Here is a 144,179-nt window from a genome sequence, read left to right as displayed (position 1 = left end):
TCCAGCTCTGTTCTTCTTTCTCAAGATTGTTTGGGCTATTCTGGGTCTTTGTGTTTCCATACAAATTGTAAAATTATTTATTCTAGTTCTGTGAAAAATGTCACTGGTATTTTAATAGGGATTGCACTGAATCAGTAGATTGCCTTGGGTAGTATGCCCATTTTAACAATAGTAATTCTTCCAACACAACAATAGGGAATATCTTTCCATCTGTTTGTGTCACCTTCAATTTCTTTCATCAGTGTCTTATAGTTTTCTGAGTAGAGGTCTTTCACCTCCTTAGGTAGGTTTATTCCTAGGTATTTTATTCTTTTTGATGTGATGGTAAATGGGATTATTTCGTTAATTTCTCTTTCTGATAGTATGTTGTTATTGTATAGAAATGCAACAGATTTCTGTATATAAATTTTTTATCCTGAAACTTTACCAAATGCATCGATGACCTCTAGTAGTTTTCTGGTGGCATCTTTAGGATTTCCTATGTATAGTTTCAGGTCATCTGCAAACAGTGACAGTTTTACTTCTTTCTTTGCAGTTTGGGTTCTTTTTTTTTTCTTCTCTGATTAGGACTTCCAAAACTATGTTGAATAAAAGTGGCAAGAGCAGGAATCTTTGTTCCTTGTCTTGTAACTGATCTTAGAGGAAATGCTTTCAGCTTTTCATCATTGAGTATGGTGTTAGCTACCATATGACTCAGCAATTCCACTTCTGGGTATATATCGGAAAAAAACAAGAAAGCTAATTCAAAAAGATACATGCACCCATTCTCATAGCAGCATTATGTTATACACACACACACACATACATACATACAATGTAATACTGCTCAGTCATAAAAAAGAATGAAATTTTACCATTCGCAGTAATACGGATGGACTTGGAGGGCATTATGCTAAGTGAAATAAGTCAGAGAAAGACAAATACTGTGTGATATCATTTATATGTGGAACCTAAAAAATACAACAAACTAGTGAATGAGACAAAAAAGAAGGCTCACACATATAGAGAACAAATTAGTGGTTACCAGTGGAGAGAGGGAAGGGGGGAGGGGCAATATAGGGGTGAGAGAAAAAAAGGGTTATCACGTGATTATATGAAATTGTGTGTGTGAAAGTTTTGAGAACTGTAAAGCACTATAGAACTTAAAGAATCTTTTATTAAATAAAAAATAAAGAGCTTGATAAAATATTTCTCCACCTCATATCGAGGGCCACAGATTTACAGCTGGAAAACATTAATGGCCACCTTACCTCCTATATACAACTACTTCCAAATCTTAAAGGATATTACCTAAATCACACTGTTTATGTGTATCAATTTTGGAATTAGTTCAGATGTATTTACTTACAAGTGACAGCAAATTCAAATAACTGTTACTTAAACATATGACATTCACAAGTTTTAAACATAAATCATTCAAATAAATATATTTTTCTAGCAAACCTATATTTATTAATGTATACATATATCCGTATACTGAAGCAAATGTTTCAAAACCATAGCTACACACAGTAGTACATGCACTGCATTCAGATATTTTCTATTTTATTCTATATTTTTAAAGAAATTCTGGTTTCCACCTAGTAAATTTATTTCATATTCTACTCACAACCTTGAGTTTGAAAAATATCGACTAAAACCCTAAAGATATTTACACAAAGCCACCCCTAGATGCAAAGGAGCCTAGGAAAATGAATAGCTAATCACTGCAACCTCTGTAGTGGGAAAAGTGGGGAGGAGGGATGGAGAGATAAATTTTGTGAAAGCTATAAAAGAAAGCACAGGCAACAAAAGCAAATATAGACAAGTAGGACTACACCAAACTAAAAAGCTTCTGCCTGGCAAAGGAAACAATTAATAGACTGAAAAGGCAACCTACAGAATGGGAAAAAAAAATTGCAAACCATTTACCTGATAATGAGTTAATCTCGAAAGTATAACTCAACAGCAAAAAAAAAAACAAAACACTTGAATAAAAGATTTGATATGAAGAAAAGAAAATGCTCAGCATCACTAGTCATCAGGGAAATACAAATTAAAGCCATAATATTATCTTATACCTGTCAAGACGGCTATTATAAAAAAAATCAACCAAACAAAAAGCAACAGTTGTTGGCAAGGATATAGAGAGTATAATCCAACTACTAGATATTTATAGAAAATAATTTAAATCAGGATCTCAAATATTATCACTTCCATGTTCATTGCACCTTTATTCATAATAGCTAAAATGTGGAAAAAACCTAAATGTCCATTGAAAGATGAATGGATAAAGAAAATGTGATATGTACACATGATGGAATATTATTCAGCCTAAAAACAGGAAATTCTGTAACATGCAATAGCATGGCTGAACCTTCAGTGCACTATGCTAGGTGAAACCTGAGATATCTAAAATAGTCATATTCTATGAATCGAAGAGTGGAATGGTGGTTGCTAGGGGCTGGGCGAGAAGGAAAAGGGGATTTATTGGTTAATCAGTGTAAAGTTTCAGATAAGCAAGACGAATAATTCTAAAGATCTGCTGTACATTTTACCTGTCAATAATACTGTATTGTACACTTATAAATTTGTTAAGACAGCTGTTCTCATGATAAGTATTCTTACCAAAAAAAAGAGAGCAAACTTTAAAAAATCCAAAAAGAAAAAACCTTGGACAGGTCATAATCTAGTATTTTATCAAAACCTTTTTTAAAATTAGTATATTTACAGAAAAATGCACAGATCTTACGTATACTGGTTGAGAAATTTTGATGAACGTATGCATCTGTGTAACTACCATCCCATTTAGTATTTAGAACAATACCATTACCCCAGAAAAGTTTCTTATAGTCTTCCTAGTCAATTTTCTATTTACTCTCAGAGAAAACCATTGTTCTTGTTTCTAGTTTTTGTATTTTAGTTTTATATAAATCAGCTCCCACACTCTGTTCTGCCTGGCTGCTGTCCTCAACAAAATGCTTTTGAAATTGATGCACGTAAGAATCACTCATTGCTTTATTGTCACTAAGTCTTATTCTGTAGTGTAAGTATACCAGAAGTTGCTTAACCATTTTCCTCTCGATGCCACTTGTATTGTTTCCAGTTTGGGATACAAGTAAGGCTACTGTGACCGTTGTTTGACGTTGCTTTTTGTGGACACAGATTTCTATTTTCATTTGGCAAGTACTTAAGAGTTGACTTGCCAGCTCTTTGGGTAGGTATATGTGTTAACTTACTAAGAAATTGCCTCTTGAAACAATTCTAGTTTGTGTGAAATGATTTCTCACTAAGGTGGTGGAGCAATTTTTCCTGTGCTTATTTGTTATACATCTATCTCATTTCATGAACTGTGTGATCAAGTATTTTGCTCTTACTTTATTTGATTACACTGTCTTCTAATCATGTAGTCTAGGAGTTCTTTATATGTGTTAGATACAAGTCATTTCTCAGATACCTGGATGAGTATTTTCGCGTTGTGTCATCTTTTCATTTTTGTAGTGGCATTTTGGTTAAGCATACATTTTAAATTATGAGTTGTCCACATTAACTTTACGTATGATATGTAGTAGGGAACAAGGGCGTTTGTTGTTTGTTTTTCTAATGGATGTTTTTCCATTATCATTTGTTGAAATGACTTTCCTTACCCACTGAATTGCCTTGGCACCTGTTTCAAAAATCAATTGACTATGTATGTGTGGGACTATTTCTGTGTTTTGTTGATTTGATCTATTTGTTCATTCATTAATTCATCCTGATTAGAATACCATACTCTCTAGAAAATTTCATTATCTATCTTACCTCATTTTTCATATTTACTGAATTTACATAGTAAAAATATGGCACAATTTATTCATTAGTTCTCATTTTAATAAAACTCTCAGTTGTGCTCATACTTTTAAAAATATTTTTGAACAGCATTATTATAAATGTTGTTTCAAATAATACAGATATATATCTTATAGTTACTTTATTGTATAGTAACATTATTGGAAAAGTTATTAGTCATACCAGTTTAATTTTAATAGATGGTCTAATAGGGAATTGATCATTTTATTTTCTATTTCTACTTTGATATTACTTGTTTAGTGAGAAACAGTGGATTCTTGCCTATTTATTTTGTATCAAGCTAGCTTCCCAAAATTCCATATTAATACTATTAGTTCTACATTGTCTTTAATTTTTTTTGCAAAGAACAATTATATTATCTATCTCTTTTCCCCATTTTTTTTTTTTTTTTTTTTGCGGTACGCAGGCCCCTCACTTTTGTGGCCTCTCCCGTTGAGGAGCACAGGCTCCGGACGTGCAGGCTTAGCGGCCATGGCTCACGGGCCCAGCCGCTCCGCGGCATGTGGGATCTTCCCAGACCGGGGCACGAACCCGTGTCCCCTGCATCGGCAGGCGGACTCTCAACCACTGCGCCACCAGGGAAGCCTCTTTTCCACATATTTTATACAATCTATTTTATTGTCTTGTTGCTTTAACTCAACCCCCTCCATTTTTTTAATTAAAAATTTTATTGAAATATATTTGACATGTAATGTGTACATTTAAGGTGTACAGCATGCTGAATTAATATATTTATATATTGTAATATGATTGCAATTACAGTGATAGATAGATAGTGACCTCTATCACTTAACATAATTATCATTTCTTTTGGGGGGCAGCAATAACTAAGATCAACCCCACATTATTTGAATTATTTAATTCTTTGTTTTAAACTTGGCCTGTTACAATTATTGTGTGGTTTCTGTCACGTGGTTGGCCCCCAGCTGGTTAGATTACATGATGTTTAAAATCCACTCTGACACTAAGAATTAATTATTCTTTCAGGGATATAAAAGCAAATCTCCTCTTTTTTTTTTTTTTCTTCGGTGAATTGCATCACAGGATATATAAAGACAGAGGACAGAGGATTTTAAAATAGTTTTTGATCCATGCCACATATATTAAATAATATATTAGACACCATTACTTTATATAAATTAGCTATAATGTGGAGTCAAATTTTTTTCTTAATCATGGAACAAATTAACATTGCTGTAAATCTATACCACTAGCATTCATTGTAATGTTCTCCTAATTTGCTTTCAAATATAAGGAATTGCCAGACCCCTTAGGAAACAGTCATGCTTCCTAATTTTAGTTAAAATATTCTGTATTTGCTCTTTAAGTGTCATGTAAATGATATATGCTTGCCTTGTGGTAGTATTAAAATAGGCTATATGGGGCTTCCCTGGTGGCGCAGTGGTTGAGAGTCCGCCTGCCGATGCAGGGGACACGGGTTCATGCCCCGGTCCAGGAAGATCCCACATGCCGTGGAGCGGCTGGGCCCGTGAGCCATGGCCACTGAGTCTGCGCGTCCGGAGCCTGTGCTCCACAATGGGAGAGGCCGCAACAGTGAGAGGCCCGCGTACCGCAAAAAAAAAAAAAAGGCTGTATGTAATACTTCAATCAGTTGATTGTTAATTAAAATAAATTAAGAAAAATGGAAAGTGTTATGATGAACTCATTATAATTCACTTCAAAAGAAAAATATTCCACATTTTGAGGGAAAAAAGAACTAAGAAATATTCCAAGTGGTACAATATAGTGTTTAAGGAAGACTCCGTACCATTTATGTTATCTTTTGAGTTTTCCTTTAATATGAGAATGCAGGCATTCCTGAATGGCCATTAAGAACCACGATATTATTGCTATTTTATAACGCATTTCTTTATCTCCCTAAACAAATGCCAATGGCAGTCATCAAGTTCATATACTCCATGAAGTCCCTGAAAGTGTAATCTTTCATACATGAAAATACGCATTAACATGAACATCCTGAAGACAAGAGAATACTTTCAGTCCAGAAAGAAAGATCAAAGCAAGATCACTTTGGAATTTTCAAATAATGAAGAGAAACACTGGAGATAAAAGTGAGACAAAAAGTAAGCTACAAGATGTCAATGGAAAATGATACAGATGAACCGGTTTGCAAGGCAGAAATAGAGACACATATGTAGAGAACAAATGTGTGGACACCAAGGGGGAAAAGTGAGGGTGGGGTGGTGGTGGTGGGATGAATTGGGAGATTGGGATTGACATATATACACTACTATGTATGAAATAGATAACTAATAATAACCTGCTGTATAAAAAGTTTTTAAAAAGATGTCAACGGAAATAAAAAGTAGTAAATCGATGTCATGGGAAATCACAAAATTTCTGCAACTTCTTTCAAAGAAAATATTCCTCTGTATGTGTTGGGAGGACATATTAAGATTCAGAGTTGTGCAAAGAGTGTATAATTAACTTGGAGAATTCAGATTGAAGCATATCAAACTATATGATTCATCACAAAAACACAGCATATTTTCTCCTGAATTTTCTTCTAGCAAGCATGGTTTATAGTATTAAAAATTTTAATGAATGTTTTAAAAGTGGGGCAGTCATCTATAATAGTACCCAGTGATCTCTGCCCCCTAATTTCATGCCCTTCTACAAACTTCTCCCCTGGGGTGTGGGCTGAAGTCCTTTGTGAGTAGGTATTGTCCCCATAAGTAATGGTGAGGAACAAGAATAAGCACAGAATTAGGAACAAACATCAGAGAGAGGTTGAAGTGTATGAGTGGAAATGCACCAGTGATAGCACAATGAAATAATGAGCATCTCATCACTTCAGGCTTTTTAAATTGTCAGAAAGTTGAAGAAGCGAGTTATATCTTTAGAGAGGTGTATGAAGAGAGGTATATAAACGGAGAGTACTCTTCTACGAATTTGTAAACAGTACTTCCCACGACTTGCTCTTACTTTGTCATAACAAATTCCCTGCTATTAACAAGACTGGACCAATCTGTCAGTTTATGAATTAAGAGAATGGCCTAATTACAACCATATGAAATGAACCAATAAGCACATTATAAATAAATGGAATTATAGATAATTAGGTAGATAGATCTATAGATAATAGAACAATGAAGATTTCTCTAATTGAACAAAGCCATAGAATATTAATATTCCTAGTTGTAGAGAAAGCTAAAGGGTCAACAGAACAGCCTCTTCTTCCTTATGAGTATTCAGTTACCTTATTTCTCTTGCTTCCTTTGAAATTAGGAGCGCTCATGTGCTGAGCTCCAGCCAGAGACCTGTGTTACTTTTAGGCCATGCTGATGAAAATATGTTATCCTACATATTCTTTTCTGTTTCTTAGTACCTGGCATATAGACAAATCCTAGAGCGACTGTGACAGTTATAAATTGAAAACGGCCTGATCACAATATAGAAGAAGCCTTGTCATCTGATTTACTACTTAGATGAGCACCAGCCAGCCAGCAACATCACATCAGAGTGGGACTTGAGCAATAAATACAATTATTTAGTTATATCACCCTGCGTGTGTGTGTGTGTGTGTGTGTGTGTTCAGATTTGCGTGTTACAGCAACCAGCATTTATTTGTTCTGATCACTATGTTTCGCAGATAAAAGGTTCTTGTGTACTTTTTCAGGGGAAAAACAAATATCAGAGCAAGGATATTGAGAAGATGCTGCATGTAGAGAAAAAGCACTTAGTGGTTAAGAGCACAAATTTTTAGACTGAGTTTGAACTCTGACCCCCACCACTTAATAGCCGTGTAGTCTTGGGCAATGCCTTTGAATTCTCTATGCCTCAGTTTCCTCTGGTATAAAATGGAGTTTTTAACTCCATAGTTGCTAACTTTTATACTGTTCTAGGGAATAAATGTGTGGAGATATTTGTAGCACATGACATAGCAACTGGCACATTTAAGCAATCTGCCATTCTCAGTGTTCCTTCCCCTGAACCACCTGTGTCTCCTTTTTCTTATATTTCCTACACTTATTCCTTGGTGAGCATGCTGTATTCACCATCTCTCCCTTCTCATCATCCCCACACAGGCATTTTATTATTTTCACAGACTACCAGAAGGACTGAAAAAAAACAAAATATATCTAGCGATTTAGACATAAGCAGAAAGGATTTCAATCAACAAAGCTGACACTTGAGTAGAAAATAAATGACTAAGTTTTTAGACTCCCAGTAAATTAGGAAGAATGTTATCCTTTTGTAATAAGGATAAAAGACTTCATAATGAGAATAAAAAGCTAAATAATAGAGTAAAAATGGAAATTGTGAATTATGTTTGCCTTAAAACATTATATTTAAATATAGTTTTAAAGATAGTTTTAAAGACTGCCTATGTTATAATCTTATTATTCATTTTAGAATAAGACCTTTTGGGAAATGTTGAGATTATAAATCCAGACAATTGGAACAGAGAGCCATTGTATCAATCTTCAAATGATATAATTTTGATATTTGAAAAACATGATTAAGGTACCATTTTGTTCCTTGGTGTAATAATAATAATGGCAAACATTTCTATAATGCTATGAGCTAGTCACTTTTGTAAGGGTGTTATATACACTAACTCATTTAATCCTTGCAACAATTCTATGCGGTAGGTACTACATTATCTCTATAAGAAAATTCGTTTGTAAAGATAAGGTTAAATAAACTTCACATATTAATAAATGGCATATACTTCAGGATTCAAACAAAGGCAGTCTAGCTGAAAAGTGAGTGTTCTTAACAGATACACTTTACTGCTGAGGATTTATGTTTTATTACATTCAGGATTTTAATGTTTTAAGAAATGAATGAACCCTATGGTACAAATATATTAAATATTAATTTTTCATTTTCGGGGGTTATGATCACTTGGAACTAACTTTTTAAAAAAATGTCCCCAGAAGTTTATGTGTCCACATAGGAACATATTTACAACTGGAGAGAAAGGTACAACCTGTGACTGTGAAGCAGATTTGCTCCCTGAAAAGTTGACTGAGTCAAGAGGAAAATTTAGTCCAAGGATCAGCTTGGAACTGAGCACTGTAGCATGAAATGAAATGCAAAGGATGATTCATATGCAAATTTAATGATGAATGGCAACACACTGCATTTTAAGGAAATCTCTAATAAGACGCGTAAGGATCAATGCTAGGTCAAGTCTTGTTCAACAGCATTTATAATTAGCTGGGACAGGAAGTAATGATTAGATTGATGGCTCTTACAGGTGGTGTTAATTTGAGAAGTAAAACAGGCATCTAGCTGTCAATATGCCAATGTTTTATAGAAACTAGGATGAAAGAAAGAAAGAATGAAAGAGGGAGGGAGGGAGGGAAGAAGGAAGGACGAAGAGAAAAAGAAAGACATGGATACATAGATATTGTCTTAAAACATGGAGAAAAAATGTTCTATTTTGACACTGATAGCATTTTGTTTTCTAAATAAATTCAACACATTTAGTATACATAATTTAATATATGATGATTCAGTTTCTTTATAAACTTCAGTCATGGTAATGGTTGAGATAATTTAATGACACGTTTGAGACGCTGAATACAATCCTTACCACTGATTCTGGAAAAGCTACACTTTGGAGTTAATTGACTACTCTTATGGTTTATAATTCCTCACCTTTAGGATCTTTGCTGTCACTTATTGTTCTTTTATCTCTTAACTGTCTCTCAAATCCATTATAACTTGTTATGGCTATGTACATTTTTATGTTCAAGTTTATGAGAATTGTTTACAAATAGTTTTGGAATGAGGATCTACTGATTCTTAATCTTATGGGTGAGATAATGAAACACTATGACATGTATTTATTAAACTTCTCTGTTTTCCTTTGTTGTGGTTTCTAGATGTGATTTCCAGATAGGTGAAGTGATCTCAGAATCCTTAAGGCTTCAAGTGTTATTCTCCCCCCCACCCCCGGGATCAATGTCATAGGTTAATTTGATAGAATCTATTTGCAAGACAAATATTGTGGAAACCTACTTTGAAGATAGTATAAGTATACAATTTCCTCCCTAAGATTTTTTTCAATTATCATTTAAATTCCTCTTCTATAAATCCTCATACCCTCAAGCAACTATTCTTATTAATAAATCTCACTTGTTTTCCATATCCACATTGACAAGGGCCCATAATAAACATGATAAACTGGAGAGTTAAAAAGAAAACAGTAATTATCTGAGGCCTATTTACAAACTGCAGCTATCAACTCTGAAAAGGGAATACTAGTCATTGAAACATTCTGAAGCACCACATAAGTTTTCTTTAAAACTTTCTTCAAGCAGTACTTGATCCCGCTTCCATATTGCCTAATAATATTAACATGTTAATTCTGCTTTTCCTAAATTATCTTCCAACACAATGTACTCAAGATATAAGCGGTTTTACTATGTTAATAAAGGTATATAGTCTAGATCAATTTACATTAACTAACTGATACATTTCTGATAGATAAATACAAATAAATTGTTCACATAAAGTTAACACACAGGTGAAAATATAACAACAATAAAATAAAATTAACTAATAATCTGAGACCCAGTTACTTGCTCTCATTGAGGAAGATTAAATTTGTCCCAGTCATTTGTACTGAGGTTCAGAATAACCTGCTGTTATCTGAGTTAAATAATGCTTTCTGTACTTGGTGGAAAGGTACACATTTTAGAATTCTTTTGTTTGGAAATTATCTCATTATAATAAAAAAGACAGACTACTTAAGGATTTTATTCCTGTAATTATCCCTTCACCCTTCTGCATGACCTCTTTATTATCTCTGAATTTCCAAACTTGTGCTAATAGCCTCATCTTTAATCATTACACATCAGAATCCTATCCTGCTCAGGCTACTACTCCATTTGCTACAAGTACATACCATTTTACTTCTAATATTATTTATTTGTCCTCTATAACTCTCTGTTTCTTTTTTAAGCAATGCCACCAGAGGTTTTACAATTTCATTAGTTTTTTCAAATAACCCATTTTGGGTGGGTTCGTCCTCCCTATTGCCTCTTTGTTTACTTATATTATTAAATATATTTCTGATTTTATCTGTATTATTGCCTCCTATTTTTGACTTTTTCTACTGCTTTATTTCTATCTAAAAACAGATATTTTTAGCCTTTCTTTTCTACTCTAAGAATTGGATGTTATCATTTTCCTGCTATAGATTTATTTCACAAGCTTTGATATTTAATATTTTTATCTCCCATTTCTTAGTGGTTCTAATTTCATAGAATTTCTTTTTGCTTTTCATACAATTACTATTATGATTTATAGTGTCCATATGTATAATGCATTTAAGGGGGCTATTATTATTGTTACTATTATTACTTATTTCTAATTTATTTGTATTTTGGTCAGACAATGTGATTTTTAATGATAGCAATCAATAATAGGAATCTTTAGATTTTTTTCTTTGACTCTTGTTTTCTGGTCAAGTGTATGGTCCACTTGTTTATTTATTTATTATTTTAGTAGTTCTTGGAACATTTTTTTTCCTCCATTTGTGACACAAAGTACTATAAAATATGTATCCACTAGACCAAGGTTATTAATTATTTTGTTCTAATATTTTATGTTCTTACTATTCCTTTTCCTTTGTTCTACTACCGAAGCTGGTATTGAACTGTTACTATGTTGGGGTATTTTTTAATTTGTCGTTATAAGTCTGTCAATTTTTTTTTCATAATACTTTGAGGTTATGTGATCATGTATATGCTATTTAAATTGTTGCAGCTTCTATTAAATTGAAATTTTTCCATTATGTAATGACCCTCTTAGTGTCTGGAAATGCATTTTGTCTCCAAATTTTTTTCTTTTTGTTTGTAATCTATACCAGCTTTCTTCCAGTTAGTAGTTGCCAAATATATCATTTTTCCATCTTTTTATTTCAAAATTTCTGTGTCCTTACTACTTCAATTTTTTTTCTTGCTAAAAGCTGAGAGCTGGCTGTTTTGTTGGCTTGTTTCTAAATCTGTCCACTTCAACCTTTTAACTGGAGAGCTGAGTACATTTGCACTTATTATGACTAATCATGTATTGGGGGTTATTTCTACCATCTGCTTTCTTTGGCTTGAGTGTTTTGTTATCCAAAATTTCAGAAATGGAGACCTGATGGAAATAAAGCGGCATTTATTTGAGCTTTGTTAGGACTGCAGCCCGGGAGACACAGATTTAAGAAGCATTTGAATTGTGTTCTGCCGGACTGCAAACTGGAGGAGGCTTATGAAGGAAAAAGCCACAAGATTGCACCATAAACTGTCAAGAATTAGGATTGGAGTTGGCAAGAAGAAAGGGTGCTTGTTAATCAAGGATTGGTTAGGGTCTGAAATGATTACATAGTTGCAAAAGTAGGGGGGAGGGGGCTTTGAAACTACAAGGTTGCAGCTAACAGCTGCCAACAGATGCTGTTTTGAAAACCCCTGGTGGTGTCCTAGAGTTTGATACAGTTCAGAGAAAATTCAAGTTCCTCAGTGATTCAGGAACCTGTCTGAAAGCACATCCTCCACGGCCACCTGGCTTCATTTTTGTTGCCTGAACCAGAGTTACTCCATTTTGATTTTTACATGATCTTTAAATATGTCATCAGTTTTTATTTTTCTCTATTTTCAAATTTTTCTCTTCTATTTTGGAAGTTACATCTATTCTTTTTGTGTTTAGCCTTCAAAATTTAATATGCAAACTTAGTAGTATCCAAAATTAATAACATTTCCCCTCTGTTTAACTGTTTACAACTGTTTTGTTTTTGTTTTTATTTTCTAAATTTTCTTAACAGTAGAGCATTTCACAGATTAAAAGTTTTTAAATTGATGAAATCTGATTTATCAACCTTTCAACTTATGGATCCTGCTTTTGGTGTCAGGGCTTTGCTTTACCCTAGATCCTGATAAGTTTCTCCTGAGATTATTTTTTTCTAAAAGTTTTATGTTTTTACATTTTATGTTTAAATTATGATCCACTTTGAGTTAACTTTTGCATTAGGTGTGAGACTTACGTTGAGGTTTTGAGGTTTTGAGGTTTTTTTGTTTTGTTTTTTTGTTTTGCCTATGAATAACCAATTACTCTAGCCCCATTTTTAAAAAACACTATTTTTCCTCCATTTAATTATTTTTTCACCTTTGTCAAAAATCTAATATTCGTATGCATCTATCTTTGGTTTCCCTATTCTGTTTCATTATCTATAGGTCTATCATTCCTACAATATTACATAGTCTTGAATATTGTAGTTATAAAAAAGTCTTGAAATTAGGTAGACTCATTTCTCCAAATTTATTCTTGTTTTTCAAAGTTATTTTAACTATCACAGTTATTTTCCATTTTCAAATAAATTTCAGAATATTTTAATCAACATCTACAAAATATCCTGCTGGAATTTTGACAGGAATTTATCAAACCTGCATATAAATTTGGGGAGAAATGACGTCTTTACTATGTTGAGTCTTCCAGTCCATGAACACAATCTGTCTCTCCATCTATTTAGATCAGCGTTTTGCAGTTTTTTGCATATGAGACCTTGTACATGTTTTGTTAGACTGCTACCTAAGTATTTTATTTATACCTAAGTAATTTATTCTTTTTAAGCAGCTGTAAATGATATTGTATTTTTAATTATTTCTGTGTCCATGTGTTTAATAGTAATATATAAAAGTACAATGGATTTTCAAGACTTGTCTTGCGTCTTGCAACACTGATAAATTCACTTATTAGTTCTAGGATTCTTTTTTTTTTTTTTTGGTAGCTTCGTTGGGATTTTCTACATAGATAATCATGTTCTTCACAAACAAGGAGAGTTTTATTTCTTTTCCTAACTGTATGCCTTTTATTTACTAATCCTGCCCTATTCTTGCTTTACTGCCCTCAGCAAAACTTCCAACTCTATAATGAATAAAAGTGGTGAGAACAGATATCTCTGCTTTATTCCCAGTCCTAGGGCTGGAAGAAATAGCCTTTTGTTGGAGCTGTTTTTCTTCTGTTTGTTTTTCCTGCCCCTCTTGGTGTTTCTGAATCGCTACCTTCTTCAGCTTCAAGTGTGGAATATACAAAACAAAATGAAAGCCCAGGGAACTGATGACCATGTCATTCCTATGGCAAATGAGATCCCTAACCTGGCTGCCTTCCTGTTCCCATTTTCAGAGCATCCTAATATTTGTTTTATAGGAAATGTCCAGGGATATTTAGCTGTACTTAGCTGGAGGATTAGGGGAAAATATGTCATCCCAACTTCTCTGATTTTTATATTTTAACTCATAATACTTTCTTAAACTTCTCCATACTATGATTTTGCCTGTCTTGCCCAACTTGAGAGGTGATGGTCAACTTTTTACAAGTAGAATATTCTACTATTTTGTATTGACAATAAGAGCTATTTCCAGTTAGCTTCATGGTGAAAGTGATCTCAGAGAGGCAGCAGGGAGTGGTGGCGTGAAGCGAGATCTTAATTCCCTGCCCAGGAATTGAAGCTGGGGAGCCTGGATGAAAACCAGGAATCCTAGCCACCACACACCCTGGCTCTTGTCCCCAGTGAAAAATGCGTGTCTCACAGAGGCAAAACTGTAAAAACAGGTACAAAGCTTATTATTAGAGACATAGCGCAACAACAAGTGGGAGAGCGCACAGAGAAACAGTTTATTTAGTCAAGACAGAAGCAAGGCAGAGATGCCCACCCAGAGAGCAAGGGTGTGGGCGTCTTCCCTAATGAAGACGAGCGCAGTGAAGAGGCGCTTAAATCATTTATATACAGGGCAGATCTTCCAGGTCTTTGTTTACCTTTGGCCAATTATCTGGTTTCTTTTTCCACATCTGACCTGCCCTAGGACCCTCCCCAACATGCGTGTGCAACTTTTTTCCAAGAAGGATTACAGCCCAGAGGCCTATGGGACAGCCTTAGCATCACATACTATGGGGTGGTGCTCCCTCCTTTTTGACCCCCAAGGAGCCTTTCTGCGCATGTGCAATGTCTCCCTTGCCCCAAGGATGGGAAATGTATGACCTCTTGATCTTCTAACAGGATTTAGTCCCACTCTGTCCCTGCCATAAAAATGTCCCATTTCCTGTTATTTACCCTATTTCTGTTACTGGTTTTTATATCGAGGTGCAGACCTCAAAATATAGACAGGAGTCCCGTCATAACTATGTAGTCCTGGAGCCCATTTGTCTCTTGCTTCACGAAATGTAAACAGGAGGCTGGTAATGAATGACGGGCCTGAAGCCCATCTTCTTCTCACCCCAGGAAGTGTGAACCTGAACTGGCCAGTTGTAAATGTCTAGCCTGGAGCCCATCTATTTCCTGCCTCAAAAGGAGTTTTTAAATTCCTATCCCCTACTCCTGGACAAACAGACACAATGACACTTCCTGCCATTAAGCAAACAATCCAATCCCTAGCTGCAGATATTCAAGGGGTTGTAGCTGCTTAAGCATTTTATATCTACATTATCATCTCTTTACAAAATAATGAAAACTTACACGTGTGTGTCAGGAACATAGATGCATAGAATATAAGTCAATTTGGAACAATATACTGTTTCCAAAGAATAGAGAAAAATTTGAAAATATCTCTTGTATTTGGAAAACTGGAATGGCAAATATACTACTCATTTATTTCAGTCTCCTTGTCACTGACAGGAAATCTGGAAAGAGAATTGTGCTTTGTGACTCCCTAGCAGCTGGGTTTATTGCAAAGCAAGCCTTACTTAATTCCTGGGATTAACAGGGCTAGTATTAGGGCATTATTTTTCCCCAATATTTTAATAACCACAGCTGTGCTTACTCATGGGCAGAGAAAGGAGAGAAGAAGAGAAATTCCTAGCATGTATGGGATCATCAAAAATATCATCCCTGAGGGTCACCACAATCCTAAAAGCCATTCATTTGTATTCTGCAGATAAACTGCATCATTAGCAAGATGTCTAGCTCCCATGGTTGAGAAATTCTATTCAGAGAAAATTAAATAGCTGACTGATTTGCATACTGCACATATTCTTAGTATACATTTGTTTGAATTTTAAAAAGTACAACAGAAGCCTGCAGTATGCAATTAGAGATATAACAAAGAATTTCATGTACTTTTTAAAAGCCAAATTCACAATTGTTATGAATTTAGGTCCTTAATGTGCCATGCTTAATTAGACTAATAGAGAATAATAATTTAAAATGTAACTTTAAAACTGGAAAACAAACTTCAAATATTTTGTCATAGTGATTCTGTTCAAATAACTTATATTGAAACAGTATTCTAAAGCGCTATGTATCTTCAGCATGATTTTATTCTTATGGACTATAACCCATCTTGGAATGAAAAGACTTTCACCTCTAAAAATATGGGTAACTTTATAGATTTTGTAATGTATTGTAAATAGGTAGTACAACCATTATATTTTGGGTTTATTTTGTTATTTAATTTGAGCTACACCCACTAAGCCATACACATCCTTCTCAATGCTACTAACTTAAGCTTAATATGTTATATGATACAAAAAATTCTAAATTTTATAGCAGATAATGTCTCCCCTTTAAAATTGCTCCCAGATTTTAATACAATCTTATTTTATACCTACATGTGGATAATGATAGCTCCCTAGTTACAATTAAAATGCCTTGTCTTCTCTTGAAGTAACTGAAGTAATAATAAAAATGGGAATAATTAAGCAGCAGATGTTCACAAAATGGAAAAAGTGCAATACATTACCTGATCAAAAGTGAATTTAAAAAAGCAAAAAATCTGAAAAAGACTAGCATCATGGGCTTGAGACAAAATACATCATGAAGTTACCTACAACCTGGTAGCTTGTTGACTTATGGACTGATATTAGTTTTCAACAAATTTTTTTTTTTTCACAGTACATGGGCCTCTCACTGTTGTGGCCTCTCCCTTTGCGGAGCACAGGCTCTGGACGCACAGGCTCAGCGGCCATGGCTCACGGGCCCAGCCGCTTCGTGGCATGTGGGATCTTCCCAGACCGGGGCACGAACCCGTGACCCCTGCATCGGCAGGCGGACTCTCAACCACTGCGCCACCAGGGAAGCCCAGTTTTCAACAAATTTTTGTGCTCAAGTTTTTTTGAAGCGAAAACTGCTCCAAATTTACTGCTGAGACATAAATGAGTGAGACATAAATTAAGAGCAACTAGACTTACAAACTTCTCTCTCATCTTCCCTCATATGAAAATGTATGTAAATGAAATTGCCATCCCCTTTTGTTGAAAAATGCAGTCAGACTACTGAACTGAGGTCATCATCATCAAATCACAGGAGTCCACAAGACTGGGCTCAGGGCAATTTCTTAACCTAACTTCATAAGTTATGAACAGGTTTAATGCTGGTATTTATAATACCCCTATGGCAGAAATAGGATGTTTTTCTTATGTACCCGCTGTAGACCAAATGTTTGTTTCCACACCAAATTCGTATATTGAAGCCCTGATCCCCAGTGTGATAGTGCTGGGGTCTTGTGGAGGAAATTAGGTTTAGATGAGAAGATAAGGGTGGTGCCCCCATGAAGGGATCTGTGTCCTTATAAGAAGAGGAAGAGATCAGAATCCCCTCTGTCTCCCCTATGTCAGGATACAGCAAGGAGGCTGTGCAAATTAGGAAAAGGGCTCTCACCTGACACCAAGTCTGCTAACACCTTGATCTTGGACTTCCTAGCCTCCAAAAATATAAGTAAATGTTTGTTGTTTAAGCCACCAAGTATATGTTTTTGTTTTTGCAGTACGCGGCCTCTCACTGTTGTGGCCTCTCCCGTTGCGGAGCACAGGCTCCGGACGCGCAGGCTCAGCGGCCATGGCTCACGGGCCCAGCCGCTCCGCGGCATGTGGGATCTTCCCGGACCGGGGCACGAACCCGTGTCCCCTGCATCGGCAGGTGGACTCTCAACCACTGTGCCACCAGGGAAGCCCAAGTATATGTTTTTTTGTTATAGCAGTCCAGATTGACTAAGACAGTAACTGTATCAATCACCATTTTCCATAGAAACAGAACCAATAGGAGATAGATAGATGAGATAGATAGATAGATAGATAGATAGATAGATAGATAGATAGATAGATAGATAGATAGATAGATAGGTAAAGAGATATAGAGATATGGAGAGAGAGAGAATGAATGAGATTTATTATAAGGAAATGGTCACTTGATTATGGAGGCTGAGAAGTCCCAGAGTCTTCCAATTGCAAGCTGGAGACCTAGGAAAGCCGGTGGTGTAGTTTGAGTCTAAATCCAAAGACCTGAGGACTGGGAGAATCATGATGTAAGTTCTAGTCCAAGTCTGAAGTTGCAGTCTAAGGGCAGGAGAAGGCCAGTGGCCAGCTCAGCAGCCAGACAGAGAAAGCAAATTCTCCCTTCCTCAGTGTTTTTGTTTTATTCAAGCCCTCAACAGATTGGATGATACCCATGATGGGAAGGCAAAGCTACTTTACTCAGTTTACCAATTCAAATGCTAACCTCATCTGGAAACATCTTCACAGATATACCTAGAAACATTTAATTAAATATCTGGGCACCCTATGGCCTTGTCAAGTAGTACACGTAAAATTATCCATCACAGTAATCTGTTATTGTAACTGCTAGAAGCTCCTTCCCCTCTTTTTCCTCATAATTTTACATTTTTGTAAGGTCTTATGTTCATTCATTCATTCATTCATTTGCTTCCCTATATTATGGTTCAGGCACCATGCTAAACCCTGAAAAAAAAAATACTAAGTTGCACATGGAATGCTTGCAACTAATCCGAATAGTTTTCGTCTAGGGGCAAACAAAAATCATCAGACAAGTATTACATAATGTGATAACTCCTGTATTTACCTTGTGGACCAGATTATAAGAAAAACAAGCAGACAGAAATTAAGTTTTCCTGAGAACAATAGAGGGTGTTTTCAAGAGGAGGTGGTATATTTTTACTGGGTCTTAAAGAATGAACACAAGAAATTTCACAAGAAATAGAAAGGACCTGGCAAGTAGAGGGAGTAGTCTATGATGAAGCACAGAGGCCTGAAGGGTCATGTTATGTGTGTTGAAATGAGAGGAATCAATGCATTGAGACTGATAGTAAGATGCTGGAATAGACGAGAACTTGATTGGATTGTGAATTCTCTGAGCAATTATTATCAATTATGATCTAGTAGCAACAATTATATCAACTTTCTTTTGAAACTCTCCCTATAAATGCCTCTCCTCTCCACCATTTTCAGAGATTTAGAAGGGTAAGTGTGGTTCATTCTGTGAAATGCTTTTGTTAGTCTTATCCTCCAATGATACTGTAATTCTTTCATGTTGACCATATTACTTGGGATTGGTATTATAGATAAATATGATTTCTCAGAAGGGCAGTAAAATGGACCATTAAAAACTTAGCACAAATTAGCTTCTTCAGTGTAATTGACTGCACACAGAGGGACCATAAGGGATTTGGGACATGAAGCAGACCCATTTCAATGCAAATGAAAAGGAACAAAAGTGTGCAGATATGGGAGGCTATTCAGTTAGGGCAGATCTCAGCAGAAAACCAAAACAGATTTTTTGGATAATCTAAGAGGCAGCATGAGACTTTTAATTATCAAACATAGGAAGTCACCAAGGCAGGGATTGACAGGTCCTGAAACCAAATATGATATAGGTATTCCAGTTCAGTCTCAGGCTCTTCCAGGTTTAAGGACTAGAAAGAAAAACAAACTGTCTTCATTTCGGTTTATTGTCAGCATAGCAGACAAGAAGTGCAAAAGATTTGCATAATATTAAGTTTAACAGAAGTGGATGTGGTTCACTGCTGTTTTCTTTCATTCTTCATAAAAGCATATTCAGTCTTCTCTGATCTAAGCAGCCCTCATGGAACTCTTATTCACAGATGAGGGAGCTCAGAAGTACAGACTCTTACCTTTCACTTTTTAGACCACACTTGGCTAGACGGTTGCAGGGATATGTCAATACTCAACGGTCTACACTATTTCTCATGTATGGAAATATTTACAGGGGCACAATCGTATAATCACACATTTTATATTTTATTGAGTCATTGTATCAGTTAAAGGTGCCACTGTGGTTAGCGTGCCTATGATCTACCATACTTATCTGCCTTCATTTTTGTTTCTACTTAAGGCTGTTCAGTCTAGAGACAGAGAATAAATATTTCAAAGAGATTCTTTTAAACAGTAAAGATTATTCTATTTAATTTCATTTTTTATATGGAATTTTTATATGGAAAGAAATTCCATATTTTTATATGGAAAGAAATCATTGTCCAATTTCTTATTCTATAGGAAGTCATATAAAAACTCTTCTTTGAACTTTTCAGTTTGTTTCTCCATATAATCCGAATTAGTGGCTTTCAATAATAAATACATAGGTGACCTCCTATTATTCAAATTATGCTTAAGTTAAGATGACATATTTCAGTATTCTTCATTATTTTAAGAGGTAACCTGTTCAAAACCTATGAACTTGAAATTTAGAGTTCTTGAGTTTAAATTCTGACTCCAAGTTAAAAACTCCATATATAGACAGTTAACTCAGTTTCTCTGAGCCTCTTATATAAGGAATAAAATTAGTAAAGCTTATATTATAGAGAATTTTAAGAGACAAATAAGCTGAGACAAAATATTTTATATACATATACCAATAAATACATACTTATTGAATCTGAATCAGTCATCATCTTTCTGACATGCCTGATTTTCTATCTATTTCTTCTACTTTATTATTTTATTGTCATATTTAATAATTAATTTTTAACATACCTTTTTGTCATAGAGGTATGGTCAAAAGCATTTTGAATACCATGCCAGGGTTCCATTTATATAACATTTAGTATTAAAATGTTAAGCAAGTACATGAGTCAATTAGTATGTGAGAAAGATAACTTTATAAATGTGCAATAACTTTTATTCATATTGTTTTCGGACATGTGGGACATCATGATAGCAAACTAAAAGGAAATCTGGACAAAATGTTGAAGCAGTTGATAAATAGGAATCTGAAATTGACCTATTATATAATGGAGATGGTTTTTAAAAACCCAGCTGATAGCTTAACATTGAAAAAACAAATAATGTGGAATCCTAAAGAGACACAGAGACAGAGAGGTTTGCCTGACCTGTGCTTAAGTGTCAATGGCCTATTTATTCTTAAGAAAGAACAAAACCAACATTTTGAGAACAGAGAATGACTTTAAAAACTGTTTTAAGTGTATATTTTTCTTTTAATCCTTGTCTCCAATCCCATCCCCTTACTCCTATATGCAACTACTCTCAAATGTGCAAAGCAAGTCTTTTAAAATCCACCTTCATTATATTTATTTAGATATGAATTCTTGAATGGTATTCTCTTCTTTTGCATATATGCTTTAATTTACATAAGTGCTATTGTATTACAAAGACCATCAAGTTTCTCACTTTTTGTTAAACTTTTTGCATTTTTAGATCTGCACATGTTGCTTTACAAATATATAAACATTAACTGTTTTCTCCATAAAATTGTATGTGTTTATTTTAGGTAATTTCTAAGATACTCTATAGATTTTATAGTTATTTGAAATGGTTTCCTATTTTCTCTTTATATTCTTGTTAATTATTACTGGCAGAAAGGAATGCTATTGATTTTTATGTGCTGAATCTATGTGATTAAAATAAATAATGTCTCTTGCCTTCTAAACCTTTTTTTTTCATTTATTTCACTCCACTTTCCATTATTTAACCAAGGATCTCTCATACTTTATTAAGCACTAATGCTTAATAAGTGCACTAATGCAGACAAACTTGTCTTCTTTTAGTACTTAACAGGAATTCATCAACATCTCTACATTTAAAATGATCCTTGCAGTCGTTTTTTTTTTATATTCCAACTTTATCAAACTAAAAATGTTCCTTCTATTCTGATTTTTCTGTTTTTGTTTCTTTAGTCATAGTCATTGTTGGATGCTCATAATCTCCCAACTTGGGTTCTTTGCAATTGGATCTCTATACTACCCTCCACATACCATCCACTATACAGCTATCCTTAGGTGAGTCTGCTGTTTTTTTCCTTTTTATTAACCAGTGGGGGTAATGATCTGACCAGGACTGTGTATGATAGACGAAAAGTAACAATTTGAATAGCCCATTCATCCTATTTCCAATCCATTGTCCCTGGCCCTTTCCACCTCCAAACCAATGTTCTTCCCAACATCTAAAAATCTTCTCTCTCACTGGTCAGTGCTCAAGTGAAGGAATGACTGTGTTCACATGGCACATTAGTCATGCAATGCGACTAGAAAATACAATCCATCCAGGAGGTTTATGAGGACTTAATTAATCCTTCCTTAATAGATTTATAATACAGTGTTCTTTTTGCATTGTTTCTAATACATGTTTTTTTCTTTAGTACTAGCCACAGGATCACATTTGCATTTTAAAGATTACTCTTCCTGCTTGTAAAGAATGGCTTTAAAGTGTGGTCCTGTTAACATAAGAGCTCAGTAGTGAGATCATTATGGTGTTCGATAAGATGATGATAGTCTAGAAACCATGATGAAGAACATGGAAAAGAATACAAGGAGGAGGATCTGATAGACAGAACAAAGGGAACCTAGGCAGTTTACTGTTTTATTATTTGCTTGGCTGTTTGTTTCAGGGAGAGTAAAGCACTGAAGATGACTGCTATGGACTGAATGTGTGTCTCCCCACCACCACCCAAATTCATTTGTGAAACCCTAATCTCCAATGTATTTGGTTAATCAGACTTTCAGAAGTAATTAGGTCATGAGGGTGAAGCCTTCAGGAATGGGATTAATGCCCTTATAAAAGAGACAGGAGAAAGATGATCTCTCTTTCTGCCATGGGAGGATACAACAAAATGGCCATCTGCAAACCAGGAAGAACCAGGAAGTGGGCTCTCACCAGACAGTTAATCTGCCAGCACCTTGATTGCACACTTCCCAGTTTCCAGAACTCTGAGAGATAAATGTTTGTTGTTTAAACCACCCAGTCTATGGTAGAGAAGTGACTAAGACAATGAATTTTACATATTTGTTTGACATGCTAAATTGATTGTGGTCCTACTTACTGAGCCAAGAAACATTTGAAAAGGACCTTTTTTTTTTGAGTATAAAAAAATCAGTTTGTTGGACATGTTGAGTTTGAGATTATTGTGAGATATCCAATGAGACTAGTAAATAGAATTATTAACAGAGAAAGAATATGTGAAGCTAAGGCTTAGATAAGATTTTGTAGGAAACAATTACAGAATAAAATGAAGTGGGCCTAAGAACTATACTTAAATTCTAAAGAAAGAAAGAAGAGGTATCAAGAGAGTATAGACACTACTATATTTAAAACAGACTACCAACAAGGACCTACTGTATAGCACAGGGAACTCTGCTCAATATTCTGTAATAACCTAAATGGGAAAAGAATTTGAAAAATAGATATATGTATATGTATAACTGAATCACTTTGCTGCACACTTGAAATTAACACAGCATTGTAAATCAACTATAGTCCAATACAAATAAAATTTTTTTAAAAAAGAGAGAAGAAAAAAAGAGTATAATAAGTGATGAAGTAAGTAAAGAAGTAAAATGAGTGTCTGATACCACAAAAAAATAAGGGAGCATTGCTTGAAGAAATAGGAAGTGGTGACTAATGTTGAATGCCTCTGAGTGGCCAGGTAAGATGAGGACTGAAAATGCACTTCAGTATTTTTAGAAAGAACTATTTTAATGAAATGTTTCGGATGGAAAGAAGATTGGACTATATAAAGGAATAGTTTGGAAACATCGTGCAAAAGAGAGCAGGAAATCCACATTTCTAGAGTATGGACTTGGATAGCAAGGGGGAAGATACGGTAGCAGTTGTCTAGAGAGCTGGAGGGGTATGTCAGCACTCAAGTATCTATGCTATTCCCATTAAGGAAATACTTACAAGACCATGGTTACATAATCACACATTTTATATTTCATTTCGTCATCATTGCTACTAGAGGCTCCCATATGATTAGGCTGGCCTTGCCCCACCATGGTTATATAACCACCCTTTTTTTGAGGAACCTGCAATAGTACTTGAAAATACATACAGTCGTCCCTCAGTATCCACACAGGATATTGGTCCCCACAGATACCAAAATCCTCAGATGCTCTAGTCCCTTATATAATAAAATGGCTAATACAATGAACACAGTCAGCCCTCGTGTCCACATATTTCCACATCCACTGATATGAATAGCAGACTGTATTGTAAATTATTTAACATATGATTAAAATGTATCATCTTGAATATATTCATAGTCAACACAAATTATCCTAGATTTCGGAGAATAACCTAAGATTCATTCTCATAAATTGATGTCCCATCAATATCACATTCCTTGGTTCCACATAACTCTACATCCTATCAAAATCACAGTCCTTACTATTTTAATCAATTTAAATTCTAAATTTTTACATAGTTGGTCTAATTCACAGCTACAACAACTCTTCAGATTACTCAATTTTTTTTCAGTTTCTGCAGGTCTTGGAAGAAGCATATTGCACGTTTGAGACAATCGCTTTAACCAATTTAGTGAGTAACACAAAAAGCTGTCAGCTTTGAGTCCGGTACTGAGCAAGACAGGGCTCTGAAGGTAGTCAGGCCGTGGTTCAAGTTGCCATAGTAGTGGTGGGAAAAGATCCAGTGTAGAGTTTACGGAAGCCCAAATGTAGAATCACAACGTAAACTCACAGCATTTTAAGCTACGGCACGTTATTCTCAGTGTGGGATTAGACATCGACAGAAATAATTCCTCACTTACCACTAGGTCCTGGAAGAAGAAGAGCGCCTGATCCTGGGACTTCACGTGACCATAAGTTCACCCACGAACATTCCTCCTGTTAATTTTCCCAGGAAAAGAGACCAACTGAATCCTGAAAGAACTTTTCCCAGAATGTATTGTTTGAAGCGAGTGGATCACAAGAACGTCATCGTATACCACCAGGATCCTGGTTTTGGAACAAGGCACTCATTCCTCCAAGTGTGGAGTGTTTGTGACCAAGAGCTCCCAGATGAATCTCTCTCCAGGGATTGCTATCAGCCTCAGTATCACCTTGCCTAAGGTCATGCAGCCCCCTCTGAGGCTCCTCTAATAACAGTCACTGCTAACTATGGAAAGTGTAAAAGCCTGGGACTCTTGCCTGAAGTTGGGACAACTATGAAAATATCACAGCTCCAGGGATCCCTGAAGTATCAGCTGAAATCTTTTCTGTGATTGAATAGCAGTTCAATTCCACCTGATCTCAATTTTTTACTCCTTCACAGGTCTTGACTCCAAGGGCTGTCTTTAATAAACTTCCTGTATGGGAATCTCTATCTCAGAGTCAGTGTGCTGGGGATGTAACCTAAGACAGGGTATGATTTAAGTGTGAGATGATGATGGTTTGGACCAAGCTGGTAAAGGTAGAGGTTTGGTTATCTTTTCAGAGTATTATAAGAGTAGATCCCAAGAGATTTCCTCATGGATTATACTGTAGTGAAAAAGAGTTTTCCCCAAAGTGTTGTGAAAAGGAAAGGAAAAGCTGATGTTTTCAAAAATGTCCAAGAGGTAAAATAATGTTAAGACATACATTGCTAGTACTTCCCATTGTTACTATAGTAGCACTTATTGCTTTACCGAAGCCCATGTGACCCTACCAGGTCTCTATTGCCATTCTGGCCTCTTTCATGTGGGCCTGTGACTTCTAATTGTTATTTCTTTGGGCTAGAATCCCCTTTCAGACAGGTGGCTCTTTTTCATCTTTCATGAATCAATTTAAATGTCAGTGTCCCTACACCTGACCTGGCAAGTGGGTTTTATATCTTCAGTGCTGTGGTGCAACGATTATTAGTACTTTCTCAAACAGTATCTATCACATTACTCTGTTTTACCCTTAAACATTCACAATACATGACATTATTTTTATTTGTGTATTTATTGTATAACTTTACTCATTAAAAATAGGCACTCTATCGGCAGTAGTATCCTAAAGTTCAGTAGGCACTCAGATATTTGTTGAATGAATAAATGCTGCATTTTTATTCATTTAATCTTATAGTATCTTAGATGTATCTGTATTTGGGGTGATAAAAGAACAAAAGCTAACCCTTGAATGCTCATGTTTAGGATAACATGTACCTGGTGAATGTCCGTGTATATGTGTATGGGTATGAATATGGATTGGGGTATCTTGAGGCATTTCAAAAGCATCAGCATCTCAGCATGACCAAACTGTGAGTTAGAAGTTCTGTATCAAATCATTCAAATCTTAATACTGCAGATGACAATGAAAACTTAACCTTATCTCATTTAACCTATACATCTATTCAAATATGTAGATTCCTTTTCTTTATTCCTCTTTACCAATGTGGAAATGGACAGGGAGTTCAATGAACTCACAGAAGAGAAAAAAGGCAAAAGTGGACTTAAATCCATGTCTGAGCTCAAAACTCAAAATTTTAGCATCTGAATAAGTAAGATTTTCAAAGGTGGCCATGGAGTCTTCCCATGAAGAATGACAATGTACTTGGCCAAAGATCACCTCCAAACTGTCGTCTGAGTTCTAGCCAATATTTTAACATCCCATAATTCTGGTTTCATAAAGTAGAGTATCAAAGACAAAACCCATTTCCTAAATTGGGTAAGTTCCATCTCTAAGCCATCTGATCTACTCTGAGTCTGATCTGACTGGCTCTTTTATGCCTTCTAAGATAGTGTTTGGGGACCCATTGCTGATCAATATCACGTGATCTGTCTGTAGAAATGTGCATGCCATTAAAGTACTTGCTACATCAGAGGATAAATGAAGCTATGGCATAGTGTGCCAAATATGTATCCTACAACAGGCAGGGAAAGGAATAATAGCTTGTCCCATGTTGTTCCATTTGTAACCTTTATCAGAAATAATAAAGTCTTGTTTTAAGAGTATGGATATCAAAGCATATCCTAGAACAACCCATGTGATAGGTTGGGGGAGGAAGTGAAGCTGCACCACTGGAAAGACAAGTATGCCTCCATTTTCCTCTCTGGAAGGATCTGTCTTTGAATCTATTGTCAGAGGTTCAGGAAAGCCACAGTGAGAAAGCTCACTTGAGAGTTAGTGGCTATGAGAAATGCCCAGGGTCCTCAGAGGCACCAGTACTAACAATAATGTTTGGAAATCAGACAAGGGCTCTTTCTGAATGTCTCCTACACATGAACTCAGCTTCTTCAAAGTGGCCAATATGGCTCCTACCCTTGACATACCCACTCCAGTTCATAGCACCCCTCGCCAAACACACATACTTAGCTGCCAAACCCAGGATTCCTTCTAGAACAGATACTACACGCTTAAACTAAAGAACTAAGTAGTTATGAAAAAATTACTTTAAACTTTTTGAGGAACCTTGTTCATTCATTTTCCCCACTCTCATTTTATGAAAATTAGGCAAGGCAAGATGTCTTTCTTACAAAAATTAACATCAGATCCTTAGTGAAATGCACGTATATATATAAGCTGAACATATAAATTACATATAAGTGTATATGTTTAAGTGAAATCTTAATATTTTGTGCAAAAGTGGGTGTTTATATTTGAAATGAAGCACAGAATAGCATATCTGAAGCACTGATCTATAATAAGGATGGAACTGAGCCAAGGTACCTAAAGTATAAACTTTTCTTCTACTAAATATTTTTCTCATATAGCATTAAGATGAATAATTTGGACTTTGTGACCTTGGGTTCTTTTCCTAGTTGGTTTTTATAATTATTAGATAGTAAAGCAGACAGAAGAAATGATAGAAGTAGTGAATAGCTTCATATGGGATTTCTTGTCTACTGCATAAAGCCCAGTAGCTTTTCTATTGATCAGAATAAAGTCTGAAGGCCACATAAAAGTGGGTTCATTGGGCTTCCCTGGTGGCGCAGTGGTTGGGAGTCCGCCTGCCGATGGAAGAGACACGGGTTCATGCCCCAGTCCGGGAAGATCCCACATGCCACGGATCAGCTGAGCCCGTGAGCCATGGCCGCTGAGCCTGTGCTCCACAACGGGAGAGGCCACAACAGTGAGAGGCCCGCGTACCGCAAAAAAAATAAATAAAAATAAAAAGTAGGTTCATTGAAAATAAAGCCATAGTTTTATTTTACTCATAAAATGCATAAGCATTTAAAGTAACGCTGAGGTGACCATGAAATCATCAAAAGTTTAAAGTTTCCTTCCCCACAGAGATGTTGGAAAAGTTAATTCCAATTTTTGAGAACTGGGACTCCTAAAAGTGGAAAAATTCAGTAGAGCACAGACAATTTTTGATAAAACTCTAGGCTGTTTCTTTTTTTTACCACCTGGAAGTCATTAAGAAGTTTAAGGAAGATGGCAGAATTCACCTTCTTACACCCTTCTTTTAAGTGATTTAAGGGGAAACAGGTGTTTGTATCTTATCAGATGTAAATGACCCTTAGCAAACACCTGCCAACTGAAACCCTGAGTGATCCCTGAGCTTTGCTTTGCTACCAAAACTTATCCAAAAAGTTAGTTTATATTTAGTGTTTTCCAGTTCATCTAACTCTCTATAGATTTTCATCACGTGTATGTGAGAAAAATGGCTAAACATCCATGAACGCATCCAGTAGACTCTGGAGTCATTGAACATGTCTGGAAAAATCATCCTGTTGTCGCCAGAAGCCCACAAACAGGAATTCTGTACATATGGATAAATCATTTTTAAAATGCATACTTGATGGTAAAAACTATTAAAGTGATGAATAGGCCACATATTTAAGTCTGTCCACATACAATCAATACTGAAAAACCAATTAATCAAGAAATAGTCACTGAACTACTATAGGTAGATTGCTGTACTCAAAGCCAAAATGTGTTAAGAATAGAAAACATATTAATTTGAACAATGCCAAAGAAATTTATAAGGAACTTTTATCTTTGCTCTGCAATTTTATTCTCATGATTATCTAAATCATGGAAAGTTATATATAGATAAAGATATGGATACAGACATAGATATAAATATATAAACTAATGTATACAGAAAGAGACTATCTAAATATATCACTTTTCTACAGTCTGTTTTACCATGCTCTACAAATATAATATTTTGGGTCAGCCTAGGTTCAACTCAGTAAGAGGATTTAAAGGTCATTTTTTAGCTATATGATAAATCAAAATCATTCTGCCATAAAATGCCCCCAGGAGTAAATAGAGAAGTTGTCACATTTGAAATTTTAAACTTCACACACTCAACCCCAGTTCATTGCTAATTTTATTTAAATTTTAATGTATTAACCAAAATGATTTAATTTTATGTTTTAAATTTTAACACTAGATGTTTACATGTTAGGGCTGACGTATTTCCATACCCCTCAGTGCCCCTTCTAGTCAAAAGCTCCACCACTGCCTTGACAACAACTATTCAAATTTCTGTTCCCATTACAAAATATTTGCCTATTCTTGAACTTTACATATGTGGAGACACATAATACATACTCCTTTGTGTCTGGCTTCTTTCATAAAAGAAACATATAAAAGAAACACAATAATAGTGGGGGACTTTAACACCTCACTTACACCAATGGACTGATGATCCAAACAGAAAATTAATAAGGAAACACAAGCTTTAAGTAACAGAATAGACCAGATAGACTTAATTGATATTTATAGGACATTCCATCCAAACACAGCAGATTACACTTTCTTCTCAAGTGCACAAGGAACGTTCTCCAGGATAGATCACATCTTGGGTGACAAATCAAGCCTCAGTAAATTTAAGAAAATTGAAATCATATCAAGCATCTTTTCTGACCACAATGCTATGAGATTAGAAAGCAATTACAGGGGAAAAACCCACAAAATACACAAACACATGGAGGCTAAACAATATGTTACTAAATAACCAAGAGATCACTGAAGAAATCAAAGAGGAAATAAAAACATACCTAGAGACAAATGACAATGAAAACATGACGATCCAAAACCTATGGGATGCAGCAAAAGCAGTTCTAAGAGGGACGTTTATAGCAATACAAGCCTACCTCAAGAAACAAGAAAAATCTCAAATAAACGATCTAACCTTACACCTAAAGGAAATAGAGAAAGAAGAACAAGTAAAACCCAAAGTTAGCAGAAGGAAAGAAATCAAAAAGTTCAGAGCAGAAATAAATGAAGTAGAAACAAAGAAAACAATAGCAAAGATCAAAAAAAACTAAAAGCTCGTTCTTTGAGAAGATAAAAAATAATTGATAAACCATCAGCCAGACTCATCAGGAAAAAGAGGGAGAGGACTCATATCAATAAAATTAGAAATGAAAAAGTAGAAGTTACAACAGACACCACAGAAATACAAAGCATCCTGAGACTACTACAAGCAACTCTATGCCAATAAAATGGACAACCTGGAAGAAATGGACAAATTCTTAGAAAGGTATAACCTTCCAAGACTGAACCAGGAAGGAATAGAAAATATGAACAGACCAATCACAAGTAATGAAATCCAAAGTGTGATTAAAAATCTTCCAACAAACAACAGTCCAGGACCAGATGGCTTCACAGGTAAATTCTATCAAACATTTAGAGAAGAGCTAACACCCATCCTTCTCAAACTCTTCCAAAAAATTGCCATGGAAGGTACACTCCCAAACTCATTCTATGAGGCCTGCATCACCCTGATACCAAAACCAGACAAAGATACTACAAAAATCGAAAATTACAGACCCATATCATTGATGAATATAGATGCAAAAATCCTCAACAAAATGCTAGCAAACACAATCCAACAACACGTTAAAAGGATCATACACCATGATCAAGTGGAATTTATCCCAGGGATGCAAGGATTCTTCAATATATGCAAATCAATCAACGTGCTACACCATATTAAAAAATTGAAGAATAAAAACCATTAGATCATCTCAATAGATGCAGGAAAATCTTTTGACAAAATTCAACACCCATTTATGATAAAAACTCTCAAGAAAGTGGGCATAGAGGGAACCTACCTCAACATAATAAAGGCCATATATGACAAACCCACAGCAAACATCATTCTCAATGGTGAAAAACGGAAAGCATTTCCTCTAAGATCTGGAACAAGACAAGGATGTCCTCTCTTGCCACTATAATTCAACAGAGTTTTGGAAGTCCTAGCCACAGCAATCAGAGGAGAAAAAGAAATAAAAGGAATACAAATTGGAAAAGAAGAAGTAAAACTCTCACTGTTTGCATATGACATGATACTATACATAGAGAATCCTAAAGATGCCACCAGAAGACTACTAGAGCTAATCAATGAATTTGGTAAAGTTGCAGGATACAAAATTAATGCACAGAAATCTCTTGCATTCGTATACACTAATGATGAAAAATCTGAAAGAGAAATTAAGGAAACACTCCCATTTACCACTGCAACAAAAGAATAAAACACCTAGGAATAATCCTACCAAAGGAGACAAAAGATCTGTATGTAGCAAACTATAAGACACTGATGAAAGAAATTAAAGATGATACCAACAGATGGAGAGATATACCATGTTCTTGGATTGGAAGAATCAATTGTGAAAATGACTATACTATCCAAAGCAATCTACAGATTCAATGCAATCCCTATTAAATTACCAATGGCATTTTTTACAGAACTAGAACAAAAAATCTTAAAATTTGTATGGAGACAAAAAGACCCCAAGTAGCCAAAGCAGTCTTGAGGGAAAAAAACGGAGCTGGAGGAATCAGACTCCCTGACTTCAGACTATACTACAAAGCTACATAATCAAGACAATATGGTACTGGCACAAAAACGGAAATACAGATCAATGGAACAGGATAGAAAGCCCAGAGATAAACCCGGGCACCTATGGTCAACTAATCTATGACAAAGGAGGCAAGGATATACAATTGAGAAAAGACAGTCTCTTCAATAAGTGGTGCTGGGACAACTGGACAAATTTTTAGAAAGGTATAGTAAAAAGTAAACTCAAAATGGATTAGAGACCTAAATGTAAGACTAGGCACTATAAAACTCTTAAAGGAAAACGTAGAAAGCACACTCTTTGACATAAATCACAGCAAGATCTTTTTTGACCCACCTCCTAGAGTAATGGAAATAAAAACAAAAATAAACAAAAGAGACCTAATGAAACTTAAAAGCTTTTGCACAGCAAAGGGTACCATAAACAAGATGAAAAGATGGCCAAGAAGCACATGAAAAGCTGCTCAGCATCATTAATCATGAGAGAAATGCAAATCAAAACTACAATGAGGTATCACCTCACACCAGTTAGAATGGGCATCATCAGAAAATCTACAAACGACAAATGCTGGAGAGGCTGTGGAGAAAAGGGAACCCTCTTGCACTGTTGATGGGAATGTAAAATGATACAGCCACTATGGAGAACAATGTGGAGGTTCCCTAAAAAAGTAAAAATAGAATTACCATATGACCCAGCAATCCCACTACTGGGCATATACCCAGAGAAAAGCATAATTCAAAAAAGATAGATGCACCCCAATGTTCATTGGAGCACTATTTACAACAGCCAGGTCATGGAAGCATTCCATTGAGAAACGAATGGATTAAGAAGAGGTGGTACTTATATACAATGGAATATCACTCAGCCATAAAAAAAAAAAGAGAATGAAATTGGGTCATTTGTAGATACGTGGATGGATTTAGAGACTGTCATACAGAGTGAAGTGAGTCAGAAAAAGAAAAACAAATAGCGTATATTAACGCATATATGTGGAACCTAGAAAAATGGTACAGATGAACCAGTTTGCAAGGCAGAAATAGAGACACAGATGTAGAGAACAAACCTGTGGACACCAAGACAGGAAAGCAGGGCATGATGCGGGTGGTGATGGGATGAAATGGGAGACTGGGATGACATATATACACTAATATGTTTAAAATAGATAATTAATAAGAACTTGCTGTATAAAAATATAAAATAAAATAAAATTCAAAAAAGAAAAAGAAAAGATGACAGCGATAACATCAAAAGAACTCTGGGACCAACTTGAAGCTCCTAATACTCAATGCTGGATCAGTTTGAGCATCATTAGAAATGAGAACTACAATTTACTAAAAATTATCAAAATGGTTAAACACATGAATTCACAATTATTATATGTATGTTATATAAATAATGGTTCATAAATTCCATAGAATATTTCGCAGCATTAGTAATGATGTTTGGAAGGTTAGTCAACAAATTGGAAATGCTTATGGTTTTACCTTAAGTAAGATAATAAGCATTCTGACTACTACATGATTGTACATAAAAGATAATGTACATGTATATATGTACATGTACAAGAATACAAATGTGGAGAGAGAGGAGAGAGAACCAAAGATGCATTTTATAAAATGATGAAATTGTGAATGTTTTTTCTTCCTTGTGATTTCTACTTCATGGTTTCAATGCATTTTATTCTATGAAAATATTTTAGTGCAATAAAATCAAATTATAATTAATTGACATTTAAAATCTTTTGCACCCTGATTGACCTCCTTTTCCCTTCATTGAGGACAGTATGATATGAAGAGAACAAAGTTCTTAAAGTCAGTCATACCTGGGTACAGATCTTAGATCTGCCATTATTTTAAACCCTGGTGTCACATCCTAATATAATTTAACCGTTTAATCACAATGAATTTCTTTAGGAATTCTTTGGCAGGTCATCTGGTTATCAAATTGTAGATCAATACATTTTTAATTCTCTTTCTATTCCCTTGTTTGATCCTCAAATTTGAGAAACTTCTTTCTTATTTTCTACCATTTACAAAAAATCTGTTAAGATCAAACCAAGTTATATTTGAGATTCAAGTGAAAATGTTTGCATCGATTCAATTTTCTTTCACGAATCACTTATTGATACTTTATTATTTTCTATACACAGACTTCTGCATGGTGTATAATTCATTTTCACGAGATGCCCCTTGCAGTCTTTCTGATATTAGGAAACATATTAAGAACATTTACATTCTTGGTATTCATTTTCTGCAGGGAAAATCCAATTTGGTGTCTAAATATGGTCTTTTTATTCTTTATCATTTCAGTGCTGAGTAAATTACAGCTGTCCTCATCCTTTTACCACATTAAAATCCCTCAGCCTGTCTCTTTTAAAGGACAAATGATATTTTGCAACATAGATTTTGCTTTGGCTACAATTTAATCAGCCCCCTAAATCCTGCCGGTCACCTTCGGACTAAAACACCTCTTCTGTTCAGATCAAAATATCAGCTTTAGTGCCTGTCTATCATTTCAAGTGCAAGCTATTGAAGTCAAGACGGTGTCCTTTGTCGCTCTCCACCCTGAGAGGATTTTAAGGAGTTCTCGATTGTATTCTGCTGCTTGCATTTCAGACAACTTCAGACTACTTCAAATGACCTCTCATTCTGAACTCAGTACCGACTTACTCTTCTCGAGGCCCTATGATTGGCTCTCTGTAAGCAGTCCAGGACACTTAGAACTCATCCTTTTCATCCCACTATCTTCCTCTTCATATTTCAAGGGCTTCTTTCAGATCTGCCTCGGAATGCCATTTTGTAAAAACCCTGTACTGTATACATTGCCTTCAGTCATATATTACAGATCTGGGCTCCTGGCTGAAAAATTGGCTAAGTATTGATCACTGTTACTTAAACTAGATGGTCAGAGCTTAATTCCTTACTTAGCTTACTTCCTACAATTTCCTGGAAATACTGCATTTCTAACTAAATTTGAGTGTTTCAATTCATAGGAATATGTGTTCACAAATTAATTACTGATCACCCTTTCCGTGGAGTCTGTGTATTTCCCCTTTGACCTGTACTCCCAGTCCTTCTATCCTGCCCTACTTTTTCTTTTTTCCATAGCATTGTAACATCCTAGATAATGCTTTTTGATTAGGCTAATTTTACATTGTCTTCTCTCTGCTAGAAATTATGCTTCACTAGGGTAAGGGTCTTTATCTCTTTTATTCACTGGTACATGTCACGTGTCTAGAGCTGCGCCTGGCACATGGTAGATACTCAACACTTCCTATCATGGAATCAATACATATTTTTTTTCTTTGTTTTGTTTTGTTTGATAGGAAAGAGGCTACAGAATGTTGTATGTGTACACTGTATTTTCTTTCATTCAGATTATTTGGAATCTGTCTTTCCATCCACTAACACATTTGTAGGAATGTTACACTCACAGGTACACTAGGACCTGATCAGATGATCCCTCACATGAGTTCCGTGATTTGTAGTCATGGAACGGAACAGGATGGAATAGCCAAGGTGACACACAGTACACCATGCTCGTGGATAAAGGTATCATACTTCATATAAAGGAGATAATTCACTCAAATAAAGTCTTGAGCAAAATTTTAATGGAAGGGTACATTGTCTTGGGCTTTCTTATCGTTCCTCTCTCTGGCTCTTTGCCCCTTTGGCATTGCTCTCTTCTTTCACTCACATACATTCAATTATTCTTCACTATACAGGCTCTCAGAAAATGCTTTTAGATGCCCATGCAACACAAGGCTGCAAACACTGATAAAACTTTATCTGTAACTTCTGAAGAAGAAATAGAATTTTCACACAGAACAAAGCATTCAACTGAAGAGGTGGAATGGAAAAGTTTATTGATGAAATTTAAAATACATAGATGGGAAAATCAAAAACATTCTGGCACAGGGCTTCCCTGGTGGCGCAGTGGTTGAGAGTCCGCCTGCCGATGCAGGGGACGCGGGTTCATGCCCCGGTCTGGGAAAATGCCACATGCCACAGAGCGGCTGGGCCCGCGAGCCATGGCCGCTGAGCCTGCGCATCCGGAGCCTGTGCTCCGCAATGGGAGAGGCCACAACAGTGAGAGGCCCGCATACCGCAAAAAAACAAAAAAACCAAAAACAACAACAACAACAAAAACATTCTGGCACAATGACCATTCCTTTGACCTGACATCATTTAAGTTAGAAATCAACTATTGAGATTTTGACCCTACCAAGCCCCTCCCCCAATCCCCAATACGACTTGTAAGAAGTATTATGCTCCTGTACTTACTAAGAATCTTATTTAACTGTACTTGGCAGGATCACTTTCTTCATATACACATGAAAAGCCAATCTCTGGCAAAACCCTAAAGGAGAACGAGCATGTTTCTTCAACCTTTACATTAGCCCTTTTATGATCTACTAGGAAGAGGGAATGAGGAAATTCAAAGTGCTCTGTATTGTATTCAGCATCCCTACTTCTTTTAAATAAACCTATTTGCTCTAAGCAGACAGTCCAGTAGTCCATTATTAAAGTCACTAAACCTTCCAGATAGTTACAAGTTTAGAGAGCACTCCTGAACAAGTTCATTTTTAATAGTGAATTTTTCAGAAATGAGTAAGAATTTTGGGTCAGGGTGTCTACAGAAGTCAAAAGGGCTATTAAAATTTAATTTGTTCTGTGAACCCAGAGAAAAGAATTAATTCAATGTATAGGAATTCTTTTTCATTTTAAATCAAGAATTGCCTTCCCTGTAAAATGTAAAGCACTATATACATGTTGGCTAATATTACTAACAATAATAACAATGTATCTGTAACTCCGCAGCATGTAGTATTTTCTCAGCCTCTGATATCTACCATACCTCTTTTTAGCCTTTTAAAGAGCTCCCTTTAAATGATGGTATTGGCATTTATTTAGCTACTAAAATTATTTACAGCATTCTTTTAATTGATAAACTTTATTTCTTAGAGCAGCTCTAGGCTCACGGCAAAACTGAGCAGAAAGCACAGAGTTCTCTACTGTTAATAAAAAGGTTGCTTTGTTTTAATTTGGGTTTTTCTTTTTGAGGTATCAGAACTTTATGAAAATAGGGTCCCGATGGCCCTTGCTAAAGAGGCACCAGCTTCTGCTTTTCTACCATGTATCCTGTTGGTATTTATTCCAGAAGCATAAAGTGGGGCAGATTAAGGCCGCATACATTTAAGTGCTTCCGTAGGCTGGAAGTATTTTTACGTAATGGAATACTGGAGATGTTTCTTTCATAAAAATTTCCCAGGAAAGGTTCCGTAAGTTAACCACTCATAATGCTGGTGGGAGTGGCCTTTAGTCCAGCCCTCCATAGGTTCATTTGAAGAAGCACACCTCCATAAGGAAGCTTCCTTCTTCCCTCCAAGATGATGGTTTTTTCATTGTCTAGGGGCTATTCTTTGTAGACCTGTAGTGGAATCAGTTTACCACTACCTAGAAAAAACTCCTTACGTTCACAAACAGCTGGGTTAAGGCAGGAGGAGTAAATTTAAGTTATTCAAAATAGAGAATTCTCTAAGGAAACATTAGGGTTAATTTAATAAAAGAATAAAATACAGGGGCTTCCCTGGTGGTGCAGCAGTGAAGAATACGCCTACCAATGCAGGGGACACGGGTTCGAGCCGAGCCCTGGCCCGGGAAGATCCCACATGCCGCGGAGCAACTAAGCCCGTGAGCCACAACTACTGAACCTGCTCTCTAGAGCCTGCGAGCTACAACTACTGAGCCTGCTCATTACAACTACTGAAGCCCACGTGCCTAGAGCCCGTGCTCCGCAACAAGAGAAGCCACAACAATAAGAAGCCCGCGCACCACAACGAAGAGTAGCCCCCGCTTGCCGCAACTAGAGAAAGCCCACGAGCAGCAACGAAGACCCAACACAGCCAAAAAATAAATAAATAAAATAAATAAATTTATTTTTTAAAAAAGAATAAAATAAAAGTGCCAGTCGATATTGCATTATAATGCTGTTTCTGACAGTGGATATTGACTTACTGACATTAATCCCAGGATTGTCTGTTCTTATTTTTAATATAAGATTCTGTACTTCATAAACAACCATATATTAACCAACTTTCTTCATATTTTTGACACATTTCTGTGATCCGGCAAATGTCATTCTTCCTCCTGATTTAAACTTTGGTTATTGAGTTTTTAGCAATACCTTAAAAATGGGATTGGGAAATACTTTAGCCAGTCAAATGTGATAACTTACTTAGGGTTTCACACTTAGAGCTATATCATCAAAAAACCTGCTTTAAACTGTGAGGAAAATGGCAGTTTACAGTTGCATTAAAAATACTAAAATGGGGCTTCCCTGGTGGCGCGGTGGTTGAGAGTCCGCCTGCCGATGTGGGGGGCGCGGGTTCATGCCCTTGTCCGGGAGGATCCCGCGTACCACAAAGCGGCTGGGCCCGTGGGCCGTGGCCACTGGGTGCTCCACGGCAGGAGGGGCCACAGCGGCGAGAGGCCCACGTACCACAAGAAAAAACGCACACACACACACACACACAAAAATACTAAAATGAATGAATCCATTACTCAAGACACAGCCATGACAGGTCTGTAGTTGTTATTTTCCCAAGTGCCTGGCAACGTTATCTGTCCTGGATTTAGATTCTACTGTTGGCTGCCTGAATTAACTCCTTCAGTTCCAGCTCCAGATAAAACACCATTTCAATTTTAATGTGCTCAAAATTACAACTTTCTTGTTTTTAATTTATAGTTGAAGGGGAATGGTTATTCTTTAAAGAAAGAATTTCCCCTGATCCTGTTTTTCACCTTCACATTTATATACTCTGAAGTATACAACAGACAAGTTAATAGGTTAATAAAAGATCTGAAAAGTGACATTTGAAATCTGTCTTTTGAATTTCATAATGGACAACAAAAACACAGCTCTCTCTGGAAGACCCATGAAGATGTGCTTTTAAATAAATTTTTTGTTAATAAATATAAACAGGTTTCTTAATACACCTTTAAAAAAAGTTTATTCTGGCGTTAGGCTGCTGTGTGTTGAATCCTAGCCCAGTTCTTTTTAGTTGTATGATTACTTGCTACCTACTTAATCCACAGTGGCTCATAATCATGTTCTGTAATTAGTAGTAATATCATAGGGTTTTGTTTCAAATACTAATATAAATTAATATACCTAGAAGAAACATTCGAAGCCTCAATGTGTATTTTTTTAAATGGTGCATCCTACTTTAGGGTTTACCAGCCACAATGTTTGCAAATGCCTGTATTGATTTTTTTGATATGTTTTGTCTTATCCTAATAACCCATTTCAAAATCTAATATTGGTAGAGCTTTTATAGTTTACACACTGTTTCACATAATTTATGTTCTTCTTAATGTCCTGATCATGACCACTCTGGGGGATAGGTATTATTATAATCCGATTTTACAGAAGAGAAAGCTGAACAAGGGATGCTCTAGCATGAAAGTATCAATATACCAAAAAACATCTTGCCCCATTTCCCTCTGGTTGTCTACAATAGGCCTCTGCTTTATAAGAAAATGCAATGAGTAACATTAATAGTAATTACCATTGACTAAGTTAGATATTATCACGCATAATCCTTTCGTCTTTGCAGCAACTCAGTAATATTATTTATTATTATGACTACCTTCATAAAGATGAGGAGCCTGAGGATTTACAGAGAGTAATGGATATACTCCATGAGTGACTGGACTACAATGAAAACCCAGATACCTTGATTTCAGTGCAGTGATCTCTACCTTCATCCTCTACTGCACCTAAATGCTTTCTGGTAAAGAAGATGAAAGATTCATGTAAAACCAATTTAGTGGTTCAATTGCTATTGCAGCTTATTAAGTATGTAGCTTATTATGCCATGGCATAATAAGCATAATTCTTAGTAGCTAAATACATTTATCATATATAGATGAAAGATTTCCAATATTCTTAGACATTTATTTCCTGCAATTCTTTTATGAATTGGGGGATTTGGGACCATGACCTTTTCTAATGTTTTCCCTCAAAAGTGTGGATATCAACAACTGTCTAATATATGCATGAATAAAATGCTATCAACTAAATATAAATATGCATAATTGTATGCCATTCATCTATATATGATAAATGTATGCCATGTATGCCATATCATAATATAATTGCCATGTTTGCATTGGGAATTCTGTGATACCTTGTAGTTGTAATTCTAGTCCTATGTACATGTAGGCAATAACATATATAGGAATTAACTATTAACACGGCATATCATATTATCCTCAAGTATTCATTTTAAAGTACTTTCCACATATGAACACTTTTAAACATTTTAAACTTTTAAAGTAAGATAGTTGTAAAGAATTCTTTTGAGGAAAAAAAGAAATTGATGTTAAAGACAACAAGTATACTGAAAATTTTAATTCAGTTGATCAGTATTAAACATTGATTGAGAGAGGATTCACAGCACCTTTAGTTTTAAATAGACCTATATTTCCAATGTGAATTGTTTATCAAAGCAACCCCCAGAATGGAAGGAACTCTAAGACTGAAAATAAAATTTTTTTAACTTGACATAATTTAAATATTTTAAATACAGTGGTGGATGAGAGAACATTTTTGCCAACCTTTTTAGTAACAGAGATGTCTCAGTTATGTGTTTAGTCAAATGATTAGTTTCCCATGAATAATATTCATGTAACTATAATACCGTATTGACTGGCCTTACATTTTTAGACTCATAAAGACAAAGAAAAGATCCAATTATGGTTACAAAATAAAATGTAAATGCTACAAACCTTGACATTTTAAAGACCTTAAAATTGCCAACATTTAGAAAAGAAGATGTTAGAAATAGAGACTAATTTCCTCATCTTTTTGACTTGGAAAAAACACAATATCTGAAGTTGATGACTCATAAAACATATTAAAAAATCATGAAGTATAACAATGGAATAAAATGATTTAAATGAAAAAAAATGAAGAGGATTGAGTTGAAGATAAAATTGTATTTATCCCTATTATTTAAAATGAGGAGTCAACCAAATTCAACACAGTTGATAAATTAAGAAATTGACAGATAAATTATTTAAATTTATAAAGATAGCCACTAGAAGAACCCAACCCTAAGCACTATTAAAAATGGTTACTTTTGATGAAGAAGATTGGAGGAGGGGACAAAAGTCAGAGTATTCAATTTTGACAATTCTGCATAAATTTGTTTTGTTCTTGTTTTTGTTTTAGACGATGGTAGGTAACTTTTAAATTAATAATAACATTTTCTCCTCCCAAATGACTTTCTCTACATGAGTTAAACCACATTAAAAGAGATTACTTTTTTAAAAATTCTCCAACTATCCCTCTTTTTTGGCTCTATAGAGAAAAGCACAATAAAACATTGGTTTGAAGTAGCTCACTTATAAATATCAGAGTTCTAAAAATTTATGAATTGAAAGAAAATGCTTTGTTATTATGTTTCAATTATCACAACAACTTAATGTGATATGTTTCTTTCCTTAAAGCATACATGGTAGACATATGTAAATTTGTAGTTATCTATTAAAGATCATTTGAACCCCCTGTGGGCTACTTAAGAAGGACGCTCATTAGCTTCTGCAAGAAATAACTGCTTAACAATAGTTTTTTGTTTAATCGAGGTCAAGTTCATGTAACATAAAATTAACTATTTTACAGCATGCCATTGAATGGCATTTAGTATATTCAAAGTGTAGTTCAACCACCTCTATCTAGTTCCAAAAACTTTTATTCATCCCCCACAAAATTCCCATACCCATTAAGCATTAACTTCTCATTCGTCCCCTCCTCCCAGCCTCAGGCAACAGCCAATCTGTTTTTTATGTCTATGGATTTACCTATTCTGGACATTTCATGTAAATGGATTCATACAATATGTGATGTTTTGTGTGTGGCTTATTTCATTTAGCATTACGTTTTTGAGGTCCATCCATGTTGTAACATGTACCACAGTACTTTATTTCTTTTCATTGCTGAATTGTATTCCATTATACATATATGCCATATTTGTTTATCCATTCATACACTGATGAACATTTGGGTCATTTCCACATTTTGGCTATTTTCAATAATGCTGCAATGACCATTTTTGTACAAATATTTGTTTGAGTACCTGTTTTCATTTGTTTGGGATATATACCCAGAAGAAAAATGGCTGGGTCAAATTTGGGAGTTTTTCAGCCATTATTTATTTAAATATTCTTTATGCCTCTTTTTCTCTTCTCTTTGGGAACTCAGATAATGCATGTGTTGGTATATTAGATTCTTCTCCATAGGTCTCATTGACTCTGTTCATTTTTCTTCATTATTTTTTCTGTCCTCACATTGAAAAATTTTAATTGTCTAATCACTCAGTTCACTGACACTTTCTTATACCTGCTTAAATAGGCTGTTGAATACTCCTAGTGAATGTGTCGTTTCTATTAATGCACTTTTAAGTTCCAGAATTAATATTAGGTTCATCTTTTTATCTCTTTATTGATATTCTATGTTCGTTCATAGATAGTTCTGGCTTCCTTTAGTTATTTGCTTAAAGTTTCCTTTTGCTCTTTGAGTATATACAAAACAGTTGATTTAAAGATTTTATCTAGTATATCCAATGCCTGGGCTTCCTCAGAGAGGCTTTCTGTCAATTAATTTTTTACCAGTGAATGGGACATTCTTTCCTGTTTCTTTTTATGCCTTGTTTTGTTTTGTCTTGCCTTGTTTTTTGCTGAAAACTAGACATTTTGAATATTTTAATACAGTGACTCTGGAAATGAGGATTCTCCCCCCTCTCCAGTGATTTTTGTTGTTGATTGTTGAGGTTTGGAGTCATCTTTTTATTTTCTAAAGTGACTTTTCCACACTATTTTCACAGAGACTCTACTCCTTTTCCTGTGTGATCACTGAAGTCTCTGTTGCATTATCTTAGCAGTTACTCAGTGACTTGACAGGGATGTTTTCTAAGAGCACAATTTAGCAGTCACTTTCTTCATTAAGCACTCCCCTGATGCTTTAAATTCTTGATTAGATTTTAGAGTTCTGATAATGTTTATTCCTTCAGGTTTTTTATTTGCTTGCTTGCTTTGGGTTTTTTGTTTTGTCAATTTAACAGTTGCTTCAGTGGAGGTTCTATTCTTTCTCTTCTACAATTTCCATGATGCCACTCCCCATACAACAGTTTGGGATAGAATATTGGTGGTGGTGGTGGGCTTGGTTATGAGAAAACTTAAAAATTGCATTTATTTTTTTCCTTGCTATCTTTGTAACCAACTCTTCTTTTAGGCGTCTTAGTTTAATTATTCAGAGAAGTAGAAACAGAGAGAGAGCAATATAACATAGTTTTGTATCAAAAATAAAAGATTTGATAAATAACATAATGAAAAAGTTTTCTTGGGAATTTTTTTGTGAAAAATTAATTTATGCATTTGTTTCTCAAATATTTATCCAATACCTGTTATGTATCAGGCAACTTCTAGGGTACAGTAATAGAAAAAAAATATTCCCTTCATTTTATTTATACTCTGGTAGTAGAAGACAAATCATAATCAAATATAAAAGTAAAATATAGAGTATATCAAATTATTTTAAGTGGAAATGAAAAATAAACCAGTGAAGGAAGATAGAACGTGTAAGGATAAGAGAAATGCAACTTTAAATCACTAAGAAGGTGATTTTCAACAAAAATCTAAATAAGACAGGTGACAGACTGAGTCATGTATAAATCTGAGGAAAGGGCATTTCAGGGAAATCACAAGTGCAGAGCGCTTGAGGCAGGAACTTTCCTGGAGAGAGTGGAGTAGCACCAAGGAGCTGAGTGCCTAGAGTGTGCTGAGTAAAATGGGGGTGGTGGGGGTGCTTAATTTTCAGACACAAAGTTAGATGGAAAGGGGTTAGATCCTATGGCAACATGTAAACCATTAAAACATTGCATGCAACTTGGTTTTAATACAGGTGAAATGAGAATCCATTGGAGAGCCAAAAGCCTTAGAATCATAAATTATGATCAGACTTTTGGTATTAAAAAATCACTCTAAATGAACGAGTTGACTATAGAGTTCAAAAACAAAAGTACAAATAGAGAGCATATTTTAGAAACTATTGCAAAAATCCTGGGGAAAACTGATAGTGCTTTGTTCCAGTAGAATTGGGGATGAGGAGAGGTGATCAGAATCTGGATACATTTTTGAGTGCAGAATTACAATTTATCCTGGCACAGTAATCCCATTTAAGGAATCTCCAGTCATACCTTGTTTTATTGCACTTCATTTCATCACTATTCACAGATGATGCATTTTTTTTACAAACTGAAGTTTTGTGGCAGCCCTGTCACTAGCAAGTCTATCGGCGCCATTTTTACAACAGCCTTTGCTCCCTTCACGTCTCTATATCATTTTGGTAATTCTCACAAAATTTCAAACTTCTTTATTATTATTTTTGTTATGGTGATCTGTGATCAGTGACCTTTGATGTTACTATTATAATTATTTTGGGGCACCATGAACTGTGCCCATATAAGATGGTGAACTTAATTGAGAAATGTTTTGTGTGTTCTGACTGCTCCACCTACCAGCCATTCCCCCACCTCTCTCCCTTTCCTTGGGCCCCCCATTCCCTGAGACACACAATACTGAAATCAAGCCAATTAACAATACTACAATGGTCTCTAAGTGTTCGAGTGAAAGGACCAGTCAATCAATGTGGGACACTTCATTGTTGTTTTAGTTTAAGAAATGGCCACAGATACCCCAACCTTTAGTAACTACCTGGTCAATCAGCAGCCATCAACATTGCAGCAAGACTCTCCACCAGCAACAAGATTATGACTCATTAGTGGCTCAGATGATAGTTAGCATTTTTCAGCAGTAAAGTATTTTTTTAGTTAGATATTGGTTTTTTAGACATAATGCTATTGCACCCTGAATAGACGATAGTATAGTGCAAACCTAAGTTTTATATGCACTGGGAAATCAATAAATTCATGTGACTCGCTTTACTGTGGTGGTCCGGAACGGAACCTACAATATCTCCGAGATATGCCGCTATTATATGGAAATAATCTTATGTCATCAAGTAGCTTAACAGTAAGTTTTTTCCAGAATATTTACTGACTCATTACTTTTACTAGTACAAATGGCAACAACCTAAATAAACAATGCACATTCATTAAACATTAATTAGACATTTCTACCCAATAACTGAATAACTTCTCACACATGGATTATCTTTGATCTGTTGTCCTCTTAGTGTTAGGTTTATAATGACTTTTATTAAAAGAAAAATCTACCCATGGATCCTCTGCATCAAAATATCCATTCCAGTACCAGACTTTCTTAATATAAAATCAGTTCCTCCTTTGATTGTACAAATGGTCAAAGAGAACACGAGCATTTGGAAACAAAATTTTGTTATTGCCATAGATTACTCTTTATATGTAAATCCAAGAAAAACCTGCTAAAAGTTGATGACATTTCTGGAGTTTCCCAGTGGGATGCTGGAACCAACTGGCATCTGCTATAGAGGGCCGATTGTTAGATATCCAGGAATTTTGCAAGCCAGTCGCGGCACTTTGGTAGCTTGAAATCAACCATGGTGGGAGCATTTACACCACAGAAACTGGTAAGCATGACAAATCAGCACCCACACAGAGCCAGTTTTTAAACATTCACCAGCACACTACTGAGTTTAGGTTCTTAATTCTAAGCATTAAAAAGACTGAGAAAATAGATTTAGCACAGAAGGAGCCCTGGATTAAAATATAGCTCAAAATAAATGCATTTTTAGAGAGTTTATGTCTTAAAATGAGTTTATATTCTAAGAACGCAGTAACGATATATCATGTTTTTTTTTTTTTTTTTTTTTTTTTTGATATATCATGTTTTTAAGAGACATGTTATTTGCTGCCATATATCACACACTTCTGAATACGCCTCCTAATGAAAAGTAAATCTTGTGCAAAATCTAAATGTTTAGTGACATGAGAAATTAGCCAACCAAACTTTAGAATTTGCAATACATTTTGTCTTCAAAATATTTTACAAAGCAGCATGCAATTATCAAATACTACAGAAATGTTCTTATTTACCTGGATATCTGTGGTGATCTTTTAAGATCATGGGGCAAAACTGCTTATCAACAGGACTTGTAGCAACCAAGTCTGCAGACACTGAAAGAGAGAATATACAACAGTTCTTTTGAAAATTTCCATCACTTGTTGGTTTTCCCTGGTGGCACAGTGGTTAAAAATACGTCTGCCAGTGCAGGAGACATGGGTTCGAGCCCTGGTCCAGGAAGATCCCACATGCCACAGAGCAACTAAGCCCGTGCGCCGCAACTACTGAGCCTGTGCTCTAGAGCCCGTGAGCCACAACTACTGAGCCCGTGTGCCACAACTACTGAAGCCTGTGCACCTAGAGCCCATGCTCTGCAACAAGAGAAGCCACCTTAATGAGTAGCCCGCGCGCCACAACGAAGAGTAGCCCCCGCTCGCCGCAACTAGAGAAAGCCCCAAGCAGCAACGAAGACCCAGCGCAGCCAATAAATTAATCAACTAAAAATATATATACATATCCATCACTTGTCACCTGCTTGCCCTTGCTACAACTTTCCTTTTCAGATTTCTCTTTCAGCACATATATCTGGTGTCTCTCTCGTTCAGTTGTAAATTGTCTTTGTTCTACGAAATTTACGAGATTTTCACCACATAAAATAGTCTCTGACAAAATCATTTTTGATCTGTCCACTAGGATTTGGCCAGATAGATCTGCTGTGATGCCTCAAGCAGCCATGCTCAGCCTGGCAGATCACACTTTCACCACAAGGGGCATAAAAGACCAAATCAGCCAACAGTTTTAGTGCAGGGAGTTAAAATATGAATCATGGCTGTTTTATAAACCACTTCAGAAAAAAAAATCCATACTTGAATGTTTGGAGGTGCTTAGCCTTGCAAATAAGCAATTACCCATTATATTTAAACTATATGTCAAAATGCTTACATGTAACGCTTACATGTAAATGCTTACATGAACATTTCCTTTTTGCTTTTTCCTATTAGAATTCTTATTCCCTATGTAGTAGTCTAAGACCTCTATCCTTCTTTCTGAGTAAGGCATAGAGACTTGAGATTATATGAATGAGATAGTGCTTAATTATAACTTTCAGTTACATTGCTCTATTCTCCATAGTTTACATACTATTGCTACAGCATTCAATACGAGAAATGATTCAGGGAAAACCTTTTTAATATTGTTAAAATCCAACATTAACTTGAGCATTTATAATGATCCTGCTGAAACAATTTGATAAATAGGACAATAGTAAACACCTTCTTTTTTCTTAAACATAAATGTTTATTTTTAAATGTTCATATTGATCAGAAATCTTGTGTTCCTTAATCTGGTTTAAAACGCACTCAAGATTTTAAAGCAAATCTTTTGAACTCTTTTGAGCATTAAAATACTATTTGGGATGTGACATATTAAGCTGTTATATTTACACTAGCTTATATTGCACATGTTTTTCCATTTAGAGGAAAAATTCTGGCTCTGGTTTCAATAATTTAATTCAATACAATAATTACAGATCTCTCAGACACCTGCAAAGGTCTGGATAAATAAATGATATTATTTCAACAGAGTCTTTTTTAATATTCTGGGAAGATAAAAATGATTTTCAGATCACCTTATTCATTGTTATATCCCCAATACCTAAGTCCTAGCAAGGAGATGCTTTGTAAATATTTGTTGAATGGCTGTTGACTTTAATGTAATAAAAACTATACTAGTAGTATGAACACGTCATACAATCAAAAAGAAAAGAACTTTTGCTGAAAATCTGAAATAGATCATGCAGATTCTAGATAATTTATTTTCCATAAGCAATTTATCCCTGAGAAGAATGTAAATTCCAAGGATAATTTTATGATACTTGTCACTTTTAGGTTCCTTTAAAAAATACTCAGAAAAATAGAGTATGTAGTCTTTTGTGATTTGGGGGTCATCACCTTTGATAATATAACAGCCTCTGGACCATTTCGTAAAATATCAATTTTCCTAAAATACCATTTGCTAAAAGTCAAGGTACATGCAATTTTCATGAAATTTCAGGGTTCCCTGAACCCCTAAAGCCCATCCACATGTCATAGGGACCCTAGTTTAAGAAATTCTGAGTCACAATATTACCAAGGAAAGCTCCTAATGGTGTGGAAAATATCTCATAGTCATCTTCAGATTACTGGCACACTTCAGATTCCCCTGGGAAGTGGAACCGTACAGACAGTTGGACTTAAGACTTTTTGACTTTACAGTGTTGCAGAAGCTACATGCATTCCATAGAAACCACATTGCAAATTCTGATCTTTTCCAGGGCTAGAGACAGGCAGTACAAGACATACTCTGTCACGATGCTGGGGAGCGGCAATGCCGAAGCTCCCAGGCAGCCTCAAGATCAAGAGGGTAAATGACCAATGCACTTATGACCATTCTGTACCCAAACAATAATGCAATTTCTCACTTTACTTTAGTAGAGCATTCAATATATTGGATGAGACTTTGAACACTTTATAATAAAATAGGCTTTGTGTCAGATGATTTTGCCCAACTATGGACTTGTGTAAGTGTTCTGAGCATTTTTAAGGTAGGCTGGGCTAAGCTGTGATGTGCAGTAGGTTAGGTGTATTAAATGCATTTTTAACTTACAATATTTTTATGGACGTAACCCCATCATAAGTCGAGGGAGATCTAGACTAAGCTAAATGAAATCCTAGGAGTCTCCATTGGACAAAGTTTAGACCAGATAACACTAGGTGTTATTCAGTGCTTTCCTCAGAAGGACGTACTCTATGTGGACATTCATATACTTCAATTACTAGGTGAGAGCCTTGTTTAGTAAGTGGGAAATGAGAAAAGGAAGAGCACACAAAACAGGGAAATTACTAAGACCGCAGACAGTTCTGTCCCCTCAACAGGAAAACTAGAGTGGCTGAGAATTGAACTGTTTAGCTTTGGCCTAGTTAAGAAACTATAAAATGACACTGCCTTGCACAAATGAGAAAAACATAGATGGTCTATAAACTGCAAATCCAACAAGAATTTGTAGTTCCTGAAGCTTCTGAAATGGCGTGGTCCTTTATTCCAGCTAGTGTTTGAAACCCAGAGCAAATCAAAGCCATCAGCAGACGTCCCTCAGTGACCCATGACACACCTGCTTGCACTCACCATACCCTTCCTCTTTCCTATTGCAGGGGAAGAAATGTCCCTTCACCATCTAAAGCGGACCTTTCTTATTTTTCTTCAAACTGTCCTCCATTGATCCAGTCTCCTTACATCAACACCATTCCATCACCCTCAAATCTTTCTTTCTTTTTACAGAGAAATTCTAAAGGAAAAAGAAATGCATTTGCACGTATATACTCTATATATCCTCCCATCTATCCCACTCACTCCTCAGTATATTCTGGTCCAAATTTTGCCTCAACCCTGAACTCCAAGGCATGAAGGCCAATGGAGCCTGCCAGTCCTCCTTTTGCTGGAGTTCTTATGTGTTTTAACCATGTTGAATATCCCCTCTTTCTTGAAACATGCTCACCTTTAGATAAAGTACTATGTTTTTCTCCCACTTTTTTTCCTAGTCACTATCTCCTTTGGAGGATCATACTCTCTCCCTAAGCATTGGAATCTGGTTTTACTCACTTCATTCTTTGCCCTCTCCTGGTTCAAAACCTTCTGGTTTTCTAATCTCTCTTTTTTTTCCTTGAAGCAACCTATGTGTTTAAATGATTTAAAATACAATTATAGATTAATGTCTCTCAAATGTTTCCCTACATAGATCCCTCCTCTATGTTCAAGCCCATGTATACAACTCTACAGAATACCTACAATTGGATGACACACAGATACTACAAATTAAAATATCCAAAACAATAGCTTCTCCTCATGTCATTAAATGTTGTCAAGAGCCATATAACTTTACTTTCAATAGTCATTCATTATAAAAAATACTATAAGCAAATATGACATAATGTGAAAAAAATAAATGTATAAAATTCTGGAATTATATCGAGCTTAAAAATTGGCTCTATCAAAATAGAAATTTCAGAGGGCAGACAGCAGAAGCAAGAAGAACTAAAATCCTGCAACCTGTGGAACTAAAAGCACGTTCACAGGAAGAGAGATGAGATGAAAAGGGGGAGGGCTATGTACCAGATGAAGGAACAAGATAAAACCCCAGAAAAACAACTAAATGAAGTGGAGATAGGCAACCTTCCAGAAAAAGAATTCAGAATAATGATAGTGAAGATGATCCAGGACCTCGGAAAAAGAATGGAGGCAAAGATCGAGAAGATGCAAGAAATGTTTAACAAAGACCTAGAAGAATTAAAGAACAAACAAACAGAGATGAACAATAGATAACTGAAATGAAAAATAAACTAGAAGGGATCAATAGCAGAATAATTGAGGCAGAAGACTGGATAAGTGACCTGGAAGACAGAATGGTGTAATTCACATCTGCAGAACAGAATAAAGAAAAAAGAACGAAAAGAAATGAAGACAGCCTAAGAGACCTCTGGGACAGCATTAAAAGCAACAACAGTCGCATTATAGGGATGCCAGAAGCAGAAGAGAGACAGAAAGGACCAGAGAAAATATTTGAAGAGATTATAGTTGAAAATTCCCTAACATGGGAAAGGAAATAGCAACCCAAGTCCAGGAAATGCAGAGAGTCCCATACAGGATAAACCCAAGGAGAAAGACGCTGAGACACATAGCAATCAAATTGGCCAAAATTAAAGACAAAGAAAAATTTTTGAAAGCAGCAAGGGAAAAATGACAAATAACATACAAGGGAATTCCCATAAGGTTAACAGCTGATTTCTCAGCAGAAACTCTACAAGCCAGAAAGGAGTGGCATGACATATTTTTAAGTGATGAAAGGGAAGAACCTACAACCAGGATTACTCTACACGGCAAGGATCTTATTCAGATTCGATGGAGAAATCAAAAGCGTCACAGACAAGCAAAAGCTAAGAGAATTCAGCACCACCAAACCAGCTCTACAACAAATGCTAAAGGAACTTCTCTAAGTGGGAAACACAAGAGAAGAAAAGGACCTACAAAAACAAACCCAAAACAATTAATAAAATGTTCATAGGAACATACATATTGATAATTACCTTAAACGTGAATAGATTAAATGCTCCAACCAAAAGACACAGGCTTGCTGAATGGATACAAAAACAAGACCCATCTATATGCTGTCTACAAGAGACCCACTTCAGACCTAGGGACACATACAGGCTGAAAGTGAGGGGATGGAAAAAGATAATCCATGCAAATGGAAATCAAAAGAAAGCTGGAGTAGCAATTCTCAAATCAGATAAAATAGGCTTTAAAATAAAGAATGTTACAAGAGAAACAAGGAAGGACGCTACATAATGATCCAGGGATCAATCCAAGAAGAAGATATAACAATTATAAATATATATGCACTGAACATAGGAGCACCTCAATACATAAGGCAACTGCTACCAGCTCTAAAAGAGGAAATCGACAGTAACACAATAATAGTGGGGGACTTTAACACCTCACTAACACCAATGGACAGATCATACAAACAGAAAATTAATAAGGAAACACAATCTTTAAATGACACAATAGACCAGATAGATTTAATTGATATTTATAGGACATTCCATCCAAAAACAGCAGAGTACACTTTCTTCTCAAGGGCACATGGAACATTCTCCAGGATAGATCACATCTTGGCTCATAAATCAAGCCTCAGTAAATTTAAGAAAATTGAAATGATATCAAGCATCTTTTCTGACCACAACGCTATGAGATTAGAATCAAATACAGGGATAAAAATGTAAAAAACACAAACACATGGAGGTTAAACATTATGTTACTAAATAACCAAGAGATCACTGAAGAAATAAAAGAGGAAATCAAAAAATACCTAGAGACAAATGATGATGAAAACACAACAATCCAAAACCTATGGGATGCAGCAAAAGCAGTTCTAAGAGGGAAGTATATAGCAATACAATCCTACCTCAAGAAACAACAAACACCTCAAATAAACAATCTAACCTTACACCTAAAGGAACTAGAGAAAGAAGAACAAACAAAACCCAAAGTTAGCAGAAGGAAAGAAATCATAAAGATCAGAGCAGAAATAAATGAAATAGAAACAAAGAAAACAATAGCAAATTTTAATAAAATGAAAAAATGGTTCTTTGAGAAGATAAACAAAATTGATAAACCATTAGCCAGACTCATTAAGAAAAAGAGGAAGAGGACTCTAATCAATAAAATTAGAAATGAAAAAGGAGAAGTTACAACAGACATCGGAGTAATACAAAGCATCCTAAGAGACTACTACAAGCACCTCTATGCCAATAAAATGGACAACCTGGAAAAAATGGACAATTTCTTAGAAAGGTATAACCTCCCAAGACTGAACCAGGAAGGAATAGAAAATACGAACATACCAATTACAAGTAATGAAATTGAAACTGTGATTAAAAATCTTCCAACAAACAACAGTCCAGGACCAGATGGCTTCACAGGTAAATTCTATAAAACATTTAGAGAAGAGCTAACACCCATCCTTCTCAAACTCTTCCAAAAAATTGCCATGGAAGGAACACTCCCAAACTCATTCTATGAGACCACCATCACCCTGATACCAAAACCAGACAAAGATACTACAAAAAAAGAAAATTACAGACCAGTATCACTCATAAATATAGATGCAAAAATCCTCAACAAAATACTAGCAAACAGAATCCAACAACACATTAAAGGATCATATACCATAATCAAGTGGAATTTATCCCAGGGATGCAAGGATTCTTCAATATACGCAAATCAATCAATGTAATACACCATATTAACAAATTGAAGCAGAAAAACCGTAAGATCATCTCAATGGATGCAGAAAAAGCTTTTGATAAAATTCAACACCCATTTAGATAGAACTCTCCAGAAAGTGGGCATAGAGGGAACCTACCTCAACATAATAAAGGTCGTATATGACAAACCCACAGCAAACATCATTCTCAATGGTGAAAAACGGAAAGCATTTCCTTTAAGATCAGGAACAAGTCAAGGATGTCCTCTTTCACCACTGTTATTCAACAGAGTTTTGGAAGTCCTAGCCACAGCAATCAGAGAAGAAAAATAAATAAAAAGAATACAAATTGGAAAAGAAGTAAAACTATCACTCCTTGCAGATGACATGATACTATACATAGGAAATCCTAAAGATGCCACCAGGAAACTACTAGAGCTAATCAATGAATTTGGTAAAGTTGCAGGACACAAAATTAACGCACAGAAATCTCTTGCATTCCTCTACACTAATGATGAAAAATCTGAAAGAGAAATTAAGGAAACATTTTCAGTCACCACTGCAACAAAAAGAATAAAATACCTAGGAATAAACCTACCTAGGCAGACAAAAGACCTGAATGAAGAAAACTATAAGACACTGATGAAAGAAATTAAAGATGATACCAACAGATGGAGAGATATACCATGTTCTTGGATTGGAAGAATCAATATTGTGAAAATAACTATACTACCCAAAGCAATCTACAGAGTCAATGCAATCCCTATTAAATTACCAATGGCATTTTTTACAGAACTAGAACAAAAATTCTTAAAATTTGTATGGAGACAAAAAAGACCCCGAATAGCCAAAGCAGTCTTTAGGGAAAAAAGTGGAGCTGGAGGAATCAGACTTCCTGACTTCAGACTATACTATAAAGCTACAGTAATCAAGACAATATGGTACTGGCAGAAAAACAGATATATAGATCAATGGAACAGGATAGAAAGCCCAGAGATAAACCCACACACCTATGGTCAGCTAATCTATGACAAAGGAGGCAAGGATATACAATTGAGAAAAGACAGTCTCTTCAATAAGTGGTGCTGGGAAAACTGGACAGCTACATGTAAAAGAATGAAATTAGAACACTCCCTAACACCATACACAAAAATAAAGTCAACGTGGATTACAGACCTAAATGTAATACCGGACACTATAAAGCTCTTAGTGGAAAACATAGGAGGAACACTCTTTGACATGAATCACAGCAAGATCTTTTTTGATGCACCTCCTAGAGTAATGGAAATAAAAAAAAAAATAAACAAATGGGACCTAATGAAACTTGAAAGCTTTTGCACAACAAAGGAAACTACAAACAAGATGAAAAGACACCCTCAGATTGGGAGAAAATATTTGCAAATGAATCAATGGGCAAAGGATTAATCTCCAAAATATATAAACTGCTCATGCAGCTCAATATTAAAAAAACAAACAACCCAATCCAAAAATGGGCAGAAGACCTAAATAGACCTTTCTCCAAAGAAGACATACAGATGGCCAAGAAGCACATGAAAAGCTGCTCAACATCACTACTTATTAGAGAAATGCAAATCAAAACTACAGTGAGGTATCAGCTCACAGCAGTTAGAATGGGCATCATCAGAAAATCTACAAACAACAAATGCTGCAGAGGGTGTGGAGAAAAGGGAACCCTCTTGCACTGTTGGTGGGAATGTAAATTGATACAGCCACTGTGGAGAACAGTATGGAGGTTCCTTAAAAAACTAAAAATAGAATTACCATATGACCCAGCAATCCCACCACTGGGCATATACCCAGAGAAAACCATAATTCAAAAAGACACATGCACCCTAATGTTCTTTGCAGCTCTATTTACAATAGCCAGGTCATGGAAGCAACCTAAATGCCCATCAACAGACGAATGGATAAAGAAGATGTGGTACATATATACAATGGAATATTACTCGGCCATAAAAAGGAACGAAATTGGGTCATTTGTTGAAACATGGATGGATCTAGAGACTGTCATACAAAGTGAAGTAAGTCAGAAAGAGAAAAACAACTATCATATATTAATGCATATATGTGGAACCTAGAAAAATGGTACAGATGAACCGGTTTGCCGGGCAGAAATTGAGACACAGATGTAGAGGACAAGCATATGTACACCAAGGGGGGAAAATGGTGGGGGTGGGGGTGGGGGTGGGATGAATTGGGAGATTGGGATTGACATATATACACTAATATGTATAAAATGGATAACCAATGAGAACCTGATGTATAAAATTTTTTTTTTAAATAGAAATTTCAAATAGAGCAACAAGCCGTAAATTTAAAGGCTAAACAAGGCCATCTACTCACCCTTTTTGCCAAAGGGATGCACCTCACTCATTAGCCTCCAGTCACGCTAAGGTTTCAAGGCTTCAGATGCATCCGTCTCATTCCTGCTTCAGGGCCTTGACATTCGCTGTTTTTTCTGCATGATATACCTGCCCTCCTCACCTGTCCCCCCTCTATTATCCTCCAAGTGTCACCTCTCACGGTACTTCCTATGGGATTCTCTCCTCCATCGCCAGAGGGTACCCTCCTCATTACACCGCCCTCCTAGAACACCCATTCTTCTTCTTTATCACAGATTACAATTGTTATTAAAATTTTTTAATTATTATTTCCCTGATAATTTCATATTTTTATAACTGGAATGACTTCTCTCAGTGAATTCCTGGTGTCTATTACTGTGCCTGGCATAGAGCACTTGACCCATAAAAAGTTATCAGATGAATAAATGAGTGACTTTCTTCTCTCATTTCATCTTTTATTTCTGTACAAAGTTAATGAGCATACATCCCATTCAGACTTGCAAGTCACTGACTGAAATACTAAATGATATTTTGTGACCTCAAAACGTTCTGCTTGTTGGATGGATGTTCACTTAGCAATAACGGTCAATCTTAACCTGTTCTCAACTGTGTTGAAAAGAATATAAAGGTAGATATGTAACTCCATTTCATATCACTTATTCCCTTTCCCTGTGGATTTTTATTCTGTTATATACGTTATTGGTCTGATATAGTTTCCTTCAAAACATGTTCGTTTCAAGTTTTTGGCAAATGAAATGATTGCCTGTTGTTTCATTCTAGAATCTCATGTAATTTAACATTAGTGTCATCAGTATATATTTTACAAACTCATTTGAAAGCTATTTTGAGATACACTGTATACACACACACACACGCGCACGCACACACACACACACACACACACACGTTTTATCTGTAACTTTCCGACCACTTTTTTAACTTCAGTGAATTGGCAGAAATAATCACTAATGGCTCTGTAATAACATCAGCTATTTCTTAAATGCTTTCAATGTATGCCATCCAGTTATTTTTAAAAGCAAACTTTAAAAGTAATCTGATGTAAGCTGTTATAAATAGAATGTACAAACAAGGTCCTACTGTATAGCACAGACAACTATATTCAAGATCCTACGATAAATCGTAATGGAAAAGAATATAAAAAAAAAGAATGTGCATATATGTATAACAATCGTTTTGCTGTATAGTAGAAATTAACACAGCATTGTAAATCAACTATATTTCAATAAAAAAATAAAAATAAAAGCAATCTGGGGCTCCCCTGGTGGCGCAGTGATTGAGAGTTCGCCTGCCGATGCAGGGGACACGGGTTCGTGCCCCGGTCCGGGAAGATCCCACATGCCGCGGAGCTACTGGGCCCGTGAGCTATGCCCGCTGAGCCTGCGCGTCTGGAGCCTGTGCTCCACGACGGGAGAGGCCACAACAGTGAGAGGCCTGTGTACCGCAATAAAAAAAAAAAAAAAAAAAAGCTATCTGAAAACTTCCCTTCCCTATGTCTCCCATCACAAGTAATAGGCTCTGATTATGTGACCACATTTGTAAATACATCCAATAGCCATTCAATTAAATAAGTGCATATATGAGAGTCCATGTGGCAGTGATGGGCAAATATATCTGAAAGCAAAATCTGCTGCCATCCTCAGAAAATCTCTTCCCAAAAGCAGAATAGAAACAAATCCCTTTTGCTATTGAATAAGCATTAAACCAGGATGGGATGCATATTACAGACAATCCACTAAAGGGACTGCAGAGGAAAGAAATCTCACCCTGTTATAATAACCAAGCAGATAAAACCCATTACACACCTGTTCTCAGGATAAACAATAACTAGTCTACAACTAAGAGAACTTGACAGCACCCCTTGTCACCCACAGTTCATGATAAATTCATTTTGGAAATGGGGTAATCACCAGTCTTTGCTAATTGTCTTTAAATGAAAAAATAAATGTTTTGTATCTTTATAACCAGAGGGGGGTTTGCAATTTGGAGCCATACACCAGCTGAAGTTGGGCTACTCTCCAATCAGGTAACTGGGAGGTAGGGGCTCCTTGATTCTTGATGATTACATTTCAAAGGGATGCCTCCCAGGTCCTTGAGGAAACAATACTGGGATGCTTATTTTGTCTTTAAAAAGATTTACATACATTTCAAAGAGGCAAAGAAAGTACCCACAGGTTTTCTAAAGTAAATGCTCTAAGGAAAAGGAGGGGAGGAAAGCCTTCCTTTATTTTCAACAGAGAGAGTCAAGCCTCTTATTTTGAATTTGTATTTGCCCTTTCAGTAGACTCAAAGTTAAAACAAGGTATGAGGTATTTGTGGGTTTTAAATAAAGACTTTTCTTTCACTGATTTTAAAGATGAAGGAAAGGTAGAACTGGGGCAGACATGGAAGAGAGAAGGCTAACGTTGTCCTTGTTATTTAAAGGGCTCTTGAGCAAAAGAGGAGTGAAACTTGCTATGTACAAATTCAAGAAGAACTGGGAATAAACAGCTAAGATCTGTAGGGAGACAGGTTTCAACATAACATAGGGAAATAGCTACCTGACAGATTGACTACGCAACAGTACCTCCTGCTCGTTGTTCCTTGAGTTTTCCAAGCTCTGGCATAATGTTTGCTCAGTGAGGAAAGTACAGAACTGATCCAACATCCGTTGAGTGATTGGACATCAACAAGGTGATCCTCAGGGCTTTTTCTAATACTGAGATTCTGTGATATATTTACATATTTTATAGATAAGACATGTGTCCATGTTTCTAAATGTGTACTCAGAGAAATACTGAAAAAAATAATATGACTCTAACATTTTTGCATGTCAGTTTGACACCATCCAGCTTGAGCGATCACTCTGTAGGAAGGGTTTACTTTGCTCACAAGATTTTGTCAGGCTAACCACATTAAAGACTGGGTATAGAACTAGCAAGAAAATGCTTTATTAAAGTTTGTTTTATTTAGCAGGTTGTGCAGACTGTTTCTAAAATTCAGGGAAACATTTAGCCTAGGAAAATGTTATTGTGGGTAAATGGAAAGGTAGGACATAAAACACTGGCAGAGAGGCCTACTGGCACTAAAATAAAAGAAAGGCAGGAAGATGGAATAAAGACCAGGTTCAATATGCCATGAAAGTCATATAAGAGAATAACAGTTCTGAAAGAATTGAGGGGAGTGAGCAGGGAAGCTGAAAAGCATCTTAAGGAGAAAAATGGGCTTCTAAATTCTTTAAAAGAAGTAGCAGTCAAAGAGATTCCTTCAGAGCCAGTCCAAAATCGACCTTGATCAAAGGATACTGGAAAAGCTGAGAAACAGGTGAAAAATTCCAAAAGAACTTGGTGCTTCTCTGTGGAACATGCCCAAATAATTGTGCCATGATTTCTTAAAGATTCAGTTAATAAATTAAAAGGCTAGAGAGTTCACCGTAATATTTGGTTAGCAGGACTTACTTCTTTATTTTCTCTGGTTATTAAAATAAAAATTGCTCATTGAGCAGAACAGCTTAAACTGCAGAAAGATTAAAGAATAAAAATTAATCTTCTACACTGGCGCTATTCATCATCACCGTTAAAATTTTGTATTCTGAATTTTATGCAGGATTTTTGCCTCTGTTTTTAATGCAGTGTATTTTAAGTCAATCGCATAAGCTCAAGAGAGCTTAACATTTTTTTTTTTTTTTTTTTTTCGGTACGTGGGCCTCTCACTGTTGTGGCCCCTCCCATTGCAGAGCACAGGCTCCGGACGCGCAGGCTCAGCGGCCATGGCTCACAGGCCCAGCCGCTCCGCGGCATGTGGGATCTTCCTGGACCGGGGCACGAACCCGTGTCCCCTGCATCGGCAGGTGGACTCTCAACCACTGCGCCACCAGGGAGGCCCAACATTTCTGAATTACAAGGAGCTACGCTTTCATAATTTTTAACAGTTTATGGAAGTTTATCTCCCTGTCGTTCATAGTAATAACACCTGGGTTTGGAATATCATGCAGAATTCTGACAGTGTCTGTACACCAGTTCTTCTTTTTCTTTTCTTTTTAATTTTTCTTTTTCAGTTTAGCCCTTTTGTAAATGGAAAACGTTGTCTTCAAAGTTTTTACTGTCTTTCTCCAGGACATTTTCCATGATGCACTGAACAATATAGGCCATAGAAATGAATGACATTAAATGCTATAGATCTACAAAGGAAGGAGATCCGAGAAGCCCTGCTGTGTGCCAAATGCTGTATATACGTGTTTTCATTTCATTCTCACAGAAGCATCTATTTACTACAGATTAGAAAACTGAAGCCCAAGAGGTTACTTGTCTGTTATATTTTGTTTAAAATAATTTGCAAGAATAAGAATCATAGGTCACTTCTTCTAAGTAATCCAACTGTTCACTGCCAAAATGTCCTCAAAGTTTTGCAAAGCAAGTTCTTAGAAGATACCGTTTCATGTATCAGTAACAGTGAAAACATATTAAAAATGCATCCCACACCACTTTTCCTAACATCATCTTCAGTTGGTGGGTAGCATCGTCATTCTTCCAGATTTGCTCAGCCCAAAACCCTTGGAAGACAGCCTTGATTCCAACACAGCAGCAAATCTTTTTCACAGTTGTCTCTTTTTGTCTTCATGCCAAGACTATCTATATATTTTACTTGGATCTACCTTTTAGTTCACTAATAATCACTTGAACTGTGTCTCTTCCACCATTACATTTCTGCTTTAATTTCTTAATTTCAGTATTGCATTTTATCACTTCTAAAATTATCTTTATATAGTTTCTATTTCTCTGACAAATCTCTCTACCTTGTCTTTCAATTCCTTGAACTTATTGTTTCTGACTATTTCAAAAACAGGGTCTGATAACCTAGTCATCTTCATTTCCTGTGTGCCTTTTTCATATTTTCTGGCATTCCTTTGTTTTATGTCATGTCTTATGTTCCTGTGTGTCTTCTTACACTTGTGCAGGACAACATATGGTAACATTCATAGAGATACGCTGACGTTCTTAATGCTATTTTCTTCCCCTAATGAGGATCATTTTGGCTTCTGGCAGATAGCTAGTCTAGAGGATTCAGTCACCGTGAGCACTGTTTCATGCTCCTTGGATGTTATCCTTTTAAGAAACAACTAAAAGCTGGGAATATTTACCAGACTCCTCCTTCCTAGAAGGCCTTAAATTTTAATTTTTATCAATATTATCCCACCCCTGTAATACAATAAAATGTATAATCACTTACACTTTTAAAATATTTTCCTGAAGAAAAACAACGTTATTTTTCCATGTTCGTCAAAGACACACTCCAGCTTATGACAATAATTGATACAGTATTGTAAAGCTCTTTGAAACTAAAAGTATGCAGTAAATGGCCAGTGATATTATTAACTTTGGAATTGGTGTTATTGTTGCTTTGTGTTACTCTCAACAGTTTTGAATTGCTGATCTATAATAGGCATGATATGGAAACTGTAATTGTTCATTTCAGCATCCTTTCATCTAATTGGGAATTTCCTAAAACACAGTATCTTCTTACGTAGCTTTTAAGAAAGTCTATTTAGAGAATTGAATAGAGTTTATTATTAAAATATATTTATCATTAATTGTTTTGGAAAATATGCTACAGATTTTTTTAACAAACAATAGTCCATACAGCTATACACACTAGTATAAATATGATATTTTGTTATAAAAATAAATTCAGATATGAAATATATGATTATCCATTTAATCTTTCTGATCCTCTCTCCACAATGTGACTAGTATCACTTTGCATATATGTCAAATAGCTTTATATGTATGGAGTCAACGTAACATCGATTTCCTTTGGCCTAGGTCATTCTTCTTTGAAATAATTGCATTAATATAATATGTAAATAATTTAAATGACAAGTATTTAAAACAAAATCCACAGTACTATAAAGTACAGACCAAGACCTTTGTTTCTATGTGCTGTTCTTAACCTATATGTCTTTATCCAGACCAGAGTGGGCAAAGGGGTTCAACTCCTGACCAATTCCAGCTGATGGTGAATGGTAGCCTAGAACACTGTTTTAAAAGAGCATCTGAAGTTTTATCCATATTTCTGACATGGATACAGGAGACAGTAGTTTGAAACTAATAAAGGTGTATATTCCATCACTGAGTTCTTCCCCAGGATATTTGCCATTTGTCTTATTTCTTAATCTATCCAAGTTCAGGCAGAAATGGTTCCCATGAAACTCCTCTCATACATCTTATCAACTTATTTTTGCTCACCACCTACTCTCTCTTTCCATCTCTCAGACAGAGACCACTTGTGCTGTGTTTTCATTCCGTGGAGTTGACCTTAGGAGACCTTTGAAAGGGGAGATATATAATAGTTTTATATCGGAAGCTCAACTTCATACTGGCCTGTCTCCATCACTTTATAACTTAACCTCTGAAATTAACTCTTGTAAATTACTTTCTTCTTATCTGAGCAATCTGGCACATTAAATGGCTCTAAACAATTAATTTTGAAAGGGAAAGTGTAGATAGTGGGCACAAAGGAGTATGGAGACAGAGCCACAGCCTGGTGTGTGACAGAGAAGGATCTAATGAACTCAGTAGAGGCCCCTCCCTCTGCACATGAATCCTTACCAAGCCTGCTCCCTTCGAGCAAGTTCTCCATGGACCTAATCTCTGTCTTGCTCTCTCTCTCTCCTCCTACTCTCTTTCTCTGTAGGTATCTTTACCTTTAGTAAAATCATAATCATTCTTATTTCCTTTGATCTCCACTGATTTCAGTGTGTGTATGTGTGTGTGTGTATTTGTTAATATATATTAGATTAAATGTATGTATATATTCTAATATACATATTAGAAATCCCATATAATTTGTCTGATTTACTAAGCACTTCTCAATTTGAAATTCTTGGGTGAGAAATTTTTTTAAATTTGCGTTTTGTTGCTGGTATGATGGTGTTTTTTTTTTGTTTGGTTTTCAGTATTTCAGACCCCACCTGAAAACCAAAAATATATACTTAAACAAATTGAATAGTTAATTCTTAAAATAACACTAAGATGACAGTGTGCATCTCTGTGTGTGTGTGTGTGCATGTGTGTGTGTGTATGTGTGTGTCCAGTTATATAGTCAAAGGGTTTACCTTCCAAACAACAGTGGAAGAAAGTAGAATTGAATCAGTACACACAGGAAGACTGTAATGAAAGAACGCTGCTTGCAGAGTGAGCATTACAGCAGGTGCAGATTTGGACGTTCTTCTTTCCAATCAGAGAAGAACACGTTAGCAGCCTTGTTTCGCTAAGGTAATCACTATGCTTTCTGTTTCCTTTAAAGAGCTGCTGTTTATTTTTAATTGATAGCAATAGAAGATGCAAAGGTTTCAACAAGTGATATCAAGATTAACTGACCTTTCTTTGTCTATTTCCTTTTCATCCTCTAATTACTTCGTCCCTCCTCACTGATCTCTCTTTATTTCAAATGTGTTCTTCGGTAATTTGGCTAACTTTATAATTCACATTTCCTGCTCTACAAGAAATAGCTCTGTCCCTTAAAGCAGAATGTGCAATGACATTTTAAAAACAAAAGTCCAGCAAACAATTAAACATATTGAAAAGATAACTCTTTCTTTGGCGATGCTCCCAAACTTAGATGAAAGTATATTTCCAGTACCAAGCATACTGTTTTGTTTTTAATCTAAAAGTAAGACTGACATTCAGGCAATACACACCAGGAGAGCTGGACCAAATGTTTAAAATCTGAAATACTTTAATATTTGTTAATAAATAAACTGCTCCAAACCTCTAGTGATCCCTGCCATCTTGCAGCTCTGCTGCTTCCTTGGTATAATCCAGACCTCTTTAATCAAACAGCGAGGAAAATGGTAGAGGACTACCTGCAAGAAGCCATCAGGCTTTACCGGCTGGAATGTATCCTACTTAGTTATTGTATAACTAACTGTTAAATAATCTGAACATGAGTCACCTCATAAAATCTTGGCTTCTCAACTCCTTCAGTCTATGTGGCACATATAGGACTTAAATTTTACTCTCCCTATGCCATTGTGTTATTACATATTCAAAACAGTAATACTTTGATTAATTAGAGCATCAGTGGATTTTGAAATTAAAGACAATCTTGATTGGAAAAAATAAATCATCCTCAGTCATAGGCTAAGGAACAGTCTATGCAATATTAGGCCACATCTAATAAGGGCCACAGCATTTGCAGATACTTCTCACATCTTCTTTCCTTCTGTCTTCACACAACATCGCTCAGCCTGCTGTCTTGAAAAATTATTAATTTAGGAGGGTATAAAATATTCTGAAAGGAAACTACTATCAGAAATAAAAACACATGAGAAAAATCTAGCCTAAAGCAAATATTCTTTAATTATAAAATCCAATTAAAATACCTTGGAAGGGGGATCAAGACTGCAGAGTAAGAGGAGGTGGAGCTCACCTCCCCCCAACAAACACATCAAAACATACATCTAGGGATTTCCCTGGTGGCGCAGTGGTTAAGAATCCACCTGGAAATGCAGGGGACATGGATTCAAACCCTGGTTCAGGAAGAGCCTATGTGCCGCGGAGCAACAAAGCCCGTGCGCCACAACTACTGAGCCTGCGCCCTAGAGCCCACGAGCCACAACTACTGAAGCCCACGTACCTAGAGCCTGTGCTCCCAACAAGAGGAGCCACCACAATGAGAAGCCCGTGCACATGCACTGCAACAGAGTAGCCCTCGCTCACCACAACTAAAGAAAGCCTGCGTGCAGCAACGAAGACCCAACGCAGCCAAAAATAAATAAATAAAATTTTTAAAAATACATCTACATGTGGAACAATTCTCATGGAAAACTAACTGGAAACAGGCGGAAGAACTCTTATACAGCAAAGGCTACAAGAAAGATCCCACATAAGGGGTAGGACAGGAATAAAAAGCATTGGGTTGGGACCTGTGCCCCTAGAAGGGGACTAAGAGGAATAGGAAGACTGCCCAGGCAGAAACTCACCCTGGTGAGTGAGTTGGTTGAGTCACAGACTAGGTGTCCCAGTCCTGGCGTCCTAGGCAGAGGAGACAACCCCCTTGGCAGCATAGAGAACCACTAGGACAGACGGAAGGGCTGGAGAAAACTAGACTCCACTCACGAGGAGTATGCAAGTACTGCTTGCCAACAGACAGGATGGAGAGAGGTCTGCCATAGTGGCTGCCACCTCACCCATTCCCCAATCCAAACTGAGTGAACACCCAGCCCCACTCACTCTATCCACAGCTTGGCTCTGGATTAGGGAAGCCAGGACCCGGGAAAAGACTCGATCTAGTAACCTGGGGGCCTGGGGTGTGGTCCAGGTAGAGCGGCAGCAGCCATTGTTGGTACTTTCTCAATCAGCACCCCAGAAGCAACCCAGACCCCTGACGGCAGCACAGCCACTCCAACCCCTGCAACCAACATACCACAATCACCACTCCCAGCCAAGCAAATGCTCTGGCCCTGCTCACTCTGCACCACAACCTTGTACTAGATCTGGGACAAGCATAACAGGGGAAAAGATATGAACTTGGGCTGTGTCTGAGCAGAACCTCAAACACCTTCACAGGCAGCACATGAGGACTCTATAAGCACACGAGCCCCACTGATTTCAGCACTCTCCTCCTTTGCAGTAAAGTCCTCAATGTGGGAGAAGGAAAAACACACACTTAAAGGGAACAGAACCAGCTTGAGCCCAACCCTCAAGGCTTCTGCTCCAACAACTTGGGAGCGGACCCCACCCTGACAGGGCAGCTGGAGACTGCCACTGAGCAGAGAGGAAGTCCTGCCTCACACCCAGAACAGGCTGTAGATCCGCCAACACCAGTCACAACTACTACAAAGGTAATAGAAGTCAGCACACCCTGAGGAAAGACTTGGCAGGCATCCACATCAAATCCCTCACACCAAAGACATTTGACACACACAGTCTACATAGAAATGCTCCCACGTAAAAACACCCATTCAAGACCACAATAGATAACTCTTTCACCTAAATTCATAGAGACAGAGAAAAGTTAAGTGAAATGAAAAGCCAGAGCAGCTACTCCCAACTGAAAAATCAAGAAAAAAAAACCTGAAAAAATAATGTAACAAAGATAGTCAACCAGACACTGAGTTCAAAAAGTTGGTGATAAAAATAACTGAATTAAGAAACAGAATTGATCTAAACACAGATCATTTTTACAAAGAACTAGAAACAATAAAGAATACCCAAGCAAAAATAGATAATTCAATTTCTGAGATAAAAAGCACTCTAAAAGCAATAAATAGCCAACTAAATGACACAAGGGATGCCTGAGTGATCTTGAAGACAGAATAATGGAAATCACCCAATCATAACATCAGACAGGAAGACAAATTTATAAAATGAAAGCAACATACAAGATTTATGGGATAATATAAAGTGTGCCAACATATACATTATAGGGGTTCCAGAAGGAGAAGAGAGAGAGGAAGGGATCAAAAATGTATCTGAAGAAATTATAGCTGAAAACCTCCTAAACCTAAGGAAAGTAATAAATATTCAGGTACAGGACCACAGAGAGCCCCAAACAAGATGAACCTAAACAGACCCACACCAAGACATATCATAATTAAAATGATAGAAATTAAAGATGAAGAGAGAATTCTAAAGGCAGCAAGAGAAAAACACAGTCAGTTACAAGGGGAGTCCCATAAGACTATCAGCTGATTTCTCTGAAGAAACACTGCAGGCCAGAAAGGATTGGCATGATATATCCAAAGTCCTGAAAGAGAAAATTCTGCAACCTAGAATACTCTATCCTGCAATCATTTAGAATAGAAGGAGAGATAAAAAATTCCTCAGACAGCAAAAACTAAAAGAATTCAGCAATATTAAACCTACCCTAAGATAAATGTTGAAGGGTCTTCTCTAAATGGAAAAGAAGTAAGAATCTATAGGAAAGGCAAATATATAGTAAGGATTGAAGGTCACTTAAATAAGCCAGTAGATAGACTAAAAAAAAAAAAGAAAATTGTAAAAGCAACTATAACTACAATAAACAGTAAAAGGAAGATAAGCATGAAGATGTAAAATATGCTATCAAATCACAAAATGTGGGGGAGGGGAGTAAAAAATATAGATCTTTTAGAATGTGCTTGAATTTAAACAATTATCAGTTTAAAGGAAATAGATATAATTATGTGTCAATATATATGAACTCCCTGGTAACCATGTCAAAAATATATAACAGATACACACACAGAAAGAAACTCAAGCATACTACAAAATAAAATCATCAAACTACAAAGAAGAAACAAAAAGAAGGAAGAAATGAACAAAGAAGAACTACAGAAACAATTGGGGAAAAAAAGGACTAAAATGGCAATAAGTACATACCTATCAATAATTACTCTAAACGTCAATAGACTAAATGTGCCAATCAAAAGACAGAGTGGCTGACTGGATAAAAATATAAGACCCTTCAATATGCTGCCTACAAGAAACTCTCTTCAGGGCAAGAGACACACACAGACTGAAAGTGAAGGGATAGAAAAAGATATTTTATGCAAACAGGAATGACAAGAAAGCAAGGGTAGTAATACTCATATCAGATAAAATAGACTTTAAAACAAAGCCTAAAGTAAAGGACAAAGAAAGACATTATATAATGATAAAGGAATCAGTATAAGAACAGGCTATTACACTCATTAACATACAGACCCAATACACGAGCACCTATATAAAGCAAATTACTAACAAACATAAAGGGAGAAACTGACAATATATCAGAGTGGGGGACTTTTAACACCCTACTGACATCAATGGACAGATCATCCAGACAGAAAATCAATAAGGCAACACAGGTGCTAAATGACACAATAAACCGGTTAAACTTAATCAATATCTACAGGATACTACATCCAAAAAAAGCAGAACACACTTTCTTTTAAAGTGTGCTTGGAACGTTCTCCAGGATAGATAACTTACAAGGTCTCAAAACAAGCCTCAACAAATTTAAGAGGTTATATGAAACATATTTTCCACCCACAATGGTATGAAACTAGAAATCAAATACTGAAATAAAAATGGGAAAAGAGACTAAAAAACATGCTACTAAAAAAACAAATGAGTCAATGATGAAATCAGAGAGGAAATCAGAAAATACCTTGAGAAAAATTAAAAGAAAACACAACTGTCTAAAATCTAAGGGATGGAGCCAAAGCAGTTCTAAGAGGGAAGTTCATAGTGATACAGGTCTTCCTCAAGAAACAAGAAAAGTACCCCATAAAGAATCTAACCTACCACTAAAACAATTAGGAAAAACAGAACAAACAAGACCCAAAGTCAGCAGAAGGAAGGAAATAATAAAGATCAAAAAGGAAATAAAATAAAAACAAAAAAACAACAGAAAAGATCAATTAAAACAAGAGCTGGGTTTTTGAAAATAAACAAAGTTGATAACCTTTAGCCAGGCTCAACAAGAAGAAAAGAGAATAAAAATAAGAAATGAAAGAAGAGAAATAACAAGTGATACCACAGATATACAAAAAATCATAAGAGAAATATATGCCAACAAATAGGACAACCTAGGAGAAATAGACAAATTTCTAGAAAGGTAGTCTTCCGAGTCTAGAATATAGTCTTCCAAGACTGAGTCAAGAAGAAACAGATAATTTGAACAGACGAATCACTAGAAGTGAAATAGAATCTATTATTTTAAAAACTCCCAGAAAACAAAAGTCCAGGACTGGATGGCTTCACTGAGGAATCCTACCAAACATATAAAGAAGAATTTATACCTATCCTTCTCAAACTATTCTGAAAGACTGAACACTCCCAAATCCATTGTATGAGTCCACCCTTGCCCTGATACCAAAACCACAAAGAGACACAGCAAAAGAAGAAAATTATAGGCCAATATCTTTGATGAATAGAGATGCAAAAATCCTGAACAAATATTAGCAAACCAGATCCAACAATACATTAACAAGTATCAAACACCATGATCAAGCTGGATTTATTCCAGGGTCACAAGAATGATTCAACGTATGCAAATCAATCAATGTGATACACCACATTAACAAAAAGGAAGACAAAAACCACATGATCATCTCAATAGACCCAGAAAAAGCATTTGACAAAATTAAATATCCATTCACGATAAAAACCCTCATCAAAGCGAATATAGAGGGATCATATTTCAACATAATGAAGGCCATTAACAACAAACCCACAGCCAACATAATACTGCACAGTGAAAAGCTGAAAACCTACCCACTAAACTCACGAAAAAGATAAGGATGCCCACTATTGCTGCTTCTATTTAACATAGTACTGGAAGTCCTAAGCACAGTAAACAGACAAGAAAAAGAAATAGACTAGACAAATTGGAGGAGGTAAAACCGTCACTATTTGCAGATGACAGGATACTCTATATAGAGAACCCTAAAGTCTCCACTTAAAAATATGAAAACTAATAAATGAACTCAGCAAGATAACAGGATACAAGATTAATATACGGAATATAAAAAAAATGGTTATGAAGAACCTAGGAGCAGGACAGGAATAAAGATGCAGACGTAGAGAATGGACTTGAGGAAACAGGGAGGGGGAAGGGTAAGCTGGGACGAAGTGAGAGAGTGGCATGGACATATATACACTACCAAATGTAAAATAGCTAGTGGGAAGCAGCCGCATAACACAGGGAGATCAGCTCAGTGCTTTGTGACCACCTAGGGAGTGGGATAGGGAGGGTGGGAGGGAGATGCAAAAGGGAGGAGATATGGGGATATATGTATATGTATAGCTGATCCACTTTGTTATAAAGCAGAAACTAACATACCATTGTAAAGCCATTATACTCCAATAAAGATGTTAAAAGAAATAGATAAGCAACAAGGATATACTGTATAGCACAATAAATTATATCCATTATCTTGTAATAACCTATAATAGAAAATAATCTGCAAAAATACTGATCACTATGCCATATACCTAAAACTAGCACATTACTGTAAATCAATTATACGTCAATAAAAAATATGATCCCTTATGCAAGGTAATAAGTTTAATTTTAAAAAAAGAAGTTTTGAGGAAATTTGAGGAACTTTGGTTCAAATCAGCTTTAAAATTGGTAGTTCAGGTTGTTTTAGACATGTGGTGTTTATAATATTAAGGACTATCTAGCAGAGTGCTGGGTGTCTATAAACATTTTTGGGATACACACACACACACATTTATGGTTCAAAAATTGCTTTAATATGATCCAAGAAATCACTTGAGCCAAGGAGCTTTAGTTAATCATGCACTTGCTGAGAGAACTGGGGGAAGTTTATTGATGCCTGTAATTTACTTTGAAGTACACCAAAAATAAGATGGTTTAGTACTTGGAAAGAGAAATGGAAAAATGAATACTTGGTAAAGCATTTATAGGAAAATGCTAATTTTGGAATCTAGGTGATGACTGTTCATTGTAGAAGTTTCTCAACTTTGCTATAGGTTTGAACATTTTTCATAATAAAAAATTGGAAAAGATATATTGTCTGTATGAGGTGTCAGTGTTCCCTGAATCCATTTTCATATTTTCCTCCCATGGCACTGATATAGAAAGATGGGCTTGAGGTCACTCTAGTTGTGTTAAAACATTTTCTCTATGCCCTTACGAAATAAAAATTACAAGCATCAGGCCCAGAGGAAATAGACTTAACCAGAACTGAGCTTTGTGTAATTTTCCTGATATATTTCTTCTGATAGGACTCAGTAGGGTTGACTGTTGATATTTGAAGAGATGAGAATTGAGGGAATTAGTATTTTAGCCATTTTCCACATAATATGGTTACAATTGAGCGTTCAGGGCCTGGTATAAAGACATATTTGTGCTTAATGACTATGATACTTGCAGAAAGCAGATACTTTAACAAAAGCAAAATGAGAGATAGAAATCCTGACAATTAAGTGAAGGGCAATGTTTTACCATTTTTGTAGTACATATGTAAAATTTTTTAAATGTGCTCTTTATTGGAAATTTTAAGAAATTATCAGTTAACCAGTATCCAATTAAATATACAAGGTTGTATTTATTTATTTTTTTTTAGTATAAGGTCCATGTCCACATTAGAAAATATATGCTTTCATTTTTATGATTCCTGCATCATTATGATTCTGTAATTAAAAGTCAAATGAGTTAATAAGACACTAAAAAGTAAAAATTTACAAATCCTAGAGATCTTTTATGAATTGAAGAGTCAAGGAAGATTTTATTACTTGAATTTTACTACAGAATAAAATGTACATCTCCTTACTTTTTTCAAAATTTTATTACAGAATAAAATGTACATCTCCTCACTTTTTCTGCCATGACCTAAAATACAAAACTGTTTAGAGTAGTATTTACCCAGCTACTCATCCCTGTTAATTTTCATATCTCCTTCCCAAAATTCTTTTGCAAAATTCTCTACAGCACTTTTTAAAACTCTCTTTGCATTAGAAATTAAAAAAAAAAATCTACAACTGTAGCTTTTAGCACATTGCTCCTTCTACACCCCGATCTTAACTAAAATCAGATTCTTATTCAAGGACTGTGTTCCTTGGAGCTCTCAAGGAGATATTTGCTCCTATACATCATAGGAGATGGGAGAAAAGGCCCTGATATCGTTTTAGAAACCTCCACCATTACTCTTCTACTTTTTTGCCTCAAACCTTTCTCATCCGAGTGTTCTGTCATGTCTGTTGTAATAATCAGAAGCCATTCTGGCCATTTCCTCTCAGTCCCTGATTAGCTGCTTCACTGAAGCCCTCTCGGTGCATGGTTGGATGCCACCCTGAACAACTTCAGCACACCTGTGATCAACCCAACACAAAGCTATGAGTCAAATCTTTCTTGCGTTTTGACCAACACTCACTTCAGTCACAAACTCTCATGGTCAGACCACAGATCTTGTCATGTCCCTACACTGCAGCAAGTTTGAATCTCTATTTCTATCATAGCAAATCTCATTTTCTTACTCTTTGCCTCATGCTATTTGGAAACACAGACCTTTTTCTACCAAACACCACTTATTACAATTTTATTCTCTTACACAACCTAGAACCTACAGTTCAGGGGTGCTGACGGTTCATGATTTCAGCCACTTGTTGTCAGAACGTTCAATTCCTAGGTTACTTTTCCTTCTGCCGTCCTTTCCTTACAAATCCCCAACCTTGGATTAATCCACCCAAATGCCCCTCTGCTCCTAATAATTAAACTACTCAGCATGGCTGAATTAAAGACCACCACCAATCCAGAACACCCCACCCCAAGGTCATGGTCTAGTGCCACCCCAAGGTCATGGTCTCCAAGCTCAGCTGGGCTCTTGGCATTATTATGATGTTATTGTACACGATCCTGGTCAGACCTATTTCCACATGCCACGTGATTAACCAAACCCATACTTCTACATCTCAATATGTAGCCAGGTTCCAAAGTTGCTGAGAAAAATTAAGACTATGATTCTCTTAAATGCCCATTCTCATTTCTAAATGTTGTCTATATTTGTCTGTGCATTTTCACTCTCTTTTCTTTGGTCCTTTGAGAAGAGCTATATCATCTTTAAGTTCACGGCATACTTTTTCACTGTGCCCCAGCCCTGGGAATTCACTGAAAGATTTCCAACCTGGGTGTCAGAAAGTCTGACAACAGTGACAAAAGGGAAGTTTCTTGAAAGAGGCTAGTTTTGAGTATAAATAGCAAGTTTAGTTTTAGTCATGAATAAGCAAAGAAAGTTCAAATTATGGGGGCTTCCCTGGTGGCGCAGTGGTTGAGAGTCCGCCTGCCGATGCAGGGGACACGGGTTCGTGCCCCGGTCCGGGAAGATCCCACATGCCGCAGAGCGGCTGGTCCCGTGAGCCATGGCCGCTGAGCCTGCGCGTCTGGAACCTGTGCTCCGCAACGGGAGAGGCCACAGCAGTGAGAGGCCCGCGTACCGCAAAAAAAAAAAAAAAAAATTATGTACAATAGTTTTTAGAATATTTTCTGATAAAAGTTTAGAGAAATTAAAAACTAAAAGTAATCAGTTTATAAATCGTGTTATTATTGTGTTTTGCACTTTGTGAATCTATGCAAAATTTAAAACATTTTTAATATATGTGTGTGGTTTTGGCATATTGTCACCGCAGCATCAATAACAAACTTGACCTGGAACGGAGCTTTGATTTTGACAAATTTTGGAATTTGGGATTAACCTATCAGTCTTAGGTAGCAGAGCAGTTAAGAAAGCAAGTTTCAGAGCTTGGATTTCTGATTGTAAATTCTATCCTTGACAATTACCACAATAGTAAGCTATGTGAAATTAGGAAAGTTATTTAATATTGTTGTTTTGATCTTTCAGAAAAGCTCATTTCAACATGAAAAGGTGGGATCCAACATTGATAAAGGGGCCGAATAATAGCAACAAGAACTATCCAGACGATGAGAGGCTCTACAATTTGGGGATGAATTGTAATTGAAAGCATGTGTGCCTGAAAAGAATCAATGAGATGACGCTATATTAACAAGCCAAGGCAGATGGTCCATTTCTGTCTTTACTGGTCAGATGAGATTGCTGCAGTTAAAAATCATGGCATCCATTTCAGAACCAGAATTTCTAGATATTATCTCTTATGTGGCATATAAAAATAAATGCATCCTTTTATAGACCATTGTTCTCATGTGGAAATAGCTATTACACATGAAATATTGTCTCTCATTATTGTTAATTATAGCATGCTTTTTATGATTAGTTTACTTATTTTTTATGTAAGTCTCCACTGTGTATAAACAATGGGGTATCGTCATGAACAGAATGAGCGTATCTGACTTACAACTTAAAAATTATCATAAACATATTGACGTATACCCAGCTAAATATTATAAAACAATTTTATAAAGAAGCATACAAATGGAGGAAGGCGTTAAAAAGATGAGGGTAGTTTCTACTGTGTAAGGAGGAAATATGAAGAAGTTGTTTAAACATAATTCATACAGTAGCCTAAACACACATGTATATACATATATATGAATCATTAATATTATCTAAATCAGATGATATCCTATTTTTTTATCAAACTGCTAATTTGTTTTGCTACTCAAAGCCTGCTGCAATTATTGTGAAATGAATTACGGGGGATATATTTATCAAGCACCAAACACATGATCACATTGCATTAGACATATTGTGTGTAATTTACATCAAAATAGTAATGACAGTATTATGATTCCAACTTTATTGGAAAATTAAAGGTCAGGAAGGTGAAATAATTGGAACATATTTCCAAAGTTATTAAATGTCTGATCTGTACTTCTAACTTAGTACCATGTGACATGAAATCCCTGCCTTATATTCACCAATGTCTGGTTATTAAATAGAACAAGACTAGAATGACAGGTAAACATCCAGTTAGCTTTCTCAAAATTATTTTCATAATTTATTTTCATAAATTATTTCATATTTACATACCTTTGGTCCAGTAGTCAACATTCAGCCATTATCAGGCTGATTACTGTTGTTTTAATATATGCTATACTTCAGTGTCCTCTAGCTCTTTGCCAGGCTCATCCCGTTCATCCTGACAAACCAAGTTTAACTTCACCTCTGGGAATCTTCCCTGTCACCCAAGGCCAGCCTGGTGGTCTATAGAACTCTTTGCTCACATCTATGGCAGTACTTAATACATTTCAGTGTGATTTCCCATTTACTCCTTCCTCTCCCACCCTAGACTATGTGCAGAGTTTATGTGAGACACTTTATAAAGTCACTCAGAGATGGTAGGAAAGCAAAAGTCCCAGGCTTAGCTTGTCTTTATAGTAAGAGGATCCCTCATTTAGCAGAGAAAAACAAAGTTAGGCTTTTGATCCTGAACAGAGAGTTACTTGTTAAACAACAAAAAAGACCAACGTGCTCTCTCTCTCTCAAGGCATTTCTGGTTCAGAATCTCTGCGTGGTGTGCAGTATGTCGGAGCTACACTATGACTGTCTTGACTCTTCGAACCAGACTGAGAGACGAACGCACACGGCACTTCTGCAGGATCAAATCTGGAACAATTGCCTCAGATATTCTGCTGCTTGTGGATAATGATACCTATAGCACAGGTTATATGAAATACATTCTCCTAAAAGCTGCTGTTTATAGCCTAACTGTATGGATTTTGTCACTCTGGCCGTGGCTGCCAAGCTGCTTTCTGCTAAGTGTCTCCAGACTCAGTTTATGTCAGGCTTATAAGGACCTTGTGTACACTGTTGGATTATGACACATGGAAACATTCATGCTGAAACCTTCTGATATTAAAAAAAAAAAAAAACCTGTTAAGGTATGGTTTGTATAATGTTAGGAAAATGACTGAATGGCATGTTCATTAAATATATGTTGACATGGACATCAAGCAGGATCAGTTATTTCATGAGAAGATTGCTACTAAACATCTACTTAACACTGCAACAGAAGGACCTTTGGTCCAGTAGTCAACATTCATCTCTACAATATGTGCAGTTAGCAAAGGCAAGCTATTTTTCTTAAAAATAATTGATAAGATTATTTTTAGTATTGTGAATATTCCCCAGGAAGAAAATGTATATCATCCTATAGATTTCTCTAATTTTCAAGATACGTTTACTTGCAATATTAATTTCATCCATTATATTTCCAGCCAGATAGTCTAGAAGGAACCTCCGTTTACCCAAAATTATACTCAGTGATTATTTTTACCGAAATCCAAGCAGTATTTATGCTTTTTCAAGATTATAAAAGTGCATTCACGGATAAAGAAGTTGTGGTACATACATACAATGGAATATTACTCAGCCATAAAAAAGAATGAAATAATGCCATTTACAGCAACATGGATAGAGCTAGAGATTGTCATACTGAGTGAAGTAAGTCAGACAGAGAAAGACAAATATCATATGATATTGCTTACATGTGTAATCTAAAAAAAGGCTACAAATGAATTTATCTACAAAATAGAAATAGAGTTACAGATGTAGAGAATAGACTTATGGTTACCTGCGTATAAGGGGAGAGAGGGATAAATTGGGAGATTGGGATTGACATATACACACTACTATATATAAAATAGAAAACTAATAAAGACCTAACGTATAGTCCAGGGAACTCTGCTCAATACTCTGTAATGGCCCATATGGGAAAAGAATCTAAAAAAAGAGGGGATATATGTATACGTATAACAGATTCACTTTGCTGTACATCTGAAACTAACACAACATTGTATATCAACTATACCCCAATAAAATTATTTTTTATAAAAGTGCATTTATAAGGTGACCAAAATTATAAATACTTTTAAATGAAGTAACAAGTGCAAATAAGTGTGGTGCACTGGAGGCCACATATATTTAGTCTCCTGAAGATTTATAAACTGGACATACATTTTTAAATATTTAAAATAGAGAATCATAATAGCTAATGAGAAAAATATTTTTAATAGGGATTTTCCATTTGTATTAAAAAAACATGAAATTTAAAAATTAGTTTGGAACATTGGTGAAAGATGTGTGTGAGTACAAGTATGTATAAATTTAAATCCCACCCCTCCAACTCTAAAAGATGCTTCAGCAGAAAAATAAAAAGTACACATTAAAAGACTCAAAAATATACTAAAATCATGAAAAACTAAAATATACTAAAATGGACCAACTACCATAAATTAAATAATTTCTGCAACTTAAAGCTTAGCAACTTTGTGCTTAGTGACAGACAAAAGGAAATAAAGCTAGTTTATTTGATACTCATTCACTGATACAAGGAAGTAAATGAGTTTTTCTGAAAATATCAGTTTCTTGACAGATAATTCTATGAAGAATTAATTTCTAAATACACACACCAAGCCACATTGTATAATGTTTGGCAATATCTTGAAGTACAGTTGTTTTTATGTTTGTATATTGCTTATTTTTGAATGGCCAGGTTATAAGAAAATATCATCTCTAATTATTAGAGAAGTATGTAAAATTTCCTAGGAGACAGTGTTAGTTGGAAGTCACTCAGGTACTATGTAAATCCAACAACATTATTTCCCAACTCTAGTGGGAAGTTCTGTGAGACGTAAAGCCTATAAAATTGGGAGAATCCTCTTTAAAAACAAGAAAAAATTAAATCTTACTTTTGTAACATTTACAAGAATATGGCCACGTGCTCACCCAGGATTGGAAAGGGTCCAGACAGTTACGTTTTATTCGTTCCTTGGGCAGTGACTTGGGTCCCCACTTCCTGAAACATGCCCGTTTTCCTGAATTACCTTGGATAACAATCCAGGTACTCAGACCAGAAACCTAAGAGTCAGCATAAGTGGATTCTTCCCTCTCATGAATACCATCTCCCTCCCACCCTTACCCCACATTTGATATCCAAACGTATTGGTAATTTTCATTCTTAATACTTACCTCTTCTTTCTCTGAATTGAGGCAACAAACTCCTTCTGGCCCTTCGTGATTTTAAACATTCCTCCTCATTTACCCGTGTATTCAGCACGTTACTGCCCCATGATCTAAGCGAGCAAGTGGTTCTCAAACTAAGAGTGGGTTACAATCGCCTGAACAGGTCTTGAAAAATTGAAGACATCTGGGATCCATTACTGTAGATTTGTATTGATTGGCTCTGGGGGGCGGGGCGCTCTGAAATCTTTTTTTTAATAAAAATCCCTGACACAATTTATATACAGATAGCCCACAATGCTCACTTAGAGAATCTGCTTTCTGGAAAATGATTATGTATTTCATGTTTTTTTCCTTCCTTCACAAGGCACAGTATCTTGTATATCACAAGCATTTAATAAACACATAATTAGCACGTGAAATGATAACATTAAAATATTTCCATGAAGTGATTTCCAGCTGGAGTTAAGCTCTAAAGAAAGGGATTGATACTTTAATTTTCTATGGGGATTAAATTTAAAGACGCTATTATGGTCCAACCATCATTAGAATCACTAGAGGTGTTGGAGAGAATTTTGATTTTCAACTATAACCAGACTTACAGACCAATCTCTGGGTAATTTTCATTAGCTCCCCAGGTTGTACCTTCATACATTTGACTTGGGGAATCACAATCCTGGAAGATTTCCTATTTAGCATTTCCACGTCCTAAAGCTTTCTTCCCAAATGGCAGTTTCCTGACACAAGCCACTAGAAGTCATGGGTATTATTGTAGTTAAATTCAGAAAAAAACATATTTCAGATCTCACTTGTACACTGATAGAACCTTATGTTAAGACCATTTTAAGGAATGATATACCCTACCTGATAGAGCTATATCTCTCCTGTTATCCCTTTATTATGGAGGGAGACCACAACATTGTCACAAAAGTGAGTGTGTTTGTATCCTTAAGGGGGAAAAATGTTTTGAAAGTCCTGAAGAACTTGGACAGGGATTTGGCTGAAACCCCAACGTTCTGAGGAGATTTGGGCCTCTGTGATATATAGTAGCCCATTTCAACTATTTTTTTTAATTAGATTTGTTTTATGATTTCTAGTAAAAAGTTGAAGTCAAAGAAAATATGATCCTAACACAGCACTTTAAGGCAAGGGTGACTGTTCCGGAATCCCCCTCACTGCTTTGCCATGGCATCAAGCTGGGTTAAGGACTTAGGTGTTAGAGCTAAACTCTGGGGGCATAGGGTATACTGAGGAAATCTGAGCAGTGATTCTGATGAATTCCTGTGCTATCTATAATTTATCTTGATCTTCCACAATCCTGTGAGTATTAAACTGCCCATACTTTTAGAAAAAAATGTTACCTTGGGAATGAGGGATTTTTTTAAAGCTGCCTCAGAAGATGGCTATTTCCGCGTCAAAATTCTTGCTTGCTGGGAGCTTTCTGTGCTGTAACATAAAATCCTTGTTGGATTCTGGTTTCTTGCTGCTTAGAGCTTTGACCTGGTCTTTTTGCTCCGGAAGTCTTAATGACTGTTGCGGGAACTTCTGCCTATACTCCAGATTCTTTTCTTCTCACTTTCCCAATTCTAGAGCCACTTGACCTTGTCTGAATTGTAAGTCTTCCCTGTTTAAAAGGACAGTGTTCTACCTTATTTGATTGCTCTGCAAATCAACCCTAGCACCTATACTTCACTAACTTCCTCCGGCTAACAATACTGACCTTAACCCCCTACATGGCCCTGCTGAGCCCTGTTATATGTTTCAGCTGACACCTCCACTTCTGACTGCTTCATCGGTTGTATAGGCTGCTTGTTTCTCCAGCCTTTCCTATGTCAGGGACTTTTTTTTAGAAGTGGATTTGCTGTGGTGACAAAAGGAAATTTCCTTTTAGTATGTTAAATGCAATTTTAACAGTAGCTGCTAGCAGATCAGCAGATCATCAAAGGTTCTATCCATCAAACTGTCCACAATCACCATTTTTATTTGCCCAGTTGGAAGCAATTCATCATCATTAAATGTTGCAGGGAGGCCTTCATAAAGAAAATGTGTGTGAAACTGATTTCTGGTGTTCCTTGCTAACAGCTGGTATATGAGATGATTTGCTTCAGGCACAGAACAAAATATTATCATTTCCTAATAATTTTTTTATCAAATTGTTTTTGGCAATATTAGAACTAGGTAGCTTTTGAGGGTAGACAGAAAAGGATTTCAGTAGTAGTGCATGAAAGTGTTCATCTCCAGATACAACACTTGTAAATATTCTGCAATGATTCCTACGTGTGTTCATTTGATGAGGCTTTTTCTCCAGCTCTGGATGCTAATAATGATAATTCCACAAAGAATAAAGTAGTTTGCCTAGAAATTCACAATTTCCAAAATACTTTCACATGGATTATGTCATTTCATCACAGCAAAAGCTCTGCGATGTAGGCAGAGTAAATTTGAATGTACCCATTGTACATCCCAAAGACTAAAGCCCACTGAGGGCGCATGGCTTGTCTCATACTAACAAATGGTGGCCCAAAACATATGCTTTCCTGTACTATACCACGGTTCCTTTGTCATAAATCTTACCTGTAATTACCACCATATGCGTCAGAGGAAAGCAAAGCTGAGCAGTTGAACCTAGCAGAAAGCATGCCCAGGACTTCTGTTAGCTGAGACTCTTAACTCCTGATACTCCAAAAAAAAGAGATTATGCTGGCATACAAGACTGGTATAAATGGGAGCACATATGAGCCAAACTCAGTATCTATCAATTCACAATAGGTGAGAGAAGCCGTAAAACTAGAAAGACACGCTGAAATAGCCCATGAGTTTTGTATGAACGATATTTAGGAAGACTGGGCACCTGGACAAGTTCACCCTAAGCGTATTCTGGATAGGATCTTTCTAACTTGACCTCATTTTTTCTTTCTAGCAATAATCATTGGAAAGTACGTTTAAGTATTATGTGCCTTCTATTTGCTTAAAGAAAAGAACTCATGTTACAACTGCAAGTCTATTGAATATTTTATAAACCCACCCACAGACTACTCAGGAAAATGCCTAACACAATAAATCCTGGGCAACCTGTGTGCCTTATCCTCTTAAACTTTGCTTTTAGATTATACTCTGCTTCATTTAATGCATATTGTTACCATAGCACTAGAACTTGGTGTAACAGGATAAGGACTTGAATTGCTGGTAAACAAAACCAAGTTCAGAACCAGTTCGGGCAATTATTTTTTAAATGAACTTGGACCAGTTAATTATATAGATGGTATCATTTTATCATTGTAAAATAGCAATAGCAACACTTTTTAGGTTAATGTTATATATTTGAATTTATATATATATATATATTTAAATCCATTTGCAGTGCCTGGAACATAGTAAATAAACGCACTCTTAATATTTGTCATTTCAACTTCTATGGCTTCATTTTGAGCAGAAAGTCAGAAAAATGTTAACAGTGGCCTGAGAGTCAATCTGAATGACAAAACTGATCTCTTGATCTTTGAACCAGGATTCCTCAGGTATTGGCTCCTTCCAAGTTTGAGAAAGAGTAATTACAGGGTAAACCTGGAACATCTCCTTGTTCCAGAAATTAAAAAGTGCTTAAAAAAAAAAAAGCAAGCAGGATCATTAAACATGGCTGCAGAAGCTACTGCAAAAGTGTTCCCACTAGTCACAACTGGGATTATTATAAAAATTAAGTACAATAATGAATTATAAGTCATTGAAAAAACTGAAATTCATGATTTCATACTGATAATGAGTAGACAAATGAATATATACATACATGCACACATACAAAGAGACGTAAATAAGAGAGAAGGGAGGCCTTCTGCTTAAGTAGAAAGGGGAAGGTCACCTTGTAAATGTCTAGGCGCAGGTCAAGTGGGGATATCATTATTTGTCTCTCCTCATGGTAGCGATTGGATCAGCCAGGAATCACCACCGAATGCTAGATCTGGGGAAAAGTTTTGATGAGAAGCAGAATATTTGCACAGTCTCAACATTTCTCCCAACTGACTACTTACTAGTTATGAAGGAAAATAATTATACTTAAAGATAATTGTTCAAGTGACCAAAGCAAATTTCAACAGTAAGGGACAGATGGATATCATGTATCTTCGGTTATGATACCCTGAGGACGCATCACCTGTGCAATAATCCTGCTCAGAATGAAAACATCTAATCTAATCACAAGTACACACCAGATAAGCACAAAATGAGGACGTTTCTATCAAATACCAAAGAAGGGGGCAGCTGCATTTTTTAATAGGTTAATGTCATAAAAGACAGGGAAAGCTTGTGTAAATATTCCAAATTAAGGAAATCCAAAGAGGTGTGACAACTAAGTACCATTCCTGACCCTAGACTGGATCCTATACTGGAAACAAACAAACAACAAAACAAAGCTCCTATAAAGAATATTATTGTGTTATTTGACAAAACTGAAATATAAATGGGTTTTCATATGTTGTTATTATATTCATGTTAAAGCTTTCGAGGTTAATAACAGTACTGTGGTTATGTGAGAGAACATTGTTATATTTAGGAAATACTTACTGAAGTATTTAGGGGTAAAGAGCCATGATATATGTAACTTATTCCTCGAGTGATTCAGGAAAAAATTACGTGTGTGTGTGCACGTGTGTAAATTGTATACACAAGTGTGTATATGTAAATAGAGAATGAAAGCAATAAACAAATGAGGTAAAATGCTCAAAATAGGTGGAACCAGGGAAAGAATATGTGGATGTTCTTTGTACGAAGTTTATTTTGGCAATTTTTCTGTAAGTTTAAAATTACTTACAAATCGAAAGTTAAAAAAATAAAAATAGGTCCTTGGATAGCAACACATTATTTTCATCAAAATAAGATAACTATAGGGAAGGTCCCTGAACTCAAAGTCTGCTTCTGTGTTTATTTCATTGATGCATTTCTGAATTGCTTACCAACATTTATATTTTTATCCAATGGAAATGAGGATGCATCCAAAATCATAGAAGTGAAGAAGTTGCTCTGGTTAGTTTGTGAATGAGCTATCTTGTTCTCACAGTATTTTGTTCCTGCCCTTTGTGGTTCTATTTGCTAAGCAGTCAGCAATGGCTTGTTTTTATGAATAATAAAATGCATATGAGTTTTATTTGCAGTTTTTATGGAAGAGAAGGAGCTAAGGACAAGGACCACATCTTATAAATTCTCCTAGTATTTTTATTGAGTTATTTTAAATTCACAGTTCTAAGACTTTTATAGCTTAGAAATAAGGCACTTTGCCATTCTTCCTGTCTCTTTACTATGCATTTAGATTTAGTGGGTGTATCTTTTCAAAATTACATATTATATGATATAGAATCTGCGAAAAATTAATCATTTCACCTGTGTTACATTTCTTGGGACTTTCTCACAAATGTAGGAAGTTTAAAATACTTTCAAACCTTTAAGATCTTTCTGTGCCCATTCTGGAAGAACTTCAAGCTCTGCTGAGGTGTTTTTAGATTTGTGAAGATATTTTTGTATCTTATAATCAGTAAGTTTCACAATGATATTATCTTTATCATTTCTTGCTTTTATTACGTTTTTTAATTGGTAGTTTACAATACCAAATAAATAAAATGCTGATTTCCAGCTCAGAAAACTCACAATTCATGAGAATCACTGGATTAAGCATTTACCAATTTTTTTTTTTTTTTTTTTTGTGCGGTACGCGGGCCTCTGACTGCTGTGGCCTCTCCCGTTGCGTAGCACAGGCTCCGGACACGCAGGCTCAGCGGCCATGGCTCACGGGCCCAGCCGCTCCGCGGCATGTGGGATCTGCCCGGACCGGGGCACGAACCCGCGTCCACTGCATCGGCAGGCTGACTCTCAACCACTGCGCCACCAGAGAAGCCCCATTTACCAATATTTGAACATATAGAAAGAATACCAAATAGATAAATAAAAGGATTCATTTAAGAAGTGGATTTTAATAATCACATCTTCATTAGCCTATAATAGACATTTTTTGGTACCAGTAGATTTAATACTTTGGCACCCAAAACTTCATGCATCTAAAAATATCTGTAGTTGCACTACTGAAAAATCTATTTGAATTTCTCTGCCCTAGTCTCTCTAATAAGATATTTTTTCTTTTATATAACATTTGATTTATTTTACATACACAATTGTATTAGATTCTTTTAATAGGTGATCATCCTACCAACTTAAAACTATTACCTACTGCAAAAAAATTTTCTTTCAAACTTACAGATAAATGTGATTTTACATTCCTAAAAACCTTGAGTTTAGTCTTGAAGTAGTGATAAAAAGAAAAGCTTTCTGTTTTCCTAAGGTATAGCACACTATGTAGAAAAGGGCAGAAAGGGACATTAGCAAAAAGTTTTGGCTGGAAATGCAATGAAGGACAGGTAAGACTAGAATGCTTAATAGATGTAGTGAGTATAGGGGAGAATAATAAAAAGAACATTCTGGAAAAATCTAGAGCATGACTGTTGGAATTTTTTTAATGAGAACGGTGAGATGCTACTTTTAGGGGGGAAGATGTTGAGCTCCATTTTATCACAGTAAGCTTCAGAAACTCCCAGCATGGTCATGAGAGGTAGTCTACCAAAAGTTGGTTAAAGAGACAGAGAGGTCAGTGCCATTAACACTAAGTCATCTTTCATGCAGACAAATCTATGGCAGTCCAGATTACTCCCAGGGGAAGCAGACATAGAAGGAGGACACAGCACCAGGGATTTCACTTTCTGTACAGCTTAGTCTAAGTGTAGAAAAAGAAGAGAAGCCACTGGAGACATTTCAGTGGTTGGAAGAGAAATAAGTGAAAGCTCCATTGTCATATCTTATGTCACTAAAATCCCAATGATGCTTCCTTCTTAGTATCTCTCTCATCTCCAGCCCTACTCCCTATTCTTTGGTGTAAGCCTGTATCATTTCCTGACTCAGTCAATTAGTGGTCTCTGCCTCTAGCTTCCTTGACCTCCCTCTTTAATCTGTTTGCTGATATTTTAAGTGTCCAAAATCTAATAGAATTGCTTCAAGTTTTTGGTTTGAATTTTCAATGCACTGTCTAAAATAACTTCAGGACTAAAATATAGAACATTAGTTATTTCTAAAACATAGTAATGGACCACACTAACTCTAGTGAGTACTATTCAATAAAAAGGGAATGGGCAGAGGAATTAAGAGAAACATAACTAAAGTCTCATGTAAATAAATTACTTAAAGAAAATCATTAGAGCATTGAGTTCAGCTCTGCGATTTTGAACTGAATACAAGCAAAATACATTTATATCCTATGGAGCTATTTATTGAAACTAAATTATTGATGTGTCACTCTGTTCAGGCTGCCATAACAAAATACTATAGACTTGGGGCTTAAAGAACAGAAATGTATTTTCTTACAATTCTGGAGGATGGGAAGTCCAAGATAAAGGTGCCAGCAGTTCTGGTTCCTCATTGAGGACTCTCTTCCTGGCTTGCAGATGACCACCTTCTCTCTTTGTTCATATAAGCAAAAGGGAGAGAGAAAGGCGAAGCAAGTTTTCTGGGATCTCTTTTTAAAAGTGCACTAATGCCATCATGAGGGACCCATCCTCATGATCTCATCAAGACCTGATTATCTCCCAAAGGCCCCATCTCCAAATACAATCACAGTGGGCGTTAGGGCTACATTGTGAATTTTTGTCCATAACAATTGGCTTTGAAAGGCATGTGATAATCCTCTAACATGACCTTTAATTATGTGCAGATCACTCTTAATTTCCATTATTGATTGTGAAGAATGGTGTAGGCATGTCTAGATGAGTGAAAATAATACCTTTAATTTAAAAAAAAAGAAAATGCTAAACTTATATAAACTTATTTCCACTGCTAAATAGTCTTGAAATTTGAAAACCTTATATTATAATTGTCTTTGTCATTCTTAAAGAAGACTAAAAATGGCACAGTCAATTTCTTCACACTATGCTAATCTTATTATCTAAAATAAATGGGTACTTTTAGTCTATCTCATTTATTATTACAAAAGAGAAAGAGACTATATTTCATTATAACTCACAGTACTTATGTAAAGATTAAATCAGATATACAGTTTTCCTCTCCATTAAAAAATGTTTAATTCCACACTTTCATTTTTTGGATTCTCTGGTTATAATTTCAATTATAACATATATCTTATGATTCCTAGGCTTCTCATTGCAGTGGCTTCTCTTGTTGCAGAGCTCCGGCTCTAGGTGAGCGGGATTCAGTAGTTGCGGCACTCGGGCCCTAGAGCACACAGACTTCAGTAGTTGCAGCATGCAGGCTCAGTAGTTGTGGTTCGCGGAGTCCAGAGCGCAAGCTCCTTAGATGTGGCGCACAGGCTTAGTTGCTCTGCGGCATGTGGGATCTTCCCAGACCAGGGCTTGAACCTGTGTCTCCTGCATTGGCAGGCAGATTCTTAACCACTGCGCCACCAGGGAAGTCCCAAAAAAGCCTTTTAAATATGTAATGATATGGCACATTAATAATTGGAATCAATAAAAAGTTAATAAAATTAAAAGTACTCAGATAAAGATTCTTTTACAGCCTTTTAATTTGTACTCAAAAATTTTCCTCCATTACTACAAGTAATATATATGCTTTTTCTCTCTTAGATAAAACGTTTTGATAAGGCATACTTTGCCTCCTGATAAAGAATACAAACAGAGGCCTGGAGTTTCTCTGATTATGTGCTTAATGTTATCAATATATGGTCCAGTAATGGTCAAACTATCATCATGGGCCAAATCTGGCTCTCTTGCTGTTTTTATAAATAAAGTTTTATTTGAACACAGCCATACCAATTTACTTATGTACTACCTATGGTTGCTTTCATGCTACACCAGAGTTCAGTAGCTGTAACAGACCTTCTGGCCCTGAAATACGTGCTACCTGCTTGGCACATTACAGAAAGAGAACTGGTTTATACTAATCAAATGCTAGCTTACCCAAACAGTGGATCTCTTCTTCTTCTTTTTTTTGTCAAGCAGAGTTGACTGGGAGAGTATGCCTGCATATTTTTCCTGATGCTCAGGCATTTTTACTTTTGCCTTCAATGGCATTATTTTTACAGATTTGGGCTATCATTTCTGTAGTAGTCCTTAACTGTTTAGAAATCACTCATTCTATAATACATATAATCTATTTCACAATAAGTCATTTTCAAATTTCTTCATATGACACTTTACTTTTTATGGAATTTCTCAACATTTAGGAAAATCCAGGAGAGCCTCCAATGGCTTAGCTACAAGTTCCCCACTCTGCTCCCATGGAGAAGGTCCCCTAACCAAACAAATGACCTTCCCTATTACAGGCATACTTCCTGATTATCCCTGAGTAGTAGGTTTCAGCTCCCTGCCAGCCTGTAGAATTAGTCAACCACATCAATTGCAGCCTCCCGCAGGAACCAAGAGCCACCTTCCCCACTTGATACTATGAAACCTGTCATACATCGGCCTTTTCATTCACTTTGTTCCCAAGTGCAACCCCTGGTGGTCCTGCATGATGTGTGGTGTCCTCCACCCCCAAGCTGTGAGCCTATGTGACTAGTGCACTACTATCGATCACATCTGTCTAGTGGCAACCATCCCCTCAGCCCTACGATGGGAATCTCTCTTCACCAATGAAGTGAATAGCAAGCGATTAAAACATATCCCCATGACTACCAGTTCTTTTGGACATTTTCAACTGTTGAAGGCTCTGGAAATTGGATAATATATGTACATTCTTTCACATTTTAGTGATGATTTTTTATCAAAGTTTCAGACAAATTTATGACATTTTGCTTCAGTCGCTTTCATAAGAGTATTCTTTATAGCATTTTGAAAATAATTTCGTGCCCAAAGTCACTAAGCAAACACTGGCAAAATACTGGTAATCTAGTTCTTCCAGTGTATCTCCCCTGTCACCTTTTAAATTTTTTCTTTCAAAATGAACAATCCTTATTTACATCCCTTTGCATCTAAGAGACTGGTTTATATTCTTAAGAAATTTCTGCTGAGAAAAACAAAATGCCATTATTTTCTTAGCAGTGGTAGTTGAGTTCAAACGTGTGCTTTTCCTGCTAATGCTGAACTCTAAGAAGATAACTGATTTTCACAGTATCATCCAAGGCCACCGCTGTGGTCCTGGCAGTTAGAAGTTTACTTCAGTGTCTCTGAAGCTGATCACCACAGAAGCATTCTGGAAGCTGCTTTGATTCCTGACAGCATGTGTGAAGTAGAAAAAAGGGTGGGGGCTGGAGAGGGGACTTGGCAGAGAAGCATTTTTCTTGATTTCTCTTTTCAATATAGGGAAAGTAGATATGCAAAGAATTCAGATATTGGGTAAACTGTACATTCTAAAATAATGAACTTGGGCTTCATTTGGAAAGAACATTTTTAAAAAATGTAATTTATGATCTTAACAAAAACAACTTAGGTGGCAACTACCTCAGTGCAACCACCAAGGAGTGATAGCTACAGCATGGTGGTGATGAGGTGAGGTGGTGGGAAAAGGAGACCCACTGGGTAAGGAAACATGGGGTGACATGTGGATTCAGGGAAGGATGGAAGAGTGTCTAAAGCTTCTTCATGCCAGCAAGGGCATGAAGGGCATAGAGGTTAGCAGAATGGAGGAAGAGTTTAATTTGGGACAAGGAGATGTAGCACTGGATGCTGTGTGAACTACACCAGCAGAGAATGAATAAAAATGGAATATCTCAGCAGACACCAGTGTTTACAAGGAATCGTTCTGAGGACTGGATGGGGCAATGCACATGGATGCAAACTTGGACAGACAAGGACACACCAAGGATGAACTAATGTTCCAACCCTCCTAACTCCCAACATTATGACTCTAGAATGACATATCAGGAAGATGCCTGTAGGGGGATAGTGGGGTGGGGATAAGATTGGAGATTTCTGCAAACCTGTAAGTCAATTTACCTAGAAGTGACTAATATGTCTTCTGGTGTTAGGAAGAATGGGAGGCTTGAAATTAAAACATTGATGAGTGAGTAAGAAATAAATTTCTTGCCACCTGAATAGATATCTTGTAATTGTCCCCACTGTCTTTTCAATACCTGATTCAAAGCAATTAATATTTATTAATAGTTATTACTGTTAATATATGAATCACTCTCTCAGTGATGATATGAATCCTTTGTTCTTTCCATGCTTAGAAGGGTAGTGTTAAAGAAAAATATATGTACTAAATGGGGTTAATTTTATGCTCTTAAATTAATAATGTACACATACATTAGTAGTCATGCAATAGAATAGAAATGAATTTTGCATTTTTCTCTTCTCATTTAGAAATGGCTCAAAATTGTTTTAACTTTTGACATATATGCTTGTCTCAAAATGGCAATGTAATTTATACAAAAAATTTTAATATTACGTTTTACTGACAAATAACTCACTACAGAGGCTTATATGCCATACTTGATTACTACAGACTTACATCCTTTACCAACTTCTATTCCCTTAGGAAACTGAATTTATTTGCATAAAATAAAACTGTATAATGATGATCTGATTCTCTATTTTCTTTTCATAGCCATCTCAATATACCAATTTAAATTTCTTTTTAACACTAACTTTGGAGTTATTCGGGTTTTTTTTTAACTTTTATTTTATTTCTTCCAATTTCTTCCAAATGACTATAAAATAGTCTCTCTAAATGTCCAATAGATTATACAGAAAAAAAGGAAACACTCTCATAATGATAGTATCTATAATTATGTCAATGGAACTCAAACAAGAGAATCCTCTGCTCATTTAGATTCTACCAAATTCAGAGGCCAAAGGATGTTGTCATTACACCCAGATCAGTGGTATTTCATCTAATAGCATGGGCGTCATTTCTTTACTTGAGTCTTATAAAACAGCAAAAGTAATAATAATGAGTGAGTGAACCTGCCATATTGAGTGATCTATTAGCAACTTACCTATGAACAAAGCCTACTGAGAATTCAATTGGGATCACATTGAATCTATAGTTCTAAACAGGAAGAACGGACATCTCCACCAGACTCAATCTTCCAATCTATGAATACAATGTATCTCTCCACTTATTTCCATGTTTATTGATTTCTTTCATCAGAAGCTTGCAGTTTTTAGCATAGATCCTGAACATATTTTGTAGGATTTATACCTAAGTATATACCCATTTTTGGTGCTAATGCAAATGGTGTTACATTTTCTAAAATTTTTAATTCTGATTTTTCATTGATAGTATGTAGAAATACAACAGATTTTGTATTAAAGAAATACATACTTTTACAGTATATATTGAAATGGAAGTTTGGGCACTATAGGGAAGGGAAATCTCAGTTTAGATTTAAATAATGTCACTCCCTACTTTTATGAGTAAGTAAAGTGAAATATTGGGTTGGCCAAAAAGTTCATCTGGATTTTTCCTTGGCAAAGCCTGAAAAAAATTTTTGGCCAGCCCAATAGGTTGATTTTTCTGTCTCTTCATTGTTTGTTTTGTCAATGAGATTAAACACATTGTATTTGATAGGTCATTAATAGTCACAATTAATGGAGATAGTTCAAAGTAATAGCTTAAATGGAGAAAAACAGTAAAGACTAGTACTTTTATGAAAAACACTCTTAAGCTTTTAATTAATTGACTGCTACCTAAAACCAAGTTGTTCATAGCATTCCTTCTCTCTCCCTCTCCCTCTCTCCACTCCAGCTTAGAGAGAAAAGAAAATCACTGAAATTATCTCTGCACACAACACAATTTCCAAAAAAATATTATCTTTATACAAACAGCTAAAGCATACGAGGACATAAGCTATTTTAATTTTATTTTAATGTCTCTTATGATTGAAGAGCTTTCCTTTAACACAAGCTACTAATTATTCTGAATATAAATTGATCAGTTTGTAAAATATATCATCCCTAAGAAATGAAGGTTTGAAGCAACAGTAAAGGGATTAAGGCATAAGACTGGCATGAGATAAATTTAGAGGTCTCCAGACACCTGACACTCTAAATTAAATCAGTAAGTGCAACTCTGTGGACCTTAGGTCAGCTGAAATGAAATAGTACAAATCAAACTTTCCACAGTGTTCATCAGTGCTATAGATGGAGACATAGCAGAATCTTGAATTTTGAAAAATAATGGGTTTGGAATTGTTTGTTATCTCAATAGAAAATATAAAAATTCATATATTTTTTAAGATATTTACTTTGGATTGAAGACCTTTATATATTTAAAAACTAATATCATGGCGATGTAATGTACAACATGGCAACTATAGTTAATAATACTGTATTGCATATTTGAAATCTTCTAAGAGAGTAAATCTTTAAAGTACTTATTATCACAAGGAAAAAAATTCTGTAACTGTGTGTAGTGACAAATGTTAACTAGACCTAATTGTAGTGATCATTTTGCAATATATACAAATGTTGAATCATTATGTTGTACACCTGAAACTATTATAATGCTGTATGTCAATTAAACGGCAATAACAATAAATATCTGAGAACGGAGAATTTTAGCAACATAATAAGCACAACTACAGATATATTTAAAAATGCATAAAGGATCAGATGGGTGACATAATATCCGTGTTGTTGATAAAACAGACGATTGTGTCATGTGCCTTTAATTGCTCAAAATACATGCTTGTTTGTGATGGGAGCATTTTAAAAGGAGTATGAATATAGAGGACTTTTGAATGGTTTAATAACTGTGATGAAATGACTGCCTGAAAGTGCAATGCTTCTCACGGATAATGAAATGATCGTTGGAATGAACTAAAACATCTAATAAAACCTAAAATAAAATGCAAAAATAATGGTTGCTTACAAAGAAAGAAATAACAGTTCTACAGTGGGTTAAACAAAGAAAGCCAGCCTAATCTGGAGACAAGGATTAAGAAAATTTTGCCAGAAGAAATGTAACTTAAATGACATCTTCAAGATGATCAGAAGGGGCTTCCCTGGTGGCACAGTGGTTGAAAGTCCGCCTGCCGACGCAGGGGACGCGGGTTGGTGCCCCGGTCTCAGAAGATCCCACATGCTGTGGAGCGGCTGGGCCCGTGAGCCATGGCCGCGGAGCCTGCGCGTCCGGAGCCTGTGCTCCGCGACGGGAGAGGCCACGGCGGTGGGAGGCCCGCGTACCGCAAAAAAAAAAAAAAAAAAAAAAAGAAAAATGATCAGGAGCTACGTAGATGGAGAAGGGTTACCTAAATTGTCACCTTGATAGAAGAATCCTCCGTCAAGATTTTTATCAGTCAGTTTCCACTCAACTAGGCTGCAATAACCAAAAACTTTAACAACCCCATGATCTCAGTGGTTTACAACAACTAGGGATTTTTTTTTTGTAGTAAGATTAAATATCTTTCACAGGCCAGCTGTACCTTATTTGTGATATGACAATCTCAAGGCAGCGGGGAAAAGAACAATGACAGACCCCCGTGTTGGCTCTTAAATCTTCTGCCTAGAAGTGATATAAAATGTTACCACTCATGTTGATTGACCAAAGAAAACCACCTAGCCAATAACCCCTCTACAGGGAGGCGCAGCAAACTTTTGGGAACAGTAATACATTTTACCAAAATTTCTAATAATTTTAACGATATAACATACTTTTGTTTAAAAGTAAAACCTGTAAAAATATATTCTCTGTTTCTAAATAACTTTCTGATTGCCATGCACAATTTAACCATTGGAAATGTTTTTGATCATTGTGATTGTATAATGCTAGTTTCTGATGATGTAGATTATAATATTAAAGAACAGATCATTTTCTCTTGTATTATCTCTGTTACTATATTGTTATTATTCTCACAAAATTAAATCTCATTCCTAACTCTTCCTATTTCTATTCACTTGACATAAAGAGCATTTCTGGTACTGGCATCTTGAATTCACAAGGGCATTGATATTTGGTCCAAATAGCCAACCAGCAAAATAAAAGGGACCCGGGCTCTTTTTATTGGCAGTGTCCTGTGGGCTCTTCCGTGACCATGGCAGCTTTCCTCGTAATCCATTCCAATCACAGCTCTCATAGCCAGTGTTCTCAAATAGCACCCAGAAAAAGTCCTTCACTTTTGGACATAACCGCATAATTCTCATTGAGGTGAAGCTGACCTTTCAGACATTCCTTCTGTTATTTTTTGGCCTACAGAAAACTCCTAAACCATATACCATACTCAAGAATATAGTTATTTCTTTTAACTGGAAAGGGGAAATGTGGGGGGAGGGATAAATTAGGAGTTTGGGATTAACACACCCAAACTAGTATATATAAAACAGATAACCAACAAGGACCTACTGTACAGCACAGGGAACTCTACTCAATATTCTGTAATAACCTGTATGTGGAAAACAATCTGAAAAAGCATATATATGTATATGTATAACTGACTCACTTTGCTGTACACCTGAAACTAACACAACATTGTAAGTCAACTCTACTCCAATGAAATTTTTTTAAAAATCATGCCTTTCTCAGACCAGTCCTTTGCTTTCAGTTCTATTTTTTTGCCTTTCCCTCTCTCTCTTCTACTCTGCTCTGCAGACAACATTTCCTAGGCATCCAAGTGAGCTGATTTCTTGCTAGTTTGCCCAAAAGGAAGCACTGGTGGAAAATTAGAGGCTGGGAAATCAGTACTAGGAAGAAATGGAGAATCAAGGTTGTTTCTCTGCTAGCTCTTCACCTTAGGTGGAGTCTCCAGCAGTGGTTGCATCTTTCTAAATCTCCAGTTCCTTCCAGACAAGGCCATCATATTAATAGTTCCAGTTTTAATATTAATAGAGCAGTTACTTAACAATTCATTGTAACTGCACTGATCAATAGGATGTTCTAGTCTTTAACAGTTCCTTATGTATCCACCATATCTCATAAGATTGACTACTACTTTTATCATTTAGGATTGATGTGCTTCTATTTTAATCTATGTACGAAGGGACTCATTTACCATTGGAAGATCTAAAGTTCCCTCCCCTTTAGGGTCATCAAAGCCATATCACCAGAAGCTTCAAATCATATGCCATGTCTCCCAGTGTTTGTTTAGACTCACACAGTTTAGAGAATTTGGTGTATGAACAGGTAACTTGTCACAGATTTCTACCTTGGAAGATAAGGAAAGAAGAGATAGCAAGAATAAAAATTTTATACTGGTCAAAATTTTTTGAATATCTCTATTCTTCATAAACCTTGATGAACCAAACTCCCTTTCCCCACCCCACCCCCTCTCTCTCTCTGTCTCATACTGTGACCTCATTCTCTCCTCTAAATTCCAATAATTCTTACTTTCTATACTGTTCATTTTTTTCATTTGGCCTCTTTTACTCTGTATGGTCACTGTTATTTTCCTTCAAATTAGGGACCATTTCTTCCAGTCTTCACATGGAGTCAGGCTTCTGAGAAAAAGTCAGATTAAGATGTTTAAGCTCATCATTGCTTTATGTTCACTTTCTCCTTACTCTATTAGAATGTAAGAAATGTTGACATTTTCCTCTCTTGCTTAATCCTTCCTAGTTACAATTACAAGGGTATTTTAGAAAAAGCTGGAGTAGAACTAAGCATATGATATTTAAAGAAATGAAAACAATAAACCCCCTTGATGTATACAGAATGGATTCCCCAATGTCAGTAAATTAAAGAAAAGAAAAGAGTCACTTCTGGGTATGTATCCAAAAAGGAAAAAAAAAAATGAAATCAGGATCTCAAAGAGATATCTGCACTCTTATGTTCATTTCATCATTATTCATAATAGCTAAGATATGGATGAATAAAGTAAATATAATATTATAATAAAATATATATTGTATATTATACATAATATTGCATTGTTATTCAACCTTAAAAAAGAAGGAAACTCTGTCATTTGCAACAACATAGATGAGCTTGGAGAACATTATACTAAATGAAATAAGCCAGATGCAGAAAGACAAATGCTGGATGATCTCACTTACATGTGGGATCTAAAATGGTCAAACTCATAGAAGTGGAGAGAAGAGTGGTGGGGAGGGGAATAGGGAGGTGATGGTCAAGGGGTACAAAGTTTTAGTTACGCAAGAATAAGTTCTGGAGATCTAACGTACAGCAATGCCACTATAGTTAACAATATTGTAATGTGTACCTGAAATTTGCTAAGACGGTGGATCTTAACTGTTCTCATTACACAAATATACACAAAAGTGATAACGATCTGAGGCGACAGGTATGTTAAATAATGTTGAATGTGGTGATATTTTTCACAATGTATATCAAATCATCAACGTGTATGCCCTAAATAGATATAATTCATAATTGTCAAATATGCATCAATTAAAAAAAAAAGAACATAGCTAGTTGTCTCAAGGCCTATTGGGTAAAGGATCTGAGCTAACACTGACACCTGTGTCCAACAATATGATCACAGACCCCTTATCACAATGGGAACATAGGGAAGGCACGTTCTTCTGGCAGTATCCTCACATTGATTTCCTGAGCAGTGGGGTAAGATACATAATAGTAATGAAGGCCAAGTGGTAGACCCTGGTACTGTATTTTTCCTCAGCCAAGACACTAAACCAGAATCAAAACTGTATCTTAGGTGGAACAGCAGATATTAGCGCCACCCTCAAAGCCACAAGAGATACAGGAGTTGTGGTCCCCATTGTGTCTGCATTGGTCTCTCCAGTCTGGCCATTAAAACCTCAGATGGAATATGGTAGATGATGGTGCACCACCCAAAACACACCCAGGTGGTGGCCCCAACCACAGACCCTTGTGCTGGATGTGGTACCTTCATTACAACAGCTCATCAGGCACATTGGATACCTACTGATCCGGCAAATCAGTTATTTTCCATCCGATCAGAAAAATAGGATCAGTTTGCATTCACTTTGAATTAACTGAAATATACATTCATTTTGTTCCTCAGGGTCATATAAATTTCCCCGATCTCAGTTATGCTACAGGTAAAAAGTTGGGAAAATATACTTGGTGATTTTCTTTTTTCTGTTTTTTAAGCCTTTACTTACAAATGTTGGATACCACTATAAATACGTTGGGTTTAAAATTAATCACTATGTGTAAATCAGGAACACATATCAACAAGGTTCTTGAGAAAATAAAATTGTGATGTTATGCAAATTATTGCCTGTCGTTTAGGCAGTTAAGATAAATTTTCCAGAAACAGTACCATACACAGAGTGAAAAAGTTCAGTACTTAAAACAACTTGGCTGAGAATTGAGGATAATGTGCTATTGAAAACTGTGATAGATGACTCAAAAATTGGCTGTAATGATGACAGAAATACTGATGTCAAAATTTAAAGAGTTTGAATAAAATTAACTTTAAAATGTGACAGTAGAAAACTAACTTTTTATAGTAATATATTACTTAATATAATATTTTAAAATATGTATGCAACTAAAGTTAAATTAAACATAACAGGTAGGCATGTGACTATTTAATCAGGCTTTTTAAAAATGTATATATTCAAATCAGCCATGGTATGCTGTTTTCATTCATCTAGCTGGCTCAGAAATGATACAGTATCATTTCCCCAAGAGAGTTTCTTACAGCCAGGATATCTGTATCAGACAAGTTCAAGAGACACTGTACTATATTTGGAACCACTACCCCCATTTGACTCACAAGCCCTGTTCTACTATTTTATTTGGAATTGCAAGATTCTCCCTTTATGATGATTTTTGTCCTCAATTCTCAGCAAATCACTGTCACTGGGGGCTTCTTTTGATGATTCTTTCCTCTGCCAAGTCTACTGGGCACTTCTCCATGTATCTCAAAGCTAATTATAAGCATGGTTCAATTTTTTTCCCCTAGAACTCCAACAGATTTATATGAATTTCAGCTCTAACCAAAAGAAGATGCCTGCTATTATTCTATATTATATTACTATTTATTTCTCTGATTTTGGACTGTTTCTGATTTTTTTACTATTATAAATGAAGTTATAAGAAATAATCCTGTTGATAAATTACCATCTTCATTTCTAAAGCTTTTTTTCAGAAGAGATCCTTGGAGGTATGATTCCTGGACCTAAAACTATGATCAGTTTAAGTCCTTGATACTTATAAAGGCAACTATTTATATTTTTACTACATATCAATATGCTTTTGTACTTCTGTCACTACAGCTATTTTATTTTTCATTTAATAAATTAATAATTGATAATTTTAGTTGAGTCAAATATCAGTAAAGAGAGTGAACAAATCATTTCCTATCAATTACTGGAAATTACTGTAAAGCCAATGTTTATGCTTCTTTTATTTAAAGTACAGGCAACTCTTCCAAAAAAACAATTGTCCATAATAATCAAAGAACATCTTCTTTATCCATTCGTCCATTGATGAACACTTAGATTGTTTCTATATCTTGGTTAATGTGGATAAAAGAAATGATAATTATGTGATGAGATAGAGGTCCTAGCTAATGCTACAATGGCAATCATATTGCAATATATAAATGTATCAAGTCAACATGTTGTATACCTTAAACTTACATAATGTTATATGTCAAATATATTTCAATAAAAACTAATAATCAAAATACAGGCTTCTGGTCAGGACAAGATCATGATGGCAGCAACGCTTTTGAACTTCTACAAACTTCCTCATAAAAAAAGACTAAGCAACTAGAAGAGATATAGAAAAAAATACTCACCATCATCTTCACCAAAACTAGTTGCAGAATAAGAGTGAATGAGGCCAACCACAAATGACAGGACCCTAGTGGGCCCCATGTATGCTTAGGAGTTGTACAAAGATAGTAGAGTGAAATAAAATACTTCAACATAAACCTAGCAAGAAATATTTCAAACATATGTGAGCACTTTTAGAAGACACGTGAGGGAATTGAACAAATGGGAAATCATGTTATCCTATTTCCCCCCCAGCACAACTGGAGGTATCTGCTCTTGGTTTGGGCATGGACTTAAACCTGGACTTCTTTTGAGGATTATCTAGCTCAAGACCTATTTTCTTACTAATCCTAAAATATATTAGAATTAGTAATAAATAGTTATATTGATATATTAGTTATATATATTAAGATTAGTAAGGAAGTAGGTAATATAAACAGGTAATACATAATAGTAAGAGATATAATATATGTAATATATTATATATATATGTAATAATGATATATGTATATAATAATATATATATGTATATAATATGTAATATATTAGGATGTATATATATATAATAATAATATATATAATATATGTATATAAAACTAACGCACCATTGTAAAGCAATTATACCCCAATAAAGATGTTTAAAAAAAAAAAAATATGTATATAATAACATATATATGTATATAAGATGCAATATATTAGGATGTATATATATATATTTGGATGTATAAACGTATGAGATATGTATATATATGTATATATTCTATTCTATTCCTTTAAATTTTAAAACATTTAGTGGTCTCATGAATATTGTAGCCTGGCTTCCTCTTCTGGTTGGATGTTTTTTGTCTTTTCTTCTAAACCAGAGGATAAGGAACTCAAGAGCAAAGGAAGTGTTCGGTTCAACCACTTCCCACAGCTGTCTCCATCTATCGCAGCTTCAGACTTAGCACTGTATGCATATAATCCATACATCACTCCCAGAAATATGTTAAAATTAACAGTGAGAGAATCTGTGGGAATCACAGACCAGGAATATATGGTTTCTTTGACTCTGTTGTTTAAGTACAATAGGCAATAGTTGTGTTCTGAAGTGGAAAACAGAAAGGTTTTAAAAGAAAAAAAAGGAAGTGGAAAGAGAGGCGACCTCCAGGAATTTATTTCTCTTGTAAAGAGGTGAACAAGTAATCCTTACCAGCCTGTGGAAGAAGAGGACGTTTTGCATTTCAGGGAGAGTCACCTTTTCCCACCTCATTTTAAAGTAGTCAAGGCTCTTATGATTTGAGTGGTGCTTGCTGATACAGAATAAATAAGAGACACAAAATTAAACAAAATAGTGCAACAACCACAACAATAGCCATGCGTTTGATCGGCAGAATGAAGCCTCATTATGCCTTATAGTACAGAGGAAGGTTATATGCCCTTGAAACCCTCATGCTGTTACAAATGAGATGAGTGCAGAAAAAAATATGACCCAGGAAGATAACAAAAGATTAAGGGTACAAACAACATTAGGAGGATAGAAATAGTCCATGAAGTGAAGGGGCAGAGAAGACACTGCAGCAAGAGAGTAAACTGTGAATTATAAACTGTGGTTTCAAAGCATGTGTGGTAAAAATTTTAAAAACCATACACAGAGAAACAGCTTAGGAAACTTTGTGGCATAGGAGAGAAAGGACAGGCCCAAAAGCAACTGTTATTTGATTGCAAATTTGGTTTCTGACTTTTTCTAGGTGTCTACAATTTGGCAAGTTAATCCTTCCTCTTTACATCTGTAAAATGGGGTTTATAATACCTGTCTGAGAGAATTAAAAGATTAACTGAACTGGGACTTCCCTGGTGGTCCAGGGTTTGAAAATCCGCCTTCCAGTGCAGGGGACGAGGGTTCGATCTCTGGTCGGGGAACTAAGATCCTACACGCTGCAGGGCAACTGGAGCCCGTGTGCCACAACTACAGAGCCCACGTGCTCTGGAGCCCGCACGCTACAACTAGAGAGAAGCCCACGTGCCACAGCGGGGAGACCGTGCACTGCAACGAAAGATCCAGCATGACGCAACCAAGACCCAACTAAGCCAAAAAAATAATTATAATAAAAAAAAGATTAATTGAGCTAATTTATGTCAAAGGTATAGCCCAGATCCTGGCATATAACTATTTTATCACTCTCATGATTGCTGTCATCCATCAATCTCATGAATGCTGTCATTCAAAGTCCTTACTCTGAGGAAAAACCACATAATATGCATACAATAAATGGTGGCTATTATCATAAAACACTTGTTTTATCATTAGAGTTTTAATTTTAAAAAACTTTAAATGGCAGAAATACAAGAACCAGGTATATTCTTTCTATCAGGAGACATGAATAGTAGTAACTAATATTATTAAATATGCAAAAATAAACAGGGATGATTGAAAACCTGACATTCTACAAACACCAACAGTATACATATGGAGAATTAGATACAGTGTTAAGAGCTTATTAAGTGTTTACTGAATCCACTAGAGTTACCATAAGTAAATTTGCATAAATGCTATCTCCTTCATATTTTTTTGTGCAGCCATTAAAAAAGTCCTTTAGATTCAAAATTCCTAAAATTAATTTCATTTTCTTTCATTTCCTTAAAATTTTAATATAATGTTTAAAATTTTATTAAACATTATTATTTATTAACATTTAATAAAATGTTTACTAAGTTAATTTAGTAATCTCTCCTATCAAAGCTGTCTTTACAACCTTTAAAATACACCTTTAAAATTATACTTTTATAAGTTGTATTTTTTTGCAAAAAGAAAGGAGAAATTTAAAATTAATAGGTTTGAATGAAATTGGAACTCTGAACCGCTAACAGATGAATGACATAAATTTTGTTTCTTTTCTCCAATATTGTGTAATGCATCATTCATCAAATTATCTCAAAACATGAGGCAATGAAACAGAGCAGGACCCTATAGTCCTGCCCCCACCATGTCCTCTGCCTGTCTTTTGTCTGTAGAAAAGCCTTAGCTAAAGAATAAGTTTAATCAGGGAAGTGAGAAAATGCAGAAGCAAGAAAAACAGTCAAACAAGACCAAATAATAATAGTTTAACCATTAAACCAAGTCAAGGACTTTTAGTTCTTCCTCAAGGGCTATAGCTAACATTCTGAGCCATATCCTTTGAACTGTCTTGGAGATACTGGAACCACCACCAGGTGGAAGAAGTTAAGTACATGATGACCAGACTGTAGCCATGACTTAAGCTGCAATGATTCCAAGAGAACTGGCCTCAAAGTAATGGAAGCAAACAAACCCTGGAACTGAAGACTAACTGCACTTAGAACAGTCAAGATGACGCTGATCAGACCACGGCAGGACCACTTTCAAGATGACTGTGCTGTTTCTGCACGTAGCTCCCTCCCTCCACCTATACACCCTTGAAAGTCTCCTTTAAAAGCTCTTGCCCACTAATTGTCAAGGGAGGGGGGAGTCAGCCTTTGGACAGGAGTCCTCCCTCCCTCCACCCTCCTCCCCCATTGCCGGCCTCTGAAATCAAGCAAACTTTCCACCAACCTTGCCTCTTTATTGGCTTTAGAGTAGCCAGCAGCTAGACCCCACTTTTGACAACAGTAACATGGCATATTATGAAGTGTTACAGTGAGGAACAAGTTATATGAAGCCTAAGTCAGTTGGTAGCATTGGAGTTTATATATACGTAATGGATGAGAAAAGGGATTTAAAATCTTTAAAGTGTCTCATTTCCTTGGTCTGTCATTTACTAACACAAAATAAAAATCAAAGCAATAGGCAGAGACAAAATGATTGAGACTAGTGCCAATTTTCTCTAAATTCATTATCTATACATTGAATTACATATGATCAGATATTTCCCTTTGAAACTATTAAGTCATGTGTCACTTCTAATGTGCTCCAAAGAATTTGAAAGTTCTGATAGGTAATCAGACCACAGCAGGAGAGAAAAAATTCCTTTGGCAAATACAGCAGAGGATAAATTCAAATTCTTTAGCTTCATATTTTAGTGTCTAAATAATCTCTCTAGGTTCCCATATAGCTCTTCTCAAGAATGCTTTCATCATGTTCCATGAACACACCTTTCCTGAATTATTATCGATTTGCATTTTTCTCTTCTCTGCTCTTAAATCTCTTCTCTGATGTGCCATTTCAGGAGCTTCCTTTTCCTTGAAACTTTCCAGATATTTGCAACTCACCATGATTCCTCTTTTTAAATATATAATATTTCTCAGGTTAATTTTATTGGTTTGTACTAGCATGAAATGCCCCATGTTTTTGGTTTCTTTTTATATTTATTTTTCAATATTTATATATAAAATATAAAAATTTATAAAATTATAAATATATTTTATATTTATTTTTAGAAAATTGATTTCACATGTTGGAATATCTTCTGTGGTCTGTTTGGTTAGTCATTTCATTTTCTTTTTCAGTCTTTCTATCCTGTGTCTCCACACTATGTTGCATTGTTCTTTGAGATAAGGACAAACTTTAGAACATAGTTTCTCATACCCTCCATAGTCTATAGCACACGTTCTTGGAGTTAACAGATTTTAGACACATATTTGTTGATTATTAACTGTGTAAATTCCAATCAATAATAAAATGGTCAGGAAAAGCATGACATGGATTGGTTGATTTTTTACAGAAGACAATATCATTTCATGAAGTATATTTAAATATGAGAAAATATATCATATTCCAGAAAATGTAAAAACTTTGAGCCCACACAATATTCCTTCTTACCTTTTGTATACATCAAAGGGATTTATAGTTTTTATTCCTTTAGATATCATATGCTTATTTCTACTCCACCTTTTTCTGAAATACTCTTGTAATTAACTATGAAGGATTAAGCAAGAGAAGAAAATGTCAACATTTCTTACACTCTAATAAAGTAAGGGCAAAGTGTATATAAAGCAATGATGAGCTTAAACATCTTAATTTGCCTTTTCTCAGAAGCCTGACTCTGTGAAGACTAGAAGAAATGGTCCCTAATTTGAAGGAAGATTACGATGACAATACAAATTAGAAGAGACCAAATAAAAAAATGAATGGTATAGAAAGTAAGAATTATTGGGATTTAGAGGAAAGAATGAGGCCTCAGTGTGTTCTGTGACTTAAGCTGAACCTCAATGAAAGGGCGAACTTGGTTCAATGGTTATCAAGCTGTGAGGCAACACTTCTGGGCTTTCTTGACATGTTTTGGTCAATAAGTCAACTTGTCTTTGCAATAATTAGAGAGATATATGGTTGTAATCTGGAGGGCAAAAGAAAACAATTGAACAGATAGGAGCAAATTGTGTAACAAAGGAGAGAAGAAAACACATATCACCGCCTGTGGAGGGAGAAGGCCCAGTGTTCACTTGTTAAGAGAAGGTTACAAATATTTGTCTTCACAAGAAGGAAATAGCAGTTAATTCCCAGGATTCCTCCAAAAAGGGATATTCTGGTAAGGCTGTTTGGAATAAGGCTTTTTCTCAGGACTGAGTGAGCACTAAAGGCAGTGAACGGCCCTCCTCCCACCACATCATGGAGCACCCCAACAAGTGCAGGCTTACAAATCTCTGAACAAGATCTTACACTTTTTAGACGATCAAGGAGTCAGGAGGTAAAAGAGAGATCCTAATTGATTATAAATATAAATAATTATGATTATAAATACCCTATATGTCAGTTAAGTTATGAGAAACTACTCAGCCAAAGATAATGGATGAGATCCTTATTTCACAAGAAGATCTTAACAAATAATAAAAAAAAAAAGATTATGAATTTTTTTTTTTTTTTTTTCAGTACGCGGGCCTCTCACTGTTGTGGCCTGTCCCGTTGCAGAGCACAGGCTCTGGACGCGCAGGCTCAGCAGCCATGGCTCACAGACCCAGCCGCTCCACGGCATGTGGGATCCTCCCGGACCGGGGCACGAACCTGTGTCCCCTGCATCTGCAGGCGGACTCTCAACCACTGCGCCGCCAGGGAAGCCCATGAATGTTTATTTTTAAGTTGTGTGCTTGATCTATATACAAGGACTATAATAGAACTTTTTTCCTCACAAGGATAAAGTAAGCATGAAGATCTAGACCTCTAGTCCCAAAAGGTGTAATTGTAGCAAAAGCAAGGTGATGACAAATAGGAAGAGCTGATATCAGTGGATTTTAACCCATCCTAAGAAAACAGTGGGGAGGTTGGAGGCAGCAGGGAGAGAATTTGAAAGTAAGCTGAAGATCTTAGATATACAAAACCAGAGCCAAAGAGAGCATATCATTGCTGTTCTGATTGCAATAACTATATATGTATATTACCTGGACAGTAAGGAGTGGTATTAATAAATCCATCCATGCATTCTGGATTTCTTGGAAGCCCCCGAGTCTTTTCATCTTTTTCCTTTTCTCCGACAACCAGCTGATTCTTATATTCCAGACAAGAGAGGATGAAGTTTTGCCTGACAGTGGTCATGGTGGATAGTAAAATACAAAAACTTTACCTGGGAATCTGGGAGCGTTTGCCTGGTCCCCCTCTTCTCACTAATCCACCATATCCTAGTTAATTTTTTTTTTTTTTGTGCGGTACGTGGGCCTCTCACTGTTGTGGCCTCTCCCGTTGAGGAGCACAGGCTCCGGACGCGCAGGCTCAGCGGCCATGGCTCACGGACCCAGCCGCTCCGCGGCACGTGGGATCCTCCCAGACCGGGGCACGAACCCGCATCCCCCGCACCGGCAGGCGGACTCTCAACCACTGCGCCACCAGGGAAGCCCGTCCTAGTTAATTTGTTTGTATTATCTGTTACAGCTGCAGTTACATTTGGGGCAACTGTTTGACTAACGTCTTTTTATCATTTCAATCTATATGATACTTGAGTGTAGGAAACATGATGATTTTGTTTACCACCACACATAAAACCCAACACAGTACAAGGCATATAGTATATACTCAATACATATTTTTGAACAAAAACGAATGAGGAACTGAAATTCCATGAGAAGTGTTTGCATTTGGTTTGTGAAAACTGTGTGAACTTTTCAAATGATAAAGTCATTCATAAAACTAGAAATATAAACTCACAATCAGGATGGAAGTTGAGAGTATGGTCAGAGATGTCTGATATGCAGATTATTATTATCTTATTTAAAAAGTGTGTTTTTGAAATGTGGTTTTAGCCTTATTTCAATAAAAGTGATATTTCAAATTATGGATATGGTTTCAAAATAAAATACTTACCATACATTTAGGACTCTCAAAATACGAATGTAGAATGAGAAAAGAAAAATGTTAAGAACATAATTTGAAAAGTGAATATACAGATTTAGGGTAACAGAGAAGGAAGAGAACATTAGCAAAGGAAATGGGAAAGAAGTATTCATACAGCTGAGATAAGAGCAAGGAAAATGGGCAACATTATTGATCAGAGAGGAAAAATCTGAGATCTGATTAACTTCACAGAAAGGCAAATAATACAAGTGTTTTCTGAGCCCCTGTTACATGTTGAGCACTTTCTTAGCACTTTCTGTATACCTATGTCTCATGACCCACACAAGAACACTAAACTCTATCACCATTTTGATTTTCATCACATAAGGAAACCACTTCTCAGAAAATATAAATAATGCCTTCTGCTGTAAAGCAAGTAGACTGTGAAATTTAAAGTCAAATTCAGGTTCAGCTGGAACTTAATATCATGTTCATTGCACTATATCTCTTTTTAAAGATTTTACAGTTTGATAAATTTTCAAAATTTTTGATAAAATTCATATCAACTCCTGTAAGAACAATATTTCCAAAAAGTGGTATAATGCTGCTATCTATATGGGAATTCACAGAAAAATGGATACATCAACATATGGAAATTAACTGTGTGGGAACTTAAAAAGGAAAAGGCCTAAGACTAGTTTCTTTCCTATTGGGAGAGTTCAGGGAAATGAACAGCCTCACCCAGATCTCCTTGTAAATATGCTGAGTCTCCTTGACTCAGTCTCCCTTACGAACATGGTATGGTATTTATATAGAAAAGGGAAACTTCCATCTCTTAAATGGTTATATCAGGATATAACTAAACCATATAGATTGCAATATTGTCAATTTACCTGGCATTGTTGACTTATGCTGCAGGGCTGCCTAGAGAATTAGGGTTAGTAAGTTATATAATTAACAGTGTATACAAAAGAGATTTTCCCCCCAAATTAAAGTCAGCCTCTTTGTGAATAAAGATGTCCTAAGAAAGAAGAAAGAGAACACTTTTGGATGTTGTCTGATGGTTTCAGGCTCTTTCTGGGAAAGACTGTTTTATCTGTACTTGCTGTTTGCTGGTATCTGAATCATTAGTAAAGATTGGTGCCAGGTAAATAGCTTGATTCCTGTGAATCTGCTCTGACAATTTAATCTATTGTGCTATCATAGAAATCAGGAGGAACGTGGATAGAGAATATTGGCAAGAGAGGAAATGGCAGGAGAAATATCCTAGCAGTCCTGCTTTCCCATCATGACCCAGGTATATAAAAGAGAAGCTCTCATGAAACATTTAATGTATTTAAAGAAAATTAATTTGGCTGACCTTTATGTAATTTAGGACATCGGGCATGTACTACTTGGCAGTATTAACCTCTGTCTATAAGTATAAGCCTCTTAAATTGGACTAACTCACTTGATTGACAATGAAGTCATTATCTTAAAATTAATTGTTGAATGTGCTTCTGATGACTTCCAGAAATAACTCATTATCAATCTGTAATTCTGGCACTGAAAATGATTTTTAGAGATAATATCTTCATATAAGTCAGATCATCCTAATACGTCCTTGAAAGTACAACTTTTAGAAACTTCAGGATCAATTCCACTTCTGGGTATGTATCTGAAGAAAATAAAAACAATAACTCAAAAAGATATATGTACCTCAGTGCTCATAGCAGCATTATTCACAATAGCCATGATATGGAAGCAACCTAAATGTCCATCCACAGATAAATGGGTAAAGAAGATGTGGTAGATAGATAGATAGATAGATAGATAATGGAATATTACTCAGCCATAAAAAATGGAATTTTGCCATTTCCAACAATATGGATGCAACTGGAGAGCGATATGCTTAGTGAAGTAAGTCAGACAGAGAAAGAAAAATACTATATGTTTTCACTTATGTGTGGAATCTAAAAATAAAATGAATGAATACAACAAAACAGAAACAGACTCATAGATACAGAGAACAAACTAGTGGTTACCAGTGGGAAGAGGGTGGGGGAAGGGCAAGATAGGGGAAGGAAATTAAGAGGTACAAACTATTAGGTATAAAATAAATAAGATACAAGGATGTAATGTACAGCACAGGAAATATAACCAATATTTCATAATAACTTTAATGGAGTATAATCTATAAAAATATCAAATCACTATTTTGTATACTTGAAACTAATATAATTTTGTAAATCAACTATATTTCAATTAAAAAAATATCTTTAAAAGTTTTCCCCAATGATTAAAGAACTAACCTTTCCAGGAGAACAAAATTGCATTCCAGCAGTGTAAAACAGATGTACTCCCAAATATCCTACAGAGTAAACAAGCATACCAATGGCAGGGACATCGCCAATTCCAGCCCCAGCAATATAATCCTCGACTTTAAATGGTTTATAGAAAAGTGAACTCCATTTACTCTCTACTAAATACCTCCTCATCATTGTTTAGAATCATTAACCGATTTTAAATGTAAAAATCCCTGTATGGCTATTCCTCATCTCCCTACTACTCCCAGCTGTGCCGGATGCATAAATGTTGTCATCGAAAAACACCTCAATGGCAAAACACTGTTCACAATTCAGAGCATCTGCCTTTGTGGTGTATTATTTGGGGTTACTATTTAAAACAACAGTTATGGGCTTCCCTGGTGGCGCAGTGGTTGAGAGTCCGCCTGCCGATGCAGGGAACACGGGTTCGTGCCCCGGTCCGGGAAGATCCCCCAGGCCGCGGAGCGGCTGGGCCCGTGAGCCATGACCACTGAGCCTGCGCGTCCGGAGCCTGTGCTCCGCAATGGGAGAGGCCACAACGGTGACAGGCCCGCGTACCGCAAAAAAAAATAGTAATAAAAAAAAAAATAAAACAACAGTTATTTTGTATAGTACCTGAATACACAAATATCTCTCCTGATGGGCAGCTAAATGGACAATTTTCTGTTCCTCTACTTGAACTGCTCCAGAGGATGACTCCAGGGTCCCCAGAAGTGAATTTAGCACATGGCACATAGCCTGTATTTCACAGGAGATTATTTTCAATGGCCTCTCTAAATTCAGTGAAAAATCCACCCGGAAAATTTGTATGGTAATGATAATAAACAGAAAGAAATATTTTGTGTATATCTGACAGTGATTCAATTCCATTGGTACTTTAAAATATTTATTATGGCTGATTATTTTATAGCATTTTAACTTCTAACTACAAAAGGTCTAAAAAATATATATCTTTGCTATTAAGTTTTAAAATAAGATTAAAGTGCAGATAGATAAACACACTCTTTATAATGAAGATCACTTGTAAGATGGATTCATACTAGTTCAGAACATCTTTCCCGGCAAACATACATCATGAGGTTTAATGCATTCCAATTTGTGTTTTTATAGGAAATGTAAGAGACTTTGGTCTGTGATAGCTTATCCTCAGGTCAGTTGTCATTTTCAGCACAGAGTATAGTTCACCCTATCAACTAGATCTTCATTACAAGGCAGCTAAAACTTTTATGAGCCTGAGATGGATTCTGCTTGTATAACGTTTGTGATCACGGCAAACTGATTATAATGTCTTCACATATTCCTGGACTCATTACTCTCAGAATTTGAGAGATTTGAGGGACTAGAGTCTAACCTCTCATCTATGGCGAGAGTTCTTTTTGTAATAACCCAAACAAATGTCACTCACCTTCTAATTTAATACTTTTATATCAAAAAAAACCAACTTAGTCCCAAGGAAAGGTATTATTTTGTGGCACAGTTCTAACTAGTAAAGAGCACTGGCTCTCTTTAGTGTTAAGCAATTTGTATACTAGTAATTTTGTAGTTTGAATAGTTCTTTGTTATTGAATAACAGCACCTGAATCTAACTTCCTCATTCCTGACAGACCCAGTGTATCCCAATTGCCTTTCTCTCTCTCCCTTTCGCCCCCTCCCCCCGCCTTCCCTCCCTCTTTGCCTCCCTCCCTTACTCTTTCCCTCTGTTACTTCTAACCATTAAAACATTTAATACAGTTAAATGCTCTCAGTGCTCACAGCAGACCCAATTCACAGGCTCCAAAAACCACAACTAAACTGACTCCTAAGTTTGTAAATGATGCTTTAAAAACCGGCCGTTGATGGCTACACATATCTTTACAAAGCCATGCATTTCAATCTTGCTTGTGTTTTTATTTTAACAATAAAATATGTTGATTAAATATTTATATTATTATTTTAGTAACGAGTATTGCGATTTTAGAACAAAAAGCTTATGGGTGGGTTGATGTCCTGGATGATTTGATGCTCTGACAATCACAGTTGGGGTATTTGTGACAAGTCTATTGTTCTATGAATAAGCAAATATTATTTGTGAAAGTATTCAACTCTTAATAGTTAACAAATTATTTATTGAGTACCCACTATATTTCAGGCATTTTTTTAGGTGGCGGGGATATAAAAGTGCTCAAGAAAGCCTATGGTCCAGCAGGGGTAGATAAAATTGAACAAGCAATTAAAATTGAACATTACAGCATATAAGTGAGAAGTGAGAGGTGAGAGGTACTAGAGGAAGATGTGGCAGGGCCATTCAACCAGAGTTTATGGAAGATAGTGGACCCTTCCAAGAGAAATATTTAATCAATGAAACACAAAGGAAGGATGTATTGACAAATTGAATTGAAAGAGAAAACGTTTTTGGCAGGAGAAAAAAAAAGCTATGTGAAGACTGATGATAATATATCTTCTTAGGTAAAAGCAACAAAGGCCATTGTGGTTGGTGCATGGCAGAGGATGCTGGAAACATGCTGATGGGACAGGAAGGGTCCAGGTCAGAGAGACTTATAAACCGAGCTAAAGAATGCAGACTTTATGGTTTACGATAACATACTCCATGCTCTCAACGTATTAGGGATTGTTAAACATTTAATCTTTACCAAATTCACATGTAAAATAAAAAACCTATCCCCTTTAATTTAAATACAATTAAATAGTGAACAGAATAACATTAAGTGATAGCATCATTGATCATTATATGTCTTGGCTGTGTTCATGTTTTTGTCCATTCAGCTATTGCATTGTTTATCTTTTTCTCATTGATTTTTAATAGCATCATTGATCATTATGTGTCTTGGCTGTGTTCATGTTTTTGTCCATTTAGCTATTGCATTGATTATCTTTTTCTCATTGATTTTTAAGAGAGAGATTAGGGGATATCAATTGTTCTTAAGAGGTTTTTTTCCCCAGGTATTTCTTTTTTTATTTTGTTAATTTTTTTTAAATGGTGACTAGAAATTTTGTAATTACTTAAATACATTGATGGCTTAATAAATTTTTATCATGCATATATCTTATTGTGTATGAGTAATAAAAATCTGTTAAGCCATCAACGTTAAGCCATCAACATATTTATATAATTATACACATATAATTATACCATACATATATATAATCACTTTAGCTATCATGTGGAGAATTAAGTGGAGGAGAGCAAACTTTAGAGCAGGAAGACGTGTTGAGGATTTGCTGTGGTTACATGTACATTGATGAAAGGGATCATCTATAATAGGAAGTGGAATCATTATTAAGGATGGTAGGTAAACTAAAACTAAGATCTCTGCTAAGTCGTGTTTTGGGGAGAAAGCTCTTGAACAACAACTAGTACTCTGTTTTTCAATGGGTGTATTTATCAAAAGTCAGCAAAGGCAATAGCCTCATAAGAAAGGAGAAGAAAACAAAACTTTCCTGAGCCACTATGTGACAAGAATTGTGTGTCTTCATGCGTTTACTTGGTACAACAAGCATGTGGGATTAGATTATATACCATATTTTACCAATGAAGAAACTGAAGTTTACAAAGGCTAAATAACTTCTACAAAGTCACCAGAGGCCAGGACATAACAAAGGTGTACTCGGTTCCTATTCCAAAATTGATTCTAACACATAATGAGGGAAGAGAAAGAAAGAAAGAAAATGGAAGGAATTGGAAGTGTGAACCAAGTGGCTTGACAACGTGCCTTGATCACTTTGAATTATCATTGGTTGGGAAAATTAAGATTTAGACATTAAAGAGGGAGAGCTCAACTGTCAAAATCATTATCTAAACACAAACTTTCAAGAAGACATTCTTAGGGGGTTAGGAAATCAAAGCACTAACAAGAAGTGCAGGGAATTGGTGCCTTGGGCTTTGTAATCCAGAAACCCAGCAGGATCAGACACCTCAATGTCCCCCGCCTCTTGTTTGTAGAAAAGCTGTAGCCTCCTAGGCCTTCCCTGAGTTCCAAAAAGCAAACTTAATCAGAGAAATGCAGAAACAAAGGAAAACTGTCAGACAAAATAATAATAGTTTGGCCATAAACAAAGTCAAGGACTTTTAGTTCCTCCTCGAGAGCTATAGATAATATTCTGAGTCATATCCTTGAGTTGTTTTGCAGACATTAAAACCCCCACCAGGTGGAAGAAGTTAACTGCATGCTGACCACAAGCACTTGGACCCCAGACCGTTTGGAGCCAGAAAACTGATAATTGAAATTCCCAAACATTGTCCTGTCACCTTAGCAACAACCAATCAGAAGAATGTCCGCGAGCTGATCAGGCAGCCTGCAACCCTCCCTCCTAATGTTACCTTTAAAAACCCTTCCTGAAAGCCACAGGGGAGCTTGGTAATTTTGAGGATGAGCTGCCCATCCCCCTTGCTTGACCCCATGTTGGGTACCTTGCAACATACACTGTAATTTCTTTCACCACAACCCGGTGTGGTTTCATCTTTGTTTCACGTCGGGTGAGTAGACCCAAGTTTGGTTTGGTAACAATTCCTCTTAGGTGTAAATCAGAACAAAACAAAAGAACAATGACCATTTTTATAAATGAGAGAAATGGGACTCAGAGACGTAGGAATGAAACCATAAGCAAAAGGAGTGATATAAATCTACAATGATATAAGAAGACTTGATAATTTGAGAAATTAACAGTGTGTAGTTAAAGCCAACCAAAGAATCAAAAAGAGCAGTGCAGGTTCGATGTGATGTAAAATCTTTGATGGGCATAAAAATGCTCACTCATCTAAAAGTACCCCACTTGTCAACTTAAAATCTTCTCTACCAGAATCACTTCTTTGAGTTATAGCATGGCTAACTTGAAAATAAATCATCTTGGAGAAATAGTATATTAACCTACTCCTGTCCACTGGCACAGCTTAGCTTGTCAAACTAGGAGGCAGTAATACAACCAGAACAAAACTCTAAGGATTTGGATCTTAGGGTAGATGATGTGTAATTTGAGGAAGAAAAGAAAAGCATTTCCTGAGAGACCCTTTCAAATTTATATGGAAACGTCTTCAAGAAGAATGAGGACCAGAGACTGTCCTTAAGCTTATGTCCCAAGAACAGGTTCCTTGCATAAAATCTTCAGTAATTCCTAGAGAATGTGTCAGTTATTTATAATACATGACAGTCAACTGAACAGGTCAGGGAATTTTCCCTGTATATATTTCCTTGTAATTAAGAGAGTGACTCTTCCTTAACAAAGATCCTGGCTCATATATAGTTCATTACATTTCATATTTCAAATTGTCTTTTCACTGATAATGAACCGAATAACATTGTTGGGCTATAAAAACAAATAAGAAAGAAAGAGGACACACAAACAAGTGAGAAGCCCAAGATCACTGTCTGATTCAAATTAATAACTAATTTATTTGTTCCAAACTATTAGGGTATTTATAGGTCTATGAAAAAAGAAAGGCTTTTCAAGTTGATTAGGGTTTTCAATAGATGACCCTACAGAGCAATGGTTCTTGGATATGATATACTCTAGTTCATAGTTTTATCACTGTATTACCAAGGAACAAATATTTACTAATTCTTACATAGTCTTCAAATTAGCATACTGGCCCAGGGCCTGTGATTAATGAGACTGGATCTGAAAACCCATGCCATGGATAATTAACATTGAAAAGTACAATCCACTGAATTAATAATGCATTTATGCCAGCCACTAATAATCATTTATACCAGATGTAGCTTCTCTGTAATAATAAACTGCTGAAATGTTTCAAGCTTCTAAAGGATTTTATTTGCCAGAACTTAAAAAAAGAAAAAAGGTACCATTTAAATAACTATAGATTAACCTCATAGCTCTGAATAACCAACCAGCAACTTTATATTTGTTCTTTATAAAATAGTCTAGATTCCAAGAAAATAATGCTATACAAGAACATAACCAATTATGTATCAAAGTTACTATCTCTTCTGGGTGGGAGACTTTGAGTTGACTTCATAATAGCAGATTATCAAGTAACAGGAAGAAGCTCTTTAGAAGAATATTTGAACAACACCAAAAGGTTATCAATAATTTCAACTAAAATGTATGCTGTTAAAAGATACATATGACATATTAATAAGGGTAAAATAGATCTTGAAAGCAGCTTTGTAAATCACTGATGCTTCTACTTCTTAAACGTATCTACTTTATTTTTTCAAATTGACTTCGAGATCCTGTCCATAGTCATGCATGATGTTATCATCATACGTATACCTACAAAAAATGGCAATTTCATATGGCTTAAGCCACCTTCTCTACCATTTCAAATTAACATATTTTCTTATTTGTTCAGATCTACTTGTGAAGCAGCATATTTTCTCAAAGTCACAGTTTAACCATAGAAGAAAATTGTCTCAGAAAGTAATTTGGTAAAAATGCTGAAATGTTTACTCCAGAAGTCTTAGAAAATGAAGTAACTTTCAAACTTTCCAAAACTAGTGTGAATGAGAAAACATGAAAATATGCAAAAAACAAAATCCATGTTTTTACTGAGTTCTTCAGTACATTATTTCCTCATGGTCTACAAATCGTTCCTATCTGCAATATATCCAAAATTTCTTCAGTGTTTAGTTTCCCTTTTTTTTGTTTTTAATGATTCCTCCACTTTGTTTCCAAAAATATTAGCTACATCTACTAGGTGAAAATGAATTTCTCTCTCTTATCCAGGAAGCGTTAAAAATATTATTTAATGATAATTCTGATTTTTGTTCCTATTCTGTAACAATCAGTGTGATCAATAAAATCATCCTTCATTTAAGAGGTTACATTAAGCATTAGCCCTTCATAAATCTTTATTTATTCTGATATGGATTTAATAAAAGCTATTCCTTATTTATATAAAATGAGTACCTAATTCCACAGAAAGATTTGAAACAACTGATATTCTTGGGTTAGTTTGATTTTTATTCACTAAACAATGAATTCTACTATAGTTTTTTGCAGTGCATAATTACTTGGGAAAAAAGAGGGAGTTATATCTTTATAATTTTGATGTCTAAGAAAATTTATTTTCAGTACTTCAGTCATATTGTAGCATCATTTTAAAAGGAGTTTGACATATCATGAGCTTAGTAAAGTATGCTTTTATAGAGTTTATTTTAGGGATGTTATGTACTTCTAATGCCACAATGTATTCCTAAGAAATATTACTTGCTTATATACATATGCAGGAGACAAACTTTAAGTTAGCTAAAGCAAAAATAGGGAAATATGCTATTGGGATATACTGAGTATTCACGGAATCAAAGGGAAAAGGAAATACATGAGCTTCAGGAAGACTGGAAATAAGACTGTGAAAGCTGTAAGAAATGGAAGCTTTTCTTTCTTGGCCCTTTGTCTCTCCTTCACTCTTTTCTCTTAGCATCCTGGCTTTGGCTTCTTATCTTTGCATATGAGCCAAACATCACTGTTCAAGAATCATACCATATAATTTCACATTGTACTGACTATGTGTGTATATGGGTGCATTTCTATAAAGGCCAAAGTTTTCATTATGGCTATCAGCCTTTCATTTGGTTTGCATTTGCTAGAGTCAGATGGATACACATCTAGGTTACAGCAGATACATATAATTTGTCATGGAGATCACAGGACATAGGATACTCATATCACTAGGGAGAAACAGAGAGAAGCAAATACTTAAATAGAGCTTAGACAAATAAAGTAGATAGAGAAGCCAGTGGATCAGACATACAAATTGAAGTTTTTTATTTTTAATTCTGAACATATATACCAGATAATGTTTCTTTGTAATAATCACCAATTTTCCGATAAAAAATACAAAGTTCAGTAAGCCAAGTTACAATTGTATGGATATTTGAACATGTTTTTAAGCATGTTTCCATAATAATTTGTGATTTTTTCAAAAGTGAAATTTTATTAAAGTATGAAAATATCACTGAAAAAGCTTTAAAAACAAAATATGACAATTAAGTAGCATTCATTTTTTTAAATAAATTTATTTGTTTTATTTATTTATTTTTGACTGTGTTGGGTCTTCATTGCTGTGCATGGGCTTTCTCTAGTTGCAGAGCAAGCAGGGGCTACTCTTCGTTGCAGTGTGCATGCTTCTCATTGCGGTGGCTTCCCTTGTTGCAGAGCACAGGCTCTAGCCGCGTGGGCTTCAGTAGTTGTGGCACTTGGGCTCCGTAGTTGTGGCTCTTGGCTCTAGAGCGCAGGCTCAGTAGTTGTGGCGCACGGGCTTAGTTGCTCCACAGCACATGAGATCTTCCCGGACAAGGGATTGAACCTGTGTGCCCTGCATTGGCAGGTGGATTCTCAAGCACTGTGCCACCAGGGAAGTCCTAAGAAGCATTCATTAAGGAGACTGTTGCTAAGTCCTGGGAAAGCAAATCTGAATACATCTCAGGCGTCTTAAAATTTGTAGTCATTTAATGCATTTACATTAGATAATGAACTTCATGATGACCTTATTGACTAACTACAATTTTTTTTCTCTAGAACGTGTTTCTAGATGTGTGTTTTACCCTCTAATAAATATTACTAGTAAAATAATAAAGCTTTTACAATATCTATTATTAAAACATAAAATCTGTTTTCAACAATATATTCAATGTTATTATTATAATTTCTCGGAAAAGCTTTTAGAAAGTTATTTTATCTTATACAATATTAACATTTTCTATGTTTTTCAAAGATAATGTTAAACTATATCATATATATTTTAAACATATTCAATTAATATTTAAATTATATTTTATTCATATTGCTTTTGATATATTTAGAGAAGCCTTAAATGACTTAAGAGGTGGGGTGGGTAATATTGAGAAAATGAACATGTCTAAATGAGATCTAAAGGCAGTCTTTAAATATCGAGTGGCTTGATGACAAGCTTTTCTGCTCATTTGAAGTGAAAACTATCACAGAAATTGTGTACATTGCCAAATAAGCGATTTAAAAATACAGTTTTAAAAGTGTTTTAAATGTATTTTCCTTGAAAATTTGATAAACAAATCCCAATGGTAATAAACCTGCCTCTTAGTATTTTATCTGATCCATCTTCCATCACAGTAGCAAAAATGAATCATGCAACTATGGCTTCAGAACTTATTCTGTACCAAGCAAAGTATTAAATACATGTATTATCTCATTTAAAACCCCATCGTATGTATCCTATATGATCCTATGTATTAGTCACTATTATTTCCCACTCCAGCACTGTCTTTTAATAGAGTAGTAGGCAGACGTTCAGAGAGATTAAAGATCTTGTGCAAAATCACCCAACTAATAAGTGGTGGCACCAAGATTCTAACTGGTCGACTTTCTCTTCACCACACTGGTCTAAGCCTCCTACTGTGGAGAAAATCTGAAGAGCGTGAATCTGGGCTCACTGGAATGCCAAGACTGATGAAGCTGGGATGTGAAAGAATATTCTAATTATTGTCAAAGTCACTATCCTTGAAAAATCGTTTGGGGGGCTAAGGTGTTTCTTTATTCTTAAGTTAATCTTCTTGAGGAAAATAATACGAGTTTATGAGTAATTAATAAGAATGTAGATTATCACATTACTTCTAACTGACAGAATCTATCAATATCCTTGTGACAGTGAAGATGTTGTCAAAGGAGAAAAGGCCAGTGAATCAGAGCCAATTACAAGGACGAATTGGCATTTAGGGGAACTGATTTAAGAGTAAAAATTATTTCAGGCTTCCCTGGTGGCGCAGTGGTTCAGAATCTGCCTGCCAATGCAGTGGACACGGGTTCGAGCCCTGGTCCAGGAAGATCCCACATGCCGCGGAGCAACTAAGCCCGTGCGCCACAACTACGGAGCCCACATGCCACAACTACTGAAGCCCGCTCGCCTAGAGCCTATGTTCCACGGCAAGAGAAGCAGCTCACCGCAACAAAGTGTAGCCCCCACTCTCCACACCTAGAGAAAGCCTGTGCGCAGCGACAAAGACCCAACACAGCCAAAAATAAATAAATTTATTTTAAAAAGAGTAAAAATTATTTTTATCTATCCATGGTTCATGTAATTTATGCAGACATAATTTTAAGTTAGTAGTTGATTTACATAAGTTTGTAGATATTTTTCTACCTTGATTTTCCAAATGATCTTTTTCTTTAATGATCTTTTCTGTAATGCTTTATACAAGTTAAAGTCGTCAGAAATCACAATATGCAAAATCTTAATGAACTTAAGGAAGGGATATATGAATAACTTGATTCAAGATTAATATTATAACTGAAACATTTGAAAAAGGACTTCAGCACTACTAGATGAGCATTATGATATTTTTGTAATTTTTCTATAATGAAACAGTAAAATCAGAGGTAAAAAAATAAAGGACGTAAGATTCATTATTAGAGTTCATCCTAAGACAGGAAGAAAATATTTCTTGTTAAGTAAGTCAAACTGGAAGAAAATGCACTTTAGAAAGCCTAAAGATCACTATTAAAATGTGCCTAATTGGTTCATCCACTTAATATAAATTACTCCCCCCCACAAAAAAAAGGGTTCATAAATGAGAAGTTTTCTAAGCTAGAAGCCTCACTGTATAGTAACCTTGGCTATGCACTTGCCCCAGTCAGCTCATCTTATCTTCCAACCCTGCAATTATTAATCCTCAGTGTGTAGTGCTTAAAATGTGGTCCTTCACAGAAGAGACTGTGAAGAGAGGACTTGTAAAATGCCCGAGGAAGAAGATCTCAGGTCTATTTGGTCGCTTAACAATGCTTAATACACAGAAAATTATGGGAAAGAAACTGCAGCCCAGGAAAGAGCTCTTAACTCTAGATTTCATGGTATTAGGAGAGTAACTGGAACAGAGAATTCAGATAAAAATCATCATAGCAGTGAGCAGCGGTATTAAAACACATACGCTCTAATAAGTAGCCCCTTCGTGCTGCTTAGTGCTTGGGGAAGACATTTAATTCACAAAGTGAGTTACTCTCTAATAATTGGAAACTCTTATCTGGCTTCTAAAATCTACTTCAGACATTTGTTTGGCCCCCAAACAGTCTGATCGGATCCCTTGATGTGCAAGATGAAACAGTTCCACCTTAACTAGGGGATCTGAACACTATATAGCACACTCGCCACCTAGTGGACATTCATTGTAATTTTTAAATTAATCTGTGCTACAAAGCATGTACATCACCCATTACATTTCATAATATAAAGTGTGCATTGTATGTGTTCCTTGATACTGCAGTCAAGAAGTTTCTAAATGTGTTTTACCATCTGAATATTTTGGGAGACACACAAAAGAACTCCTCTAAACAAATTTATATAAAATCTCTTTGTAGATACCAAATTAATGAAGCCCTGTAAAGAGGACCAGCCCTTTGTAAAAGTTTACATTGCCAGTCCTTCTTCTTTCCCCTATGACCATTACCTATCCCTGGAGCCACTTAGAATGCATATTCCACGCTGGACCATTCATTGGGTTTCTACCCAGCATCCCACATAGGCTGGGGCGGTAAGAGGTTTGCTCTGTTTGATCTCTCTGGTTTGGAGAGAAAGTTGAACTCTGCTATTAGTTGAGAATAACTAACGCAGTTTTCTCTTTTCCTTTTCTACCCCTCTTCCTACTCTCTGCTGCATCTTTATTAGGATAGTCTTTCAAGGCCCAAAGAAATAAATCTCTAATGTTGGGAATTTAAGCTTGATAGCAGACCAAGAGCAGCTGTTAGGACTTCCAGGCGTTGCCGCCACCTAAGGGATCCCAGGAAAGCAGTCAATCTGCATTTTCATAATGTGAGTCATGGGTGTGGGGTTTCATTGTACCGTCTGGCCCATCGGGACTTCCTCCCCAGATAATAATCGTCATCCCAACATCCATATAGTGAAATCAGAGCTGGAGAATTATAACAGATTCTAAAAGGTTTAGTGTGTTTGCTACCGAGTTTCAAGAATGCTTGATATTGTTATTGAGGGTCTCCTCAATAACCCCCTATTTGATGACTAACTCAGCCGTCTCTACTTTGCTCTGTTTTGCTCATGAAGCAGCCATGTTCATGATATATACTTACACATAGTTCTCCAGTGCCCCTCTCAACTGTTCCGTACCATGCTGAGAGTGAGGTACTAGAAGTATCGACATGCATGTTAACACTGCTGCCACACCCTTGCATAAAAGTCCTTTCAATGTACCTGTATTGGAGGCCTGTTATTAATGGGTGGCTTCTGTTGTTACTATCATTCTAAGGGCCTCTTTTCATCACTTCAAATCTCTTTTCCGCTTTGGTAGCAATATTGGATGCTTGTATCCAATCCCCTCCACCATTATCAGCTTAGCTACTATGAATTTTTAACCACATAAATCAAACATCAGCCCATATAATAAATGTTTTCACTCAGCACAAAATGGTCACAACAAAATAGAATTTGGAAAAGTAATGTAGTTCATAACATGAACTAGCATTAATATGTAACTAATACTATGACAATATGGTTACAGATTTTGCTATTAAACGTAATCAGGTTTTCTTGTACATGCTAGCAGGGCAGTAATTCGTTGGTACAAGTATTATATTTAATTGACAACAGTTTTTCACATGAAAAATCTAGGGTTGAATCTTAGCAAAAGTTTATCTGGACTAAACAGGATTGGAAATCTTCAGAGAGCCAGGAAGAAGGAGCATGAAATGGATATACAGTATTAATTTTTTGAAACACATGGATTAAAAAATGTTAAGAAAATGATTAACTATTTTGCAGAAACTTTCTGCAATGATATACAATTTAAACATTTACAGTCTTGCAGTTTATGCCATCACTTGTCTCAGACTTGATACTGGTATGGAACAATTTCATGACATATCACTATCACACACACACACACACACACACACACACACACACAAAAGAACAATGAGAGGAGACACATTGAAAACACTTTCAACCAACCAAACTGACTTACCATATTTTTTTGGTGATCCAGTGTTGTGTTAGAAACTTCCTGTCCCAGCTTGTAAGAGCCAATTGTTAAATATTCAGGGATTCAGTAAGCTAGTTGTTAAACAAAGCCACTATTAGTATTTAATTATCTAAAATTATATAAATTTTATAAACTGTATATGAAATTATATTAGTTAAATAAACTGTATTGAAAACAAAGACAATAAACACTCATCAATTCTCAATTATGTTAATATACTGTTGTTTCTGCTCAAGTTATTTAAATCTATTTTATCTGTATTTTGTCATACACACCAAAAATATGAATACAAATTCATGTTTTGAAAATAATGTAGAGCAGTGAGCTACTGCACATCTCTGTAGCTCATTCAGTGACATCATGTTGGTGTCCTGAAATCAGCCATGGTGAGAGTTATGTACACCCTGGAAATTAGCACATGCTACAATTCAATGCTTTTTTCTCCAGGGAGCTGTTTGTCAACCAACTAGTAGAATATCAATGGATAAAACCATAACATCAGCCTACGAGACCCAGCCTTGGCTTAGTTCTGTGATATTGGCCAGTTTGTTAAACTTTTAAGTCTCATTATACTCATTTACAGAATGAAGCGTTGGGAATGGTGGTCTTTATAAAAACACCAAGTTTTAAAATCAAGTCCAACTTTGCTGCCTAATGAGCAGAAATGTAGCATAAAGCAGTGACATCGATTTAGCACTAAACCAACAGAAAGACATAACTTATTTTAAAATGACATACAATTTATCTCAATAATACATCAACTTAATTGCCAGGAGTTTTATGAGAAAGGGATGTTCAGGAAAAAATCCAGTAACTTGATCAACAGATTATATTTTGTAAAATATGTAACAACTAACTGTGTCTGATTAATTTTATACTATAATGAAAATTGACTTATTCTGTGGCATTTAAATTTTTAGAAAAGTTGAAACCCAAAATACATATCTGCAAATTATGTTTTTCCTACCAGTAGTTCAAAAGTACTAAACATAATGGAAATATATTTTTTAAATTGACCATTGAAATGCATTGATCATGCTTGCTTTCATTTCTGTCTGTTACAGACAAGAGCAACTTTGTTTTGCAATATAAAGATCTTTCTATTCTAAAACCTCTTACATCTTAATTGTGACATGAAAACATTGCTTAAGAGAATCTTTTTTAAAAACTGAAATTGCTCTCTTTTTGAAGTAAACAGTAGCCCCATTCTTATGTCATGGAAAGGAGAAAGAAAAGAGAAAAAACATTTAACAATATGTCAATATTCCAGTTCTATCACTTATTTGCTCTTTGAAGAAAAAAAAATCATATTTTTTCAGTAGAATGAATTTTCAGGTAAAACATGCATCATTAGTAGAATGAATTTAGTTTTTAAATAACTACTTCCTCTCTTAATTTATTATTAATAAAATCTTCTAAATGTCATAGAATCTAGCAGCAAATGTTAATTACTATTAACTTGAATGTACCTATCTTGGTAATACATTAGAGCACTTGACCCTACAAAAATATAGTGGTTGTCTTGCAGAAATGGGGTCAACTGGGCCTCTCCAGTGCCCACCAAAGCCACTGGCGCATAGTAGCTACTCAATAAAAACAATGAGTGAATGAATGCTTGGGTGGATGTGAAGCATTTTTTCCTATTGAGATTCAACTCACAGGCTCTTTGGAAAAAAAATGTGAGAAGGGCTTTAGAGTTGAAAGGATAATGTAACACTCATTTCAAAATGCAAAAGTTGTTCTTTCTGCTTCTATTCAGTTCATTCTTCACTGGTTGGAAGTGTTCTCAGGCAGCCAGCCAACTGGACTTAATTGAGGGCACTACTGTTGCGAATTACCATGCAGAGAGAAGGATGAGGCCAGGTCCTGGTCTGGAGAAATCCATAATCTCATACTCATAAGAGAACTGCTACAGGATTTTAAAAAATATAGCATACATCCAACCCACCATTAGGAGGTAATTTCTTAAAGTTGATCTCTGATTGACTAAATGGTTTTACTCTTCCCTTTTGGTGAGCTCCTGTTCACTAAGCCCCGCGTTTACAAGACAGCTGTCTGTGCTTAAGGGTATAAGCTGTGGATTTCCAAATGGAGTGGTCTCTACCACCCTGGCCTCGGTCAGCTCCATGACCAGTGAGCCCCGACGTGCCTCTGGATGATTGTGGTGAGAGTCCCAGGGTTTTACGCTCGTCTGTCCCACAGGAGAAGAGCCTAAGTGTTCTCAGTGCCTGGCCTTTCCCCAAAGAGGTATGTGCTCAGTGGTGGTGACAGAGAGCTAAAGGACTTGGGAACATTATTCAGAGTTCCAATTATTAGCAAAAATGCAAGCAGATGGAGCAGGAAAATAATATCTTTTGCTAATTATCCAAATGGATGAGCTGACAGAACTTCACACTCTCCCACGAGAGCCAAAGGGTCGTGGAGCCCTGGCCAATTCTGGCCAAGCTGGCCAGCTGCCCTCAAGCGCAGGGCCTGCGGTCTTCCCTTCCGCTCACCTGAGTCCTCTGGGGGAGAGCCTTTACACTCTTTTGTGGGGAGGGTAGGAGAGGGCTTTTGCTGTTATTGTTTCAATGATACTTTGCTTGAATGCCAGATTTTCTGTTAAGTGTTAGAGAAAAATGTTTAAAAATCGAGTTTACTAAACATAGAAGCCCAAATGTGTTTTTAAACATCTACATGTCCTTTTGAGATCTGCTATGATATTCTTGTACATTCTCTTTTCTTGCAAAGAATGCATAGAAATAGCATTAGTAAACATCCCATCCACTCAATTATCCATTCATCTCTCCAAATCGCCTCGCTAGAGACTTCTCTGTTTTTTCCTCAGCAATGGTTGCTCAGCATTTCAGCAGAGCATGGATGGCTCCACACTTACAAGTTGAATTTATGCACGAGCCTGTTCGTTCCGTTCTGTTCAACAACTTTTGCTGCCCTCCTAACCCTACACAGATGTCTCATAAACCCAGGCTGCGCTCACGGAGGATAGGCAGAATAAGCAGGGCAAATCCATGGCCCACACAACTCAAAGCACAAGACCCACTGAAGGTGAGTCAATAACATCAAACCCAAATGCAAAGCAAGTACGTTACACCCTGTATGTTCTTCGCAACCTTCGTCCTTGCACGGCAAATTTTAGACATTTGCAAAAAATATTGTAAGCTCTCTCTCCACTTTTTCCGCTCCATTGAAACTCTCAGAGGCTCTGCGTTACTTTTCTCTCACACCATTACCCCCAGGACAAACGACCTGCTTCTGGGGTTCATGCTGCTCATGTTCCAAGAAATATTCCACTTCTTCCATGTGCCTCGAGACCCCTAGCCTTTTTAAATTCCTAGGAAGTTCCCTCTGCTAAGAGAAATAATGTGATCTATAGCAATAGATTAAGTGAGGTATTTAATTTCAGATAGCATTTCTAGCCTTTTCTGGATAACTTAAGGATAACAAAAATGAAATTTGCTAACCAAGGAGTTCAGAAAAAGCAATAAATAAGTAAACGTGACTTGATAGAGATGCAGGATTCCATTTCTCTTATTAGCATGGCTACTTTTGGTTAATGGGATCTGACTTTTAACACAGTAAGATGTTAAGTCTACCTCATGTGGCGTTGTTTAAAAAAATCATAATATTTATCAGTCTTTGGAGAAAATAAAATGAAAAAAAAAAGCTGCCATACAAATGTGTCAGTAACTTAACACATGAAGTGTAGTTCGCTGTATCAGTCATGCATTATCAAACTAGGCAGGGTTTCTTTCTGTCTTGTTACTGCTGGAGAAGTAAGATCACAGGCTTAAAGTTGGAGGGGACCACAGACCTCAAATCCAATCACTTTACTTCGAACACTATTGTTATCGCTATCACATATATGATAAAAAGAAAAAGAAGGCTTAAGGATGTTTTAAAAGAAGAGGGGGTCTTGCCTCAATGCACACAGCTAATTTGTGCTTGAGCTGAAATGTGAACACTAGTCCATAGATGGTGCTTTTTCGACAGTCTGCTATCTAGTATTTGATCTGTAAACACACACACACACATGCACACACGCATACACACACGCTTAACATTTATCCTCATTAGTAATCAACGGATGCTGTGCACTATGCTGTGCACAGGCAGACAACAGATGACTCACCCAAAGGATAAAAATGAGGAGAGATTAATGAATGTGCTATTTACAGAGGTGTGGCCAGGTAAGAGAACCAAGGCGTGGTGAAGCATTTAGAGACTGGGAACACGGGGAGGCCATTCTCACCTCTCAGACAAGAGGGCAAATCAATAACTGATGAGACCCAAGTGTGAAGGAAAAAGGGAAAAGATTAAACCACAGGACTCGGTCCCTGTCAGACCAGAGGCCAGTGATTAGATGGTGGGGGCAGTGTAGAATTAATACCCCAACTTCTCTCTTCTCCCACCAGCTAATCTGCCAGTGTCTTCCACTGGACAAGGGAAACCAATGGAAAGCCAAGATCCCCATGATAAGGCTTATGGTCCCCAAGCCCAACAGAGAAGGGCAGGAGATGGGAGTCAGGAGACACTCAAGAGGAATGGCCAGCACACTCACCAAGCCATTGCTGAAGAAGTTAGCCGAACTTTGTGCAAAAGTGTGTGCACACAATGTTCAGTGCAATATTATTTATAGATGTAAGGCATCGAAAATAATATAAATAATCAACAGTAAATTACTGGAGAAGTCAATTCTAGATGTGACCCATAACTTTTCAGTTGAAAATTATGAAATGATTAAAAAGCATACTATAAAGAATACTTATTGAAATGGGCATATTTATGCTATATTAAGTTAAATCAGAAGACTTATAAAGCATGTACATGTGTTTTATATGTACACACATCTGTGTGCCTATGAATATATATGTATAACTACATATTTATATGAATGTTTATATCAAAACTACCTTGATTTGAAAGATCTCAAATGAAGAGTTTAAATTATATTGAAATTAGGATGTACTAACCTATAAGAGAGTGACAGGCTTCTTAAGAAATTTTAAATAGTGTTTGTTTTCTTTTAAGTTCAACTAGCATCATGGAGCAGAGTGAGGGGCAGGGTCTTTCCACTGAAATTGATGTGACATGATGATTTCACAAACACTAAATACATTTTTTTCAAATAGAACAACTTTAAAGCTATTGATATTAAGATAAAGAGTAGAGATTACCTCTAGGTAAAGGTCAGTGTTTGCAATGTACCATTGAACCTAGAAATACAAGATATTTTATAAAAATGTTGTTGCCTACTGTCAGATAAAATCAGTGAAGGCCAGTGGACATCTTGCAATCCAGATTTATGATTACTCATCATTATGATACATTGGTTCCTATAGCTTCTGATTTCTATCGGCCCTGTCTTTCCTCTTCATTTGTATGAATTTTAATTGAAAAACATATTGCAACTTTTTTCTACTGATAGGATGACTAAATTAGGAGGATACTAAGTGATTATGCACTGGAAAAAAAAATTATAGTCTCTACAGTGAAATGTCATCAAATAAGCATCTGGAGCATTTCATTCCCCGGATACTCAGATCTCTTCAGAACCCAGGTAGAGATAGACATTTATTCTGCAGGGCTCAATTTCTTTATTGTAAACTTTCAGTTGAATTTAACCATCAGAAATGTGAGACGTGTATTGCTTTGACCAGCCTAAGAGAGGCAATAATTCATATTCTTTTGATTGCTAACACATGTGACTGCTTCAGTCCAGGACTATTGATAACTTTACTTAGTTAAAAAAAAGTAAAAGGACCATTGTTGAAAAGAAATTAAACAACAAGAAATACGAATACTATGACAATATAGTATTATATATTATATTATTTTTCCTATATTATTATATATAGGAAAAGAAATGAGACGCAGATCCCTAATTCTAAGTGCTCAGAGAAATCAAACAAAACTATATGGCTGTCCTATTCAAAGAGGATTCTTGTTCAGGGAAAGAAAATAACATCAAAATGTAAATATTGACTAAATGGTGATATTTGGAAGTCCTCAAAGGATAGCAGGCTAAGGAAATGCTAAACATTTGAGAATTTTTTTTAATAAAAATAAATAAAGGAGACTTAGAAGGAACTGCAAAATCAGTAACAACAGCAGCAATAATAATAATGTTTCCATCCGATGGAATTTTTCTTTTTTATTCGCCTTCCACTATTTCTGCTTCACCAGAATCTTCTCACAATAATTTGAATTGATTGATATATAAGTAGCTTGGCTTCCCTAGCAACAACTTCCATTTATAAAATGTCATCAATACACAGATCCTGGATGGTTTTCTTCAATGTTTGCATAATGTTCTAATTACTTCAAAGACTAAAATGTTCTGGGCACATTTAGAAAATAGGAGCCATGTGAACAAAGCTCTAACTGTATTATACAGTCAAATGGAGGAAGCCACAGAAAGACAGCACATGTGCAAGTATAAACCAGGAAGCGCTTCCATCCAGAAAGGGAGAAAATCAGGACTGTTTCAGCTTTCCCAGGAAAAACAATCCTGGAAATAGGGAAGGTTTGAGCTGGCTTCAAAAAAGGATACCATTTTTAATAAATCTTTGGATGAGGAAAGCAAATAATGTCAAATGCTGGAAATTTGCCATGAGCAGATGGACAAAAAATGCTCACATTTCCCCTTCATCAATCATTGGTCTCCTCCCAATTTTTCCTCTGCTTTTTACCCCAAATTCTCTCTCTCCCTCTCTCTCTTTCTTTCTCTCTCTCTTCCCCGACCCCTCCCTTCTTCCCTCTCTCCCTTTCTCTCTTCACTCCCTGTCTCAAAATGTCATAATATGTATAATATTGTGTCTTTTATTTCCTCCTCTTCTATTACAGGGAAATTGCAGTTGCAACTTTCATGTAATTGCCTATGTATTAAAAATGATTAAAATGATCTTTACCTGAATATAATCTTCAATTGATTATTCATACCTGATATAGGATGATCGATTTAATTTAACATAAGTGGAAACTGAAAGATCTCTTTATTGAAAAAAGCAATGTAACCTAATTCCGTTTGCTCATCACATTTTTTAGAGCAAAATTCTTTCTCATTTGCTGAATGGCAAATTTAGAAGGCACTGAAGCACAGGCAAGTGCATAGCCTCTAGGGCCAGATTGGCTGGATTGATATCCAGGCTCTGTGACTTACTGAATATCACTGAGACCTTGAGCAAGTTAACTTGTCAGTGCCTCAGTCTGTTCTTCTGTGTAATGGGGATAATAAGGTAGCTGTTGTAAAGATTAAAATGAGCTAATGTTTGTAAAGGTTTAGAATGGTTCCTGGCACTTAGGAAGTGCTATATATATCTGCTAAGTAATACATCAAAAACCTGATTAGCTTCATGGAATTTAGCTAGGCAGCAAACCAGCTTCTGAGCCGCCAAGGTAGATATGATTAATTATGCTGAATTTCGGGTCTAAGGTGGAAACAGTGAAAAAATATGCTTGCTAATGAGAGTATATCGAGAGTCACATCACTGAAATGACGACCTTCATTCTGTCCTTCAAAAACTGTTGAAGTGGTGGCACATCTGAATAAAAAGAGTCACTTTGACAGCCATCTAATAAATGTTTTCTTCCTTTCCAATCACTTTAAATTAGAAAATAATTTAGAGATTGAAACAGGCAGAGAATCTGTTTTGGGGTTCTCATGTTTTAGAAAGGTGTAACTGCAAGGAAAACACTTGAATGAAAACCCACTATCATGATGATGAGAAAGCAGCCAACCCCAGCAGGCATAACACTACATTAAACAAATATTTTATAACATTTTTTTGAATCAAAGGTCGTTGATAATATAACCTACTAAAACACACAATTTCCAGAAAAAAATCAATACAATGCTTTAACTCTAATATAAATGGAAACTATAAGAAAAATAATTTATAGTAAATTATATGCTATCTAATTACTATATATAAACTATATTAATACTCAAGCACAACGAGATTGGGAAACATCATGCAGTTTGCAGAGCTCACTCCATTCAGTGTCCCCGTGGTTTTGTGACCCACACACGCAGTTGAGACAGGGATCCTATTAGTGGTGATGTATTAGTCCCCAAAGTTCCATTTTAAAATGGTGTTTTTCTATCTAGAAATATAAAAAAGAAATAGTTGATTGTTGAAGCTCTGAGAATGGTAAAACTTTTGAAGGAAGAAACTTGATATTGACCTGTCTTGACAGATGACTCCCATGCAGTAAAGGGATACTAGACAGAACCAGGGTTCTACAATATACTCTAGACACTGCAGATGGGTTAACTTCATTTCCATATTTCTACATTAGCAATCTCATGTAATGTATAATAACGGGCAGCTTCACTGAACACTTAACCAAATATGACATACTGCCGGAAAGGGAATGGAGCTACTGCCCGTGGCTACCATGCCTGACTACTCAACTAAGTGACATAGCTTAGCTCTTGTTTCATTCAATTCTCATTCTTATACATCAAGAGAAATACGAAAGGTGGAAAAGAGGATTCAGATAAGCTGTCTTTAGGACTCAGGATTGAACATTTGTAATTCTCCACCTTAACTGTGTCAGGTAGAAAACTGTTTCTCCCTGTGTTAGTTTGCTAGGGCTGCCATAACAAAGTACCACAGACTGGACAGCATGAACAAGAGAAATTCATTCTCTCACAGTCCTGAAGGCTAGAAGTCTGAGCTCAAGGAGTCCCTTTCTTGGATTGTAGACGGCCATCTTCTCCCTGTGTCATCCTCCTGTGATCTTTTCTCCAGATCTTTCTGTGTCCAAATTTCCTCTTCTTATAAGGAAACCAGTCATTATTGGATGAAGGCCCATCCTAAAGGTCTCATTTTAAGTTAATTATGTCTTTAAAGACCCTATCCCCAAATACAGTCACATTTTAAGGTACTGGTGGTTAGGGCTTCAATATATGAATTTTCAGGGGACACAATTCAGCCCATAACACTATCTACTTATGGTAGCTATAAATTATCATTAAGGACCATGATAATATCTATCTAAGACACTGAATTAAAGTGCAAGTCTACAGCAATACTCCTGCACTACCTAGAAAAGTCAAATGCACTGTGCTGAGATAGGTGTGATTCTATGCCTCTTCTTCCTCTGCAACCTGAATCCCGGCTCCCCAGCCCAGGAGTTACTTTCCTCTGGCATCAGTAGACTGAGTCTGAAGGGATATATGTGTGTACCAGAGCATTTAGGGGGCCATCTCCCCTCCCCCTGGAGGCACACCCCCTATTTTTAAACTCATGCTAATGTCCACGTGGCATATAGGTAACACCCTTAACAGGCACTCAGGGAGACAGCTCCCCTCCAGCCCCAAGTGTGCACGAGGAGAGCACAAATTAGAAAACGCAGCTTCTTTGTTCACTCCTGAAACAAGGAAACATTATCAGGTAGTAAAGAATGGTGGGGGTAAAAGCAGAGGTGGAGGCAGATGAAAGCTAACTAAAAAGGGCTCATGAATGTTGCCCAGAAAAAATTTAATTCATCCTATCTCAATATTCAAAACTCTTGCTTTTCTTAATTTTTTTAACACAAACGCTTTTAGTTTTCTTCCTAGCCACTGGTCTCTCTGTCTCAGTCACTTCTGTTTTTTTCCTCCTGCACAGCTGAATTTCTAAATATTGAAGGGCTCAAAGACAATCCTTACTTTCATTCCCTTCTCAATCTTCACGTTCTTTTCAGGCAATTTTATATAATTTATTTCCACCCCTGATTTCTATCTTAAACTCCAGACCAGACATCTATCCACATACCGGACATCTACACTTGAATTTCTCAGAGGCATTACAAATTTTAATTATCTGAAAGAGAATAATTCATTTCATGCCAAATCTTCTTCTGCCCCAGTCCTCCTCGTTTTGGTAAATGGTATCGTTATGCATCCAGTTACTTAATAAAAATTTTTAAATATTAAACACATAAATTAATAAAAATAGCAGGTATACTTGATTTCCTCTTCTATTCATATATAATCCATTAATAGGTCCTATTGACCTTACTTCAAAATTTTACCCAAAATATCCATTTCTCTCCATCTCCATTAGAATTATAGCAGTTTAAACTACCATTATCTGGCCTGACTATGCTAATTGACGTCTCTCCTTCCTGTCCTGTCACCCTGTCTAGCTGGTCTATTTTGAAGACCTCATCAGCTACGCCTTTCCTTTTTGCTCAGTGGCCTCTAATCCAACTAAGCTACCACATCACAATGGTACTAAATGCATTGTCACTTTACAGTCTTGCAAAACTATTCCCTTTGTGGGAGAAGAAGAAGAAGAAGGAGGAGAAGAAGAAGAAGAAGAAGAAGGAGAAGGAGAAGGAGAAAAAGAAGAAGAAGGAGAAGAAATTCTTTTCCTTTACATTTTCATATGATTGATTTGTTCTTTGGGTCTCAGCAAGAAAAAGACTTCACTTCCATAAGAAGTCCTTGTTAATCATTCAATCTATGGTAGCCTACCAGGCTCTGAATTACATTAATTTTAACTTTAACCTATCATTTATCACTGCATAATATTTCATCCCACCCTATTATCATGTAAGACCTAGAAGATCAGGCATCTTAATGATCTTGTCCATTGCTCTATACTTAAAACCTAGAACAATGCCTAACTCATGGAAGGAAGTCACGAAATTTGTGGAACGAAATGAATGAATGAGCAAAAGTTTGTATGATGTGTGTTTGCCTCACTAATTTTATTTGATATTCCTTGCTGATATTCTTTTCCCCAAACAGTAGAATGAAAATGGTTTCAAGGATGAAATGAGAATGATTTCAATGTATTACTGTGGACTTTGAAGTGCTAGGCAAACGTGCTTGTTGAAAAAAGAAAACAGCCTCCATGTTGCCAGTTCTTAAAATGCCCAGATATGAACATTTAGTGGTTAAAAAGAAGTGTCAGTTTTCTTAGTGATATTCTTCTATTCAATTAATCTTATCTAAATTATAAAATTATTTTCTTGACATTAATTAAATTTATTTTTTATTTTGAATGTAAATAGAGCAACCTATAGATATTTCTATTTTTCCTGGAGTGGGGAGTAATTAGAGTAGAGATTATTTTCTGGTGAAACAGAGGAAACAAAATTTGTGTGAACAGTAGGCTAATGATGCCTTTTATTTTTTCATTTAAAAAAATTTTTTTATATCTTTATTGGAGTATAATTGCTTTACAATCTTGCATTAGTTTCTGTTGTATAACAAGGTGAATCAGCTGTATGTATACCTATATCCCCATATCCCCTCCCTCTTGTGCCTCCCTCCCACTCTCCCTATCCCACCCCTCTAGGTCGTCACAAAGCATCGAGTTGATTTCCCTGTGCTATGCGGCAGCTTCCCACTAACTATCTATTTTGGTTGTGTATATATGTCAGTGCTATTCTGTCAATTCGTCCCAGCTTACGCTTCCCCCCAACCTCCGTGTCCTCAAGCCCGTTCTCTACATCTGCGTCTTTATTCCTGCCCTGCCACTAGGTTGGCAGACGAATGGATAAAGAAGATATGGCACATGTATACAATGGAGTATCACTCAGCCATAAAAAGGAATGAAACTGAGTTATCTGTAATGAGGTGGATGGACCTAGAGTCTGTCATGAACAGTGAAGTAAGTCAGAAAGAGAAAAACAAATACCGTATGCTAACGCATGTATATGGAATCTAAAAACACGGTACTAATGATGCCTTTTAGATTAATCAGGCATTCTCTTTCCCTGGTGTATGGAAACACCCATTTTCTTTAGCAGTCTTTCCAGTTAGAGCAAAAGAGGAAGTACTTCTACTCTTTTTTTATCTAAAAAATATATCATGTTGCTCTTAATCTCATACTCTGCCTGCTATAGGACTGTAGACCATAAATGACAGTTTTGTTTTGTTTTAATTTCTTTTCTCTTCTTCCTTTGACTCCTTCTCCAGGATTTTTAAAAAATAATTATAAGTACTATTCAAAACTATAATTGGGGGATTAGTTTAAATATTAAGATCTTTGAAACCTTTCCTCTAATGTTTTAATAACTGTTCAATCGAAATTAACGTATCACTCTATTTTAAGAACTAAGAGAAAAAGAAAATAGTACAAAAGTTGAGTTAATATTTGGATTTGACATATTTCTGATTGTGTTTTAAATTGATATTGTTATTTTGGGGAATCCAAAGTAACCGGTTGTAGAGTACTTTTTCCTTCACGCAGTTTTAGTCCATTGATTTTATTGTTACAGACACTGTAGAATATGAGCTAATGGTCTCAATTCAGGAATAGATGTTTCAAGACTTAGACCTTTGCAAACTGTTTCATGCTCTGATGGTATTTTGTTTACTTGGTTTTGATTTCTGTTTTAATTATTGTTATTTATTCTAAAGTGAGAGTGGAATATGGCCATCTTTAAATTTCTTTGTACACTATAAGCAATTCCTGTACAATGGAGGAAGGTATTTTCCAATAACACTCTTCAATAGGGATAAGTAAACAAAAAGTGCTTGACGGCTGTAACTATCTGGACAATTTCCCTCTTTACTTTGCTTAGAGAAACTAAAATATCTATGTTTTGTTTCTCTCTCTCTCCCTCTTTCACACACACATACACGTGCACGCACGCACACACACACACACACACACAGTTTCTTATCTCTGAAAATAAGAAGCATAGGCTATGTGGTCTTTGACGTTAAATAAGGGGGAGAAGTTATTTAATTTCTCTGTATATATTCTTTCCAGAGTAGTCTGAAGAAGATAATTAGTTTGTTAATTATTACAAGGCAATTTTTTCCATTTTTAATAATCCTCAAATGTAGCGATGAGAGAAGGGGAATTCATTTGAGAAACTTAAATTTGAGAAATGTGTTAATGAGAATGCTTTACCCAGAGAATTCCAAATCTATGTGGTATCTGCTTTAACTAAATATTTATTTAAAAAGTGCTCCCCAAAGCATGAGGGGAATACAACTGCATTACTGATTTCCACCACTGAAGGCAGTAAAGTTTGATTCAGTTTTGAAATTTTGAGTTTAGTTTTATGCAATCCCATTCTACTTTCAAATGGGCATCCTGGGAATATTCTGGCTAGTGTGTGTGTGTGTGTGTGTGTGTGTGTGTGTGTGTGACTATTATAATAGCATGGACTTTTGTGACTCTATTAAACTATAAGGTTCAAATCCCAATTCACAGTTTAGGTGAAACTTACTCAAGTGTGAACAGCACCAATGCCATTTCCCCAGGACAAACCTCACTGTGTGTCATTTAGCTATATTTTTACCCACTCCTCTGCTTGTCCTTATTGTATCTTTCTGTGAGTCATAAACCGCACACAAATTCCCCTATAGGGTGTCAAACTGGATGAGGAGGAAAGGATGGAACAAATTGTACTGTTTATTTGAGGCAGTGATGGTGACTTGGGAGGGAAGATTGAGAGAGCAAGCCTGGGGTCACAGATTGATTTCATACAATAGCTTTGGGTCTTTCCAAGCACATTTGTGAAGTCACCAGATGTTGTGTTACTACTTTAATTTTTGTGTGTGTTCATCCTCCTTTCTAAGGAGTCAGTGGACAATCATCAGAGTTGACGATCTTAGCCAAGTTGATCCTTTTGGGGTGATGTTGATTACCTTCTGTTGAAGCTACCCTATGACTCTTCCTATCAGAATACCAACATCAAGAAGGAGAGCGAACATTAGAAAAGTCCTTACAGTTCCTTCATCAATAAAACTGAGAGAATTCTTATTAAGATTCTTTGATCACACATGTAAACCAATAATTCGAATGACTCTGAACAAGAGACACATTTTAATCAATCGAGAATAATGTATTGAGTGTCTACTAAACGTTAAGCATAAGCCATTCCCAACCCAATTCATCCTTTCCTGCATCTGGTAGAATTCAACTAATGGACTCTGACAGAAGAAAGAACAGAAAAGTCTCCCTTGAGCCCATCCTTCAGGTAACTCACCCCAGTGTGAATGTAAACAACACCTCCACAGCACATGAATTTTAAAAGCAATATGATGAAAGCCCTTCTCACTAACTCTAGACATTATACATTGTAAAAATGAACACTGTCACCTTTCAAATCTTTTAAAAGTAGATGCTAGTTATTTTTACTCTTAAATTACATAACTATGAAGTATGCTACACACTGGAGAGTACTTGCATGTTGCCATATGATATTACTTATGATTTATTAAATGCAAAGTGTATTTATCAAGATGATACCTAAACCGAGAATAATAAGTATAGCCTTATAAGAATTTGGTACGTGTGCATTTTGCCCTTCTCTTCCCCACACACACAATTTAAATTACCTCATGAAATGAAAGTTTTAGCTAATTTATTTCAGTAACTCCCAATATGGAAGTCTGTAAATGACTTTTAATCTCCACTGGGAATTTCTGGATGAGAGAAAAAAGGATGCAGAACCTTCTGAGGAATGAAAATGCCAACAGGTCAGTCCATAACCTTTATAGTAACAACCAATTATTAGCCTAATGTCAGTAACTGGAACTCACAATAAACCAGCATTGTCTTCTGTATTTGGCATTTATGAAGATGGCATAAATTGAAATTATGAGAACTGGCATATATAAGATATGAGTTGAAGTTACTTATGAAAGAGATACAATCTCTTCTTCCAGAAAGCTATAACCATAGTCCCAAAGTGATATAATCAGAGACAACCGTAAATAGTCAAATAATTGTTTACTACCATCTAGTACTACTTCTTTGCCCCAGGAAATGCGTCACCGTGCCCAAAACAAAACAAAACAAAACAAAAAATCTCAACACAGAATGATAAACCACATTAAAATGAAAAGCTCAGCCTGTCTTAATGTTCATCCCCTCCTGTGCATTTTGACCCTCATTCCCATCAGGTCTTTAAGAGAGGGCAGAATTACCTGCCATGTGGTAAGTTCAGTCCCAACTTGCTGCACGGGCCCTTAGGGATTTAAGAAGATGAAGAGAAGATCAGAAAAAAGCAAATTTGAAAGACACCACACTAATTCTGAAATTAGAAGAAACCCGATCTCATACCATCAATTATAGTATATGCAGTTAAAATGAAAGATTGGATTACCAAATCTATGGATTATTAAAGAAAGTTTCAATTACGTCCGTCTACTCAACATACTAAAGCAGGTATATATGACCTAATTACACATGAGAAATACCGTTAAATAAGACATAAATGGAAAAACCATCTTCCTTCTCTCCTCCCCATTCCTGGCTAAATGCTTACCAAGCAGAAAGTTCAATAGGCCAAGAGATCGTTAATTATTATATTATCACATAAACTACCTTAAGTGTCATTAAATTATAATACCAAAGGTATTTAGGTGTTAGTAGCATTGCTATACTAGGAGAACTTTAACACTTATATATTCAAATGGAAAACATTTTTAAAAAGAAGAATTAGCCATGTTTATACTGAAGCATGTAGTTGAAGCCATCTCTGAAATTCATTTTACAAATATCACACAGATCCCAGTGAAACTGAATTTATTCTTGGTTTTATGTAGGTGATATAAAACACAGCTATAGGTTCTGTAATTTTCTTCAACTCTGCGTAAGTAAAAGAGGCCTTATCATTTCCTATTGCCTGACGAGGCACTGCATCCTCCCAGGAGTTAGGAACACTAGGAACTATGGAATCTAGCTTTAAATGTTTTGGCAGTAACTCTGCAAATTAGCTTAAAACGTTTAGGCAGTAATTATCACCTCCAAGCCTGTTCCATTCAATATCTTCACCACTGCAAACTGAGGACATAATAAATTGTACAGAGATTTAAGTCAAAGCCGTTTCTTGGATGGAGTAAAAAGAATGTTCTTAGCAATCTGGAGTTTCAAATCAGTGATGGTGACTCTTACGGTGAGAACACTCATTATTCTCCCGTTGCGGAGCACAGGCTCCGGACGCGCAGGCTCAGCGGCCATGGCTCACGGGCCCAGCCGCTCCGCGGCACGTGGGATCCTCCCGGACCGGGGCACGAACCCGTGTCCGCTGCAACGGCAGGCGGACTCTCAACCACTGCGCCACCAGGGAAGCCCTCTCATTATTCTTTTGTTTGTTTATTTGTTTTGTTCTTAAAATGCCCAGATTCTCCAGAACAATATGCACTATTTGCTTTATTACGTTCCCTGGTCTAACCTGACTACTCGTTTAATCTAATACTTATATTGGGTTTTGAAAGTTCCTGATGCCATTCAGCTGTGTCAGTTGGCCTGGCGTTATCAAAAACTGATAAGAGGAAAATGGAAGATGGAAGTCCAAGAAATACCTAAGGTAAACTTGGAGGATCTTAGATGTTTGGGCATTCAACAGGTAGGCATCACACAGTACAGCATGTAAAGATGTAATTTAACATGGAAAGCATTTTCTAAATTGGGTTAAGTGTTAATAATTTATATACTAGATGGTGAGTTTTCCTAACTTCAATTTATTGTTGATGTTGTTATTGCTGCTGAAAAGTTGCTTTTTGTGTATCACATGATCCCCACCATAACTGTATGCTCTCCCACCTGCTAAGTATCTAGAAAAATATTAGCAATGAAGAAAATGGGACCATTCAAGACAATTCTAGACTCTCTGCCTCAGAAATGAGTTCATTCTTATCTAGACTGTGTGTGAAGCATTAGGATTAATATCCAACCTAGCTTGAAACTGTGGTTCTACCTTCACTGACACTAAAACTTCTGAGGGCAAAGGGTTTCTCTTCTTAAGTCAGCTGGAGATTCTATAGTAGATCTTGGTCCAGAAATATCTCGAGGATGAACAGACTGAAAAAATTTGAACAACCCAGAGGGGGAAATACACAGCTTGCAACTTCTTTTAGATGAACTTTCTTCTTCCAGATTTCCTTTGTCCATCGCCAATCTAATTGAATTTTCCTTGTTATTTCATTCCTCTCAGGGCCCCGCCTATAGTTTTGAAAATTTCTTTTGTCACCTCTTTCTCCTTAAAATATTGCTTTAGAAAATGGGTGCCCATTGTTGCTGAGGAAAATCTATACCTCTCTACCAGTCTCAGTAGGATACCCTCACCTTAATGCTTAGAATAATTGAAAACAACTGTGGTTTACTCTTTCAATTGAAGTAAAGATAATTTTCTAAACCTGAAGAAGGTCTCTGATGTTGGCAAACGTGTACCTCAGGTCACATACCCGACATTTTGCCTTACACTCTACAGCTCTCACTTTCTCACAGTCCTCTCAAATTCCAAACACATTTCTAAAATTTTATTTCAGTATGCATTTTGTTCTGTGGGAAAGATGGTAACATTTAGCATCACTTAATAAATTGCTTGTCTTTATGTCCAGAGAATTTGAAATCATTTTTTTCTGATGGAAGCCTTTATTTTTTATCCAAGATATTTTTTTAATTCACCAATTAAAAAAAATTAATTTATTTTAAAATATTTATTTATTTTATTTATTCTTCTGGCTGCGTTGGGTCTTAGTTTAAGCAGGCGGAATCTTCACTGTGACGCAGGGCTTCTCTCCAGTTGTGGTGCGTGGGCTCTGTAGTTTGTGGCACATGGGCTCTCTAGTTGAGGCATGTGAGCTCAATAGTTGTGGCACGGGGGCTTAGTTGCCCCGTGGCATGTGGGATCTTAGTTCCCTGACCAGGGATCGAACCTGCGTTGCCTGCATTGGAAGGCAGATTCTTTACCCCTGGACCACTAGGGAAGTCCCTATCCAAAACTTTTTGAATGAATTTGCAACATAAATATATTGAGGCATGAACTTGACTTCAGAGTAGAATTTTGGTACAATTCATTTATGTCATAGCATAAATAATAATAATAGCACTTTATATGAGCCAGATATATAAATTATTTTTAATCCTCGAAATAATTTAATTCCTTAGATGTAAATATAATCTAATCTTATAAATGAGGAAATTAAGGCGTACATTGTGTGAGTATGTCACAGAGAGTTGTAGAGACGAAACAAAGACCCAGAGACCAGACTCAACACCCACACTATAAATGACTTCCTGTATGATCACCTGATTCTCCTTTCTATGCGATTATAACATTCAAAAGTACTCTACCTGGTTCCTGGTGGCGCGGTGGTTGGGAGTCCGCCTACCGATGCAGGGGACACGGGTTCGTGCCCCGGTCCAGGAGGATCCCACATGCCGCGGAGCGGCTGGGCCCGTGAGCCATGGCCGCTGAGACTGCGCGTCCGGAGCCTGTGCTCCGCAACGGGAGAGGCCGCAACAGTGAGAGGCCCGCGCACCGCAAAAAAAAAAAAAAAAAAAAAAGTAATCTACTTAATATTATTGTGTTTTGGGTGGAGTGGGTTTTTTTGGGGGGGGAAATTCTTTTGTTCCTTGAATATAACTTTTATTTCTTGAGGGGTTTTTTTGGCAACCCATTTCTAGCTAGTTTTAATCTCGCATATAAATAAAATTCTATTTTAAAATCAAACTGAGACTTTAGAAATACTGAACTTGCTTTAAAAGTTTTTGAATTTTCAGAAACCTAAAAATCACATTCACTGCTAAATAATTACTGTTTAGCCATCATTCCTTTACGTAATTAGGTATTTTCATAAGCGTTTACAACGAGGAAGTGATTGGTATAGGCTAACTCTATCTCTCTTTGTTCATTCACTATTCTCCTTGACCCTTTCCTTTCTTCTATATACTTATGATTTGATTTGACGTCACAAGACTTTAAAGAGAAATGATAAGGCAATAAAAATATAAGTCAATTCTAAGAGCTTTCTCTTTCCCTCTTTACATCCATAATATTAGTAGGAAATTACCATACAATTTGATATTCAAAGCATGTGTATTTTTCTTTATATCCTTTATTCAGTAATTCCTTGTCTGAAAGGTAAATATTATATTTTACTTTTCAAAGTTATGGCATTTTTCTGGGGACACTAATTTGAAATTATATTTTCCTTAATCTGTGAGATCATCAAATAATGGGAGATTTCTGAAAGAAATCACTACATAAATTGTGGGTTAGATTTGTTGGCGCTAAAGCACTAAAATGCTATAGAAAAAAGTAATTCTTAATTGCAATTCTGGAAGAACAATTATTCTGAGTTATGTGATTCTTATGTACTCACATTAGACTATAATCAAAAGAAAGCTGGTGTACAGAAAGTAAAGAATGCAATAAAGGTTAAGATCAGATTCTATATTCCAAATATTACATATTGATTCAGCCAGCTTCCTCCCAGTTTCCTAACCTTGATCATTGATTTCAAAGATGTTTTATACATGCATTCAGACCACCTTTCCCCAACTGTACTCTTTCTATTACTATTAAAACAATAAATCATTAAACATGAATTGTTTCTAAACAAATATCTTCAGAGAGTGTAACCCAGATAGCAGTAGTTGTCATGCATTTCTCTGAGACCTTTAAAATAGACTGGGGTTTTGGAAGCTACTTTTAGTTTATGCCACTTTCCTCAAACAGGCTTTCTCACAATTAATACTTGATTATAATGGGAAGTATCTCACTGTGCCCAGGGCCAATTAGCATTGCCAAAGGCCCAGACTGCAGGTGACTTTCTGTATACCAGGAGCTTTCCTATAAGACTTGATCTCATTATGTTCATCCTTACTAGAGAAGGCATCCCAGACAGATCTTGTACATCCAGCTACTCAATTCTTCTTGGAGTATACAATCAGAGTGGCAAGAGTTTCTATCCTCGTTAGACTCATTTTTCTGGGGGAATTCACTGATTTCTGGGCACAGTTGAACATCTTGATTTCCAGAAGCAAATTCCACTCTAAGGACCACACCTGGAGATATACTAATTGTTTCTTTACTTATTGGAAAGTCCTGAAGTTTTTCAGTGCTTCACTAATAGAGTTAGTCACTTCAAAGTGTTATTAAAACCAAAATATTGTGATTCTTTTCATCAGTGAAGTTCCGGAATTTGGGGACGACTTTCGAGATAATTTACCAGGTGGCAGAATACTTACCGGTCTCTGGAATGATTATGATGCTGGTTGTGATAAGAATGTTTTTTGATGATCTTCATTTTTTAAAGAAAATATGAAGATACTAGATTACCCAGTCAATATTTACCTGAATAGATGTCAGTATAAAAGTTATGCATATTTATCTTGATCTCTTTATTCAATCATTAGACACCAACTCTGAGGTCAAAAGGGTTATTGATTACTCAGAGGTATAATCCCAGTATCTAGCACAATGTCCAGCTCAATAATAGTAGAAACTCAACAAATATTGGAGATATAAATGAATGATGAATATGTTGCTTGTGAAGCATTAACTTGTTCCAGTTACAGCGTCATGTTAATATAAAAAAATAAGCCCAATAATTTCTGTAGAAGGAAGAAAAGAGGACGTGAGTGGTGGGAAACAGGAATTGTCTATCCTTTCTTATTTTATATTACTTCACTTCCAAAATAATACAACTTGCCCATCTTCTTTCCTCATCATGTTTTTGTTTTCTCTTTGTGTGCCTTTGGTCCACTTAGTTTTACTATTCTCAAACTTTGATTGACCTTATATTCTTATATTGAACTAAAGAAACATTTCACTTCATCATATGCTGTCTTCGATTATTTTCAAGTACAGTGTAATGCACATATCCATGATGACTTCACTCTCTGGAATAAGACAGTGCATGTTTACTGTATCTAATAGGCTTCTGGTAGAAGTAGCCTGAGTCTATTGTTTGGTTTCTCACTTTTACAGGTTCTTAAAGGTTGACTAGGCCAAATGGGCTTAGTACTTCCTACCTTCTCATTAAGAGTTATAATTGAAGTCAAAAAGAATCTTCTTACTATCTAATGATGAAAAGGGTGAACTGGAAATGGAGAATGTAGCATTAGAATCTAAGGAATGTCTGATCCTGAAACTACTGAAGTCTTATTTCTTTAAGTATAATTGTGAATTCCAATGTCCATATCTAGTTAACACAAATTTCAAGCAAAGGTAGTTGCGCTACAAAGAATGTGACATTGTTAACTTTCAAACATGGCAAAGTACATTGAAAATTGATGAAGGTAGGGTCTTAGCTCACACTGGCATGAAGTAGGACCATACTATATAGCACAGTGGTGACGCAGGGTGGTTACATGTGTCATTAAAACAAAGTTTTGTTTTGTTTGTTTTTACTCCTTAAGAGAAATGATTACAAACTGGTCAGAATGTTTCTGTAGGAAAGCGACACCCTCAGGTATGTCATTTTCTGTTACAAAACAATTAAATAGAAATCTTCTGCCAGCTTTTTAAACTCAGTACCCTAATAGATGGATTCAGTTCAAACCTGCTTGAAGTAGATACCAACTGAATAGCATCCACTGAGATACTGAAATGGTAATACTTACAATTGCTCCCACTTTTATTCTTCTGTTAAACAACTTGAACACTACTATAGTGGCATTTACTGCAATGGTTAAAATAGACAGACATAGTTTAAAAACTGACTTCTCAAAAGTTGTGCTCCTGCACAGTATTTTTTTCCTGTGACTGGTTTCTTTGAGTTCTTACAAATGGTTGAGGACAGTTCTCTACCACAGTGTTTTCGCAAGCGCTCATTGACTTCTGACAGTCTGTGGGAATTAAAATAGAAAAAGGGCATTTTATATTCCATAAGAATGCATCTACTGTATCATTTTATAGGAGGCGAGTTTTACAGCACAAGGATGCACTTTCCCCCGTTAGTCATCTCTGTGTGTCTTCATTTTCCAGATTGTACCCAATCTGTAGTTCTTACTAGGACAAAACATCCCTTTAAATTAATAGGAAACAAAGCTCTAATAAAGAATGCTGAGTCAGGCCCATTACCACCATACAAATTATGCAGTGAACACACAGCACTGTTTACAGTGGACCTTTCTGAGAAATAACCATAATATTAAACTCAGAGTATATTCCAGGAGTAGGCAAGTCTCCATAAAAATTTTATTTATCTTGAAAGGCGAATGCTTATTCATGGCATAACATTGAAAGACATGGTTGCTCCTCCTTAGCCCTCCCTAAACATCGTTAGATAGTTAGATGACCAATAATTCTTAACTGTGTCAGTAGAGTCAGTAAAAGGATTGGTTCTGCAGAGATATAAGAATCCCAGTACTATATGTAGACTGGCTGGAAGGAAACTGTATGGAGGATGGTGTCCGGAGAGGTGTGAGCTGGGGAGAAGAGCCTGAGATTTATTATTGAAATGATCTGAATGAGAAAAGAAAATCTGGGTCTCCCTAGATATTCGTAATTCTTCGTACTTGCAATGCATCAGATACCTTGAAGTAGTTACCCGCATGCCTGCTGATTTCAGTTTTGTGTTTGTATCTGTTTGTGTGCGCGTTTGCCCGAATGGAGTTTTCCCGGCTGCAGCGAGCGTTGGGTGTACGTGTGCATGTGTACTGAGTATGAATTAATTACATATTGAAAACATCTGCATTAGCGGCGTCTGCAGTCCCTGCTGCTCCAGTCGGGATGTTCAGCTCCGTCACTTGGTGTTAGGACCACTCGGAAGACCTGCCAGTCCGACGCCTGATTCTAGTTCCCGGGGGGCCGGAGCTCCCGGGGCCTGTACCATCTCTGTCTGAAGGGGAGGAGAGCCAGGAGAAGAAGGCATCCGAGCGAAGGGGTTGTGTTTCCTGCAGCTGGGTGGGGGGCAGTCAGGGTTGGAGCCGGGTTCCAAGATCACACTGCGAATTCCCAACTTCAGCACCGCCTCCCGCCCGGGGAGAGGCGCGCGCCTCCCTCCTCGGCCCGCGCCCCAGCTGAGGGACCCGGGCCCCTGGGTTCCTCCTCTCTCCTGTTTCCCAGCGAGGCGAGGGCAGGGCGGAAGGTTTGTGACAGCCAGAGGGGTAAGGTAAGGAGAAGCAGGCGGCGGCGAAGGAGGAGCCAGGGAGGGGCCTGGAGAGGGGGAGAGGAGGGAGGGTTTTCCCCCGCCTCGTCCGCCGCCCGGCTTCGCAGGCGCTGCTGGCGGCGGCGTTTCCAGCCCTCCAGCCGCGGCCGCCGCTGCTCGCGCTGCACCGCCTGGGAGATGCTGCCCCGCGCCGCGCCGCGCTGAGGCCGTGCGTGCGCCCGCCCCTCCGCCGGCCCGGCTGCGTGCTCCGCTCCGCGCAAACACAGTCGCTCCATGTGAGCTGGTAGGCGACTGGAAACCCCTCCGAGTCACGCTGCCCAGCGGCCGGGGGAGCGCTCGCCCGCAGTGGCGACCTCAGCACCGCCGTCTCCGGCGTGCTCCCTGCTCCTTCTGCATCTTCCGCTCTTCTGGTTTTCCGCCTCGTCCCCTGGTGATTTTTTTTCTTTTTTTTTTTTCCCCGAGAGGGAGAGGGCGGGGTAGGTGTCCCCTCCTCTGCTCCCCCCTCCCTTTCCTTCTCGGTTTGAATTCTTCCCCCTGGCGTTGGTTCGCAGAGCAAGAGGCAAGACCCGCGCGGTGGGAAGACGAAGGCTGCGACCGCCCTGCTGCTCCCAGCCCCGCCGGACTGGATCCCGGAGCGGGTGAGGGGAGAAAAGAGGAAGTAGGAGGGGCTTGGCTTTCGGTCGTGCCGGAGGACGGCCCATCTGCCTCCGAGAACCCCTCGGAGAGACTGACGGCATCTCTCCGCAGCGAGCCTTTGGAGTACCGCGAGCCAGCAGGCGAAGGATGCCGGTGGCTCGGGGAGCCGGCTGCGGGGCAGCGCTTTCCCTCTGGCTGGTCGGCAGCATCCTCTGCAGAGCCTGGACGGCTCCCGCCACGTCCCGTAAGTAGCCCTCCCGCGAGCTCGCTCTGCGCTGGAGCAGTTTCAGTGCCGCATTGATGTTCCACCTCAGGGTACCAACTCGGAGGTGCCTTCTGAGGTGTCACAGCCTGATGTGTGTGTGTGGCTCCTCTGTCACGCACTTGCGGCCACTGCAGCAGGGGACACTCCAAACCCTGCGCTCCGGGTTGCGGGGAGAGGGTTTTTGAAGCTGGTGATGTTTCTAGAAAGTTGTTTCTGGTCGTGGAGATTGGTTGGCAACTGCTTGGTTAGAGTCATTAGTGTCGGGGACAGCGTCTTAGGAGTTATTCTTCCACTTTGGTGTGTTTGTGTAGAGGAAGTTCATTGCCTTTTGCTTAGGTAGGTCAGTGAATGAAAAGTGAAAACATGGCAAAAATAAGTTTCTTATTTTTATTTATGGTTTTAACTTAAATAAGCATGCCTATGGGAGTGAAAAAGGAGCGTCTTTTGGGCTCCTATGGACTTCTGTTCGCCCCCCCTCACCCCAGCCCCAAGTTAATGACCGTTTAGTATTTGCTTATTAAAATGGAAGACAGTGAATCCAATATTGTAGCTGAAATTGCTTTAATTCTCTGGCAGCTAAGTGCAATGCAGTCTAGGACTTGGGACAGTCAGTGCAAAATAGCATTAATGCAGTAATGAACAGATTTCTTAAAAGAGTTCTCAGAAAAAATGATGCTGTTAAATATGTTTATCTCTGTGTGTTTTGGCTAGTTTTTCTAGAAAAGATTGTTCATTTGTTCACGAGGTTAGAAAGAGTAGAAAGAAATGGAAGATTCCAGCCCATCGTCTGCATTGCTTTAGAAGTGCGTATTGTGCATCTAGAGAGGAAATGCATGAGCGCTCCTATGGTTCAGAAAGAGTTAAATACTAGAAAGATAGCCTGTAGGAATCTTAGGGTAATATTCATAAGACATACTTGTTTCTGAGAATGGACGACTTGTTAAAGAATCATCATGGAGATTTTAGAGTTTCAAAATAAGCGTTTTCCATGCAGGAAAAAAAGTTTAGTGTTTTCCAGTATTCATATATGAAGTAGTACTATTTCTGTCTATCATATCCTGGGATTCATTAATGCATCTTTGTCCATATGTTAATATGAATGCTCTTATCCCAGTGTGTAAATATTGATAAGAATAAACGTTGAAAAAGGACTTCATAAGTTGTGCTAAAGGATCTACTAAATAATATTATCATATGATGAACCAGTATTACTGTTTGACATATTCTCCGAAGTAGAGTACTTGGTTCTCTTTCCTTGCATTTAAAGATAGAGAAGGCACTAACTGGTAATCTAAGTTTGTAATGAACTTGAAACGAATTTTTATAGTTTTTTCCAAAGTAGATTAAACCTCAAAAACATGATGTGTTATTAATATTTGATGTCAGTTTTATAGATTTAAATATAAATTGTGCAGCTATTAATGCTCGGTATTCATATTTACATAAACATGTTACTAGATTCTGAGAAAACTATTCTGATGAAATCTCAGCTTCCATGTCAAGGTCTGGTTATATAGAACTAATTGACACCTTCCTCAGAAAATAAGCTCATTATACATTCAATTTACTGTGTTCACGGATTGAAGGCCCTCACAGCCAGAGTTTTTCCTGATCTTTCTGTAGACTTTAATTATAATGAATCAATCTGAAAAATTCACCATGTGTCAAGAATGGCTTACCTTCAGTCATTGGGTTAGTATATTTTAAGAATGGAAAGGTTGTTATTTCTGAAATATATTCTTAGTTCTCACAACTTAGAATTTGGCCACAGGGGAAGAGGGAAGAGCAGAGACCATTACTTTTAAGATAGTTAATAGTTATGTTCAATTATTCAGATTATTTATTTAGCTCTTATTCCTCATTGTTGAAAACGTGTAATGGCTTAATTAATATGACTTTTTCTTTCATTTGAATCTAAATTGTGACCAAAACTCAAAGTTGCCCCCATCCTAGAGATGAATTAAATAAATAAGAATGATATTGATTTTACTGATTAGAATGAGCTCCACGTACTCAGTACTTTAAATTTATACTTCTACCCTTAATGAAAAATTGTATTTATAGTATATGCAGCTCTGAAGAAGTTTGATAGTTAAATTCTTAATATTAAAAGCATCCAAAGGAGAGAAAAAATGGTAACTACATGAAAGTAAGATAATGAACAACTCAACCAGGAGAGGTCATCACAAGATAAAAAGTAGCCTAAAAGTAATGTTTTTATTTGGTACCCATTTTTAAAATATGATGACTATGCTAAGACTTTCAGTCCCTAAATAACTTTTTAATATGATGGACATTTTTTGAAGAT

The sequence above is a fragment of the Delphinapterus leucas genome, chromosome 9 (assembly GCF_059928025.1).
Source record: "Delphinapterus leucas isolate spDelLeu-1000000601 "Yukka" chromosome 9, BTC_Dleu_Yukka2, whole genome shotgun sequence".
NCBI classification, from domain to species: domain Eukaryota; kingdom Metazoa; phylum Chordata; class Mammalia; order Artiodactyla; family Monodontidae; genus Delphinapterus; species Delphinapterus leucas.
This window is presented reverse-complemented; position numbering follows the sequence as displayed.